Source organism: Mastacembelus armatus, chromosome 15 (genome assembly GCF_900324485.2).
Source record: "Mastacembelus armatus chromosome 15, fMasArm1.2, whole genome shotgun sequence".
NCBI classification, from domain to species: Eukaryota; Metazoa; Chordata; class Actinopteri; order Synbranchiformes; family Mastacembelidae; genus Mastacembelus; species Mastacembelus armatus.
The window spans coordinates 3,072,689-3,216,867 of record NC_046647.1 but is presented as its reverse complement, the minus strand read 5'-3'; the positions used below and the strand labels follow the sequence as shown (position 1 = coordinate 3,216,867).

The following is a 144,179-nucleotide window of genomic DNA, read 5'->3' as shown; positions in this document are numbered from 1 at the left end:
TATGACCTGTTCAATGCCGACCTGAATGATTACAGCCATATCATGGCTGTCATGTTCTCTGTGCCCTATGATCGAAACCTCTACTCCAACTGGTTTGCCGTGGGGATCTTTGACAGAGGAAACAATTGTGACTACAATCTTTATGATGTTATGTATAATGGAAGTGAAATCAATTTTGCAAGGGCAAAGGCTAATGGCTCCTGCATTTCGTATCAGGGTGATTATGTTATTGTCAGTGCCTCCATGTCAGATTCAGGTGAATCAGTGTTGAAGGTGGATATTAATGATGTGTATTAAATCCATGGAGAAGTAGTATCCTACCCTTGTACGTAAGCCATAAGAAATCACAGTGATTTTAATTATGTATTTTCAATATTTCCATTGGCATGAAGCAAAATATGATACATTTGGTGACTTGCTGATGTCAGGGCCAATCAGTTTACTTAAAATATGAGTGCATTTGATTGTACACTAAATACTGATTATCTTGAGGGCTATTTTAACAGTGCTGATGCAAATTAAATTTAAGACTTGTCACAAAATATACCCTTGTTATTTATATCTGTGAATGATTCTGACATTATCTAGGTTTCTCATTTTCAGGAGTGCCTGTGTCTCCTCCATATCCCTGACACCAATTTCCTTAACACATTCACCCAGTATTTTGTATCCAGTATTGTTTTATTTACGTCATTATACAGGTTACAGCACATACACTCATCTACAAAAGACCTGCATTAAAATTAATAACACTGTTTAGTTTCAGTGCTGTATTAATATTAACCCTTGTGCACTGTTCGAAAACACTACCCTTTTGTTATGTTCGGGATGAAAACATCCACTAAAATTAACGGACACTATAATATGCTGATATAGTTCATATAAATCTCCATATGAAAGCCAGAAACTCAGCTTTCTATGCACAGGGCTGTGTAAAGGGTTAATGGGGCTATTTGGTTGTCAACAGTAAAAATCACGAATTTTACCTTTTCCCAACAGGGGAAACCACCAACCATCAAGAATGCATGATTATATAGTGTCATGGCTGTGCAGTCAAAAAATGTCATTATAATGGCAGTCAATGGGGCAAAAACATTCACAAATAATAAATTAGAAAAAATTTAAATCTGATGCTGCATAAAAACTAATAATGCATCAAAATCAGTGTTGTTACTAATCTTTGACATATCCAAGACTGTGATAAAAGGTAAAAAAATATCCAGTCCACAATCACTTTTTATATTGAAAATAAGTCATTTTGCGTGTTTTTTTCCCCCAAATCCCAGACATCACTTATGAAATTGGCATTTAGTTAAAGTTAAAAGTTAAAAAAGTTAGAGTTAAAATCCTGGAATTTTTTTTTAACATTTAGTAGTTTTGATCAGAACTGAAGTTGATTAACAGAACAAAAGGGTAGTGAATTTGCTCACAGTGTATTACTGACCTACGGAAAACTTCAAAATCTTATTTCCAAAATTTATGTCAAAAATCATTCCATTTGCTGAAATACAGCAAAGGTTATGGCCAAATTAAGAGCGAACAATGACCCTTGATGGATGGAACATCCCGAACAGTACATGAGGGTTAATATTATTGTTAATCTGGTCCTAGGTGTTTAATCCTGGCAGTGAAGTTCCTTTTAGATTCAAAGCTGTAAATGCCCAAACTGGGATATGAAGAAGTTTCACATACTGAACTTAAGCCTTTGTCATTAAACAAACAATTTGTATAATGTAATTTTGCCACACAATAGTCATATTGTTAAAGTAGATCCTTCTGCAGACAGTAGGGCACTACTGCCACCCATCAATAGATGTACCCCACCACACGGGGAACACACTAAGCTACCATAACAATGCAAATAAAAATGATTGTTAAATGCATAACACACAGAACATGATGACTTGTTTTAATGTGAAACAATTCATAATAAATAACTATACTTAATGAGCATATTGTTTTGTATTTGCATTGTTAAAAGTTCAAGATTTTAAAATATTCTTTACAAGACTTTTACTCACCAAAGATTAGAGCCAGACCATGAGACGTTCCCACAGCAATTACACCTGACACTGTCTGAACACACACGCACGTACACGCACATACACGCACACACATACATGCACGCACACACGCACACACGCACACACAGAGCTTAGAACCGATTAGAGAAAGAGAGGTTAAAACATGGACTAAACACAAGAAAACAATATAAAACCTCTAATCTGAATCAGCACTCGCATAATCACAAAACAAGTGCATACATAGTCATCCATTAACAGGTACAGTCATTTGACAGCATAGGTGAATGAACTAATACTCACTATAGCAGTTGGCAGTCCAGCATCCACTTTGTCCTGAATAAAAGATACAGTTCTTTTAATATGCTTGAATACAACTTGAAATGCATTAGCCTACTGGAACAAATGTAGTATTTAGAAGTGAGTACTGAAGCACAAACTTCTTTAGCAGGTCATTCAAAAACAGAAGAAAAAGCAGTTTTAGCAACAGAAGCCATAAGAAAGAAGAGAGAAGAAGAAATAGAATAGGAACACAAAATTATTACATGCTCAGTATCCTCCCAAACAGAGAAAGGACCCTCTTATCTGACAGCAGGCAGAAGTACAATATAAATAACCTAATGGCATGGTGAGGCCTATGTCGTTCCCAACAGTGAAGTAAAATTTAGATGTGTATGAGAAGGACAGATAGTAGAGGGCAGAATATTGTTTGCATAGGTTAGGGTCAAAATTACTTTATGGATGGGTGTGTGTAAGAGACCCTGTTGATGAAATGCCAATCATTTTAACGTGGTACTGTCTTGACAAGAAACGTCAAATACAAACATGAATTAACCGACTGGCTATAATTTCTAGTAAGCTAAATTAAAACACATCCTAACATCCCTCACAAGAATGAGGGCTGCCACCTTCAATAAAAAGAAAGGTATAACCCCACTCCTAATTTCAACCTAATAATTGTGTCGTAACAACAAATGGCAGAGAAAAATTAACACATCATTTATATAATTTTGTTATGCCATAGTCTATTTGTAATTTACACAATTTAGTGATTCCTTATTCTCCATCGTGCCACAGATACAATGGAAAAGTGGTCTCAAAATAGCCATATAACTGAGCAGACATGGCAAAAGTACTCACATTCTATACTTGAGTAGAAGTACAGATACTTGTGTGAAAAATAGACTGATAAATGTAGAAGTACTGACTCAACTCCTTTACTCAAAAGTAAGAAAGTACAGGGTCTGAAATGTACTTAAGTAAAAAGAAAAAAAGTTTTTTTTACCATCCGTGATACACAATACATCTTTTGATAACGCCACAAAACTAAAACAGGTTCAACACAAAAACCTTCTTCTTCTTTTATTAACAACCTGAACAGTGTTGGTACAAGGAACAAAACACAACGCATTCACCATGAATCATTCTTGAAGCCGACAACATCGAACAGTTATTTAAAATACGCCCATGGATGGGAAATGTCTTGCTTTTTCAAATCTGCTACATCGTCGTCATTAGACTCTGCAATACTCCCTGGATCCCTTTCTTCCTCTATGTCGCACTGCAAGTTTTCTCTCCTAACCTGTACACTCACTCGATTTCCCTCTCTAGTTAGTTACATCTATTACGTCATGTTGTCATCCGCGGAGGTTGAAAAGGTAACAAGCCTGTTTCGATAATATAAGGAGTAAAAAGTACAGATATGTGTGTATAAATGTACGGAGTAAAAGTAAAAATTCATCAGAAAAATAAATATTCAAGTAAAGTACAGATATCTGAAAAATTTACTTAAGTACAGTAACAAAGTATTTGTACTTTGTTACTTCCCACCTCTGTAACTGAGTGAACACACTAAATATAAAAAAATAAATAAATCAAGAAAGCTGTACAGTAGTTACTGCTGTTCAGTTTGTTTTGTATTAAATTGTATTTTTGTTTTTGATTTACCCCTCTATGTTTAATTATTCAGGTAGAGAGTATGATACCAGATTTACACTGGACTAAAGTAGAAAATATAGCACAAGACATTTTCTTTTATTCTTTCATTCATAAAATCTTCTAGGTCTGAGCAAATTACAAACTTTGTGTGCTTCATTTAGCATATAAGGATATTTGTTATAACACTGACAAACTCAGATCAGTTTCTAAATCTTGAATTATGTTTCCAATGGACTCACTAGGAGCTGTGGTCCTAAATCATCTGTTGTCTGCTCAGTTGCTGCTGCTAGAGACACTGAACTATTTAAGCATATGGATTTTTCTGATTTCATCTTCTTTTTGTTTTAGCCACACCTCTTACATACAAGTGTGGCAACAGTTTACTGCTGCTGTCTCTGGTGTTTAGTGCTGATAAATATACAAACACACAAATGGTGCTTTTTTTTTTTTTTACTAAGAAAAATCAAATATGGTATGAATATTCTCTCATTTCATCCATTTTAGAAGATGACAGACACACAGCATGCTGTATGTCCAGCATGTAGAATCTTGTGTGAGTCTCACGTTTGCAGCTATATCAGGCATGTGGCACTGGAAACACTTCCTTTAGAAAGAGCACATAAAGAAGGAATACCTGGGACAAGGCAACTATGGCCTAAAACTTCAACAGACGTATTACTTGATGTATTTATTTTGGTGGTATTTATGGAATACTGCAATCAGAATCAGAGATAATGTAACAGCTGCATTATTGCTTAAAACCTGGTTAGTGTTTTTTAACAAAGACAACTGATCAGGAATCAATAAGGGAATAGACAAAGAATTAAACCGATAAGAAGAGTCAATTATTATTGGCATAAGTAAAATTTCAATTCCCATCCTTTATTAGGGAAGGTGATGTCATGACCAGTTTAGACTTTTGGACTTTTACATTATTGTGTTGGTTCACTTCATGGTTTCCCTGGTGTTTTTCTACGGCTTCATTTAGGAAAGGAAAGGAAAAAGGAAAGGAAAGTGACCTATATGGCCAAGTATGGTGACCCATACTCGGAATTTGTCCTCTGCATTTAACCCCATTCCAAAGTGCACACACACAGCAGTGAACACACACACACACACACACACACACACACACACACACACACACACACAGCGTGAACACACACCCAGAGCAGTGGGCAGCCAGCACTGCAGCGCCCGAGGAGCAGTGGGGGGTCCGGTGCCTTGCTCAAGGGGCTCACCTAAGTCATGGTATTGGTATATGGAGACTCCCTTATTATAAGACAAGCTTTTCTCAACGACCAACTGCCAGCCCTGGCCTCCGCCCACGGATCAGGGCACATCCTCGGAAGAGCCTACTCCAAGGACAGCATGGGCCAAACCCTGGGATGTGACATCCAGTTTGTAGAACCTTGCAAAAGTAAGAGGTGATGACCAACTAGCAGCGGCACTAATGTCCTGAATGGACACCCCTCTGAACAAGGCCCAAGAGGTTGCCAAGCCCCTAGTGGAGTGAGCCCGCAGTGCCAAGGGGGCCTGGAGGCCTACACTGTTGTAAGCCAGTGAAATAGCTTCCACAATCCACTCCATGGAAAGCCTCTGTTTAGAGACAGGTTTTCCCCTGTGGGGTTTTGCCCAGGAGACGAACTTGTTTTCTCCAAATATGTATGTAGTGCAAGAACAGGACATAGCTTATGTAGATGCTCCTGTTCTGGGGAAGTGTGTGGTGGAGGCTGGAAAGCCTCAACATCCATCTTAGAGTAAGACCGAAGCACCTTAGGAAGAAAGACTGGACTGGGCCTAAGAGTCATCCGAAAGTTGCCTGGAATGAACCACATGCAAGGAGGGTGCACAGACAAAGCATAAAATGGCACACTAATGGATGTCGGCCCACCATCTTGTCATCAAAACCAATATGGCAGGCAGAAATAGCAGCCAAATATACTTTTATAGTAGAAAAGGTTCTCTCTTTGTCAATAAGGTCTTGTAGAAAGGACAAAATAACCTTAACGGAGCAGTGGAAAAGAACAGCGTTGTTCTTCGCACACCACTCCTCAAACACCTTCCACTTGCAGTCCAAGAGAGACCTAGTGGATGACGCTCTGGCACTCTGAATAGTATGAATCACGCTCTGCATGAGGCCAACAGATGTTAAACTTAACCATTCAGGGGCCAGGCTTCCAGATCAGTATCAATGAAAGGAATTTAATGACAGGCCCAGCAAAACCACTCTCTGTCTGGGTGTCAACACACTCTTTTCCCTGTTCACAATGAAACCCAGTTTGGCCAAGTGTTCCAGGACAATGGTCATGTGGACACTGGCCTGCTGTTCTGAGTGTCCCAGCAGTAGCCAATAGTCCTTGGAAAGTGAATCTTGAATACTTCCTGTGAGAAGGATATGTGGGAATATGAAAAAATATGCATTCTTCAGGTCTATGGATGTGAACCAATTGCCTGGGTGCACCAAGCGTATCAGTGCCGAGTGTGTGACCATGGTGTGTGAGTGTGTGAAATTTGTATCTCCTTAGATGCAAATTCAGCGCTTGTAAGTCTAATATGGGGCGAATGCCGTGACCCCACTTTTTCAGGAACAAAAAGTACCTTGAATAGAAACCTTTCTGTGTTTGAGTGGTGATATCTGTATAGCCTTTTGTCCAGCAAAGAGGATATTTCCTCCTATAGGATCCGGGCTGATTCTCCCTGCACTCAGGAAGAAATCAAGTCATTGTGTCTGGGGGGCACTGTGGTAAATTGAAGTCTGTAGCCTTTGGCTTCTGTCCTCAAAAGCCAGTCTGAACTTGTGCAATTTCTCCAACTCTCAAACTCTTGCACACAGTGGAGAGTGGAGTACTGTTCACATTTGTAGATCTTCGGTCACTCTCAGAGATTTTCCAAAATGAGTATGGTAGAAGAAGCAGCAGTCTGGGGACTCTAGGGTTATTTTTGGATGCAGAAAGGTAGGTTATTAGGTAGCCTAGGAGCCACCTGAGCAAAAACCTGCCAAGGAGCCGGTTTTCTGTGAGAGGCAAAGCTGCAGGGCCTTGTACTTATTCTTCTTGGCTTTGCACTTTTTCTGCATCAAAGCAAGAGCGGAGCCAAAAATTTGCTCTGGAACGACCTGAATATCCAAAATGTCTTCCCTTCCTTTGTCGAAAAGACTGGCTAAGTTTAACCACCTCACCCTCTCCTGTAGCACAAGCATAGCCATGGACGGTGCAGTGCTAAACACATAGGCATATGTCTGTGACCATGATTATGTCATCCAATACAGCGGTGTGGGGCACATTGGCTATATCCTCAAAGAGCTCCACTTGGTGCACAGTCAACATCAGGCTGACATTCAGAACTCACATCAACAAGGCTACCGCCTTGTAGGCACTCTCAGTCAAGGTGAACTGAAAATGGTCGGCCTTAAACAGGAGATTGATTGGTGATGAAGCAGCCGATAATTTCAGATGAAGATGGGCTGCAACCACAGGCTCCATTGGAGGCAAGCTGCCTATCGCGAGCCTATCCATATTATTAAAACCCAAGGATGATGTGCACTGAATGGGGGTCTTGTTGAAATATGGATTTTCCTTCCAGGAGACTGGAACTTCACCCAACAGTTCCGGGAAGACTGTGAGAAGCTGTCTTGCAGTCAGCTGTTTGGCGTAATTTCTTCTCTTCATAGCGTGAAGGCGGAGCTTCGGCTGTAATGGCTGGCCATGGGATATTCAGCCTCCCCACTGCACGTTTGCACGTCATAAAGGTCTGCACTCAGGGGAAGCTTTGCAGGCTCTCCCTCACATGAGGAGCTAGTTGGCTAGGCAGAGGGTTCAAATGAGGAGGTGTCCTCATCTTCCTCGTCTGACACCAGGAATTCCTTACCAACGAAATCGTCCTCTACATAATCCAATATGAGAGGTTTATTGGTCAGTGGGTTTAATAAGTCAGGAGCTGAGCCCCACTGCTGGCCCACCAGCTCAGAGTTGTCCTCAACAGCCACTGAAAGCTGGGGTGCCACTGTAGCCTCGGTAAGGACGGGGTCCATCTCCAAGAGACTGATGTGGTGGGTCAGTCTACGACGGAGACTCTTTGCTGTGAAATGGGCGCAGTGGACACATGAACTGGGGTTATCTATCGTAGTGCGGGCATGTTCCAGCCCAAAACACAACGAGCAGACAGAACTGCCATTTCTTCGGTTTTCCAGTTTGTTGTGTCATTTGCTTGCCATAGTCATCACTGGTGGATATAGTACATTAATTCTCTAAGGAATCTGTTGGACTCTGCTTCCCAGCCTAAACTATTGTTTTGTTTATCAGTTAGTGCCTGTGTTTATGTCTGCTCTCTGTCTGCCTTGTGTTGTCCTTCATGTGCTGTAGTGCTTGTTGTGCCCATCTGCACTACCCTCTGGAAAGAAAATGCCCCTTGTTTTACCATCTGGAGCTCTCTTGTTCAATCTGCATTTGGGTACACACCGGAATGCTAGATGCTAGAGTGACAGGTAAACAGGCATTTAGTTATGATGTTAAGGTGAGAGTAAGGGGCTTAGGAATGCATTAAGTGAATGTCAGCACTCTCAAACATAGCTGTACAAATGTGAAGTGTGTTTGTGTTAGCCTTACGACAGCGGAGACTATCTGTGCAGAGATGCCCTTCAGCAGGCTGTGTCGAAGAATAGACCCATGAACTGTCTTCAGATCAACTGTCCTCTTCTTTCTTCGCATGTACATGTATACAGACACAAATGTAGACAAGTAAATATACACAGAAATTATAGGCATACAAAGAAAAAAATGTTCAATTTATCACCTTGCCTATTTAAAGATACTGATGGATCATAATCTTAAAATATGCTGATTGCTTCTGATGTTTAGCAGGTGCTAATATCTTTGCAATTGTTTCAAGATATGGCTGATTTTCGCTAATGCTTGTGTTTCTTTGTTTGCTGCAGCACATCTGTAGCCTCTGACTTGCAGTTCAGTTGACTTCTAAACTACCTGCTCTACAGTGGGTACGGAAAGTATTCAGACCCCTTTAAATTTTTCACTCTTTGTGTCATTGCAGCCATTTGCCAAAATCAAAAAAGTTCATTTTATTTCTCATTAATGCACACTCAGCACCCCATCTTGACAGAAAAAAACAGAAATGTAGAAATTTTTGCAAATTTATTAGAAAAGAAAAACTGAAATATTACATGGTCATAAGTATTCAGACCCTTTGCAGTCATATTTAACTCACATGCTGTCCATTTCTTCTGATCCTCCTTGAGATGGTTCTGCTCCTTCATTGGAGTCCAGCTGTGTTTAATTAAACTGATTGGACTTGATTAGGAAAGGCACACACCTGTCTATATAAGACCTTACAGCTCACAGTGCATGTCAGAGCAAATGAGAATCATGAGGTCGAAGAAACCGCCCAAGGAGCTCAGAGACAGAATTGTGGCAAGGCACAGATCTGGCCAAGGTTACAAAAGAATTTCTGCAGCACTCAAGGTTCCAAAGAGCACAGTGGCCTCCATAATCCTCAAATGGAAAAAGTTTGGGATGACCAGAACTCTTCCTAGACCTGGCCGTCCAGCCAAACTGAGCAATTGTGGGAGAAGAGCCTTGGTGAGAGAGGTAAAGAAGAACCCAAAGATCACTGTGGCTGAGCTCCAGAGATGCAGTAGGGAGATGGGAGAAAGTTCCACAAAGTCAACTATCACTGCAGCCCTCCACCAGTCGGGGCTTTATGGCAGAGTGGCCCGACAGAAGCCTCTCCTCAGTGCAAGACACATGAAAGCCCACATAGAGTTTGCCAAAAAACACATGAAGGACTCTGAGACTATGAGAAATAAGATTCTCTGGTCTGATGAGACCAAGATTGAACTTTTTGGCGTTAATTGTAAGCGGTATGTTTGGAGAAAACCAGGCACTGCTCATCCCCTGTCCAATACAATCCCTACAGTGAAACATGGTGGTGGGAGCATCATGTTGTGGGGGTGTTTTTCAGCTGCAGGGACAGGACGACTGGTTGCAATTGAAGGAAAGATGAATGCGGCCAAGTACAGAGATATTCTGGAAGAAAACCTCTTCCAGAGTGCTCAGGACCTCAGACTGGGCCAAAGGTTCACCTTTCAACAGGACAATGAACCTAAGCACACAGCTAAAATAACAAAGGAGTGGCTTCGGAACAACTCTGTGACCGTTCTTGACTGGCCCAGCCAGAGCCCTGACCTAAACCCAATTGAGCACCTCTGGAGAGACCTGAAAATGGCTGTCCACCAACGTTCACCATCCAACCTGACAGAACTGGAGAGGATCTGCAAGGAAGAATGGCAGAGGATCCCCAAATCCAGGTGTGAAAAACTTGTTGCATCATTCCCAAGAAGACTCATGGCTGTACTAGCTCAAAAGGGTGCTTCTACTCAATACTGAGCACAGGGTCTGAATACTTATGACCATGAGATATTTCATTTTTTCTTTTTTAATAAATTTGCAAAAATTTCTACATTAGTGTTTTTTTCTGTCAAGATGGGGTGCTGAGTGTACATTAATGAGAAATAAAATGAACTTTTTTGATTTTGGCAAATGGCTGCAATGACACAAAGAGTGAAAAATTTAAAGGGGTCTGAATACTTTCCGTACCCACTGTATGTATGTGACCAGCATTGTTTTTCAAGCAGTGTCACAGACTGGCCCAGAGTGAACCTTTGTTCCCACGAATAATAAAAATAATAATAATAAAATATTGAAATGTAAATGCAATGTTTTATTAATAATTATCATTTATTTATAGTTTTTAAAGTTAAAATATATGACCATTAGTATGTTGTAAACTTAGTTTTCAATGTCTATGCAACATTTTAAAATTGTGCAGTTATTTGATTATAAATGTTATTACAAACCATCTGTTCTGTAATTGAACCATCTGTTCTGTAATTGATCACAAAAATGCCCAGTTTTGAATGTAATCTACAGCTACTAAGGAGAAATAAAGACTGGAATAACAAGACCAAGACTTAGCAGCATGTGTTTTGGCCCAATTCTTTCAAGCAATACCACAAGCGACGAAGAGTTTACTTTCTCCTCAGATGATGAATGGTTGCATTTTGAACAGTGACTGGACTCAGCGGAGGATATAATTGCTGATGAGTAATTCCCTCTCAGCTACATTCCTGACTGAAAGACTCATTATGCGGGTCTTTGTCTCATTCACAATGAGTGAACAAGATTATTTTCACATCAACTGAAGCAAAAACTCTAGGCTATAAGATCCAGTTCTCAAAAACTTGTGAACCAATGTTCTGCATGTGTTTTATGGCCTTTCAGTGACTTAAGTTTTTTGTTTTTCACTAATCATGCATAAATGCTGTTTCCTCAAAAACACAATCATGTATAAAACATGCTACTCACATATTAATGTAGCCCAGATTGTGCTGATTACAGTGTTATCAGACTTTAGCCATTAATATGTTTAAAAGCAAATGAAAAAAGCACAAATGTCAGGGCATGTCAAAACTTGTCCATGGCCCCAAGACACCCTCAGACCCCAGATCAGACACCCACATCTGTAACTACGTGTAATATACAGTAAATAAACTTAGATTTAAATATTTTACTAGATTTTAGATGTAGCTAGAATATAATTACAAATTTTCACTGAATTTTCCAACTTTGTGATTGATCAATAATAAGAATAATATTCTTTATCAAACCCATCTGGACACCCTGGTTGATTTTACAGAGGAACAGAAACTGACACACTACTTGAAATAGTTGGTTAGGAAAATGTAGTCTACAGTGTCAAAAGCTCCTTCAAAAGCACCTGTCCCATCTGACAAGTACAAGGAGTGTGTATTTCTATGAATGCATGGAAAATTATCTCAATCTCATGGTTGATATGACATATTGAGGACATTTTTGTCAGTCTTTGCTACTTCAAATAGGGTGGAGGGTAGAATTAAGTTTAAGCCACGGTTAGGTTAAGGCTTGAGTTAGCCATTACTATTATAAGACCAGTTTGTGTGTATGTGTTTGTTCGTGCCGTCTGAGGTGTGCTGGGTCTCCACTGTCAGAGCTGGCCAGAGAGGATGTATCACAGGAATGAGCATCCATGCTGTCTGCGTTTAGAACGCAAGTGTCTTCCAGGACAAATGGTTCCTCCTCATCTTCGAGCTGCAGACACACAAGGAAAGAAACACCTTAATTACAAGAAGAATTAAAAGAGAATAAACAAACAAACTGGTTTTGAACTCATATGGGGATGGCTTGATGTGGGAGGATCTGGAATAAACTGTGGTGATACTCACATGTCACTTGAAGTGAATATTTTCCATCTTTTTTTTTTTTTAAACAATGGTGGAAAATTTTAAAGCCCAGCTGGCATTTTGACAAGTAAGAACATTGAGTGTGATATAACATAGTTTGAAGTAATTCCTTGCCCCTGTGTGTGCTTCCAGGGGTTGTGTAGTCATGTCAGGAACTTACTTCTGTCACAGTGCAGGTTGTGACCTGTCTATACTGATGCTCTTTGGCAAGTCTGCCCACTAAAATCACTTCAATATATTCAGAAATATTATGTGGAATGGAAATTTGTACATATTTATAGTAAATATAAATGAAATAAATCACTATGTAGTATAGATACTTCATTTGATAATTATTTAGGCAGCTCAAGAACCTAATATAAAAAGATTTATTGTTATAACATACTTAAAGTAAAACAACTATGGCGGCATGCATTGACGCAGTAGCTTCTACAGCGCCAGCTAACTGCAAAATGATGTGTTAAAACTTGTCATGGAGACTAGTCGCAACTGTAGTTCAGTCAGTATCTCTCATAATTACAACCATGAAACCCTAATGACCCTGGGGTCAAAGAACAACTTCAAAATATAGCCGTGAGCGGCAATGATGGGCCCGAGCACCTCTGGTGCCGCACGACCTGACATGTCGTTGTTTCTTCTTTTTCCCACCCTTTCTAAAGAAAATAAGAACAATCCCAGGTTTCTTTTCAGCACTGTAGCCAGGCTGACAAAAAGTCACAGCTCCGTTGAGCCCAGTGTTCCCTTAGCTCTCAGCAGTGATGAATTTATGAGTTTCTTTACAAATAAAATCACAACTATTAGAGATAAAATTCAGCAGATGCTTCCTATACCTGCAATAAATGAATCTTTTACTACAGTAGCTCTTGAATCATCTGTAGGACCTCAGTTATGTTTAGACTGCTTCTCTCCTATAGGTCTCTCTGAATTTACATCAGTAGTTGCTTCATCGAAATCATCAACGTGTCTCTTAGACCCCATCCCGACTAGACTGCTTAAAGACACCCTGCCATTAATGAACTCATCTTTATTGGACTTGGTAAATTTATCTCTAGTATCAGGCTACGTACCACAGGCCTTTAAGACTGCAGTAATCAAACCTTTACTCAAAAAGCCTAGTCTTGATCCAGGAGTCTTGGCTAATTATAGACCAATATCCAACCTGCCATTTATTTCTAAAATCCTAGAAAAAGCTGTTGCTAAGCAGCTATCAGACCACTTACACAGGAATGAACTATTTGAAGATTTCAATCAGGATTTAGAGCACATCATAGTACAGAAACAGCACTGTTGAAAGTTACCAACGATCTTCTCTTAGCCTCAGATAATAGACTTGTTTCGATACTTGTCCTCCTAGACCTTAGTGCAGCATTCGACACCATTGACCACAACATCTTATTACAGAGACTGGAGCATGTGATTGGTATCAGAGGAACAGCGTTAAAATGGTTCCAATCCTATTTATCGGACAGATTCCAGTTTGTTCATGTCCATGATGAGCCTTCCACACGAACAAAAGTTAGTTATGGAGTTCCACAAGGTTCTGTGCTAGGACCGATTCTGTTCACCCTGTACATGCTTCCTTTAGGATATATCATTAGGAAGCACTCTATTAATTACCACTGCTATGCGGATGACACTCAGTTATATCTATCTATTAAACCTGTTAACACAAACCAGTTAACCAGACTTCAAGCCTGTCTAACTGACATAAAGGCCTGGATGACCAGTAACTTTTTACTTTTAAACTCGGAGAAAACAGAAGTCATTATATTTGGGCCTAAAAATCTCAGAAATAACTTTTCTAAAATTATAGCTACTCTAGATGGCATAGCCCTGGCCTCCAGCACTACTGTAAAAAACCTTGGAGTTATTTTTGACCAGGACATGTCCTTTAACTCACACATAAAACAAATTTCTAGAACTGCATTCTTTCACCTGCGCAACATTTCCAAAATTAGGAACATCCTGTCTCAAAATGATGCAGAAAAACTAGTCCATGCATTTGTTTCCTCAAGGCTAGATTACTGTAACTCGTTACTATCTGGATGTCCCAATATCTCCATAAAAAGCCTCCAATTAATACAGAATGCCGCAGCCAGAGTCCTGACAGGAACTAGCAAGAGAGATCATATTTCTCCTATATTGGCTTCTCTTCATTGGCTCCCTGTAAAATATAGAATAGAATTTAAAATCTTCTTCTCACATACAAATCCCTTCATAATCAAGCTCCTTCATACCTTAAAGACCTCATAGTACCATATTATCCCAATAGACCACTTCGCTCTCAGAGTGCAGGCCTACTTGTGGTTCCCAGAGTTCTCAAAAGCAGAATGGGAGGCAGAGCCTTTAGCTATCAAGCTCCTCTCCTGTGGAACCAGCTCTCAGACTGGGTTCAGGAGGCAGACACTCTCTGTACTTTTAAGGCTAGACTTAAAACCTTCCTCTTTGACAAAGCATATAGTTAGGGCTGGCTTCAGGCAACCCTGAACCATCCCTTAGTTATGCTGCTATAGGCCTAGACTGCCCGAGGACCATCGGTGCACTGAGCTCCCCTACCCTAACCCCCCCCCCCTTCTCTCCCACCTCATGTATATTCCACCATTGAATGTTACTAACTTGTGCTCTCTCTCTCCCCTAGTTTGTGCTCTCTCCCTCTCTCTCTCTTTCTCTCTGTACCTTCTGCAGGTGTCCCTGGTCCTGGAGCTGTTTATCGCTGATGTGCAGTTACTGGCCCCACCAACTTACAGTGTCTATTTGTTGTTTATTGTTGCTGTTCTTTTCTCTCTGCTCTATCCACTCACCCCAACCGGTCGAGGCAGATGGCCGCCCAAACTGAGCCCGGTTCTGCTGGAGGTTTTTTTTCTTCCGTTAAAGGGAGTTTTTTCCTCTCCACTGTCGCCAAGTGCTTGCTCATGAGGGAATTGTTGGGTTTTTAGTTTTAGTTTTTGTAAAGTGCCTTGAGATGATTTGTATTGTGATTTGGCGCTATACAAATAAAATTGAATTGAATTGAATTGAATTCTCTGTCTCACCCATTTTTTTGTCAATTTTCTCAGTCATCTGCATCTCTCCCTTTCATATAAATCATATAAAATATTGCATTGTAAATGGCCAAAGAAAGAGTTGTAGTTCATAGAGGAGTTAACTACAGCAAACAATATGGGAGATATGAAATATAATGTTGCATAAGCAATGGTAGTGTGTTAAATAGCAGTCCCTTGACATGAATTTAAAGTCACTGCAGTGCACATTCCTGGAGTTATTGAATATTTTCCACTGTGGTATTGCCATTTATTCATGGTCCAAAAGCGCTTACCTCAGCGCTGGCAGGTTATTAAGAGCCATGTTTTGTGTAGCGCCTGATATATTACTGATTTTGGTTGTAGAAATGTGGTTGTAGTACGTTGTCTGTGTGAGGTGAATCATGTTACAGTGGTTTTTGTGTTTTAATATTGTCTTTTAAAGCTTGATTGAAGCTGGAAGTTCGAATCTGTGAATATTGGGCTACCTTTACCAAGCTCATCTGTATCCCTCCCTTTCTCTAGCTGAGTCATCTGTATCTCTCCCTTTATTGTCATCTGTCTGCACCGTAGAGTCACAATGTTTAACTCGCATCCTTAAAGAAACAATAGAGCTTTGCACCTCTGGTGCTCAGGCCCTACATAATAATAATAATAATAATAATAATGAAAATCTTTAAAGAAACAATAAGGCTTTGCACCTCCAGTGCTCGGGCCCTAAATAACAAGTTCATTAGAGCGATACTACATGGCCTAGAAATACTACGCAGACAAAAGACCAACACGGCATCTCATGATTCAGCCTTTACAGAGGCACCAAAAGAGGTCAAGAGGAACCGGAAGTCAGGCAACCAAGCTGCTGTCAGTTGGAGGCTAAAAGCTAACCCTAGCTGACCGGCCCTCCCATCAATACTATTGGTTAATGTGCACTCTCTGGATAATAAAATGGACGACCCTCCACTCCAACTGACCACCCAGGCTGAAACAAAGAGCTACTATGTATTTATCTTCACAGAAACATGGATGCAGATCAATGTGCCCGACACAGGTACACCTACAGGGGCTAACATCGCACCGTGCAGACAGGAAGACTGAGAGTTCTGTAAAAAGACTCAGTTGCAGACTCTGTGTTTACATAAGCAATGACTGGTACACCAATACCACAGATGTCGTTACCCACTACTGACCTCAGCTGGTGAAATGCTGGCCACATTATCTACCACGGGAATTCACTGTTATTATAGTAGTAGCAATGTACATTTCTCCCAGTGCAAATACTAGTGCTAATGCTAACAAAGTGCTGAGAGAGTTCCATGATACCCTCAGTGAGCAACAAATGGCCCACCCGGATGCCTCTTTTGTTGCTATGGATTTCAACCACTTAAACTCTAAACTGTTGCACCAAAGTTTGATCAGCAGATCAACTTTGCCACAAGAGGAGACAACATACTGGACTAATTCTACACAAACATCCGGGATTCACACAAAGCCATCCCTTGGCCCCACCTAAGACAATCAGACTACCTCTGTGTGCTGCTCCTTCTAGCATAGAGGCCACTGATGAAGCGCTCCAGGCCAGTATGAAGGATCATCAGAGTCTGGCCGGAAGGAGCCACTTCACCCCTATAGGACTGTTTTGCGTGCACAGACTGGAATATGTTCAGGGAAGCTTCCACCTATGACGGGCACATTTGTCTGGAAGAATACACTGACATTGAGGATGTCACTGCTGAAAAAAAAAAAAAAAAAAACATACTGTGGATTACTGGTGAGCTCCATGCCCTGCTCAGACAAAGGGATGCTGCCTTCAAGTTGGGAAAAGAGGGGCCTCTCAGGTCAACAACGGGTCAGCTTTCCAAAGCCGTCAAGAAAGCAAAACACCAGCATGCACAGAAAATTAACAATCACTCCTGTGATACTAAGGATCCCAGAAGCATGCGGTGGGCATTCAGGCCCTAATTGACTACAAGATCACATCATATGCCAACAACAGTGACACATCCTGGTGCAGAAGATGTCAACGGTGAGGTGTCTCAATGATTACAATGAAATGCTTTCAGCGTCTGGTCAAGAGACACATTCACTCCATTCTGCCCACTTCACTGGACCCACTGTAATTTGCATACAGTTCCAACTGCTCCTTTGACAACGCTATCTCTTACACCCTGCACTCTGTTATCTCACATCTAGACACAAAGGGCACAAATATTTGAACTGAATTTAAAATCCTTCTCCTCACATACAAAGCCATTTATGATTAAGCTCCTTCATATCTAATATCATATTTCAAAAACCTCATAGTACCATATCATTCCAATAGAGCACTTCGGTCTGAGACTTCTACTTATGGTACCCAGAGTTTCTCAAAGTAGAATGGGAGGTAGAGCCTTTAGCTATCAAGATCCTCTCCTGTGGAACCAGCTTTTGGTCTGAGTTCAGGAGGCAGACACACTGTACTTTTAAGGCTACACTTAAAACCATCCTTTTTGACAAAGTGTATAGTTAAGGCTGGTTCAGGTGATATACCACCATTGAATGTTACTAACTTTGTGCTCTCTCCCTCTCTCTCTCTCTCTCTCTGTACCTTCTGCAGGTGTCCCTGGTCCTGGAGCTGCATATCGCTGATGTGCAGTTACTGGCCCCACCAACCTGCAGTGTCTATTTGTTGTTTATTGTTGCTGTTATTTTCTCTCTCCTCTGTCCACTCACCCCAACCGGTCGAGGCAGATAGCCGCCCAAACTGAGCCTGATTCTGCTGGAGGTTTCTTCTGTTAGAGGGAGTTTTCCTCATAAGAGATTTGTTGGGTTTCTGTTTTTGTTTTTTTTTTGGAAAGTGCCTTAAGATGATTATATTGTGATTTGGCACTATATAAATAAAACTGAATATGTCAGAATGGTGTTTGTTGACTTCAGCTCAGCATTCAATACAATCATCCCCCAGCATTGCTGAGGAACCTCTGTCTTCTGGGCCCCAACAATCCACTCTGCAATTGGATCCTAGACTTCCTGACTGAGAGACCACATTCAGTGCCCATCAGCAGCAGAACATCAGGCACCATCACAGTGAGCACAGGTAACCCCCCAAAGGCTGTGTGCTCAGCCCACTGCTGTTCATGTTGCTCACCCACGACAGCACTGCAAAATCGGTATCCAACCTGGGATACTGAACGCTGTGCTTTTGTTAAATAAAGAAAGAAGACAGTGTGCGCTCTCTGTCTTCTCTCTCCAGACACGTAAATAAAACAACCAGAATCTCAGTGAATACTTGCCTCATAAAAACAAGAAATATATGGCTAGAAAGCTTTGAAATTTCTTCTTTTAAACGAAACAATTGAAGTCGAAAACAAATAATCACTTTTTATTTAATTAGGAGAAGTACATTTTTTCCTGTCTCACCTCATTGCAGCTAATTTGATCTGAGTGCACTGTTCATATGGAAATAATCTGAGGTGAGCCAGGTAATTATGTGCACGCCCCCGAGAAATGACATAAAACGTCAAACTTCATCACAGAATTTCCTCACTTTTTCTGCACATTTGGATGATGGCACATTACGCAGGTGAAGAAGCGCTTCTTATATTCCACACAGAGACAAATAGTTTAGTTTGCCCTCAGAGTAAAAACACGACTCAAATGACGAACGTTTGGCTCTGCATTGTATTGTATTGTGCTGCACTAATCCCCTTCTCAGCCACATTAACTGAAAGGCTAATTATGCGGTTCTTTGTCTGGTCATTGAGTGCTTCTTTTGTCTTCTTAGGTAAATCACATGACTATTCATGGTCAGACACACCTTCCTGCATATGCTCTTTCTAAACAAAAATGGTCTTAGAAAATTTAAATCAGTGTTTTGTTTTCTGTGAATGAGTGAACAAGATGACTTTTACATCATTTTTAAGCAAACATTACAACATCCAGTTCTCAAAAGTCTTGTGAACCAATGTTCTGTATGTGTTTTATGGCCTTATTTCAGTGACTTAAAAATTGTAGTTTTTCACAAACTATGCATAAACACTGTTTTCTCAAAAACACAATCATGTATGAACATACTGCTCACATATTATTGTAGCCCAGTTTGTGATTACAGTGTTTCAGACTTTAGCCATTAATATGTTTAAAAGCAACTGAAAAAAGCACATATGTCAGGGCATGTCAAAACTTGTCCAGGACCCCAAAACATGCTCAAACCCCAAAGGGTTAATGCGGGCAAATGGACTTCTCTCTTAGAACTTTCTCCTCCTGGCTGAAGTTTTTTCAGTACCCCTAGGTCTGCTGGCTGGGGTGGGGGTCTTGCAGTTATTTTTAAGGACAGGTTTAAGTTCAGACGTTTACCTTCTAAATCCTATACTACTTTTGAATCTCAGCTAATTGTGCTAATTGTAATTCTTTTAAATCTGTGTTATGTGTTTTAATTTACAGACCCCCAAAATTTAATGGAGATTTTGGGGGTCTGTAAATTAAAACACATAACAAACTTTAATGTTTAAATTAATTTAATTTAATTTTAAATTTTTTAACTTTAACAAACAAAATTTAATTTAATGTAATTTAATTAAATTTTTAATTTTTTAACTTAAACAAACTTTAATGGGGATTTTAATGCAGCCACAGGGGGACACAATCCATTGTTTTCATGTTCCGGTCCCAAGTCCGGGTAAATGCAGAGGGTTGTGTCAGGAAGGGCATCCGATGTAAAATTTCACCCAAATCAAACATGCAAATCACAAATACGACTTCCATACCAGATTGGTCGCGGCCCGGGTTAACAACAACCGCCACTGGTGCTGTTGACCTACAGGGTGCCAGTGGAAATTGGACTAATGTTGGTCGAAGAAGGAGAGAAGGAAGGCATGTTCATAGGCAAAGAGAGGAGAGGAAGGGCAGGAGTGCAGGAACTTTGAATGTAGGCACTTTGTCAGGGAAAACTAGAGAGTTGGCTGATATGATGGAGAGAAGAAAGGTGGCTATCTTGTGTGTTCAGGAGACCAGTTGGAAAGGCTAGCAAGGCCTATAGATTAGGAGCAGGGTTTAAGCTGTTTTATCATGGTGTGGATGGAAAGAGGAATGGAATAGGAGTTATCCTGGAGGATGATTTTGCTAAGAATGTTCTGGAGATGAAGAGAGAGAGGAGAAGAGAGGGTGATGAGTCTGAAGCTGGAAGTTGAAGATGTGATGTTGAATGTTGTCAGTGGTTATGCCCCACAGGTAGGATGTGAGTTAGAAGAGAAGGACAAATTCTGGAGGAAGATGGATGAGGTGGATTCAGGGTGTCCCAAGTGGTGAGAGAGTGGTGATTGGGGCAGACTTCAACGGACATGTTGGTGAGGGAAACAGAGGTGATGAGGAAGTGATGGGTAAGTTTGGTATGCAGGACAGGAATGCAGAAGGACAGATGGTGGTAGACTTCGCAAAAAGGATGGAAATGGCTGTAGTGAACACATTTTTCCAGAAAAGGGAGGCGCATTGGGTGATATATAAGAGTGGAGGCAGGAGCACACAAGTTGATTACATTTTGTCCAGATGTTACAACCTGAAAGAGATCAGTGACTGCAAAATAGTGGCTGGGGAGAGTGTAGCCAGACAGCATAGGATGGAGGTGTGTAGGATGACTCTGGTGGTGAGGAAGATGAAGAGGACAAAGGCAGAGTAGAGGACCAGGTGGTGGAAGTTGAAAAAGGAAGAGTGTTGTGTGGTTTTCAGGGAGGAGCTGAAACAGGCTCTTGGAGGTCAGGAGGTTCTTCCAGATGAATGGACAGCTACAGCTAAAGTGATCAGGGAGACAGGTAGGTGTGTCATCTGGAAAGAGGAAAGCAGATAAGTAGACTTGGTGGTGGAATGAGGACGTTCAGGAGTGTGTTAGGGAAAAGGTTAGCTAAGAAGAAGTGGGATACTAAGAGGACAGAAGAGAACAGACAGGAGTACAGGGAGATGCAGCTCAAAGTGAAGGTAGAGGTGGCAAAGGGCATACGAGGGTTTGTATGATAGGTTGGACTAAGGAGGGAGAGTTGGATTTGTACAGGTTGGTGAGACAGCGAGACAGAGATGGGAAGGATATGCAGCAGGTTAGGGTGATTAAGGACAGGGATGGAAATGTTTTGACAAGTGCCACAAGTGTGATGGAAAGATGGAAGGAATACTTTGAAGAGTTGATGATGAGGAAAATGTTCGAGAGCACAGAGTAGAAGAGGTGACTGTTGTGGAGCAGGAAGATCAGTAAGGATGAAGTGAGGAAGGCATTGAAGAGGATGAAGAGTGGAAAGGCAGTTGGTCCTGATGACATACCTGTGGAGGTATGGAAGTGTTTAGGAGAGGGGGCAGCAGAGTTTTTGACTGGGCTATTTAACAAGATCTTGGAGAGTGAGAGGATGCCTGAGGAATGGAGGAGAAGTGTACTGGTGCCCATTTTTAAGAACATGGGACACGTGCAGAGTTGTGGAAAGTACAGAGGAATAAAGCTGATGAGTCACACAATGAAGTTATGGGAAAGAGTAATGGAGGCCACGCTGAGGTCAGAAGTGAGCATTTGGGAGCAGAAGTATGGTTTCATGCCAAGAAAGAGAACCACAGATGCAATATTTGCTTTGAGAATGCTGATGGAGAAGTACAGAGAAGGCCAGAAGGAGCTGCATTGTCTCTTTGTAGATTTGGAAAAAGCGTATGACAGTGCCGAGAAAGGAGCTGTGGATTTGTATGAGGAAGCCTGGAGTGGCAGAGAAGTATGTTCGAATGGTGCAGGACATGTATGACAGTGGTGAGGCATGCTGTACAGGTGACAGAGGAGTTCAAGGTGGAGGTGGGACTGCACCAGGCAGGATTTTAGGTACCTAGGGTCAACCGTCCAGAGCAATGGAGAGTGTGAGAAAGAAGTGGGAAAGAGACATGTGCAAGCAGGTTGGAACGGGTGGAGGAAAGTGTCAGGTGTGATGTGTGACAAAAGAGTGTCAGCAACAATGAAAGGAAAGGTGGACAAGACAGTGGTGAGACCAGCAATGTTGTATGGTTTAGAGACTGAGAAAAAGACAGGAGGCAGAGCTGGAGGTAGCGGAGCTGAAGATGTTGCGATTCTCTCTGGGAGTGACGAGGATGGATAGGATCAGGAATGAGTACATCAGAGGGACAGCTCATGTTAGATGTTTTGGAGGAAAAGCCAGGGAAGCCAGATTGAGATGGTTTGGACATGTTCAGAGGAGGGACAGTGAATACATTGGTAAAAGGATGCTGAGGTTAGAGCTGCCAGGAAGGAGGCCTAGAGGAAGACCAAAGAGGAGGTTCTTGGATGTAGTGAAGGATGACATGAGAATAGTTGGTGTGGGTGTGAAGGATACAGAGGATAGGGTTAAATGGAGGCAGATGATTCGCTGTGGCAACCCCTGAAGGGAGCAGTCGAAAGGAAAAGCAGAAACTTTAATGGGGATTTTATAAAGGAGTTTTCAGAATTTTTATCTGCAATTGTCCCATCTTTTGATAACATACATGCATACATGCATGTTGCCCTTCAAAACCTCTGGTTAAAGAATTTTTTCTATTTATTAGAGTCATTTGACCTTTTACAATGCGTCTCTGGTCCAACTCATGAGTGTGGCCATATGCTTGACCTTGTATTATCTTTGGGGTTCTTTGTTGATGCTGTGAAGACTACTGATACGGTTTTTTCTGATCATAAGACTGTTCTTTTTAACTCCTATTTTTCATGTGGTGCTCTGAGTAACAATGTTTCTGTTGCACAGCTAGTAGATTTTCAGCGTTTTTTGAGATCTCTCCCTCAATTGCATTGTTTGAATAAACACAGGATAAAACACAGATGACTTTGTTTGGTAACAAGTGGAGTGTAGAAAATGTTTATTACTGCCTGGAGTTTTTTCCTGGAAAAAAAAACCCAGAAATCTTGGTGTCATTTTTGATTCTGAGCTTAAATTTGATCGGCAAATCAATGTTGTTAAGAATAGTTTTTTCCATCTTAGATGTATAACTAAATTGACGTCCATCTTCTCTTTTGGAGATATGGAGAAGGTTGTTCATGCCTTTGTGTCATCCCATTTGGATTATTGTAATGTATTGTATCTGGGTATGAGTCAAGCCTCTCTCTCTCTCATTTGCAGCTTGTTCAGAATTTCAGCTGCCAGAATTTAATCGGGCACTAAGAAGAGAGAGCATATTACTCCAGTGTTAATGAAACTGCATTGGTTACCCATACGATAGAGAATTCATTACGAAGTGCTACTGTACGTTTATGAGGCTCTGCACGGTCTTACACCAGAGTATGTTGCTGATTTAATCAGTCCCTGTAAGTCTAGTAGACCTCTGCGCTCAAATGATCAGCTGCTCCTTATGGTTCCACGTTCCCGTTTAAAATGTAAAGGTGATCGGGCATTCTCTGTTGCAGCTCCTAGGCTCTGGAATGACCTTCCGCTGTATGTAAAATCCTCTTCGACATTGGGTGCATTCCAGTGTGTGCTTAGAACTTATTTGTTTTCTTTAGCACTGCATAATGCTTTGGAAGTGGTGTATGTCTCATGTTTGTATTGATTTTTATGCTTTTGTTTTGTCGTGTTTTATTTTATTTTATCTTTTATCTTCTCTGTACAGCATTTTGGTTCCATTTATGGTGTTGAAAGTGCTTTATAAATAAAGTTGAGTTGAGTTGAGAGTCAGTTGTACCAAGTTTCCAATTTCTGACAACCTCACCTGGACTACCAACACCACCATTGTGAAGAAGACCCAACAACATCTTCACTTCCTGGAGAGGCTGAAGAGAGCCAGCCTCCCACCACCCATAATTACCACCTTCTACAAAGGAACAGTGGAGAGCATCCTGGCCAGCTGCTTCACTCTGTGGTTCAGAAACTGCAAAACCTTAGACTGCAAGACCCTACAGGGCATAGTGACAACAGCTGAGAGGATCATAGGGATCTCCCTCCTCTCTATCCAGGACAGCTTCCAGACATGCTTTGTACGCAGAGCCTCTGCCATCTTGAAGGATGATTCTCACCTCTTCTACCATTAGGCAGGAGGTTCCGAAGCATCAGGACCTGTACTACAAGCTTCTTCCCCCAAGCTGTCAGAGCCCTGAACACCCTGGTGCCACCGATCACCTTGCTCCCACCTGCTTGACATTAATTCTCTGGGGTCGACGAACGCGCCGGTGCATTTTTTGGCATGTTCTCCTGATAATGCCAAAAAGAACTAAATTACTCTGTCAGTTTTGATTGTACAGATAAGAGCAATATATAATTAGAATCTGTAAAGGGTCTAATTTTATTTGTGTACATTCATAATAAAAACAAAACGCTGTGCTTTTGTAAAATAAAGAAAGCAGACAGGGTGCACTCTCTGTCACCTCTCTTCATAGACATGTAAATAAAACAACCTGAATCTCTGAATACTTGCCCCAAAAACATGAGAAATATATGTATAGAAAGCTTGCAATGTCTTCTTTTAAATGAAACAATTCAAGTCAAAAACAATCTTTTTATGTAATCCATATGAAAGTAAGGAGTGGTACGGTTTCACCTCATTATAGGTAATGTGATGCCACCTCGCACTGAGCGCACAGTTCATATGGAAATAATTTGAGGTGAGGCAGCTAATTACGTACACACCCCGGAGAAATGGCATAAAACGTCAAGCTTCATCATAGAATTTACTCACTATTTCTGTGCATTCTGATGATGGCACACTATGCGGGTGAAGAAGCATTTTGGATGGTTCTGGACAGCAACAAAGTTTTAACTTTATCCTCAGTGGAAGAAAAGCGACTCATGAACGTTGCATCTGCAATGCATGTTTTATGGTCTTATTTCAGTGAGTAAAAAATTGTAGTTTTTCACTAGCCATGCATAAACACTTTTCTCTCAAAAACACAATCATGTATAAACATGCTGCTCACATATTAATGTAGCCCAGATTGTGCTGATTACAGTGTTATCAGACTTTAGCCATTAATATGTTTAAAAGCAACTGAAAAAAAAAGCACAAATTTCAGGACATGTCAAAACTTGTCCAGGGCCCCAAAACACCCTTAGATCCCAGAGGGTTAACACACACCCACACTCAGCCACTTTCATTGTGCACAAAAAAATTACATTAGACATATAGCATATTTATATTCAGGAACTTTAAACTGACTGTTATAGATATCCATTCAATTCTGTTAAAACATTTGCATATTGGACATTGTACAATCAATCAATACTACTAACGAGTAGAGAAAATAACTGGTCAGAAAAACAAGAATTATTGTATTATGGTTATATGCTTCCACCAACTAGTCCAGTTATGCTCTTTGCATGTCAGTCTCTACAACACCACTGACTATGAGACCCCTAAATTTGAAGAAATTTTCTGAAGGCATTTCTGACATGGATGATAGTGAGGTCAAAGTAATATTGACCAAAGTCTAACTAGTTCATTCAGTCCAAATAAACACTTGAGGCATATTTAAAGAAAGTGTTCCTGAGAATGCAAGGACCATGAGGTTACAGTAACGCCAACCCTTAACCACCAAAACCAAATTATTTCACCTTTGACATAACACATTCACAAGGACTGGATATTATCAAGGTCAGTGACCTTGACCTATGGCCACTGACCATCATTCTAATCAGTTCATCATCACAAGTGGACAATTGTGCCAAATTTAAAGAATGAATTACATATGGATAACAAGCGTCATACATGGCGTAATAGTTTAATTTGTTCTCAAACATATACACCAAATAAAATACAATAAAACAATACAATAAAATGTGAATTGTAAATGTAAAGTTCCAGTGCAGCTTCCACAATATCAGTTGAAATGGTGCTGTATAAAAACAATAGAAAACACTGCAATCCAATACAGAAATAGAATAAATAGAATAAAAGTTCCACTTACAGTGCAGATTTAACTTAATTGTAAGTCCTACTGACAACAAACACATTTTGCTTCAACATACAGTGAAAAGGTGAAATTGTTTACTAATGCTCTCTGTGATATTTCAGTTTTTCTTTTTTAATAAATTTGCAAAAACTTCTACATTTCTGTTTTTTTTTTTGTCAAGATGGGGTGCTGAGTGTACATTAATGAGAAATAAAATGAACTTTTTTGATTTTGGCAAATGGCTGCAATGACACAAAGAGTGAAAAATTTAAAGGGGTCTGAATACTTTCCGTACCCACTGTACATGGACAGCAATAATCCGACTATTGACCTTATTCCAAGACAATATTCCGAGTAAGATGTTTACATGAGTTGATTTTAGAATATTCCTTTCATGTCCCTTCTTTACATAGAGCATAGACCGATTAATGACACATCTGTTGGTCTACGTTATGCCGTGCGACTTTCTTCCCTCTATAATTTCACGTTGACAATGGCTGTCATTATACAGTTCGTTATGGTACCATATACAGTTCTGGGCATTTCATTTTTGATTTTACAAAGGCTGCAAGTGCAGTTAGGCTTATTTACTTGTCAGCTCTTCATTAGGCAGGACAGAAAAGCTGACAAGCACATGAAACTTTGTTTCTATTTCACCATAGCCTGTAATCTTTCCTGCAGGGATGCAATAGCAAAATACACCACCACACTGAAAAAGGAAATCTTCATTTTCTCATATGAGAACTGTCTGTCTTTTCATAGCCTCGTCTGCTTAAGAATAGCTTCAACATTCAGGCAATGCATTCAGGAGGTTAACTGCAACATCCATCTGCATTGTTCTGATAATTTGCTGCCATGCTGAATTTTGGTTAGGGTGTCACACCACACCACAGTACAAATAGATCCAAATTCTTAGTGCCTCAATTTTTATAGCTGGATTTACAGCTTTATCCCATCTATTCATCCATTTTCTGCCACTTATCCAGGGCTGGGTCACGTGGACAGTAGCCTATGCAACACCGAGGTGTTCCCAGGCCAGCCGAGAAACATAGTCCCTCAGGCCTCTTCCTGAGTCTAGGGCATACCCGGAACACCTCCCCAGGGAGGCGCCCAGGAGGCATCTGGAATAGATGCCCAAGCCACCTCAGCTGGTTCATCTCAATGTGGAGGAGCAGTGTGCTCCTCAGCCTATCTCTAAAGAAGCGCCCGGCCACTCAGCGAAGGAAGCTGCTTTCTGTCATGACCCAAAGCTCATGACCATGGGTGAGAATAAGAACGTAAGGTGCTGGTAAATCGAGAACTTCCCCTTTGGCTCAGCTACTTCTTCACCAAAACAGACCGGTACATCGACCGCATTGCTGCAGCCGATGCACCGACTGTCACCGTCTGCCAATCTCAAGTTCCATCCTTCCCTCACTCATGAACAAGATCCCATGACACTTAAACTCCTCCACTTGTGGCAGGATCTCTCCCCTTACACCCAGTTGCAAACCACCCCAGTACACGCTGAAGGTCCTGCCTCGATGGAGCAAACAGGACATCATCATCTGCAAAAAGAGGAGATGGATTCCCTCCAGCCCCTGACTGCACTTAGAAATTCTGTCCATAATTTTGTCCATAAAAATAATGAACAGAACACAGCCCTGCCACAGTCCAACTTGCATTGGCGACAGGTCTGACTTACTGCTGGAAATGCGAACCAAACTCCTGCTCCAGTTGTAAATAGGCCAGATAGCCCTTAGCAAAGGGCCCCATACTCCCGGAGGACCTCCCACAGGATGTCATGAGGGACACAGTCAAATGCCTTCTCCAAGTCCACAAAGCACATGTGAACTGGTTGGGCAAACTCCCATGAACCCTCGAGCACCCTGAAGAGGATATAGAGCTGGTCCAGCATTCCACGACCAGGACGAATGCTATTTTTATGGACAGAATTTCTAGGCGCAGCTGGTGGCCGGAGGGGTCCAGTTCGGGGACCACAGGATTTCATCTCTGCTCTCTGCAGATGATGATGTCCTGCTGGCTCTATCGAGCCAGGACCTTCAGCATGCACTGGAGTAGTTTGCAACCAAACATGAAGTGGCCAGGATGAGAATCAGCACATCCATCAGTCCGAGGCTATGGTTTCCAACCGGAAAAAGGTGGCTTGCCATCTCCCGTTCAGGTGAGAGATCCTGCCCCAGGTGGAGGAGTTTAAGTATCTCAGGGTCTTGTTCACAAATGAGGGAAGGACGGAACGTGAGACTGACAGACGGATCGGTGCATCGGCAGCAGCAATGTGGTGAAAAAGGAGCTGAGCTAAAAGGTGAAGCTCTCGATTTACTGGTCAATCTACGTTCCTACTCTCACCTATGGTCATGAGCTTTGGGTCATGACCGAAAGGACAAGGTCTCGGATACAAGCGGCTGACATGAGCTTCCTTTGCAGGGTGGCTGGCCACTGAGTTCGGTCACCCGGACTAGAGCAGCTGCTCCTCCACATCAAGAGGAGCCAGCTGAGGTGGCTCGGGCATCTGTTACGGATGCCTCCTGGGCGCCTCCCTGGGGAGGTGTTCCGAGCATGTCCCACCAGGAGGAAGCCCCGGGGAAGACCCAGGACACACTGGAGGGACTATGTTTCTCGGCTGGCCTGGGAATGATGCTTCGGTGTCCTGCCAGAAGAGCTGGAGGAAGTGTCCAGGGAAAAGGAAGTCTGGGCATCCCAGCTTAGGCTGCTGCCCCCGTGACCCAGCCTCCGGATAAGTGGAAGAAGATGGATGGATGGATCTATGTATTTGGGGATGACATGGATTAATCTAAAGAGAAGTGAGGGCTATAAAATGCTGAGAGTCATGTTGGTGGCTTGCAAAAAAGTACCAGGAGATGGCAAAGCAGACGACTGCCTATAGTTGAGAAGTGAGTTGAAGCTATGCTGAGTATCGGCAACATGGAGAAATTGACATTCTCACTCAGGTTGGAATTGGACAGATCCCGTGGAAAGGATAGGTAAAATATATAAGGCAACTGAAACCTTACTTTGTCTGAGATGCTTGTAACCTAGGCCAGTGATTTAACCCTCTGGGATTGACGCACGCGTCAGCGCGTTTTGACGCATCTTTTCCTGATAAGGCCGAAACAAACTTAAATTACTCCGTCAATTCTGATCGTACAGATAAAAGAAATAGATCATTCAAATCTGTAAAGGGTCTAGTTTTAGTGGTATACCATCATAATAACAACAAAACGTTGTGCATTTTTTAAATAAAGAAAGCCGGCAGGGTGCGCTCTCAGCCTTTTCTGTTTTCTTTCTGTTTGGATGATGGCACGTCACGGACGTGAAGAAGCGCTTCTTGTATTCCACACAGAGACAAATAATTTAGCTTGTCCTCAGAGTAAAAACACTGATTTTAACTCAAATGAGGATCGTTTGGCTCCTCATTGTTTTGTATTGTGCTGCACTAATCCCATCCCATCTACATTGACTGAAAGGCTCATTATACGCGTCTTTGTCTGGTCGTTCAGTGCGTCTTTTGGGTTCTCAGGTAAATCACATGACTACTCATCCTCAGACACACCCTCTTGCATATGGTCTTTCTGGACAAAAAGTGTCTTAGAAAATTTAAATCAGTTTACTGTGAATGTGTGAACAAGATAACATCCACAAGACTGTGAAGTAAACACTTTAGCCTACAACAGGCAGGTCTCCAAAGTCTTGTGAACCAATGTTCTGTTTGTGTTTTATGGTCTTATTTCAGTGAGTAAAAAATAAACACTTTTTTCTCAAAAACACAATCATGTATAAACTTGCTGCTCACATATTATTGTAGCCAATTTTGTGCTGATTACAGTGTTATCAGACTTTAGACATTAATATGTTTAAAAGACACTGAAAAAAGCACAAATGTCAGGACATGTCAAAATTTGTCCAGGCCCCCAAAACCCCCTCAGACCCCAGAGGGTTAACAATGGAGCCACGGCCCTGGTTTGGGCCATGAGCCCAAGCCAAATTTTTGCGCAAATACAATCTGACTTCATTAAGTACGGCTTTGTGAATGAAGGTAGTGTGGCAGAGCTGAGAGCCCAGTGTGTCGAGTGTGGGCTAACCCTAAGGCTTCAAAACTAAAGAGGTATCTGGTTCTGCCAGGCTGCTGAAGCCATTGTCAAACTATTTTGCAGATTGTAAGGCTATATTTTCATATGCACTTTATTTCCATTTTATTTACAGTTTATTTATTTAATTTGACAATTTTATTATTTTGAATGTATTTATTTCTTCAGCACATTATTTTATTTATCAAATTTTCTTTTTCTTCCCTCCTTTTTTCTGTAGTAAAATCTAATTAGTTATTTTTGTGTTAATAAGCCTGACAGGAGCCGTTAAATGTGATCTTATAGCAGTTTGTTTTGTCCTATGAATTGTTAGCTTGCTCAGCATCTTGTTGTATGTGCAGGTTTACATACACATGATAAATACACGTCTTTGTGATGATCACATTGTATTATGTAATTGATTTGAAAAGGTTTTAGCTTGTGAAACTGCAAGTGGATTTGGTGACTAGGCCCCAGATAAAGTGGAAGAAAATGCATGGATGGATGGATGGATTTGGTTTAGTTATTGAATACAAATCAAACCAAGAGTGAAATCAATTAAAACAATACAATGTTAATATTTGAATGGGCCACTTTGTACTGGAAAAGTTGGGCCCTAAGTTCAAAAAGATTTAGAACCCCTGATCCAGGCTGTATGGACAACCACGGATAGGAAAATTTTGTATCAAGGCACCAGTTATAATTTATTCTAATTCCATTCAATATCATAATGGATTGTACTTTTATTTTTGAAACCGTAAAGAAAAGACTAAAGTGTTCTGAAGTCTGAGTCTTTCAGATTTTGTCATGACTTCTTCCACAGTTCACATTAACTGGTATTTTAATTTTGGACAGTGGCGAGCTGGAAGTACATATTTTTATAGACTTCTTTGTTTTGCAGGCATTGATTAGCATCATATTCAGATGCTCAGTTAGTTTTCATAGAATCCCAGGGTTGCTGAGTGCTACCACAATTCTTAAATATATTTTATCATTAGCCAACAATTCCTAATAAATAATCAATGAATGAGGTGCTGAGGGTTTTATAACTAAAAGCAGTACAATTAAAAAATAGCAATTTTTAAAATTTTAAACTGCGGGAATCGTATTGTCTTTGTTTTATTTAAAAGGAATCAACAAATATGGAATTTGCAAAGTGCGCATACCTCTGTATGTGCAGTATGAAATTCGTATGGTTAAGAGAAGCAGCTTCTTAAAGCAAATTAAAATTACTTTCAAAAACCTGCCATGATTCCGTATAATAAAACAATCTGTGAAATTTAAAAAGTAACATGTACTTGACCTCACTGAGGATGCTCTCCAATGTGGGAGGCGTGTCCACTTGGGGAATGTCAAACTCCTTATCATCGATCTGAGAACAGAACAAACACAGAGTGAGAAGGTAGATGCTTCCATTGTTCATATAGGAATTGACAGAGTAGCCCCTGAGGTCATGCAACTCATATCTGGGAACCATAGTCTCACCCCATTGGCTCACATGCCTGGGATCTGCAGACAAGGTCTGGAGTTGGATCCTTCTCAAAATCACTCATCTGCCCTATATAAGTACCGTTTAAATTCAAGATGGCACCATGGATGGCTGCCTCAGTTGTGTGCTCTCTGGTGCTGTGTTGGTTTTTCCCTTTTTAGCTTTCTGCAACCCATCTCGGGTGACAATTTACTACAGAAGAGCTCTTAAACATCAGGCAACTTGTCTCTAAACATTCTTTCTCCCATCATCACTGACACACAAGATTGGAGATCTTAATTGGAGGTGCAGTGACTCTTTATGCCAGCTGGAGAAGACAATGCTGATGTCATGGAAAACATTATGACAGTGAGGGAACCGAACACCGCTTCCATCTATCCACTTATCAAATCTCTGCTCACTTGCCAACATAGTGGGGAACTCCTCATTAACCGGACTGATTTCTCATGTTCTGCTGCTCTACAACCAGCAGCTGCATGCTCTGGGTCTGGGGCAGGATGTGTTAATGACATTGCAGTGTTCCACAGCCTCTTCCACCAGACTGCAGTGTGTCAGGAAGTGAAAGTCATATTTCCAAAATTTTGCCATTCTGTCAACATCTGCTCACGTTCATAGTTCAGTCCACAATATGGGTTTATTTGACAGGAATGTCAGTTACCTGTGGTAAATGTGAGGGGTTCTCCCCAGGGACATTAAACTAACAGGGAAAGTTAATCTAAATGAAATTGACATCAGCGCAGCCATGACTTGACTACTTAGATGTTTGTCCAGCCAATTAGCCAAGGTTTGATTTGACCCGTCAGATCCTGTGTGGTGGTCATAAGAGTTCCATGGATCCCTTCTGGCTTCAGGTGAAAGGTTCCTCGTTCATCGCCATAAACAGCTCACTTTGTCCTCCTCTCTAAACCAAGCAGATGGGCTGGTTGAGCTGATCTCCTGTGGCTATTGTCACAGTTTAGACTTTCACCTTTAGACTAAAATAGTTAACTACGAATAGGGATGGGTGAATGGGGGGTCTCCCTGCTCTTGTAAAGATGAAAGAAAGGCAAGAGCAAAATAATTTGAGTCTTTCAAGTGAACTGATTGTAGAAATAGTTTCTATGTATAAAGAAAAAGGATAATATATTCCTCCTTTCATCTGTGCAAATTTCAAGACACATAATTAGAATGTAAGGCATTACTGCTTGTAACACATAAGGCACAAATATAGAACATTAAACATTTCAACATGTAATTGGATTAATCTGGATCGATTAAGTAGCAGTAATAACACATACTAAGTGCTAGACAATAAAAAAAAAAAAAAACATCCTTGGTAACACGTTACACCCATTCTTTAGAGTTGTTTTCTGACCAATAAATATCCTCAGTCGTTTTGAAAATGTGTTTTATCCAGCACAGACCTCAGACAATTAAACATTTAGACATTAAGAATTAAATTGTTCCAGGCATAAGCGGTAACTTGCAGGCAGCTTACTGCAACAACTTGCACACTTTGCTTAATAGATGTGGGCATTGATGCAACAGAATACCCTAGCTCCTAAGACATTAGTGTTGAAGGAATTAGTTGTTAGTCTTAAACTCTGCAGGAAGCCTGTTTCGATGCCTGGTCGGACAAATCTCATCTAGATAGTTTACTGATCAGCTTTTGACTGTAAAAATATTTTATTAAATTGGTAATTTAATAATAATAATCCTGCTTTATTTTACAGTATGCAACTTGGCAGTCACTGAACAACCACTAAACTAACTACTCTTCGATTTAACAGTTAATATTATAAGCCAATTACTCACCTCTTAACCTGCTCCCATAATGGAAAACTTAAGACTTTCATTCATGGACCAATATTACATGCACTGCAGAATGAATTCAAACAACTAAGACCACATTTCAGTAAGATACTCCCAAGCCAAACAAGAGAAAATTAACATTATCCACCAACAAGTAATATACAGATGACAGGTAAGTGTACTTGCATCTATCAATAAAAAACTTGATTTACAGGTTACACTCCTTAATGAAATATAAGAATTCCGTTCAAGCCTTGAATTCTCTCACGACTACATTGAAAATTTGAACAGTCAACTCTTTCCAAACATCCATCAAAACCCTGAGTGAACAAAGGGACTCCATCATAAAAGAAAACAAAATAATGAAAGAAACCATATTTGGACATTCAAACTGCAGGCTTTTCTGGCATCCCAGAACAACAATCTGACAGGCCCCTGGCACTGATTAAACACTTTATGATAAACCAACCCAAAGCCCCACTAGACACTGTCAACAAGATGTTGACACAGTCTGTCCACTGTGTTCACCATATTGGATCTTGTTCAAACAAGACATCCCAACCCACAGCAGCCAAACTGCCAACCCAACTTATCAAAAGCATAGGAAAAGAACTGAAGGGAAGAACTTATAGGCACAACAACCAATTCCTTCATGAAATAGCGCAAAATCTTCCTCCTCTGCTTCCTGTTGGTCATCCTGCGCTGCATGTTGTTCCTGGGGCTCCCTGGCCAGTGCTGTCAGGGTGGGTGCCAGCCGCCCATTGGGGTGTGGGACCTGGTGGTGGGACGCAGGTCTCCCTGGCGTGTGTTGGCCTGACTCCCATCCATTACTCTCTCCCATTAAACAACCCCTAACACTCACAGATTGCAACTCCCACCCCTTGTTTTTATGTTGTTCAAGTTATCTGGTATATGTTTTTCATAGTTTTTATATACAGTGGGTACGGAAAGTATTCAGACCCCTTTAAATTTTTCACTCTTTGTGTCATTGCAGCCATTTGCCAAAATCAAAAAAGTTCATTTTATTTCTCATTAATGTACACTCAGCACCCCATCTTGACAGAAAAAAACAGAAATGTAGACATTTTTGCAAATTTATTAAAAAAGAAAAACTGAAATATCACATGGTCATAAGTATTCAGACCCTTTGCAGTGACACTCTTATTTAACTCGCATGCTGTCCATTTCTTCTGATCCTCCTTGAGATGGTTCTGCTCCTTCATTGGAGTCCAGCTGTGTTTAATTAAACTGATTGGACTTGATTAGGAAAGGCACACACCTGTCTATATAAGACCTTACAGCTCACAGTGCATGTCAGAGCAAATGAGAATCATGAGGTCGAAGGAAAACTGTCCAAGGAGCTCAGAGACAGAATTGTGGCAAGGCACAGATCTGGCCAAGGTTACAAAAGAATTTCTGCAGCACTCAAGGTTCCTAAGAGCATAGTGGCCTCCATAATCCTCAAATGGACAAAGTTTGGGACGACCAGAACTCTTCCTAGACCTGGCCGTCCAGCCAAACTGAGCAATTGTGGGAGAAGAGCCTTGGTGAGAGAGGTAAAGAAGAACCCAAAGATCACTGTGGCTGAGCTCCAGAGATGCAGTAGGGAGATGGGAGAAAGTTCCACAAAATCAACTATCACTGCAGCCCTCCACCAGTCGGGGCTTTATGGCAGAGTGACCCTGAGCCTCTCCTCAGTGCAAGACACATGAAAGCCCGCATAGAGTTTGCCAAAAAACACATGAAGGACTCCCAGACCATGAGAAATAAGATTCTCTGGTCTGATGAGACCAAGATTGAACTTTTTGGCATTAATTGTAAGCGGTATGTGTGGAGAAAACCAGGCACTGCTCATCACCTGCCCAATACAATCCCTACAGTGAAACATGGTGGTGGGAGCATCATGTTGTGGGGGTGTTTTTCAGCTGCAGGGACAGGACGACTGGTCGCAATTGAAGGAAATGTGAATGTGGCCAAGTACAGAGATATCCTGGAAGAAAACCTCTTCCAGAGTGCTCAGGACCTCAGACTGGGCCGAAGGTTCACCTTTCAACAGGACAATGACCCTAAGCACACAGCTAAAATAACAAAGGAGTGGCTTCGGAACAACTCTGTGACCGTTCTTGACTGGCCCAGCCAGAGCCCTGACCTAAACCCAATTGAGCATCTCTGGAGAGACCTGAAAATGGCTGTCCACCAACGTTCACCATCCAACCTGACAGAACTGGAGAGGATCTGCAAGGAAGAATGGCAGAGGATCCCCAAATCCAGGTGTGAAAAACTTGTTGCATCATTCCCAAGAAGACTCATGGCTGTACTAGCTCAAAAGGGTGCTTCTACTCAATACTGAGCACAGGGTCTGAATACTTATGACCATGTGATATTTCAGTTTTTCTTTTTGAATAAATTTGCAAAAATTTCTACATTTCTGTTTTTTTCTGTCAAGATGGGGTGCTGAGTGTACATTAATGAGAAATAAAATGAACTTTTTTGATTTTGGCAAATGGCTGCAATGACACAAAGAGTGAAAAATTTAAAGGGGTCTGAATACTTTCCATACCCACTGTACAATATTTGTGTATGTTCATGTGTCTTTTTTTGTCCTATCATTAAGTATTTCGTCATCTGATGTTTCCCATTTGACATCAGCTTCTATTTTTTGTTACATTCAAGTTCACAAGTACTGACACATGCGCACACACACACCTTCACTATAATTTTTTCTGTCCTTCCTCTTTTGTTATCCTTCACCCTATAGTACATATATTAAACTCACCTCACATTTTAAAGATACACTTTCAGTATCTAAAATAAAACAAACCTAATAAATCAGTCACTTAAACTGGTATCATTGAATCCAGTCCAAAAAAAGATACATTTTCCGTTTATTTCTTTTTAAACATGTGGCCGTCATCTTTTACATTATAAAATTACAGTATTATAAAAGATGACGGCCACGTGTTTAAAAAGAAATAAATGGAAAACGTACCTTCAGCTATCCCACCCAGCAAAAACAACCCCCAACCCCCCATGTCTCCCAACATTGTATGACACTTTTGATCAAGTAAACAAATGTAATAGAACATTTTTAGCACGTTACTGCACATGAGAACAATCATCAGAGGATGTTCATTCTGTTGCAATTCAAAAACTATAAGCTGCATCTAATTGCGCAGCCTCTGATATGAGACGCGGATTATATCACTACATGTGTCTCTCTCGCCTCTCTAAAAGTTAGCCACAACTTCTGTTGCAGCGTTTATCTTTTGCATGTATTTTGGCTGCTGCGGGGCATTTGCCCTTGTCGGCGACCGTACACCCTGGACACGTCACCAGTCCATCACAGGGCCACACAGAGAAACAACCACGCACACTCACGCCTATGGACAATTTTTTCAACCTAACATACAGGGGTTGGACAATGTACTGAAACATTGGCCAATTTAGTGTTGGAGGTTTCATGGCTAAATTTGACCAGCCTGGTGATCAATCTTCATTGATTGCACATTCCACCAGTGAGAGCAGAGTGTGATGATTTAATTAGCAGAGTAATAGCACAGTTTTGCTTAAAATATTGCAATGCACACAACATTATGGGTGACATATCAGAGTTCAAAAGAGGACAAATTGTTGGTGCACGTCTCGCTGGTACATCTGTAACCAAGACAGCAAGTCTCTGTGATGTATCAAGAGCCACGGTATCCAGGGTAATGTCAGCATACCACCAAGAAGGACGAACCAGATCCAACAGGAGTAACTGTGGACGCAAGAGGAAGCTGTCTGAAAGGGGTGCTAACCCAGATTGTATCCAAAAAACATAAAACTACCCAGTGCCCAACTCACTGCAGAATTAAATATGCACCTCAACTCTCCTGTTTCCACCAAAACTGTTCGTCGGGAGCTCCACAGGGTCAATATCCATGGCCATAGTAATGAATTACTGTGGTCTAAAACCAGGCGTTTCAGTTTCATTGTCCAACCCCTGTACATGTTTTTGGACTGTAGGAGGAAACCGGAGTCCTGCCTTGCACTGCTTAAATATTGCACTAATCTAAACACACCACATAACATACACACTTGCTCACATTTACGGCGCATATATTGATGACCCATCTTTTTTCATATTTTTTTCTCATTATTACATGACTCCTGAAAAATTATTATTGCTGGTCATTTCGATACTGTCGTCCATCCAAAAAATGCTCAAACTCCTTACAGTGTTTTTCCCTACATCAGTCCTTTTCCCATATTTGACAATATCAAATTCCAATCCCTGAGGGCCACTGTCCACTTGTTTTCAAATAAATAATATCTGCCCTTGCAGCTTCTTATTAGCTATTCAAAAGTGGGTATGACAGGGATAGTTGTAAACACTCAGGAACTCAAACTCAAAAACTGGAGTCTGACAACTCTGTTTTAGAAGATAGCACTTCAACACTTCCAAGACTGTAACTTTTGACAGCTTTATTAAAAAAGAGTGGGTCCTTACATGTTTCAGGCATGTCTGACCATTTCATCAGCCTGGATGTGAGGAGATGCTGGAATTGTCTTTGTTACCTCCAACACTGAGGCTTCAAACTCGATAGGTTATTTATTGTGAAGAAGTGAGTCAGAGCTTGCTTCAGTTGATCTTTCTTAAATTATTTCATAGATGGAATTACTCATTACTCATTTTTAATATGGGGTATAAACAGCAAAGACATTTAAAATGAGGTTAGAATGCCAGGTCGTTTCAGTAATTGTCACAACATGAGTTAAGAAATCTTATAATACACATGAAAGGTGCATTATATTTGCAAGGCTTCATTTGGATGTGCAACAGCCACCGTTGCCAGTAGATGTCCCCCATGAGTATATTGAGTAAAGCTTCGAGTAGTGAACCAATGTTTTGACATTTTGCCATCACTGAGTAACAACTCATTACAAACTGACTCCTTGAGGCTTAGATGGTGCCCTCATGTTCAAAAACATTTTGAAAACCCCACTAAATACCTAATCACGTGATATTGTTTAGCCTGTAGGACAGAGAAATGGAAATGGATCGGTAGTTACACAACTTCAAAATCCAAGCATGACGTTAAACAGTCGTTTCAACTGAAACCAGTGGATATAACGTGTTTGGCGCCTTATCATTAAGCAATATGACCGCACAGAAATGACACATTAGAATTGTTTTTATAAAGGTCTAACAAGAGCTTAGAAAGTTAAACCTGTCATGAGCTAACGTTTCAATCTTTTCTAAACGTGCCCGGCCTTCAGCTTAGAGCCTAGTATCGTGTACATTCAGAGCTGTATTGGCGCTGCTGCAAAGAATATCTCATGGCGTAATGTTAACGTTATCAGAACTGGGAAACAAAATATTACTGCAGTACACAAAGACCTCAATCGCCATGACATTAGAATAAGTACAGTCTCTCACCGCGTCCACCTCCATCAGGTTGAGCTGGGAAGAAGCAGAAATTAGGCTACGGGCGTCTGGAGAGTCCGACATCTCTGGATTTACATGAACTAAAAACACGTCTGTATCACTCTGCTATTCCATCTATTCCTATTCCTATTCCTTTTTTATATATTTCCTCTTCCTCCCCCTGTGTCTTCTTCGTCGTCTTTTTCTTCTTCTTCTGCCTCTTAATTGGTTTAATGTCGAGCTACACAGGAACTTTAAAGTGCATGTCGCCAACTACTGTACCGGAGTGTGTAACAACATGATAGGGTTCTTGTAGAAATTAGACCTGTTTCCTTTATTCCATTATTTGTTTTATAGTTTTCTTACATTTACCAGTATTGCATTTGTTTGATCTTGCCTTTTTGTGTACTACTCCTAAATTGTTACACATTACATTCCTGCACTAGTCAGTCAATCATTGTTGCTTTAAATACGTACAGAAAGGCCTTCAAATTTAAAAGCACATGCACAATCCTTTTCTCACTACAAAAATACACACACCATTAAATCCCTTATTGGTATTATACCACAAGTTTCAATATCCTTTCTTTCAAAGGGATGGGGTGAGCATGCATCATACAAGCACATAATAGAGAACTGTGGACTTCTTTTCAAATTGTTGAAATTGGATGTAGTTTTATCTGACAGAGGCTTTCATATATCAAAGACTGTGGGAATGATGTATGCTAAGGTTAAAATTCCTTCATTCACTAAAGGTAGATGTCAACTTGATGCTAAGGATGTCGAAGACACACAAGCTATATCACACCTTAGAATCCATGTAGAAAGATTGGTAGGATGCACTACAAGAACAAAATGTTACATAAGACAATACCAATTAGGTTGTTGCTTCCATGTGAAGGTGAAGAGATGACACTTCTTGACAAGATTGTGAATGTGTGCTGCATTTTAGTGAATATGTGTCCCAGTGTGGTTGTAAAAAAGAAAATGAAACATGCACATGTTAAATACAAAATGGTGCTTACTTGCTTATTTAAAATGATTATAAACTGGGTTCTATTTGTTTGTACACATTTGTTTTTGTGAATTGTTAAGTGAAATGGCTGACAATAAGATTTTGTAAAAAGTCTCATTTAATTAAACCCATGGTAAAGTACAATGTGTAATATAGTGCTTACTGATTGTAGTTCATTGAATTTTTCAAGTATGAGAACATTTAAGAAAACTGTACAAAAGTGTACAGTAATTTCCAAGTACAACATTTCAAGGAACAAGAACACATTTGAGAGAAACATTTATTTTAGTGCAACAATGCCTCAGTGCATGCTTTTAAAAATCAATAACTCATTGTCAAAATAGGTGCCAACATTTATGCCTCTCTTATAGCTAGATTAACAGTGCGCTCTGAGTAATATTTGCCTACAAGCTCTGGAAGGAAAACATGTTTAACCCTCTGGGGTCTAAAGGGTGTTTTGGGGCCCTGGACAGGTTTTGACATGCCCTGACATTTGTGCTTTTTTCAGTTGCTTTTAAACATATTAATGTCTAAAGTCTAATAACACTCTAATCAGCACAAACTGGGCTACAATAATATGTGAGCAGCAAGTTCATACATGATTGTGTTTTTGAGAAAACAGTGTTTATGCATGGTTAGTGAAAAACAACCATTTTTAAGTCACTGAAATAAGACCATAAAACACAAACAGAACATTGGTTCACAGGACTTTCAAGATATGCATCTTGTAGTGTAAAGTGTTTGCTTCACAATGATATAAAAGTCATCTTGTTCACTCATTCGCAGAAAACAATACACTGATTTACATTTTCTAAGACACTTTTTGTTTAGAAAAGACATATGCAGGAAGGTGATTTGATAACTGATCACCAAATTGACTTACTCTGTCTTACTGAAACCTGGCTAAAGCAGGATGAATATGTCAGTCTGAATGAATCAACCCCCCTCAGTCATAAAAATTATCATGTTCCTTGAAGCACAGGTCGAGGTGGAGGAGTAGCTGCAATCTTCCACTCAAACTTATTATTAAACTTTCATCCTCAGAACAGTTATAACTCATTTGAGAGCCTCACTCTTAGTCTCTCACATCCAAACTGGAAAACACAAAAACCAGTTCTACTTGTCATTGTGTACCGTCCACCTGTCCCTTACTCAGAGTTTTTAACTGAATTTCCAGACTTCCTGGATGATTTAGTGCTTAGTTCAGATAAAGTCATTATAGTGGAATATTTTAACATTCATGTAGATGTTGAAAATAACAGCCTCAGCATTGCATTTAATTCTATATTAGATTCAATTGGTTTCACTCAAAATGTTAATAAACCCACCCACTGTTTCAATCACACCCTTGATCTTGTTCTGACCTATGGCATCGAAATTGAACATTTAATATTTTTTCCCCAAAATCCTATTTTGTCAGATCATTTTTTAATAACTTTTGAATTTAAAATGATGGATCATGCAGCATTTGGAAGAAAATTCCACTACAGCAGATGTTTATCCGACAACGTTGTTAATAAATTTAAGAAAATGATTCCATCTTTATTTACATCTATACCATGTGCCAAACACAGTGGAGGGCAGCTGCCTCAATCCCACTCCCTACCAAATTGATATTGATCATATTGTTGACAGTGCTGTAGCCTCACTGCATAAAACTCTTGATACTGTGGCCCCTCTGAAAAAGAAGTTAGTGAATCAGAGGAGATTATCTCCATGGTACAGTTCACATATTCGTAGCTTAAAGCAGGCATCACGAAGGCTGGAAAGGAAGTGGTGTTTAGTTCAATTTAGAGGAATTTTTTCTAGCCTGGAAAAACAGTCTATTAACATATAAAAAAGCTCTTCGTAAAGCCAGAACTGCATACTATTCATCACTAATAGAGGAAAATTGTCAGGGTCTGGTCATGCCATGATTAAAGCCTTGTCTGTCTGTTATCAGGAAATAGCCTACCTTTCTTGTGTTTAGTTTAGTTTAGTCCTGCCTTCACAATCGCTTTGTACATTGCTCCTGATCCAGTATTAAACACGTTCCTGACTCTGCTTCTCATCTCCGTCTGGTTCCATACTGCACTTGGGTCCGACACTTGGCAAAACGTAACAAAAATAAGAACAATCCCAGGTTTCTTTTGAGCACTGTAACCAGGCTGACAAAAAATCACAGCTCTGTTGAGCCCAGTGTTCCCTTAGCTGTTTCTTTACAAATAAAATCATAACTATTAGAGATAAAATTCATCAGATGCTTCCTATACCTGCAATAAATGAATCTTCTACTACAGTAGCTCTTGAATCATCTGTAAGATCTCAGTTATGTTTAGACTGTTTCTCTCCCATAGATCTCTCTGAATTCACATCAGCAGTTGCTTCATCTACAGTATCTCACAGAAGTGAGAGTACACTTCTACACAAGTGTACACAAGCTGTACACTCACTACTTTACATTGTAGCAAAGTATCATTTCTTCAGTGTTGTCACATGAAAAGATATAATAAATTATTTACAAAGATGTGAGGGGTGTACTCACTTCAATTCAATTCAATTCAATTCAATTTTATTTGTATAGCGCCAAATCACAATACAAATCATCTCAAGGCACTTTACAAAAACTAAAACTAAAAACCCAACAATTCCCTTATGAGCAAGCACTTGGCGACAGTGGAGAGGAAAAAACTCCCTTTAACGGAAGAAAAAAAACCTCCAGCAGAACCGGGCTCAGTTTGGGCGGCCATCTGCCTCGACCGGTTGGGGTGAGTGGATAGAGCAGAGAGAAAAGAACAGCAACAATAAACAACAAATAGACACTGCAAGTTGGTGGGGCCAGTAACTGCACATCAGCGATAAACAGCTCCAGGACCAGGGACACCTGCAGAAGGTACAGAGAGAGAGAGAGAGGGAGGGAGAGAGCACAAACTAGGGGAGAGAGAGAGCACAAAGTTAATAACATTCAATGGTGGAATATACATGAGGTGGGAGAGAAGGGTGGGGGGGTTAGAGTAGGGGAGCTCAGTGCACCGATGGTCCTCGGGCAGTCTAGGCCTATAGCAGCATAACTAACTAAGGGATGGTTCAGGGTTGCCTGAAGCCAGCCCTAACTATATGCTTTGTCAAAGAGGAAGGTTTTAAGTCTAGCCTTAAAAGTACAGAGAGTGTCTGCCTCCTGAACCCAGTCTGAGAGCTGGTTCCACAGGAGAGGAGCTTGATAGCTAAAGGCTCTGCCTCCCATTCTGCTTTTGAGAACTCTGGGAACCACAAGTAGGCCTGCACTCTGAGAGCGAAGTGGTCTACTGGGATAATATGGTACTATGAGGTCTTTAAGGTATGAAGGAGCTTGATTATGAAGGGATTTGTATGTGAGAAGAAGGATTTTAAATTCTATTCTATATTTTACAGGGAGCCAATGAAGAGAAGCCAATATAGGAGAAATATGATCTCTCTTGCTAGTTCCTGTCAGGACTCTGGCTGCGGCATTCTGGATTAATTGGAGGCTTTTTATTAAGATATTAGGACATCCAGATAGTAATGAGTTACAGTAATCTAGCCTTGAGGAAACAAATGCATGGACTAGTTTTACTGCATCATTTTGAGACAGGATGTTCCTAATTTTGGAAATGTTGCGCAGGTGAAAGAATGCAGTTCTAGAAATTTGTTTTATGTGTGAGTTAAAGGACATGTCCTGGTCAAAAATAACTCCAAGGTTTTTTACAGTAGTGCTGGAGGCCAGGGCTATGCCATTAGAGTAGCTATAATTTTAGAAAAATTATTTCTGAGATTTTTAGGCCCAAATATAATGACTTCTGTTTTCTCCGAGTTTAAAAGTAAAAAGTTACTGGTCATCCAGGCCTTTATGTCAGTTAGACAGGCTTGAAGTCTGGTTAACTGGTTTGTGTTAACAGGTTTAATAGATAGATATAACTGAGTGTCATCCAGTGGTAATTAATAGAGTGCTTCCTAATGATATATCCTAAAGGAAGCATGTACAGGGTGAACAGAATCGGTCCTAGCACAGAACCTTGTGGAACTCCATAACTAACTTTTGTTCGTGTGGAAGGTTCATCATGGACATGAACAAACTGGAATCTGTCCGATAAATAGGATTGGAACCACTTTAACGCTGTTCCTCTGATACCAATCACATGCTCCAGTCTCTGTAATAAGATGTTGTGGTCAATGGTGTCGAATGCTGCACTAAGGTCTAGGAGGACAAGTATCGAAACAAGTCCATTATCTGAGGCTAAGAGAAGATCGTTGGTAACTTTCAACAGTGCTGTTTCTGTACTATGATGTGCTCTAAATCCTGATTGGAAATCTTCAAATAGTTCATTCCTGTGTAAGTGGTCTGATAGCTGCTTAGCAACAGCTTTTTCTAGGATTTTAGAAATAAATGGCAGGTTGGATATTGGTCTATAATTAGCCAAGACTCCTGGATCAAGACTAGGCTTTTTGAGTAAAGGTTTGATTACTGCAGTCTTAAAGGCCTGTGGTACGTAGCCTGATACTAGAGATAAATTTACCAAGTCCAATAAAGATGAGTTCATTAATGGCAGGGTGTCTTTAAGCAGTCTAGTCGGGATGGGGTCTAAGAGACACGTTGATGATTTCGATGAAGCAACTACTGATGTAAATTCAGAGAGATCTATAGGAGAGAAGCAGTCTAAACATAACTGAGGTCCTACAGATGATTCAAGAGCTACTGTAGTAAAAGATTCATTTATTGCAGGTATAGGAAGCATCTGCTGAATTTTATCTCTAATAGTTGTGATTTTATTTGTAAAGAAACTCATAAATTCATCACTGCTGAGAGCTAAGGGAACACTGGGCTCAACGGAGCTGTGACTTTTTGTCAGCCTGGCTACAGTGCTGAAAAGAAACCTGGGATTGTTCTTATTTTCCTCTATTAGTGATGAATAGTATGCAGTTCTGGCTTTACGGAGAGCTTTTTTATATGTTAGTAGACTGTTTTTCCAGGCTAGAAAAATTTCCTCTAAGGTTACAGCGCTGTCAACAACATGATCAATTTGTTAGGGAGTAGGATTAAGGCAGCTGCCCTCCACTATGTTTATACTTGGCATAGATGCAAATAAAGATGGAATCATTTTCTTAAATTTATTAACAGCGTTGTCGGATAAACATCTGCTGTAGTGGAATTTTCTTCCAGACGCTGCATGATCCATCATTTTAAATTCGAAAGTTATTAAAGAATGATCTGACAAAACAGGATTTTGGGGAAAAATTATTAGATGTTCAATTTCGATGCCATAGGTCAGAACAAGATCAAGGGTGTGATTAAAACAGTGGGTGGATTTATTAACGTTTTGAATGAAACCAATTGAATCTAATATAGAATTAAATGCAATGCTGAGGTTGTTATTTTCAACATCTACATGAATGTTAAAATCTCCCACTATAATGACTTTATCTGATCTAAGCACTAAATCAGACAGGAAGTCAGGGAATTCAGTTAAAAACTCTGAGTAAGGAACAGGTGGACGGTACAAAATGACAAGTAGAACTGGTTTTTGTGTTTTCCAGTTTGTATGTGAGAGACTAAGAGTGAGGCTCTCAAATGAGTTATAACTGTTCTGAGGATGAAAGTTTAATAATAAGTTTGACTGGAAGATTGCAGCTACTCCTCCACCTCGACCTGTGCTTCAAGGAACATGATAATTTTTATGACTGAGGGGGGTTGATTCATTCAGACTGACATATTCATCCTGCTGTAACCAGGTTTCAGTAAGATAAAGTAGGTCAATTTGGTGATCAGTTATCAAATCATTTACTAACAGAGATTTAGAAGAAAGGGACCTAATATTTAATAATCCACATTTGACAGTTCTGTTTTTCTGTTCAATAAGAGTGGTCTTAATTTTTATTAAGTTTTTATGAATAACTCCTCTTCTGTTAACTTCTGATTTATTTGATTTATATGTTCGAGGGGCAGACACAGTCTCTATGTGGTTTGAAGGGGGCGGCGGCTCTAAGGAAACTGCAGAGAAGCGTTTTAGACTGAGTCTCTGCATCCCGGTCCCCACCCTGGATTGTCAGGCTTTAGGTCGGCTAAGAAACTCGGCCAAATTCCTAGAGATGAGAGCTGCACCATTCAAAGTGGGATGGATGCCATCTCTCGCTATCAGACCAGGTTTTCCCCAGAAAGTGGCCCAATTGTCTATGAAGCCCACATCATTTGCTGGACACCACCTAGACAGCCAGCGACGGAACGATGACATGCGGCTAAACATGTCATCGCTGGTCAGATTGGGGAGGGGTCCAGAGAAAACTACTTCTGTGAGATATTGTAAATCATAAACATCTCTCTGAGACCCCACCCTGACTAGACTGCTTAAAGACACCCTGCCATTAATTAACTAATCTTTATTAGACTTAGTAAATTTATCTCTAGTGTTGCTGTTCTTTTCTCTCTCCTCTAACCACTCACCCCAACTGGTCGAGGCAGATGGCCACCCAAAGTGAGCCCGATTCTGCTGAAGGTTTTTTCTTCCATTAAAGGGAGTTTTTCCTCTCCACTGTCACCAAGTGGTTGCTCATAAGGGATTTGTCAGGTTTTTTGTTTTTGTAAAGTGCATTGAGATGATTTAACTGTCATTTGGTGCTAAATGCTGGAGTGACTGTCAGCCTGTGGCACTCACATCTATTGTTATGAAGTGCTTTGAGAGACTTGTCCTATCCCATATCAGAAATGTCATCCCCCTCGACCTTGACAACCACCAATTTCCCTACCAGGCTAACCGTTCTATGAAAGATGCCATCTCCACAGCGCTATACACTGCACTCACCCACTTGGAGGAGCCAAACAGCTTGTGAGTATGCTTTTTGTAAACTTCAGTTCTGCATTTAATAGAGTCCTTCTTCACAAGCTGGTCAGCAAACTAAACACTCTGGGCCTTGGTTCCTCCCTGTGTTCATGGATCATGGACTTCCTGACAGACAGACCACAGCACGTAAGAGTAGGCAAACACACCTCCTCCACTCTCATTCTGAACACAGGAATAGCACAGGGCTGTGTGCTGGGCCCCATGCTGTTCAGTCTGTTCACAACTGCACACTCATCTGCACTCAAACTCTATAATCAAATTCGCAGATGACACCTGAGTCATTGGCCTGATCTCCAATGGAAACAAAACTGCCTACAGGCTGGTAGTGGACTATCTGATTGAGTGGCGTAAAGACAGTGACCTGATCATTAACATCTCTAAAACCAACGAGATGGTCATAGACTTGAGGAGATCTAAGGTCCTCAGGAAAGACCATCTCCTGCTCCACATAAATGGAGATCCAGTGGGGATGGTAGAGAACCTCAGGGTCCCTGGAGTCGCCATCTCTGACTGGCTGACGTGGTCCACTAACACACACCAGCTGGTTACAAAAGCTTGACAGCGGCTGTTCTTCCACAGGAGACTAAAACAGGCCAAATGTCCTGCCAGCCTCCTGCTGAAACTCTACCAGAGCACAGTAGAGTCCATTCTGACAAACTGCGCAACAGTGTGACATGCCAGCTGCAGTGCCGCTGAAAGACAGGATCTTCATAGAGTAGTGAAGGCAGCTCAGCGCATTGTTGGGACGGAGCTCCCACAACTGGACTCCATTTATGCCACCAGACTGAAGAAGAAGGCAGGGAGGATAAGCACAGAGCAATAAAGACAAGGACTAACTGACTCAGAAACAGGTTCTTTCCCAGAGCTGTGATCTCCACCACACCATTCCCCAGCATGTCCCATACTAAACTGTGATCGCAACACTCATATTTGCACACCAGCAAAATTGAAAAATGCTGCTTAATTTATTTAATCATTAATTATTGATACTTCTTTAAGCTGTTTTTAAGTATGAATGAGCTGTTTTAAGCTGTTTTTCCTCTATGCAGATTTCTCCTTTTATCCTCGTGTTCTGGAGTTTTTATTTATTTATTATTTTTCAGAGAAGCAACACAGAATTTCATTGTACCCTGTGTATAATGACAATAAAGATTCATTTATTCAGACGTTTTAAAATATACAGTGGTATGATGTCTAGCTTTTGAGGATCTTTTGGTCTACTTCACTTTGTCAGGCAGGTCCTATTTAAGTCATTTCTTGATTGCGAACAGGTGTGGCAGTAATCAGGCCTGGGTGTGGCTATGTTTTAACAGGGGGGGCAAACACTTTTTCAACACTGTAGTTTTGGATTTTGTTTTCCCTTAATACTAAAAACCTTCATTTAAAAATTGCATGATGTGTTTACTTGTGTTATCGTTGACTAATATTTAAATTTGTTTGAGTGTGACAAACATGCAAAAAAATAAGAAATCAGGAAGGGGGCCAACACTTTTTCACACCACTACATATAAATATATTGAAAGCCACCTTTTTCCGGTTGAGTACCATGGCCTCGGACTTGTGCTGGTGCTGATTCTCATCCCAGCCACTTCAAACTCGGTTGCAAACCTCCCCAACGCACGCTGCAGATCCTGGCTCGATGGAGCCAACAGGACTACATCATCTGCAAAAAGCAGAGATGAATTCCTGTGGTCCCCTAACTGGACTCCCTCCAGCCCCTGGCTGCGCCTAGAAATTCTGTCTATAAAAATAATGAACAGAACCGGTGACAAAGGGCAGCCCTGCCGGAGTCCAATGTGCACTGGGAACAGGTCTGACTTACTGCTGGCAATACAAACCAAGCTCCTGCACTGTTTGTACAGAGACCGGATAGCCCTCAGCAAAGGGCCCCGGACCCCATACTCCTGGAGCACCTCCCACAGGATGTTGCGAGGGATGCGACATGACAGTCCAACAACATCCAGAGACTTGAGGTGCTCGAGGCGGATCTCATCCACCCTCGGTGCTTTGCCACCGAGGAGTGATCGCTTCGGGGCCGACTGGTAGTCCTTCTCGATGGCCTCACCGAACTCCTCCCATACCCGAGTTTTTACCCGAGTACCGCCTGGGCTGCAGCACACTTGGCTCGGCGGTACCCGTCAGCTTCTTTGGGAGTTCCACAAGCCAACCAAGCTCGGTAGGACTCCTTCTTCAGCTTGACGGCATTCCTTACCTGTCCACCACCGGGTTCGGGGATTGCCACCACGACAGGCACCCGAGACCTTATGGCCACAGCTCCTAGACAATGGAGGTGGAAAACATGGACCATTCGGACTCAGTGTTGGTCCATTTGGACTCAATGTCCCCAGCCTCCCCCGGGATATAGTTGAAGCGCTCTCGGAGGTGGGAGTTAAAGACCTCTCTGACAGAGGGTTAGGCCAAACATTCCCAACAGACCCTCACAGTACTTTTGGGCCTGCCAAGTCTGTCCCGCTTCCTCCTCCACCAGCAGATCCAACTCACCACCAGGTGCTGATCAGTTGACAGCTCTGCCCCTCTCTTCACCCGAGTGTCCAAGACATACAGGTCAGATGACACAACTACAAAGTCGATCATCGACCTCCGGCCTAGAGTGTCTTGGTGCCATGTGCACTGATGGACACCCTTATGCTTGAACATGGTGTTCGTTATGGACAAACTGTGACTAGCACAGATGTCCAGCAACAGAACACCACTCAGGTTCATATCGGGGAGGCCATTCCTCCCAGTCATGCCCCTCGAGGTTTCACTGTCACTGCCCATGTAAACACTGAAGTCCCCCAACAGAATTATGGAGTCCCCAGTCTCTTGGGGGGTGCTAAAAGGTGCTCCTTTTCAGCACCCCCCCCAAGAGACTCCAAAAAGGAGCCCATAGGCCAAAACAACAGTGAGAGACCTGTCCCAGACCCGAAGGCACAGGGAAACAACCCTTTCATTCAGGGGGGGAAACTCCACACGTGGTGGCTGAGCTGGGGAGCTATGAGCAAGCCCACACCAGCTCGCTGCCTCTCACCGCGAGCATCTCCAGAGTAGAAGAGAGTCCAGCCCCTCTCAAGGAGCTGGGTTCCAGAGTCCAGGCTGTGTGTGGAGGCGAGCCCGACTATCTCTAGTTGGTACTGCTCGACCTCCCGCACAAGCTCAGGCTCCTTCCCCCCCAGTGAGGTGACATTCCATGTCCCTACAGCCAGTTTCAGCATGTAGGGATTGGGTCGCTGAGGTCCTTGCCCTTGACCACTGTCCGATCCACAGTGCACCGGCCCCTTATGGATCCTCCTGCGGGTGGTGGGTCCACAGCAGGGCGGCCCCACGTCGTTCTTTCGGGCTTTGCCCGGCTGGGCCCCATGGGGGAGACCCAGCCACCAGGTGCTCGCCAACGGGCCCCGACCCCAGGCCTGGCTAAAGGGTGGAGCACCGGCTTCGCCGTGCCAGGTGACCTTGTTGTTTGCTTCATAAGGGGTCAATGAACCGCTCTTAGTCTGGTCCGTCACCTAGCACCTGTTTGCCTTGGGAGATCCTGCCAGGGGCATATAGCCCCGGACAACATACTGTAGCTCCTAGGATCATTCAGGCACTCAAACCACGAAACCTCCACCACGATAAGGTGGTGGTTCAAGGCGGTTCAACTCCTCAGGTGGAGGAGTTTAATTATCTTGGGGTCTTGTTCACGAGTGAGGGAAGGACGTGAGATTGACAGACGGATTTGGGCATTGGCAGCAGTAATGCGGTTGGTGTACTGGTCCGTTGTGGTGAAGAAGGAGCTGAGCCGAATTCCGAAAGAATCTACATTCCTACTCTCACCTACATTCCTACTCTCCTTTCGGTCATGACCCAAAGCTCATGACCGAAAGGACAAGATCTCGGATACAAGCGGCTGAAATGAGCTTTCTCCGCAGGGTGGCCGGGCACTCCCTTAGAGATAGGGTGAGGAGCTCGGTCACCCAGGAGGAGCTCGGAGTAGAGTCGCTGCTCCTCCACATCGAGAGTCAGCTGAGGTGGCTCGAGCATCTGTTCCAGATGCCTCCTGGGCGCCTCCCTGGTGAGGTGTTCCGGGCATGTCCTACCGGGAGGACGCCCCAGGGAAGACCTAGGACAAGCTGGAGGGACTATGTCTCCCGGCTGGCCTGGGAACGCCTCTGTGTCCCCCCCGGAAGAGCTGGAGGAAGTGTCCAGGGAAAAGGAAGTCTGGGTAGCCCTGCTTAGGCTACTGCCCCCGCGACCCGGCCCCAGATATAGAAGGCCCTGCAATGGTCTTATGTCCTAGGGGACATAACACATGGCTAACCAGTAAGGGGTTAAAGTAAAAGAAAACAAAGACACAGTGAGGTTGCTATTAACAGAAAGTTTACTCAGAAACAATAATAATGGCGAACTAACGACGGACTACGCAAAAGTGACAGCTGAGGACCAACCATTCAGGGTAAAATCGCGGGGTAAGAATAACACACACGGAAATCCGCTTCGACACCGGGAGCACTCTCCTCAACCGGTGGACCACACTGCAAACAGAAACCTGAGGACACAAAGCAAAGATAAATGCCACACACAGGCATAAGAACAAAGATCACGTCGTTACCACACTGGGTAGGCGACAGGAGACACGCACGCTCTGAGAGACACCAACCATACACCACCGATCACCGACCACCCCCTGAGACTCCCTTCTGCAGGTATTTATACTCTCATTCTGATTGTAGATGGGTGACAGGTGCTCACGTAGACGTCAGCGGCAACGAGGGGGCGGTACCTGAAACACAAACAGAACCTGGCAACACACCAACTTCTCTACAGCCGTAACAGATGGACTGGTGATCTGTCTGGGTGTACGCCTGCCTTTCATCGAGAGAGAGCTGGGATAGGCTTAAGCAGGAATAAGCAGGTATAGATAATGAAGGGGTGGATGTTTATAGAAAATGTACTTTATTACAAACATTTTGAGGTACATATAAAGTGGAATTTTAAAAATAAACAAAAGTAAACTGTTATACTTTTTTATATTTATTAGTATATTTGCAATGTACTTTTGAATATTTGAATACATTTGAAATAGAAAGTATTTTTTTCCACTAGGGTTCACCAGAGGAAATGTGAGGAAGGCATAGCTTGGTCTTAACAGTATGATGGGAAGAGCTCAGAAGGTAAATTCTTTTAACAAATAGACTCAGAGGACGAACTTCGGTAAGATTATATAGAAGTTTTACTTGCAAGGAGTAACAGTCACACACCACCTTAGTGCAGCATGAGGGTCACTGGCTGCTTGCAGCCCAACACATCAGTTTTCATGGTAACACAAAAAAGAGGTAATTTCCCACAGAAAGACATCTCGGCCCTTATCAAATAGTCAAGGCTAGAGCAAACTGTGCTCATTGAGAGCAACAATTATATTTCCACACGACACAGTAGGCCCTCTTCAGAATTGTTTCAGTTATACTAAAGTAAGGTGGATTAGGTCATTTGAGGGTAAACATGTTTAATTTCTCTAACATTAGGACAGTGGAACTAACCTCCATCCTTTGCAAATGAATGCAGACGGTGGTTGTTGGCAAGCTTACAAACATGGTGGGTGAGAGGCTGGACCCACTTTGGTTTGCCTTTGCAGTTGGCAAAATGGGCGGATGAGTATGCCAGCCTAACACTTAAGGATACAGTGGCTAGGCACCTCAACTCTTCAAACTCATATGTCAGAATTTTATTCATGGACTTTTCATCTGCTTCTAACACAGTAAACACAAGTACTACAATTTAATACATTACCTATTTCATAGATTAAGGAATTTTCAAGAACAGATGTTAGAATGTATAGTATTAAATTTAGAAAAATTGTGTTAACTACTGGGGTCCCCTATCCTGTTTTCCATATACACTAATGAAATGACCTGTAAGAGTAATGGATTGTCACTTTTTAAATATGTTGATTATATGTTCTAGGCGGCCCGTCTCACCAATGCATGTTCCCTGGCCATATTCTATACAGTAAACAATATATAGACACAACTTTTAAGTATCTGGGCACTGAGATCAACCATTACTTGTCCGTCATGCAACATGTGGAATTGGTCTAAAAATGACAGCACATGTTTGAAGAGGCTGAACATTTTTAATTTCATTCACATTTTAACAGTGGTATACCAATCTCATTTAGTTCTCACTTCCAACATTGTATGCTGGTACAATCTCCTCACAGACAAAAAGAAGAAAAAACTCAGAAATTCAATTCAATTTATTTGTATTGCACCAAATCACAATATAATCATCTCAAGTCACTATACAAAAAACCAACAAATCAGTTATGAACAAGCAATTGGCAACAGTGGAAAGGAAAAACATAACGGAAAAAAACTTGTTATTATTAGGTTTTTATGAGTAACTCCTCTTGTGTTGACTTATGATTTATATACTTTTAGGTGGCCGAGGAGCAGACCCAGTTTGTATGTGGTTTTCTGCTCAGTGGGTCCATACCTGCTAATGGGGTTAGGCTACCTGGGTTTTGTTCAAAGGTGCAGACCTGCGCATCCAATTCAGTGATCCTCATCGCCAAAGCTACCAAAACACTTATTACAAGTATAATTATCACTAAAGGAGAAATAACTAAACATGTGGCACACTAAGCAGGACAGGAAGAAGCAGAGCAAGAGCCATGCTAGCAGCTATCAGAACTGGTAGTGTATTGACTACACTCTCATACAAGATGCCATTTCAGTCCACCATCTTTATTTTTTTACACCCAATTCAAACACAAACATAAAATTGGGCCAACAGCACCACCTTTTGGTTGGAAGCATTTGCATACTATCAGTACATCTCCCTTTGTTTTCAAGCAATAGTTTCAAGTAATGATTGTCCTGAACAGACATTGTCCCTTCAGTGGCTTCAGAGCAACAATTTAACATGTAATTAAGCTACATTAGACAATAAAAAACATATAATTGGCACAATTATAACAAATTTTAGGGCAACATTTACCATTCATGGTCAAATATTAAGTTCCAAGTATTTCTCATATATCTTATATCCTTAACTGGAACAAATACATAAATGTACCACTTATAACAGTTTATCAACTTGCTAATACTCTTGGTATAATATAACAACTCAATCAACATTCCTCAATAAGTCTCTTAGGTTTCATAAAGTTCCTGCATGGTCTTTCTTGTACTATTTCTGTGGGTGTCACATTGTTAGTGTCACTTTAGAGTATGCAGCTATAGAACTGGGCAGACAAACCTTTGAACTCTTGTGTTTTCCTAGTCTATCATTACTGCTGCTATGAAGACACCTCAGGGTCAACACCCAAAGATCTCTCTCTCACACACACACAGACTATAATATGCTGATATACTCCATATAAAACTCCATGTAAAAGCCAGAAACTAAGCTTTCTATGCACAGGGCTGTGTAAAGGGTTAATGGGGCCACTTGGTTGTCAACAGTAAAAATCACATATTTTATAATGGCAGTCTATGGGGCAAAAACATCCACAAACAGTAAATTAGTCAGAAAAAAATTTAATTTCATGCTGTGCAAAAACTAACAATGCATCAAAATCAGTGTTGTTACTAATCTTTGACATATCCAAGACTGTGATAAAAGGTAAAAAAATATCCAGTCCACAATCACTTTTTATATTGAAATAAGTCATTTTGTGTGTTTTTTTCCGTAAATCTGTGACATCACTTATGAAATTGGCATTTTTTTAAATCCTGGATTTTTTAAAAAAATATTTAGTAGTTTTGATCAGAACCAAAGTTGATTTAACAGATTTATGCAAAAAGGTTGAAAAAATATTTATCTGATATATTTTTACAGCAGTTTATTTTAGCAGATGCTTTCATCCTGAACATAATGAAGGGTAGTGTTTTTGAACAGTGCACAAGGGTTAAGGGCTATCATGTTCTACTTTTCCTCATAGAGTCATGTTGAGTTAATCTTCAGGGGTCGACAAACACGCCGGCACGTTTTGTGGTATCTTCTCCTGATAACGCCGAAACGAACTTAAATTGCTCTGTCAGGTTTGATCGTACAGATAAGAGCAATACAATATTCAAATCTGTAAAGGGTCTAGTTTTATTTGTATACACTCATAATACACATACATAAAACACTGTGGTTTTGTAAAATAAAGAAAGCATACAGGGTGTGCTCTCTGTCTTCTTTGTCTCTGTCACCTCTCTTCACAGAGCCAGGTAATTACATGCCCCTGAGAAATGGCATAAAACGTCAAGCTTCATCTTAGAATATACTTACTTTTTCTGTGTGCTTGGATGATGGCATGCTAAGCGAGTGAAGAAGCATTTCGGATGGATCTGGACAGCGACAAAGAGTTTGCTTTCTCATCAGAGGAAAAACGTGACTCAGATGACGAACCTTTGTATTTTGAAAAGCGACTGGACACAGCGAAGGATATAATTCCTGATGAGTAATTCCCTCTCAGCCACATTCCTGACTGAAAGTCAGTTATGTGGGTCTTTGTCTTCTCAGGTGAATCACATGATTATTCATGATCATGCACGCCTTCTTGCATAGGCCTTTTCTACAAAAAAAGGAAAGGAAACAAATCAGTGTATTGAGTGAACAAGATGATTTTCACTTCATTTTGAAGCAAAAACTCTAGGCTCAAGATCCAGTTCTCGAAAGTCTTGTGAACCAACATTCTGTATGTTTTATGGCCTTATTTCAGTGATTTAAAAATTTTTGTTTTTCACTAACCATGCATAAATGCTGTTTTCTCAAAAACACAATCATGTATAAACATGACAGCCATAGCTGAAGGGGGCAGCTTTTCTACCATCACTCAGCAGAGGAATACACTGGGTCAGCTGATCAGCCCACCATGGCAGATGCAATAACTAGTATCAAGCTTTATAAACACTGACTGAGGAAGGAGATAGTGCTGGAATGTTCTAAACCTCTGTTACCTGTAGAGAGATTATTGTGTATTGGACTACTTCAGATTTGTGGATTGTGTTTTCTTGGTTTTTCCTTTGGTGTAATTGGATCATATATGTACAGTACTTTTGTTGGATGATGTTGGGAAAATATTAATTAGCAGTTACATCCTATTTAGCTTGTTAAATATTGTTTATTCACGCATTGTTGCAAAGAGTTGTGCAGACCTGACACGCTAAAGAAAGAAGGTTAAAAGCACTGTCTCCACGGTGTGAAGAGACACACAAGGTATTGAAAAGAGCGTAGGTTTCTGCAGAAGGAACACACCGCTTACACTCACACTAATATTGCATACTGATATACCTATGTAGATATAGATATGAATAGCAGGTTAAGAATGTGTTGTGACTCAGGATAATTAGACACTGAAAGCTGGAGGCAGAGAAGAGACTGTACCTCGACACTGCTGAGTGATGAACAACTCCAAATAAAGGAGGGACAAATAAGACTATAGGAATGACAGATAAGACTGAAGCTTCTAACTTCCTAGTTCTCACAACAGAGTGCTGGCCACCAGGGATTGGAGGAGACAAGTGCCAAGGGGCCGGGACCGGGACTGGCCCGTGCACCAACAAAGGGCAAGTCAAGTCTAAACCGTGACTTCCCCACCTGTAGTTAACCAATAAGATGTGATTTTTGGCTAACATATAATGTCCTGTTTTCTTTTGTTTTGTATCTCTTTCTTGCAAGGTTGGCTGCAGCTAACTGCTTGCAGACTGTGATTTTCTGACCAAGAAAGGGTCCTTGTACAAGCATTTGGAATTTCAATTAATACTCGTGTGTGAATCAAAAGAACTTCTCCTCTGCTAATTTCCAATAAACGAACACGCTTACAATGAATAGAATACAATTAAATCAGCCTGTGGTCGATTCTTCTCCTGCATCTATAGCCAAAATCAATAATTCACCTACACCTGACATTACATTCCAGACAGTTATGGATCCAGCAGGAGCCAATGACCTAATGGAATTCAGTTTAATTCAGTTCAATTCAATTTATTTGTATAACGCCTAATCACAATACATTCATCTCAAGGCAATGTTGCCCAATTATCTATGAACCCCCCCTTTTTTTGCAGAACGACAACATGCGGCTAAACCTGTTGTCTCTGGTCAGATTGGAGAGGGGTCCAGACAAAACAATAGAGTCCGACATTGTTTTGGCAAAATTACACACCTACTCTACTTTAATTTTACTGACGACTAATTTGGGCACTTGGATATCATAGCTGCTGACATGAATAACAATCTTACCTTATTTACATTTATTGTTAGCCAGCAGCTTCATATAGGATTTATGTAGCCCACAATTCTGACTAAGAAGCTCCCAATTACCAGAATCAATTCCTCAGCAGGTGAGTGGGCAAAATTGATTGGAAACATGAACTGGCTTTTTATGAACCATGAGCTTCTGTTTAGCAGTATGTCTCCATCGGACTGTCATCCAGGACTGGTCTCCTGGCTGCTGGACAATGGCTAAAAAGACCGGGTGTGGCTCCACACTCGCCAAGAGTCTCACCTCAGTCGTGGTATTGAAGGTGGAGAGAGCACTGGGGTAGAGTGAATAGCCAGCGCTCTCTCCACCTTCAATACCACGACTGAGGTGAGACCCTTGAGCAAGGCACAGAACCCCCAACTGCTCCCCAGGCGCCGCAGCAATGGCTGCCCACTGCTCCGGGCGTGTGTTCACTGCTGTGTGTGTGCACTTTGGGTGGTTAATGCAATTTCCCCATTGTGGGACTAATAAGGGTAAAGAACTTAACTTAATGGAGCTAGGCTAGTTGGCTTTTGTTTGGAAGTGCAGATCCACACTTTCAATTCAGTGATCCTTGCCTCCAATGCTACCAAACCTTTAAACATATTATATATACCATCATCACTAAAGGAGGCAGAGGAATAACTAAACAGAGAAGCTACACTAGCAGCTAGATGAGCTGACTGGTAGGCTGAACTGGTAGCCATTGTCATGATCTATGTTCTGGCTTCCAGTTTTGGACTTTTCTTTTGTGTCTATTTCCTGTGTCCCCTGTAGTTAGTTCTCAGTAACTTTATGTTTCATTACTCTTACTGGTTTCACCTGGGTCTGTTCTGCTCCCTGGTTTTCTCTGCCCCTTATCTCTCTCCCTGTGTGTGTGTGTGTGTGCGTGTGTATGTGTGTGTGTGTTATGACCCTAGGGGTCATTATGTGTGTGGTTGGTGTGTTGTTGGCTCTCCCCTCCCCATTTCGTGTGTGTGTATGTGTGTGTGTGTGTGTGTGTGTGTGTCGGATGCTGGAGTGGGCATGGACTCGAAGCCCTGGATTGGACTTCCGGGATTCGCTCAACACTTCCCGGAAGAACGATAAGAAGGGATTTCGATTGCGTAAATTAGTTAGTTAGAGATTAGGTTTTTGTTTCGATTAGAGGATTTAGTATTGATAGGATTTTCGTTATTTAGATTAGAAATATTTAGACACTTAGGTTACGTTTGTGTTTTGTTTTCTCCTGTTTGTTTTAGGAGTTTCCAGGCTAGCGACCTGTGATTTTGTGTTATTTCTTTTGATTAGCTATTATAGGGCTGTTTGGCGTTTTTGTTATTTGATCTTTTGTTTGTTTGAGATCGTAGGGCTATATTTAGCGTTTGTGTTTGTTTTCCATTATTTGTATAGTATCGTAGGGCTCACGGAGCGTTTTTGTTTGAGTAGGGCTAAATTAGCGTTTTGTTTGTTTTGAACATTCTGTATTGTATTCTGTGTTTAAACAGAATAAATATTCTTGTTAATTGTAGTTCGTCTAGTTCGTGTTTGTTGAGAGTGGAAGAGGTTTGGAGGAAAACTCCACAATCGTGTTACGCTCCGGCAATCCCTAGGCTGGGGCGTAACAGTGTGACCTAGGCAATGAGGTAATGAGTCGCACCTGTGTTTCCATTTGCCCTCATAAAGGGCAAATGGAAACACTATTCCTTACTGTGTTCTGCTTCACTCTCCTAAATCGCCTTTGTTGTCATCCTGGTTCCTGAGTTTGATATCTCCTGATCCTGTTTCCTTGCTCCAGTTTCCCCATGCGTGCATACACTCTCTTGAATATTCTAGGGCTGAGGTCCGGCTTCAGGCTGGTCCCCGAGTCCAGTGTTTCCCGGTACAGTTCCTGAGTGGGAGAATATTCTCTTCTGGGTCTCTCCCTGTGCCTGTGTTCAGTGTCACCGGACTCCAGCCTCTGTCATACTCTCCCAATTCTTCTGGGTCTCACCTTGTACCTGTGTTCTGCATCACGGACTTCAGCTTCCCTGGTCCCTTGTCCAGTTCTCCGGTTCATGTTTTTCCCCAGTCCCAGACTTCCCAGTTCCTGTGTCTCCTAGCTTAGCCCCTGCATTCTTCTGAGTTTACCGTATGTGTTAATAAATTCTTTGATGTCTTCCAGGGAGAACAAACTATTGGTGAAACTGAGGTGTCACATGAGTATACCATTAGATCCTAACGACCCTCACTTGAGCTCACCTCTATTGTTTATCTAACAAGCCCATTCAGGCCATGTGTGAAGTGAAACCGACTCTCACCTGATTTACACAGCTCACCTAATGAGCCTATGGGACTAATGGTGGAGTGAAACCAACCTGAAGGATAAACTGAAGATTCCATACCAGCTTTCTCTTAGACTGATGAAGCTACTCGGATGAGTGGTGAAACGTTTTGACCTAAAAACTAGAAGTCCAGTTGCCAAAACTCAACCTCTAGATAACTTGACCTGGACTGAGAATCTCCATAGACATATTTCAGCACATTTTGGGAGAAAAGCCCTGAAGTTGGTGCGAAAATACGAAAAGACAGCCAGGAAAGTGGCAGATTACAGAAATCACTTACGTTTCAACCTCAGATGCAAACAACAGAGCATCATCCTATGCCTGCGGTCCACAGTCAAGAGTCACAGAGCCAACAAGATCCTTCAGAAGGCACAAGAACAGCTTCTAAATGAAAGGATTCAGCAGGTCCACTTTACAATTGTCAACTTAAAACAAATCACATCCTTTGATGTTACATCCCTCCTCACCAGCATCACCCACCACCGATGCTTTAACATCTTTTAGGAGAAGACTAAAAGAGGACAGCACCCTGTTTACCAGGAGCAGCCTCAACCCAAACCAAATCTGCCTGCTATTGGACCTGTGTCTGAACACCACATACTTCTCATACAGAGGTGAATTTTAAAGACAGAAACATGGATGTGCCATGGGCTCCCCTGTGTCACCCATCATTGCCAACCTGTATATGGAAGAAGTGGAAAAGAAAGCTCTTAGTTCCTTCACAGGGATGGCACCAACCCATTGGTTCAGATATGTGGATGACATCTGGGTGAAAATCAAGACTCAGGAAGTTCAAGCCTTCACAGATGACATCAATGCAGTAGAAGCAAACATCAAATTCACCAGAGAGGACACCAAAGAGAACAGGCTAGTTGGCCTTTTTGGACTGTGAGATTTCAGGTCTGATGGTAACCTAGAGATAGAAGTCCACAAAAAACCCACACACAGACCTGTTATTCTGCTATTTGACTCCCATCACCCACTGCAACACAAATTAGGAGTCATCAGGACTTTATGCCACAGAGCAAACAACATCCCTACCTACATGGAGGCCAAGAGAAGGGATGTCACACACGTGAAGACAAGCCTCAAAACCTGTGGCTACCCTAAGTTGACTTTCAACAAAGCAACATCTACATCAGGCAGAAAAACAAGAGACACGGCTGAGCCTCAAGCTCCACAGTGGAAAAACCTGGTCATTCCCTTTGTATCAGGTGTTTTAGAGAGGCTTAAATGGATTTTTGGGAAACATCAGATACCAGTTCACTTCAATTCAAACCCACCAACACACTGAGACAGAGACTGGTTCACCCTAAAGTGTGGTGTGTGTGGTTGTTCATCTCTATGTGGCCCTGCGATGGACTGGTGACCTGTCCAGGGTGTACCCCTGCCTTTCACCCAAAGAGAGCTGGGATAGGCTCCAGCAGATCCCTGTGACCCTAATTAGGAATAAGTGGCTATAGATAATGAATGGATGGATGATTAGTAGGATAAATTCTACACAACGGTTTAAAAGAGACATCTTTTTATTTCCTTTGTTTGTGTCTCATTTTGTTATTTATCAAGTTTCTGTCCAAATTATTTTCCACAATGTACTGACAAAATCTTTCCAATAAAACACAGCAGAAGGCATGGAATTGACATCTTGCTGAAACAGTGAAAAGATGATTTTGTTATTCTTACAAGTTGTAGAGAAATATGTTTTACCAGAAGTGGCACATTTAATAAGGATGTTTCTTCATCAGTGACAGTGCTTTTAAACAGTTCACAGATTTCCTCAATAACAGCATCAAAACAAATAGCATGCTCAAAAGGAAAGCAATATTTAAGGTTAAACTCATTATATCTCAGTAAGCAACCTTTTCTGTCTTAAGAAAACCTTTTCTGTCTTAAAGAGCTGACCCACCAGTAGGGTTTGATTGTTGAATCAGGAAAAAATAAGATTTTATTTTTATAAAGTATGTATTTGTTATTTGAAATTTTAAAAAATTGTGAGGGGAAAAATGTGGTTTATATATTAATCCCCATGCGGGAAGTGCCTGTTTGTGTTTTACTGGGATTTTATCAACACTGTAATTGTAAAGAATAAAAAAATTGAGGCCATCTAAGCTTGAAAAGATGTAATGAGGGAAAATATTCCAAATGGAGGAAGGATGATTTTATCAAATTTATTTTAATTATTTAAGGTTGTAACCCATTCTCATAGGAGAATATGTGAGTATGTGGGTTTTACAGAGAAAATTGAATAAAATTTGATCAGTAAATGGTCTTATACTTGTATAGTGCTTATAGTGTACTCATAGCGCTTTTACACTATTTGTCCATTCACCCACTTGCTCACACATTCTAGATGCATGCTAGAGTTCAATTTCCCCTGGCTAGCTCTGCAGGGTCCCTGGCTAGCTCTGCAGTCCTGCAGCCTCAGGGACGGCCACTGCCCAAAGTCCCAGTCTCCAGCGCTCCCACCAGCTCCTCCCCAACAGGACGAGCCTCAGTGCGCCAACAACAGCTCCCCCGCTGAGATTCCTCCCCAGCTGCATGGACTTCAGTGCGCCAAAGACAGCGTCTCTGCTGAGGCCCCAGACCTGCTTCCAGAACCTCAGTGCACTGTTCCTGCTGAGGCTCTGCTCCAGCTGCATGGACCTCAGTGTGCCAACACTGTCCCTGCTGACGCTCCTCCCATGGTTCCTGTCCCTCTGCATTCCAACAAGGTCGTCCATGCCTAGGTCTCATTCCTGGTTCCTGTCCCTTGGGGTCCAGGCGAGGTCGCCCATGCTGAGGCCTGTCTCCTGTCTGCAGCTCCTCGACATCAGGGCGATGGTGCCCACGCCGAGGTCCATTTCCTGGTTCCAGTCCCTTGGTGTCGGGGTGATGGCACAATCTTTGATGGGAAGAAGTTCACATTTTTTAATATTGAGGTGATGTCCTGAAACAAAAGAGAAAGACTGAATTAGGTTTAGAGCACAGGAAACTTGACTGTTGCCTCTTAGGAAATAGGAAATTCAATTTGTTTTTAGTAATATATTCAGCAAGGATCTGAGTAGCTAATGGGAAAAGATATGGGCAAACTGGGCACCCCTGCCCCTGACCCTCTATCAAGACTGAATGCAGGAGAGGTGCCGCTTCTCAGTTTGACAGAGCATTTTATAGAAGAAAAAGCCGAAGCTAAATGTTTTGATTAATGGAACTGAAAACTGTCAAAGAGCCCAGAAAAACAGACGTCAATGGTAAAATTGAATACAGGGAAAAACTAGACTAGAGTTTGCCTAACCAGTTTACATGTGTTTTGTGGACTTGGAGAAGGCATTCGACCGCATCCCTCGCAACATTCCGTGGGAGGTGCTCTGGGAGTATGGGGTCTGGGGCTCTTGGTTAAGGGTTTTCCAGTCTCTGTACAACTAGAGCAAGAGCTTGGTTCACATTGCTGGCAGTAAGTCAGACCTGTTCCCAGTGCATGTCGGACTCTGGCAGGGCTTCCCTTTGTCACTGGTTCTGTTCACTGTTTTTATGGATAAAATTTCTGGGTGCAGCCAGGGGCTGGAGAGAGTCCAGTTAGGGGGCCTGCTTTTTGCAGATGATGTTGTCCTGTTGGCTCCATCAAGCCAGGACCTTCAGTGTGCACAGGGGTGGGAAGTGGCTGGGATGAGAACCAGCACCTCCAAGTCCGAGGCCATGGTTCTCAACAGGAAAAAGGTGGCTTGCCATATCCAGGTCAGGGGAGAGACCCTGCCTAAGGTGGAGAAGTTTCAGTATCTGCAATGAGGTTGATGTAATGGTCTGTTGTGGTGAAGAAAGAGCTGAGCTGCTCCTCCACATTGAGAGGAGCCAGCTGAGGTGGCTCGGGCATCTGTACCAGATGCTTCCTGGGTGTTCCGGGCATGTCCCACCGGGAGGAGGCCCCGGGGAAGACCCAGGAGACGCTGGAGGGACTATGTCTCCCGGCTGGCCTTGGAACGCCTCAGTGTCCCCCCGGATGAGCTGGAGGAAGTGTCCAAGGAAAAGGAAGTCTGAGCATGTTTGGCATGATGCTTTTCTAATTGGGGAAAAAATAAATAAAAGGAATTACTTTCACCCTCTTCCAACCATTTTAATCTCAATCTTACCCGGGCTCATTTTGCCCTATTTTTAATAAATTTTATTCAGTTTGTTTTGTAAAGCAGCCAAGTTGATTTTATCATCAGTTCATAAGTATGCAGGATTTCTTTTTGATATTATTTTTGACTTTTTAACTATATTTTCTCTTGCAATTTCAAATTTGAAATTGTTTCAATTTTTTGCTTTGTTTTTTTAAAAAAAAAATAGACTGGGAAATCTTTTGTTGTACTGTATATAATATTAAAGAAATTAATTATTTAGGATCCAGTAGGCTTTCCTATGTGGAGACTTGTTTTCAGATAACTTTATAGAAATATAGACTGATTTATGATCTGTGAGCAGAGTAGGAACCATAGCAACAACAATATCATCTGCATTTAGGCAAACAGACACTAACCAGTAATCAATATAAGGCTGTTTAGATCCATCATCATTGCTCCAAGTGAAAACAGAGTCAAGTGGGAATTTTTCTCTACAAACAACTGTCAAGTTGTCTCTCCTCATGAATAATTTTAAGTGACTATTAGAAGCAAGAGCATGGGCATTTGTTGAACTAATTATCTAATACCATGATAAAATCCACTCCAATTATAATTGCCTTAGGAAATTTATTTAGACCATCATTTATATCTTTTTCTAAAAAAAGAGAAGTTCTAGCCATAGATATTAATGGTAATAAAAGCCTTAGAGCAATAGGAATAGGCTCCAGCAGATCCCTGTGACCCTAAATAGGAATAAGCGGGTATACATAATGGATGAATAAATGAATGAATGAATTTTACAACTCATAAGGATGTTTAATTTGTTGAAAATACACTCAATTGCACATTACCCTTGATGCAAACAGAAATTTTCAAATGTGAATAGTTTTTTAGTGTAGAAAATGTTCAGATACAAGTATTTTGTGTTCACTACAAAAAATACTTGCCAAGAGATTTTAGCTTTTTTAAGTCAGTCATCCAGAGTGTTTTTTTGTATTGTAGCACTATGAGGCTTAATAGTTTGTCTGTAAAACTGAAAGCCAAATTATATAATCAATTCTACATTTATTCAAAGATAATAGGCCAACCTTAGGAAGGCATTTTTCAAGCATCAAACTAAAGCAGACTTAGATTATAAAGCGCCATTTCTTCAGACCCTTTTCACATGCTAAAAGGAGAATATCAACTTTTGCCCTCTAATAGGCATTATAGTGCCTAATACAGAGGCCTGTTCTTCCTCAGTTTAGGAAGAACAGGCTGAAAAACTCCTATGTAAATCAGTCCATACAGTTCCTCATTCAACATCAGGTTGGGGCTTTATGAAATCTAAATCCAGAGAATGTGTTCTCACATAGTGTGTATTTGTAAATGTAAATTAAATGTAATGTTTTTCTTTTTGATAGTGTTCAATGTGTTACATGTATTTTTGCCCATAAAATATTTAAGTATAAACAGCCAATAAAGACAGAATATAATCCTAGAGGGAGAATTTGTTTACTCTTGTGAGTTTTTCCATACTTTGTAACTTGGTTAGTTGAAATATAAGAGGTGAAGGGGAAAAGATTTAAGAAGGAAAGGAGTCAAGGACGACGCAAAACAGTGTTGGATCGCGCCCGGCTGTATTTCTCGACTCCGTTCAACCTCCGCTCACACAGTAAATAAAAGCATGGAGGCTCTGATTCTCGGGATCTAGCATCGAGCAGCAGGGGGTAAAGACATTGCCACATGCACTCCTCCTATTACCAGAAGACGCAAGAAGGAAGCAAGATAGCGGCGAACGCTTTGCCAATTGAATTTAACTAATTTAAGGTGGAAGTGGGGATTGAAGTTGGCGACAGGAGCGGCGCGCCCGCCGTGCTGAGCATGAAGCGGATGGCTGTAGTGGCCAGGCACAATGGCCTCGTCTCTCCGCTGGGGAACAACAACTCCGGTGCTTCAAGCATCGTCTCACCGCCCCAGCCGAGAGCCCCTAGCATCTCCGTTTCTGCCGACAGCGGTGCTGGCAGTGGGATGGAGGGCCTGCTAGATTTCTCCAAAGGCCCCACTGTCAAAACCGAGCTAGTCTGTAAATGGATTGATCGAACTTCTTCGAGACAGAGGCTTGGGCGGACGGCGACATCCGTCTGCGACCAAACTTTCAGCTCTATGCATGAGCTGGTTGACCACGTCACCACCGAGCATGTAGCAGCGGGGCTCGAGACTTTCAGTCATGTCTGCATGTGGGATGAGTGTATGCGCGGAGGAAAGGCGTTCAAAGCCAAATACAAACTCATCAACCACATTCGTGTTCACACAGGGGAAAAGCCATTTTCATGCGCATTTCCCAACTGCGGCAAGATGTTCGCACGCTCCGAGAACCTCAAGATTCACACGCGCACGCACACTGGTAGGGTTTCATGATTTTACCATTAGACTGTTCGTTATCATACAGTTATTATAGTCTCATAAGTCGTGTTGTCCATCAAGACACCAGCCTCCTGGCAGAAACGGATAATAAAGAGGTTGAAAGAGATTGTTCACAGTCTGCTAGGAATCCCCTCCATGTTTACGTAGGCTGGGTTCAATACCAGTCCACAGCCGTCCTTCATTGTTCCCTTCTTTCCTAAAGGAGTCGTGGCTTTAAATTGAAGCTCAGGAGCAATTCAAGGTGACAGGAAGCTGCAGGAAGAAGCTGGATTATGAGAGAGGGAATAGTATGAGTTGGGGGTTTGGGTTTATAAATTGTAACAGATTGCTTTAATAAGGGTTAACAAACAATTTACTAAGGGTTTATGTGTCATCAGTAAGTCATCATAGGTCATCAATAAGAAGAAGAGAATACCCAATTACTAATTGCAACATGACTTTCTCACTTGGCCACTGATTTAGAAAGTGAAAAACATAATGACTAAAAAGAGTTCTTAAAATAATAGGAGACAATAAAGAGCCATGGGGATTTCTCATAAAAAAACAAAGAGGTTGTTAATAGCTTAAAACCAGTCCATACATGATTTCTTAGCTTTAATACAGTTATTAGTCACAGCAAACAAGTCGTTTATAAAGGTAGTTCTAATAACACTTCACTGACAGAGTTGGAACCAAAACGGTAGAACTTGCTGCAGGGCATTTAAATTAGATTGCACTTATGCTTAGTTAGTCGGACCTAATAAACTACTAGTGGAATGTGTTTAAAGATAAGGATATCTATGAGATCCTGAAATGGTGCAGTTCAAAAGTTAATTTAACTATGTATTAATTATTATTATTTTATTTATTAAAGTAATAATTTTGCTAATACTCTTGTCAAACACAAAGCAACCGCTGCATTTAATATATCACACAGTGACCACAATATGGTATGGCCTGGTACACTTAGTACATGACATAGCCTATATACAGTAGATATATTGCACAAGTACATAAATAAACCCAAATTTATATGATGTGAAAAAATAACTGAAGCGGTGTAATATACTGAACTTAATACAGATGTTTCTATTACTTATAGATATACATTTTACTAATTAACATATTTCAGTGTCACCTTATAACTGATATTCTGAAAGAAATCTTTTTAAATCAGTTTTGAAACCCTATTTTTATAGCTTGGCTTGTCTGCAGTGCAGTGCCTCTGCTTGCTGCTTTTAGTATTTTTATTTTTTGTATATATTTATATCTTCTTTAGTGTTCATTTTCAGAAGTACCATATTTGGACAGTAAGGCAGTGTCCAGAACGTTCCCATGGCGACCACTGGGCAAATCAGCAGCGAGCTTGTTGTATGTGCAAGCCCTCTGGAGACAAAAGCTCTGACCACAATCTGATATGGCCTTGGCCATAAGGCTTAGCCTAAGGCTAAATAATATGTGCAATTAATTCTACTCATAAAATGGCGTGTCAGTGATTTTTCTAAACTGTTCTTAAACGTCCAAGCAGCGGCAAATCCATTCCTGAGTTGTGGGTAGCCTAAAGCCATAATGTGTACGAGTAAGGCTACCTGTCAATCAAACCTGTCAATCTAGGCAACATGGATTAATGGAGACACCTGATTGGTCATTTATTTACCTTAATATCTTGTGTTACGGAGCAAATATCGACATAAAAAAATTAGGAATATTAAGAGTGTGTTCAAACAAAGACAACAACGCTATAATGATTACTGTGGCAACAGTAATGACTTAGTAATTAGTGCTGAACATAAGCATTTGTACTTTTTCAGCTCTACAGTATTATCTTCAGTTGTGCCAAGAGTGCCATCTCACACTAATGACTATTTGACAGAATGGCAGTAATTAACACATATAAGTTGCTTCGTTATATAAGTCACGGGACAAGCCAGAAAACTAATAAAAGCGAGACTAACAGTCTGGAAAATATGGTAGCCGTACACACTTATAATAAATTATACTTATAATAAATAAGAGTATTAATAATATTTTCTAAAAATGGGTGAGTGGTAGAGAACATTAGTACAGTTTCAACTGTACCAATACTTAGCTTTCCCATTTTAGACATTAGTAATGGTGATGTTTGTGTTGCAGGTGAGAAGCCATTCCAGTGTGAGTTTTGCGAGCGGCGCTTTGCCAACAGTAGTGACCGGAAGAAGCATTCACAGGTCCATACGGCCTCAAAGCCCTATGACTGCAAGGCCCTAGGCTGCACCAAGTCTTACACCCACCCCAGCTCCCTGCGCAAACACATGAAGGTTCACATCAAGTCGTCACCTACCTCTGAACCCCAGGACCTGTACAACTCTATTTCTCATCAACTCCATCAACCTCATCAGGCTCTCCTGGAGCCCCTTGACCTTAAAATGAACCAACACTCTCCATCACTGGCCAACAAAAATACAGATTTTCCTCTTGTGTCCAGTCATGAGTTGGACATCAACTCAGCTAGTGAAGTGGACCTACTGTTGCGGAGTTCATCTCCAGCAGCAGTGCCTTTGGATCTGTCTTTGCCAGGCCTAAAGAGTCAGCTGGCCCATAAACAGCAGAGTGGTAGGACACCACGCAGACAACGCTCAGTCAACCCAGCTTTACCTCAGTTGTCTAATATTAAAGAATGGTATGTCTGTACCAGGACTACAGCACCACACTTTACTCTACTTCACCCAGATCACATCAAATCAGAACCTAGTGATGATGAGGAGTACATCACGTAGGATGGAAAAGACTGGTGCTACTGAGTGTGAAGAACAGACCAATGTCAGGCCGGAGGATACTCTGTGGAATCATAATTGCTGTGATTTTCCAGAACCAGCACTTGCATGGTTCAAAATCAGTGGCTATTCTAAGATGAAGAAGATGATGAATCCCCATTTGTGGACCAAAACAATGGCTTAAATGATGCCAGAAGGGACAGGATAAAATCCATCACTATGTTGATCACACAACATATTTGATTTAAGAGTGCAAAGTAAATAATTAATGTTAGCTAGCTAACCTGAACTAACAAAAAGGGATAACTTTGTACAAATAATCCAGAGAATATTGCCTACTACCCTGCTTTGTGTTAAAGAATATGAAGAGGGTATGTGTACATGATTACTTATCCAGAGAGACAGATAATTGACCAGGTCCACCTAGACATAATTTCAAGGGCTAAACTGGCACTGATGGGAAATGGTTAATTTTAACCCCAGCTCATGGTAGCACTGTACACATGGTTAAAGAACAGGTGAGTGTGTGCCTGTAAGGCCTCAGGAGGCTTTAAGCAAAGTAGTTTTTACAGTGTCACAAAGAATGTTTTAAGCAGCCGACTGTGCTGTCAGAAAGGTGGGTTAAGTTGCCGTATGGTGATCCAACATTGTTTGAGGCAAATTGAGTTCTTTACTAACAAACCCTTGGTAGTAAATTGTTCAGAAGTGTTTTATGTGATCACAGTATAATCTAACACAATAGCCAGCAGTAAAGCTGCACTTTGAAGACAGTTGAATTGATCCTTCTTTGTACTTATTATGAAGTGTCACCTTAACCTCTTCAACTTAATGGACCTTTCACTGGGTTAATCACCTGCATTTTTTACACTTATTTACAGTTTAGTCAAGACCCCGACATTTTCAAATTGACCACATATGTTATACACATATTCCTTCAACATGTGTATTAAATGATGCATAAAATATCTAGCGTTTTCCCTTTGATCAAATGGTACAGCCACCAAAAGTGGCATTTTGGATTTAAATGTTGAATCAATGTAAGCATCGATAAGTGCAATGTATTGTGTAAGTTGTTGGTACAGCTTGGAAAAGTGTTTAATTTATGTTGGAAAAGAACACTTGAAATGGTTAAGTGATGTGTACATTTTCCATTTAGTAGTAAGTGATTTCAAGCAGGATTTAAACCTGGGATTTGAGGAAACCTAATGGAAAGAAAAATTTAAAAGAGACTTAACATGTAGTACAACCCAGGCCTTAATAACCTTGGTAAAACTGAAAATGAACCCACCTGAAATGTCTCTTAATAATCCCTCTTTGCAAGGAAAACTAGGTACACAACTACAACAAGTACAGTAGGTCAAAGATGACAGTGTAAAGGAACCAGGTCTGTAAAATCATCTTGCGTACTGAGGGTGCTTATATAACCTATTTGGTCAGCATGTTCTCTTGGTAAGTATATTACAGTTAGGAATGAGAGGAATGAGGACAAAACTGCCATGCCCATGTTAAATGAAATTTAATTTCTAAGCGGTTTATAAATTGCGAGTCTGTGAGTTTTATACAAATTTAGCAATGACAGAGCAATTGAGGAAGTTATCAGTGTCTAAGAGAAGTTCAGTATAGAACACGTTTTGGGAGCAAGGACAGAATTGATTCACTGAAGGTTTGATTCTCATGCGCAATAATCCCCACATATGAGCAAACAACTGCTTATACCAGGTTTATGAAGTTATTATTAATATAGTGTGGAAAGTTGAACAGTGGTTAGCACTGGCATATACAGAGGGTCCTGGGTTTGAGTCCTCCAGCTTGGGCTTTCTCTGTGGAGTTTACATGTTTTCTTTGTGGGTTTTCTCCCACAGTCCAAACATAAAGCCCTGGTTATTTCATACCTTGGATTGCCTATAGGGGTGAAAAGTATTGTTTATGGCTATTTGTCAATACATTAACCATACACTTCACCCACTGTGAGTTGGAATAGCTGAATGTGACCCTGCACACAATAGGCAGGAGCAGATATGGTATACATCAGGGCTCTGGTCCTTAAGGGCCACCACCCTGTTTGTTTTCCAACTTTCCTTACCCTTTCAGCTTCTGATTGACTGAACACATCTGATCCAGGTAATCAGCAGTGGGTAGTGGTGCTCAAGGAACATTCGTTGGTGAGCCCTGGTATAGATAATGGATGGATGTCCTACACTTGCAACACATACTGAGACCCAAATTAAATCTCTGGAAATTAAGTGTAATCCTGCTAATAGCTTCTAAATAAATAAAATATTACACATGAACTGTTAAAAGTATGGGTCTGTATGGAATGAGATTTGAGAGAAAAAAGAAATGAACAGAAATGAGGACACAACGTAAATAACGATTTCTTTCTGCTGTAGCCTGTTTTACTTTCTGATTTGTCGTATGTATGTATATATACATCATATTTGTTACACTTGATTACAATGATTCAGATCATTCAACTATTTTAATGTTAGACAAAGATAACCAAAGTAAATACAACATTTTTAAATTATTAAGGGAAAACTGTCCAAACCTGCTGGCCACAACTAATTTCAATACCAACATATTAGCTGTAATTGCTTTTTGCCAAGGAGCATTACTGTATTTTACTGATTATACTGGGTGTTTACAGGTACTTAAAGGATAGTCTCCAGCAAGAAAATTCAAAAGTCAGTAGAATGATTTCAAAATCTTTCTTTTTTTATTTATTTCATATCTAATAGCTCACATCATTATTGTTATATTGCAGTGTCCTAATATAAAAGGCCATGAACACAACAGATAAACTATGGAGAACTTTTATATGAATAACGCTGTTAAATGTTTGGCTTGTGTAATTGACTGTAACCAGTAAAACAGGCTACAGCAGAACGAAATCGACAACATATGTCAACATATGTGACAGACAAATGTTGCAGATAATCATAGACTGTCACCTCCATCCACGAGCTGCTACTGAAGAATGCACACCTACCTACTACTTCCTTTGGCCACTATTATGATTATTCAGTTACCATTTTCTCAAAAATGCATATGCATGCAAAAGACATACCTTCATACTGCGCAAGCACGCAGTGTCTATTTTCTAACTTTATTATGGAAAACCAGGCCAACATCACATTTTACAGGCTGAGTGCTCCTGCTGGCCGGAATCATTCTCCAGGCAGACACACCCTTTAGCACAGCACCCCTGGCAACAGTAGCTGGCCAGTAAGAACAAAATACAATAACAGTCACTCAAAAGTAGCTAGCCAATGAGAACAGTCCTGTAACACCCGCCGCCACAAGACTTGCGCCAGAACTGAAACTGAAAAATGGGAAATTGCAACTGAAAAAATTAGACTTGAAACTGAAAAAACACTTATTTGTCCTCATTTCTCTTCAGTTCTTTTTGTCTCAAATCTCAGTCCATAGGTCTAAACAGTTATGAATGGGAAATTGAATAATGTTAGGGTCCTGTTGTGATATCAAAGGCTCATAATCTTTGAACCATAAAGTCAGGTTCTTACTTGCAAATACAATTTCTGTACCTGACTTATCTTACATCGTGACCTACAGACTGATCATAGCTTAAATTTATTTCAATTAATAACCTTCTGTACCATTTAACTTCATGAAAGGGCACACGTATCAGAGTTGATGACCAGTGAATCATACATTTTTGTCATCCCTTTGTGGACTGTTTCATAGAGAACTGTATTCCACCAGATTTAAAGTTGAGAAAGGCTTACAGTTCAGTCACCCATACTGTGCATTCATAACTCTTCATTGTGTTCATAAAATGTTTATGGATTCAAGGCAGTAGATGTAATGCAAATATATCAAATCTAACATGAAATACTGGAAAGTGATGATCACCTTCTCTATCCTGGCCCTCTGATTAAGCAACACTAAATGAAAATGATTTTGTTATTATCATTACTGAAGCTTCATGTCTCTTGATAATGACAGGTGAAAAACAGGTAAAGAGACAGCACATACCCTTATATTGTGACAAATAGCATTGCTTAACAGGTGAACAAAACTTATCTCAGTGCCCACTTACTAGTCTTTCATGGAGCTTTCAGTCATATTGATGCTGACTCAGACCATAACATTTTACAGAATATGATAATAAATAATACGATTTTGAATGTACCACTAGCTCATTTGTTCAGGTGATGATAGTTTGGCTCCCTTGACAAATGCTTGGCACTAGGTAAATAATTCAAGACAACTAAATTAAAGAACATGATGTTTACTTTCTGCTCAGGCTACTTCCCAATAAGGGACTTGTGAAGTTAATTCATATTGAGACCCGTTTTTTCATTAAGGGCCTATCTTTAATCGGCATTTCTCAAGCCAGGAACTACCGATTTGAGGCTGTTTTACACCAAACCATGTCTTTCTACTTAAACAAGAAAAATGGCATGTCACTTTTTTAGTGTTGTTTAATGAATTTGAATGTCAGACTTACTGTGTAAAGGAGTCAATTGTGGTCCTTCAATTAAAAGATGGAACCACACAAATGAAACACCATAACAGGAATGTTTTTTTCTTTCTTTTTGTTTTTTTTAAAATAAGGCTTTTGTAGCCCACATTACCTGTTGGAGGCACAGCTAGCAACCAGTGCAGTTGTCAAAGAGCAATACAAGAAATGTATTGAAATGTAATGAATTTTGAAATTGTTTTTCATTCAAAAGACCATGTAGTTTGTTAAATAAATCATGTAAATCTCAATAATTTTTTATTAGTCATTTGTTTAGCAAACATTAATATTTACCAAGCAACATTGGCACATGGGGGCCATGTGCACTTCTGAGTCACGTTACATCTGTGTTCCAGTTCAGTGGCCACATCCTTCGAAGGGTTCGAAATGCACACAAACATATGTGTGTATATAATTTTATTTATCAATTTTATTTGTATAGCGCCAAATCACAATACAATCATGAGGAGGGAGGAGAGGAGGAGGAGGATAGGGGAAGGGAAGGGAGGGGAGGGTTAGGGTAGGGGAGCTCAGTGCACCGATGGTCCTCGGGCAGTCTAGGCCTATAGCAGCATAACTAAGGGATGGTTCAGGGTTGCCTAAAGCCAGCCCTAACTATATGCTTTGTCAAAGAGGAAGGTTTTAAGTCTAGCCTTAAAAGTACAGAGAGTGTCTGCCTCCTGAACCCAGGCTGGGGGTTCCACAGGTGAGGAGCTTGATAACTAAAGGCTCTGCCTCCCAGTCTGCTTTTGGAAACTCTGGGAACCACAAGTAGACCTGCACTCTGAGAGCGAAGTGGTCTATTGGGATAATATGGTACTATGAGGTCTTTAAGGTATGAAGGAGCTTGATTATGAAAGGATTTGTATGTGAGAAGAAGGATTTTAAATTCTATTCTGGATTTTACAGGGAGCCAATGAAGAGACACTAATATAGGAGAAATATGATCTCTCTTGCTAGTGCCTGCCAGGACTCTGGCTGCAGCATTCTGGATTAACTGTCCCACGATTTCCTTTTTATGGAAATAGTGGGACATCCTGGTAGTAATGAGTTGCAGTCATCTAGCCTTGAGGTAACAAATGCATGGACTAGTTTTTCTGCATCATTTTGAGTCAGGATGTTCCTAATTTTGGCAATGTTGCACAGGTAGAAGAAGGCAGTTCTAGAAATTTGTTTTATGTGACATGTTAAAGGATATGTCCTGGTCAAAAATAACTCCAAGGTTTTTCACAGTAGTGCTGGAGGCAGGGCTATGCCATCTAAAGTAGCTATCATTTTAGAAAAGCTATTTCTGAGGTTTTTAGGCCCAAATACAATAATTTCTGTTTTCTCTAAATTTAAAAGTAGAAAGTTACTGGTCATCCAGGCCTTTATGTCAGTTAGACACACTTGAAGTGTGGTTAACTGGTTTGTGTTATCAGGTTTCATAGATAGATATAGCTGAGTGTCACCGGCATAGCAGAGGTAATTAATAGAGTGCTTCCTAATAACATTGCCTAAAGGAAGCATGTACAAGGTGAACAAAATTGGTCCTAGCACAGAACCTTGTGGAACTCTAAACTAGCTTTTGTGCGTGTGGAAGTTTCATCGTGGACATGAACAAACTGGAATCTGTCTGATAAATAGGATTGGAACCATTTGAATGCTGTTCCTCTGATAGCAATCACATGCTCCAGGCTCTGTAATAAGATGCTGTGGTCAATAGTGTCAAATGCAGCACTAAGGTCTAGGAGGACAAGTATAGAAACAAGTCCATTATCTGAGAATAAGAGAAGATCGTTGGTGACTTTCAACAGTGCTGTTTCTGTACGACGATGTGCTCTAAATCCTGATTGAAAATCTTCAAATAGTTCATTCCTGTGTAAGTGGTCTGATAGCTGCTTAGCAAAAGCTTTTTCAAGGATTTTAGAAATAAATGGTAGGTTGGAGATTGGTGTATAATTAGCCAAGACTCCTGGATCAAGAGTAGGGTTTTTGAGTAAGGGTTTGATTACTGCAGTCTTAAAGGCCTGTGGTACGTAGTCTGGTTCAATTAAGTTCAATTAAATTTTATTTGCATAGCGCCAAATCACAATACAAATCATTTCAAGGCACTTTACAAAAACTAAAAAACCAACAAATCCCTTATGAGAAAGCACATGGTGACAGTGGAGAGGAAAAACTCCCTTTAATGGAAGAAAAAACCTCCAGCAGAATCGGGCTCAGTTTGGGTGGCCATCTGCCTCGACCGGTTGGGGTGAGTGGATAGAGGAGAGAGAAAAGTACAGCAACAATAAACAGTAAATAGACACTGCAGGTTGAAGTAACTGCACATCAGCGATATACAGCTCCAGGACTGGGGACATCTGCAGAAGGTACAGAGAGACAGAGAACAGAGAGAGAGGGAGAGAGCACAAACTAGGGGAGAGAGAGAGCACAACGTTAGTGACATTCAATGGTGGAATATACATGTGAAAAGGGAGGAGAGGAAGAGAGGGGAAGGAAAGGGAGGGGAGGGGTAAGGGATACTAGAGATAAATTTACCAAGTCTAATAAATATGAGTTAATTAATGGTAGTGTGTCTTGGAGCAGTCTCTAAGTGACACGGTCATGATTTAGATGAAACAACTACTGATGTGAATTCAGTGAGATCTATAGGAGCGAAGCAGTCTAAACATAACTGAGTTCTCACAGATGATTCAAGAGCTACTGTAGTAGAAGATTAATTTATGGCAGCTACAGGAAGCATCTTATGAATTTTATCTCTAATAGTTGTGATTTTATTTGTAAAGAAACTCATAAAGTCATCACTGCTGAGAGCTAAGGGAACACTGGGCTCAACAGAGCTGTGACTTTTTGTCAGCCTGGCTGCAGTGCTGAAAAGAAACCTGGGATTGTTCTTATTTTCCTCTATTAATGATGAATAGTATGCAGTTCTGGCTTTATGGAGAGCTTTTTTATATGTTAATAGACTGTTTTTCCTCTAAATTTGTGGAACGTCACTTCCTTTCAAGCCATATATATGAGAGTAGACAACTGTTGGATGAACTATTCAATGAAGAGGATGTGGTACCTATGGAAACTTCAAAACCCACCATCTAGACCAGCACTGAAACAACTAGTAGCTCAGAGATCCAACATCCACAAATCAAATGGCAACTAGAGATTGAAGAGATACAACACAAACACAGCAAGGGCGAGCCAGGAGATTGGGTACCAAGCCCCAATTACAAGCTCCCACATGCTCAACACAACAGCAGCTGACCTGAGATTGCAGCTGGTTACCAAGAATAAGTGAAGTACCCTCTGAAAGTCTACTAGATAGTTCTTCTAAGGGCAGTATGGAGAGAAGTTAGCCAAATATCAGAACTGCAGAGGGGTGGGATGAAGAAAGAATTGGATAAGTAGTATGTGACCCACACAGAGTTTGTTTATGAACATTATTCTAATGTGAAATCCACACATCCTTGGGGATTAGTGTAATTGTGGACTGTTTGGTGTTGGACGCTGGCTAAGCCACTGGGGGGCTGTAGAGGAGCACTTGTGGCCCAGTGAGCGCTGTCACACAGAACACCGATTGGTTTCATGCTTAGCTCCAATAAATGTCATGGAGACCAATTGTAATGATGTTTAGAGTGTTTTGAGAGCTGGACACATTTTAAATGTTCTTATAAAGTCAGTATTTTTGAGTAAAGCAAACTTTGCAATGTAGCTCACAGTGCGAGCAGTAGCCTAGCATGCTAATAGCTAATAACTATGTAGCAGTATGATTGGATTTACAGAGGAAAGCTCCCATTAAATGATGTTTTTATTGTCATGTTCATTTTATGTTAACTTGGGTTTCTCAGTAGAACGTTTGTTAAGAAACTGGTTAACTGGTAACAAGTGTTTATATGCATAAAAAGGCAATTACAATAAAACCAATGCATTAAGGGCTAATACTTCACAGAAAAGGACGATGTTAAGTTTGAAGTCATGTTTTACCAGTTTTAGGGTGTACATGTAGACACGTGTGGAGTTAAAATGCTGTTAACATTTATTTTATAGGTTGACTGTCATTCATAGTAGAGAGTCTAAACCAGTTGTGGTAGTGGTAACAGGCATTGAAGTGACTGAGACATTTTTATGTAAATAAATTCTGCTGAGAGCGACTTGTTTGACGACAGCAAATGCTTCTCTCTCATCATTTCTCCTGTTAAACAGAACATTTATGTCTTGCTGCTGGTCCTGCCACTTGGGACCTGCAACAAGTACAACAAGCTGTCCATAGTGGAGGCCCTGAGAACTGCCAAGCAACGACTCACAGCCCTGGCCACACGCCAAGAGGTACACGAGAGAAAGAGAAGCAAGGGCAGAGTGTTCTGCACCGAACCATCCAAAGTGTACTCTCAGTGGTAAGATAGTAACATGAGAGCAGACGCACCAAGGCTGGAGACTGAACATTACTGGAAAAACATGGGCGAAGGAGGCATCACATAACACCGATGCCCAGTGGCTGGTGGACCTGACAGCAGACCACAGAAACCTCCTGAACAGGACCCAGTAACCATCACAATGACAATATCCAAGAAAGGGTCTGAAGCATGAAAAACTGGACAGCACCGGGACTGGACATGATCCACACCTACTGGGTAAAGAAGCTAACTGCACTCCATGAGCGCCTGGCAGCTCAATTGAACCAGCTGCTAATGGATGGGACTCACCCGGAATGGCTAACTGAAGGCTGGACAGACCAGGACTGTCCCCCAAAAGGGAGCAGCAACCTGCCGATAACCTGCCTCTGCACAACATGGAAGCTCCTGTCAGACATCATAAGATGAGTAAGCATATGGGACAATGCATGTCAGGGCCCAGAAAGGAATGGTTAAAAACACCAGAGCAGCAAAACATCAACTACTGGTAGATAAAGCAGTCACTCAAGACTACGAACCATCAGTCACCTCCTGTACATGGTTGACATCAAGCTGTATACCAGGAGTGAGTGAGACATCGAGTCACTGATTCACACCACCAGGATCTACAGTAATGACATTGGAATGTCATTCGGATTGGATAAGTGTGGTCTGATAACAGAGAGGGAAGGTTGTCAGGACTGAAGGAATTGAACTTCCAGAAAGCAGCATAGCTGATGTTGAGGACAGCTACAAGTACCTTGGAATCCCACAGGCAAATGGGAACCAAAAAGCTGCAAGGAAAGCAGCCACAGCCAGATACCTAGAGTTAGGCAAGTCCTAAGAAGCCAGCTAAATGGGAAGAACAAGGTCCAAGCTATCAACACCTACGCCCTGTTGGTTATCAGATATCCTACTAGCATAATAAGCTGACCGAAAAAGGAGATAGAGGTCACTGATGTGAAAGCAAGGAAGCCCCTCACAATGCGTGGAGGGTTTCACCCCAAATCCAGCATCTTGAGACTGTACACTAAGAGGAAGGAAGGAGGACAAGGATTGGTGAGTGTCAGAGCCACTATATGAGATGAAACCGCAAAAATTACATCAGGAAAATGGCCCCCGAGTGATGGAGTAGTTAGTGAATATCTCAGGCAGCGATGGGGAGGAGCAAGAACTATCACGGCAGGACAAACCCCTGCATGTTATGTACCACCGACAAATAGAGGAAGTGGCTGATATCAAAAAGCCCTACCAGTAGCTGGAAAAGGAAAGGCTGGACTGAAAGATAACACAGATGCACTAATCATAGCAGCACAGGAACAGGCCCCGAGCACAAGATCAATAGAGGCTAGGGTCTACTACACCAGGCAGGACCCCACCCCAGGTGAAGACTATGCCCCTGAGACAAACCAGCACATAACAGTGGGTTGAAAGATGCTAACAGGCAGGGCATACATGGAATGCTATAACCAAGTGGCTGGCATAGTGTACAGAAACATCTGTGCCTAGTAAGGGCTGGAGGTCCCAAGGTCAAAATGGGATACACCTCCACAGGTGGTGGTGAATGAACAAGCAAAGTTCCTGTTGGACTTCCAGCTACAGACAAACTGGTGATGGACATTGTCATGATTCCCCTTTGAGACTTCCTGCCAGGGACCTTTACATTGAAAAGACTTCCGTTTTCCCCTGCACTGGTACCCGGCAGCTTCAATTCAATTCAATTCAATTTTATTTCTATAGCGCCAAATCACAATACAAATCATCTCAAGGCACTTTACAAAAACTAAAACTAAAAACCCAACAACAAACTAGGGGAGAGAGAGAGCACAAGGTTAGTAACATTCAATGGTGGAATATACATGAGGTGGGAGAGAAGGGGGGGGGGTAGGGTAGGGGAGCTCAGTGCACCGATGGTCCTCGGGCAGTCTAGGCCTATAGCAGCATAACTAACTAAGGGATGGTTCAGGGTTGCCTGAAGCCAGCCCTAACTATATGCTTTGTCAAAGAGGAAGGTTTTAAGTCTAGCCTTAAAAGTACAGAGAGTGTCTGCCTCCTGAACCCAGGCTGAGAGCTGGTTCCACAGGAGAGGAGCTTGATAGCTAAAGGCTCTGCCTCCCATTCTGCTTTTGAGAACTCTGGGAACCACAAGTAGGCCTGCACTCTGAGAGCGAAGTGGTCTATTGGGATAATATGGTACTATGAGGTCTTTAAGGTATGAAGGAGCTTGATTATGAAGGGATTTGTATGTGAGAAGAAGGATTTTAAATTCTATTCTATATTTTACAGGGAGCCAATGAAGAGAAGCCAATATAGGAGAAATATGATCTCTCTTGCTAGTTCCTGTCAGGACTCTGGCTGCGGCATTCTGGATTAATTGGAGGCTTTTTATTAAGATATTAGGACATCCAGATAGTAATGAGTTACAGTAATCTAGCCTTGAGGAAACAAACGCATGGACTAGTTTTTCTGCATCATTTTGAGACAGGATGTTCCTAATTTTGGAAATGTTGCGCAGGTGAAAGAATGCAGTTCTAGAAATTTGTTTTATGTGTGAGTTAAAGGACATGTCCTGGTCAAAAATAACTCCAAGGTTTTTTACAGTAGTGCTGGAGGCCAGGGCTATGCCATCTAGAGTAGCTATAATTTTAGAAAAGTTATTTCTGAGATTTTTAGGCCCAAATATAATGACTTCTGTTTTCTCCGAGTTTAAAAGTAAAAAGTTACTGGTCATCCAAGCCTTTATGTCAGTTAGACAGGCTTGAAGTCTGGTTAACTGGTTTGTGTTAACAGGTTTAATAGATAGATATAACTGAGTGTCATCCGCATAGCAGTGGTAATTAATAGAGTGCTTCCTAATGATATATCCTAAAGGAAGCATGTACAGGGTGAACAGAATCGGTCCTAGCACAGAACCTTGTGGAACTCCATAACTAACTTTTGTTCGTGTGGAAGGTTCATCATGGACATGAACAAACTGGAATCTGTCCGATAAATAGGATTGGAACCACTTTAACGCTGTTCCTCTGATACCAATCACATGCTCCAGTCTCTGTAATAAGATGTTGTGGTCAATGGTGTCGAATGCTGCACTAAGGTCTAGGAGGACAAGTATAGAAACAAGTCCATTATCTGAGAATAAGAGAAGATCGTTGGTAACTTTCAACAGTGCTGTTTCTGTACGACGATGTGCTCTAAATCCTGATTGAAAATCTTCAAATAGTTCATTCCTGTGTAAGTGGTCTGATAGCTGCTTAGCAAAAGCTTTTTCAAGGATTTTAGAAATAAATGGTAGGTTGGAGATTGGTGTATAATTAGCCAAGACTCCTGGATCAAGAGTAGGGTTTTTGAGTAAGGGTTTGATTACTGCAGTCTTAAAGGCCTGTGGTACGTAGTCTGGTTCAATTAAGTTCAATTAAATTTTATTTGCATAGCGCCAAATCACAATACAAATCATTTCAAGGCACTTTACAAAAACTAAAAAACCAACAAATCCCTTATGAGAAAGCACATGGTGACAGTGGAGAGGAAAAACTCCCTTTAATGGAAGAAAAAACCTCCAGCAGAATCGGGCTCAGTTTGGGTGGCCATCTGCCTCGACCGGTTGGGGTGAGTGGATAGAGGAGAGAGAAAAGTACAGCAACAATAAACAGTAAATAGACACTGCAGGTTGAAGTAACTGCACATCAGCGATATACAGCTCCAGGACCGGGGACATCTGCAGAAGGTACAGAGAGACAGAGAACAGAGAGAGAGGGAGAGAGCACAAACTAGGGGAGAGAGAGAGCACAACGTTAGTGACATTCAATGGTGGAATATACATGTGAAAAGGGAGGAGAGGAAGAGAGGGGAAGGAAACGGAGGGGAGGGGTAAGGGATACTAGAGATAAATTTACCAAGTCTAATAAATATGAGTTAATTAATGGTAGTGTGTCTTGGAGCAGTCTCTAAGTGACACGGTCATGATTTAGATGAAACAACTACTGATGTGAATTCAGTGAGATCTATAGGAGCGAAGCAGTCTAAACATAACTGAGTTCTCACAGATGATTCAAGAGCTACTGTAGTAGAAGATTAATTTATGGCAGCTACAGGAAGCATCTTATGAATTTTATCTCTAATAGTTGTGATTTTATTTGTAAAGAAACTCATAAGAGGAGTGGTCTTAATTTTTATTAAGTTTTTATGAATAACTCCTCTTCTGTTAACTTCTGATTTGTTTGATTTATATGTTCGAGGGGCAGACACAGTCTCTATGTGGTTTGAAGGGGGTGGCGGCTCTAAGGAAACTGCAGAGAAGCGTTTTAGACTGAGTCTCTGCATCCCGGTCACACACAGTTAATTAATTTCACCTGTGGTCAATTACCTTTTGTTTCTCCCTACTATATAGGGGCCCTGCTTCCCTTTGTTTTTGTGGAAGCATTACCTAGGTTGTGTGTATTCTTAGTGTTGTGCCACCGTTTCATTCGGATATTCTTTGGTACCGTTTCACTCGGTTATTCTTGCTGCCCAGCGGTCAGAACCTCAGTGCGCCGACGACAGAATCCGTGCTGAGGCCCCACTCTAGTGACCCGAACCTCAGTGCACCGACGAGGCCGTCCCCGCTGAGGTACCACACCAACGTCCTGAACTTCAATGCGCCGATGAGACTGTCCCCGCTGAGGTCCCACCCTAGCATCCAGAATCCCTGCTGAGGGCCCACCCTAGCATCCAGAACCTCAGTGGGCCGACGTTGTGGTGAAGGCGCCCACACCGAGGTCCAGCCTGTTTCAGTTCCTCAGCGTTGCGTCGAAGGTCCCCACGCCAAGGTCCAGCCTCCAGTTCCTGCCCCTCGGACGTGGAGCGAGATCTTCCGCTCCAATGTCCAGCCAGTTCCGGTCCCTCAGAGTTGTGGCAAAGGCGCCCACGCCGAGCTCCCGCCTGTTCCAGTCCCTTGGTTTGGGTGTGGAGGATACAGAGGATGGGGTTAAATGGAGGCGAATGATTAACTGTGGTGACCCCTGAAGGGAGCAGCCGAAAGGAAAAGAAGAAGATCAGGAGGCACAGATTTAAGCAAGCAGCCACAGATTGGACAGCAAGCAGACACAAATTTGAGTGAGCAGAGTCACATAGGAGTGCAAGGGACATAATTGTGGGTGTAACAGGTGACCTGAGTGAGTAGCACACTCGCAAAATTCAAAGCTGCTCGTGGTTACTTTTGTCTATCTGACGTCTGAGACCATAAAGTCAAATTGAGAGCACAATGTCATGTGTTTGATTTGACCTGGAAATTAAGGGTTAAAACTCCTCTTACTTTCAATTTAAAAGCTGAAACAGTGGTGTTTTTCAAAAAAGCTACCAGATCGAGATAAAGATCACCATCATTTCTATGTATTATCCTAAAAACTGAAATATCTTGACACTAAATTACTATGTTGGTATGATACTCATGGTCACTACTTAGTAGCGTAATGCTGCCTTCAGACATCTAATGAGCCTGATATGGATGGTTGGATTTACTACAATATGATCTTACTGCATGTTGATACAAATGATAATTAAATTCATATTGATACATGATGACTTGTTATAAAATGATCTTCAGGATGTGGGTGTGTCTTGTTGCTATTTTTTTGGTTAAAATGTGTGTTTCTGAGCTCTTGCTCTTGCCTTCTTATGTGCTCAGAAGCTGCCAAAACACATTGAGAAAGCGATTTGGTTTCGAATTACGTCCATATAAGCTGAGTAGCTCCTAAAATTGGATTTGTGCGCGCTCAAAACTTTTGGCTTTGATATACTTTCATACAGTCCGGCCTCCTAAGACGTCATCGTGACGCAGTGGTTGACCCTTGCAGATCGGCAACATGGCGGCGTACAGTGTCTCTCCGTCACTGAAAAGACTGTTGTTTGCTGGAAAGGTGAGCTTAACAAATTGACTTTATAATGCGAACTCTGTCAGCCAGCTGACGTGCGTGTTCACAAGCGATAACTGCAAATGACAGGACAATAGGTGGTAACGTTTTATCTGCTGATGACGAGTACAACAGTACTAAAGTTAAGCTCCTTGACAGAACACATAAACACAGTGTCCTTAAACGCGATGATAAAAGATAGTACCGTTGTTAAAAATGTTATTGGCAGAAGTTTAACAAGGAAGTAATGGTCAATACCGTTTATGTAAATCATGTGAAACTTTGACGCCATTTCAGACATACCGGTTGTCCTTCAAACACAGGGGGGTTGTTACAACTCTCCTTTAATATTGGCCTAACATTACTGTTTGTTTTACTGTCTAAAAGGTCAGTACAAGCAATGCGTCAGTAATTTCATAAATCAACATCTAACTTATTTAACAACAGGAATAGTTGTTTCAGGAGGAGCCGTGGTTCACAATGCATGGAGGGTGGACAGTTATACATTTTCAGCATAAGCCTACTACTTGGCTGTAGCTGTATTTTTTTTCAGCTTTTATTGTTGAAACAGGGCGTAAGACACATTTTGACATGTACACCAACCAATTCACAGCAAAACAGGATCAATGTTAGTACTAAAAATCATAGACATTTATCTGCAAAGCAGAAAGTGAGAAACTGGTTTAAAACTGCCAAGACTTTTACTTCTCTGGCTTGTCCTGACTTGTTTTTTTCTGTTCAAAAAGGCTGTTTTTGCTAAAAGCACTTTATACTCTGGTGTGACTTTTAGCCCAGAAAATATGGTACATATGCATATGTATTTTTTTTCTCTCTCTGTTCTTCCTCTCTCTGTATCTCTGTTTTTGTCATTCTTGCCCTAGGGCTTTCTATGGTTATGTAGTTATGATCAGTGAATTGTGGAGATGATATATACAATGGAAAATCATAACAATCTCTTCAAGTTTAATAAAAAACAAAAAAGCATGGACAGTCTCTCAAGTTACAAGTCCATCTACAGAGATCTTCATGTTTTTGTGTCTACTGTAAGCAAAATTGTCAAGAAGTTAACAGCCCATCATGGCACTCTTGCTAGTCTTTCAGGATGCTGGTGAAAGAGAAAAACTTAAACATTACACAGGATTTTTCAAATGATGGACAAAGAATCTATATCTATGTATAGACATATACAGTGGGTACGGAAAGTATACACTCAGCACCCCATCTTGACAGAAAAAACCAGAAATGTAGAAATTTTTGCAAATTTATTAAAAAAGAAAAACTGAAATATCACATGGTCATAAGTATTCAGACCCTGTGCTCAGTATTGAGTAGAAGCACCCTTTTGAGCTAGTACAGCCATGAGTCTTCTTGGGAATCATGCAACAAGTGTTTCACACCTGGATTTGGGGATCCTCTGCCATTCTTCCTTGCAGATCCTCTCCAGTTCTGTCAGGTTGGATGGTGAATGTTGGTGGACAGCCATTTTCAGGTCTCTCCAGAGATGCTCAATTGGGTTTAGGTCAGGGCTCTGGCTGGGCCAGTCAAGAACGGTCACAGAGTTGTTCCGAAGCCACTCCTTTGTTATTTTAGCTGTGTGCTTAGGGTCATTGTCCTGTTGAAAGGTGAACCTTCGGCCCAGTCTGAGGTCCTGAGCACTCTGGAAGACGTTTTCTTCCAGGATATCTCTGTACTTGGCCGCATTCATCGTTCCTTCAATTGCAACCAATCGTCTGTCCCTGCAGCTGAAAAACACCCCCACAACATGATGCTCCCACCACCATGTTTCACTGTAGGGATTGTATTGGGCAGGTGATGAGCAGTGCCTGGTTTTCTCCACACACACCGCTTAGAATTAACGCCAAAAAGTTCAATCTTGGTCTCATCAGACCAGAGAATCTTATTTCTCATAGTCTGGGAGTCCTTCATGTGTTTTTTGGCTAACTCTATGCGGGCTTTCATGTGTCTTGCACTGAGGAGAGACTTCCGTCGGGCCACTCTGCCATAAAGCCCCGACTGGTGGAGGGCTGCAGTGATAGTTGACTTCGTGGAACTTTCTCCCATCTCCCTACTGCATCTCTGGAGCTCAGCCACAGTGATCTTTGGGTTCTTCTTTACCTCTCTCACCAAGGCTCTTCTCCCACGATTGCTCAGTTTGGCTGGACGGCCAGGTCTAGGAAGAGTTCTGGTCGTCCCAAACTTTTTCCATTTGAGGATTATGGAGGCCACTGTGCTCTTAGGAACCTTGAGTGCTGCAGAAATTCTTTTGTAACCTTGGCCAGATCTGTGCCTTGCCACAATTCTGTCTCTGAGCTCCTTGGGCAGTTCCTTCGACCTCATGATTCTCATTTGCTCTGACATGCACTGTGAGCTGTAAGGTCTTATATAGACAGGTGTGTGCCTTTCCTAATCCAGTCCAATCAGTTTAATTAAACACAGCTGGACTCCAATGAAGGAGCAGAACCATGTCAAGGAGGATCAGAAGAAATGGGCAGCATGTGAGTTAAATATGAGTGTCACTGCAAAGGGTCTGAATACTTATGACCATGTGATATTTCAGTTTTTCTTTTTTAATAAATTTCTGTTTTTTTCTCTCAAGATGGGGTGCTGAGTGTACATTAATGAGAAATAAAATGAACTTTTTTGATTTTGGCAAATGGCTGCAATGACACAAAGAGTGAAAAATTTAAAGGGGTCTGAATACTTTCTGTACCCACTGTATATCTATGCCTGCTTATTCCTAATTAGGGTCAGTGGGATCTGCTGGAGCCTATCCCAGCTGTCTTTGGGTGAACGTCAGGGGTACATCCTGGACAGGTCACCAGTCCATCACAGAATTGTATCATTATTTTCTAATTTATTTTACATTAAACCAATAAAAATATGCATATAACTTGTCATTTATGACTATTTATGGCAGACGGAAACTTCTCAGAAAAAATTTTAATTATTTTATTTATTCCTACTTACACACACCTCTCACACTCAGAACTCTAATTAGGTAAAATAATTGATAATATTATACAGTAGCCTAATGTAGGTTTTCTGTGTTTGTTTTGCAGTATGCATCACCCCAGTCCAGATGTTTTGCAGTGCACAGCAAGACTCCGTATTCCACCGTTTATAGTGAAAAGGTAATGCATAGAATTGCTTCAAAGATTCTATTCTGATGCCCATGATTTTTCATATTGTGTTGTAGATTTCATTGTAAATGGATAAAATTCATCTCAAGGATATTTACGTAAACAGGATGGACCTGACCTCGGATTGCAGTGCCAATTAAAAAAAGAAAACATGTTTTCATTTTGGGTAATTCAATGTATCTCGATCAAAACTGCAATTTTATACATTTGAAATTAAATTTGTAACAAAAAAAAGTGTGAAAAAGTTGAAGGGTTTTGAATACTTACTGGCTCTGCTATGACAGATCTACACCCCTGAAAAAATGTCTAGATGTAATAATTGTGGGGAAGATGTGATGAAACACTGATAAGGAATGTGAGTTCTGCAACAGTATGCCTTTCATAGGAGTTAGTGTTTGTCTTGCTAGTGTGTTCTTTGACAATTATGCTCTTATTGTCACTGATACACAGTGGTAACCTGTCTACTGTTTCCTCCCACAGACCTTTGATAAGATCCTGATTGCCAACAGAGGAGAGATTGCTTGCAGGGTAAGACTGGCTGATACACAGAAAATACATCCTGAAAAATGTGATCATTGGTTACTCAAAAGCCAGGCTGAAATTAGTTGAGATTTACTAAGAATTTGTTGCCACACTTTTATACAATTTTAGGTTACTATAGAAAGAATACTAGCTAACAGTCAAAATACATTTATATTAAACAACTGAGATATTGTGTTACCAAATGCCAAAACACAGATAGGCTTCAAACCACACAGCAATATAAACATATCTTTGTAATTGTTTTTCATAAAGGTCAAGGTTTAAAAAGTATCAACATGCAACAATTTAAATTTTGCATAAAGATAAAAGAAAACAATAATAATTAAAAAAAACTTAAAAGACCTGCATACTAAGTGTACATAAAGTAATTACAAATTACACTGTGTACATGCCTAAAAAACACGGCCACCTGAATGTAAAATATCTGAGCAGGTCAATGAGTGAGTTCAACTTAAGTATTTCACAAAAAAATATGGCTGTGACTCTCTTGACTTCCAGTCCCTTGACTTGACCGTCAGGGTTTCGGCGAACGCGCTGGCGCGTTTTGTGGCATCTTTTCCTGATAATGCTGAAACAAACTTAAATTACTCCGTCAGCTTTGATCGTACAGATAAGTTTAAATCTGTGAAGGGTCTAGTTCTATTTGTATACACTCATAATAACAACAAAACGCTGTGCTTTTGTAAAATAAAGAAAGCAGACAGGGTGTGCTCTCTGTCTTCTCTCTCTGTCACCGGTTTTCACAGACGTGTAAACAAAATAACCTGAATCTCAGCGAATACTTACATCAAAGACATGAGAAATATATACGTAGAAAGCTTGAAATGTCTTCTTTTAAATGAAACAATTAAATTCAAAAACAAATAATTTTAATAATTTAATTCTCTTTTTTATGTAATCCATATGAAGGTAAGGAGCAGTACAGTTTCTCCTGTCTCACCTCATCATAGCTAATGTGATCCCGCCTCGCACTGAGCGCATTGTTCATATGGAAATAATCTGAGGTGAGCCAGGTAATTATATGCATGCCCCTGAGAAATGGCATGAAATGTGAAACTTCATCATAGAACTTACTATTTCTGCGTGTTCGGATGATGGCACGCTACGCGGGTGAAGAAGTATTTTGAATGGTTCTGGACAGCAACGAAGAGTTTACTTTCTCATCAGAGGAAAAACGTAACTCAGTTAACGAACAATTGCATCTGTATTGCATTGCATTGAAGTAATTCCTCTCATCCACATTCCTGACTGAAAGGTTCATTATGCAGCTCAATATGTGAGTCTTTGTCTTCTCAGGTGAATCACATGATTATTCATGATCAGGCACGCTTTCTTGCAAATGCCCTTTCTACTAAAAAAGTGTATTAGAATATTTAAATCAATATATTGTTTTCTGTGAATGAGTAAATAAGATGATTTTCACATTATTTTGAAGCAAACACTCAAGATGCATTTCTTAAAAGTCTTGTATGTATGTTCTGTATGTGTTTTATGGTCTTATCTCAGTGACTTAAAAATTGTAGTTTTCACTAACCATGCATAAACGCTGTTTTCTCAAAAACACAATCATATATGAACTTGCTGCTCTCATATTATTGTAGCTCAGTTTGTGCTGGGTGTTATCAGACTTTAGCCATTAATACGTTTAAAAGCAACTGAAAAGCACAAATGTCAGGACATGTCAAAGCTTGTACAGGGCCCCAAAACACCCTTGGACCCCAGAGGGTTAAGCAAGAAGCTTATTTTTGAAGCTCAGAACTTTCTGAGACATCCTCCCACAGTCCAGCTTCAAGAGCAGTTTCTGAAATACCTCAAATGTGAATTTAAGCTCTTTTAAGTGGACAAGAATAAATATAATAAAAAAATGGAATAGAATAAAAATATGCAAGATTCAGTGTGTACATGAGATGAAGCAGCATGCAGCAGGCCCTTGGAACGTTACCAAGGCCACTCAGAGCTTTGCACCATTAATTACAATGCCAATGTCCTTTGGGTCCTCTGACACGATGTCTTTGTTCATAAAGATTGTGTTGCAAGGTTCAGCAACACACGGTCTCTATCAGCATTCTGGAAAAAGAAACAAACAAAAACATCTCTTCAAGATTGCATACCCGTCTCTAAATAGCTGTTAATTGAATCTATTAAAATATAACCATGATTCATATTAAGTATGCATCTCTTTAAATAAATGTGCAGATCTGAATGACAGCAAGTCCGAGTAGCTCTGTGTTTTTTTTTTCTTTTTTCTTTTTTGTAGTTTTTTAGAATGTTTTGTCTTACAATGTGCACTGGCTAAAGCAGAGTATTGTACACTAGGGAGGAACTGTTGGCCCTGTCAAAGATTGGACATGGGGAAAAACACCCAATTCTGGCTATGCTGAGGAGACTGTTGGTGGAGTTACAAGCTTTTTCTGCCCTCTGTGCTCATGGGGAATGTTAACTCGCTGCATAACAAGTATGATGAGCTGGAGGCGCTTGTGAGTAACCAACAACTGTACAGGAATTGCAGTTTGATATGTCTTTCTGAGTCCTGGTTGAACAACAACATACTGGACTCGTGTGGATATACCTGGCTTCACAGCTGCAGAAGTGGACAGAAACCCAAGGACAAGCGGGAGGACAAAAGGTGGGGGGAGTTATCCTATTTTTTTTTTTTTTTTTTTTTAAGCAGAATTTGGTTAACCCCCGAAATGTGACTGTGAAAGAGAGGGACTGCTGTTTGGACATTGAATTGGTCTCAGTTGGTTTCTGCCCAAACAATGCGCCAAGGAAGATTCCATACATAGTCGCCATTGTTGTTTACATTCCACTGAAGGAGGAGCCTTCAACGGCGTGTGACGTCATCCATGATGCCATTGCTGGGATACAGACCCAGCACCCTGATTAATTCATTGCAATCACAGGGGATTTCAGTCATATCTCTCTGTCCTCCAACTTGACTCACTTTGTACAGTATGCGGACTATCCAACACCTGGAGAAAGGACTTTAGATCTGTTCTATGCTAACGTCAAAGAAGCCTCTTCCACCACTGGGTAGATCTGATTACAGCATGGTCTATCTTCAGCCCACATATAAACCCTGTGTGCAGAAGCTTCCTCAGGAAATGGTCAGTAGATTGCACAAACTGGGATGTACTACTGGAGGATCAGGAAATTGACACTGACTTGGACAGGAGAGTCAACATCATCACCACTGACTACATAAATTTCTGTAGAGACACAGTACTCCCAGTTAGGACAGTATGGTGCTTTCTTAACAATAAAGATCACCAGTGACATTAAAGACCTCCTGAACCAGAAGAAGAGGGCTTTCCAGGACAGGTATAAGGAGAAGCTGAGGAGTATACAACGGGAGCTCAAAAAGACACTGAGGCGAGTACAAGAAAAAGTTGGAAGAACAGCTGGAGAACAATAATTCCAGGGAGGTGTTGAGAAGGGTAAGGACCCTCGCTGGCTACAAACTGAACTCTGTCTTTGTGTATGTGGATAGAGCCAATACCTTCAACCAGTATTATATCAGTGTGGCTACTTCCACCTATATCTCTGCAGCTACTTCCTCCACCACCACCCCAGTGGTTGCTCCCTCCACCTCTTTAGTGCCTCAATACACCTCATTCTCTGACTGCTCTCTCCACCTCCACCTCTCCTGCTGCCTCCCATGCTGAGAGACAGGCTTCTAGGCATGGGGGTGGTCCCCCTCTCTGACGTCATGGATTATGGACTATTTGATACCTAGACTGCAGTATGTCAGCCTGGAGAGATGCGTTTCTAGGACACTGGAATGCAACACTGGGGCTCCACAGGGGACAGTTTTTGCTCCTTTTCTGTTCACGGTCTACACATCAGACTTTAGGTACAACTCAGAGTCCTGCCACATACAGAAGCAATATGATACAGTTGTTGTGGCATGTGGACAGGAGGGGGAGTACAGGGACCTAGTGGAGGCCTTCACTGACTGGAGCAAAAAAAAACAAAAACTATCTTCTCCCGAACACCACCAAGACTAAGGGACTGGTAATTGATTTTAGGAGATCAAAAGCACCATGCCAGTCAGTCTGCATTGATGGAGAGGAGATAGAGACTGTGCAGACCTTCGAGTATGTGGGGGTGGTACTGGATGAATAACTTGGGTGGTCTGCCAGTGTGGATGCAGTGTACCGGTAAGGAGCTCTTCTTCTTGAGATGGCTTGGTTCCTACAATGTCTGCAGTGACATGATGTGTATGTTGTACCACACTATCATGGCAAGAACACTGTTCTGTGCTGTTTTCTGTTGGGGGAGTGACATTCCGAACAGGAACACTAAGTGACTGGACAAACAGGTGAAAAAGGCCAGTTCTGTGCTAGGCAGTGGGCTGGACCCTCTAAGAACTGTAGTGGAGCAGCAGATGTGGAGGAAGCTCCTTGCTATGTTGGACAATGACATCCTGACTAAATAGAGTAACAGCTGCAGTGAAGGACTCATCTCACTGCTCTGCAGAACTGAGAGGTTGAGGAGATCCTTTGTCTCCACGGCCAGTAGACTTTTTAACATTATATTATATTCTTTCTTTTTTATTTTCTTTAATGTCTGTAAAAACTTGTTTAAAGTCATTATTTAGTACATATATAGTACATTATACATATAAATAACTATATATACACACATGGACAAAATTGCTGGTACCCTTCCACTAAAGAAAGAAAAACCCACGGTGATGGTAATTACTTGAAACTGACAAAAGTAATAATAAATAAAAATTTACTGATAATTAACTAATGAAAATCAGACATTGCTTTTTAAAGGTAGGAGGGTACTTGGTGTGTCATCTGGAAAGAGGAAAGCAGATAAGGAGACTTGGTGGTGGAATGAGGAATTTCAGGAGTGTGTTAAGAGGAAAACGTTAGCTAAGAAGAAATGGGACACTGAGAGGACATAAGAGAACAGACAGGAGTACAGGGAGATGCAGCATAAGGTGAAGGTAGAGGTGGCAAAGGCCAAAGAAAAGGAATGTGAGGATTTGTATGATACGTTGGACACTAAGGAGGGACAGGTGGATTTGTACAGGTTGGCGAGGCAGAGAGACAGAGATGGGAATGATGTGCAGCAGGTTAGGGTGATTAAGGACAGGGATGGAAATGTGTTGACAGGTGCCACAAGTGTGATGGAAAGATGGAAGGAATACTTTGAAAAGTTGATGAATGAGGAAAATGTTCGAGAGCACAGAGGTGACTGTTGTGGAGCAGGAAGTAGCAAAGATCAGTAAGGATGAAGTGAGGAAGGCGTTGAAGAGGATGAAGAGCGGAAAGGCAGTTGGTCCTGATGACATACCTGTGGAGGTATGGAAGTGTTTAGGAGAGGTGGCAGTAGAGTTTTTGACTGGGCTACTTAACAAGATCTTGGAGAGTGAGAGGATGCCTGAGGAATGGAGGAGAAGTGTACTGGTGCCCATCTTTAAGAACAAGGGGGGCGTGCAGAGTTGTGGAAACTACAGAGGAATAAAGCTGATGAGTCACACAATGAAGTTATGGGAAAGAGCAGTGGAGGCTAGGCTGAGGTCAGAAGTGAGCATTTGTGGCTTCATGCCAAGAAAGAGAACCACAGATGCAATATTTGCTTTGAGAATGGTGATGAGAAGTACAGAGAAGGCCAGAAGGAGCTGCATTGTGTCTTTGTAGATTTGGAAAAGTGTATGACAGGGTGCCGAGAGAAGAGCTGTGGTTTGCATGAGTCTGGAGTGGCGAGAAGTATGTTCGAGTGGTGCAGGACATGGATGAGAGCTGTAAGACAGTGGTGAGGTGTGCTGTAGGGGAGACAGAGGAGTTCAAGGTGGAGGTGGGACTGCACCAAGGATTGGCTTTGAGCCCCTTCTTGTTTGCTGTGGTGATGGACAGGCTGACAGATGAGGTTAGACAGGAATCTCTGTAGACCATAATGTTTGCAGATGACATTGTCATCTGTAGTGAGAGCAGGGAGCAGGTGGAGGAATGATGCTTAGCGGCAGTAAAACGTATGTAAATGAGAGGGACTCTCTAGTTGGACGGATAGGATCAGGAATGAGTACATCAGAGGGACAGCTCATGTTAGATGTTTTGGAGAAAAAGCCAGGGAAGCCAGATTGAGATGGTTTGGACATGTTCCGAGGAGGGACAGTGACTACATTGGTAAAAGGATGCTGAGGCTAGAGCTGCCAGGAAGGAGGCCTAGAGGAAGACCAAAGAGGAGGTTCTTGGATGTAGTGAAGGAGGACATGAGGATAGTTGGTGTGGGTGAGGATACAGAGGATAGGGTTGAATGGAGGCAGATGATTCGCTGTGGCGACCCCTGAAGGGAGCAGCCCGAAAGGAAAAGAAGAAGAATTTCAACAGAAGAATTAAAAAAACAAACTAATGAAACTGGCCTGGATAAAAATGATGGTACCCCTAGAAAAGATTGAAACTTGACCATAGAGACATGTTAAACTGTAATTAGCATCACAGGTGTCTTCAAACTTATAATCAGTCAGTCTGCCTATTTAAAGGATGGAAAGTAGTCACTGTGCTGTTTGGTATGGACATGGCATGGACATCTGGAAGATGACTGAGGGCTCCACTTGTTGAAAGAGAAATCATAAAAAAGCAAGACTGGAATTTGCCAAAATGCATATTGACAAGCCACAAAACTTCTGGGAGAATGTCCTTTAGACAGACAAAATAAGGCCATAAAACATATACAGAACATTGGTTCATAACACTTTGAGAACTGTATCTTGTAGCCTAGAGTTTTTTGCTTCAAAATGATGTGAAATTCATCTTATTCACTCCTTCACAAAAAACAATATACTGATTAAATTTTCTAAGACACTTTTTGTTTAGAAAGGGCATATGCAAGAAGGCGTGCCTGATCATGAATAATCATATGATTTGCCTGAGAAGACAAAGACCCACATAATGAGCTGCATAATGAGCCTTTCAGTCAGGAACGTGGCTGAGAGGGATTACTTGTCAGAAATTATATCCTCTGCTGGGACTCAAATGTAAACGTTTGTCATCGCTTTTTTCCTCTGACGAGAAAGTAAACTCTTCGTTGCTGTCCAGAACCATCCAAAGTGCTTCTCTTCTGTAGCGTGCTATCATCTGAACGCACAGAAAAAGTGAGTAAATTCTATGATGAAGTTTGATGTTTATGCCATTTCTTGGGGGCGTGGACATAATTACCTGGCTCACCTCAGATTATTTCTATATGAACAGTGCACTCAGTGCGAGGCGGGATCACATTAGCTGTAATGAGGTGAGACAGGAGAAACTGTACCGCTCCTTACCTTCATACGGCGTTGTTTTCGACTTGAATTGTTTACTTTAAAAGAAGTCATTTCAGGAGTGTGTTAAGAGGAAAAGGTTAGCTAAGAAGAAGTGGGACACTGCATATGCATCTATGCATATATTTTTCATGTCTTTGAGGCAAGAATTCGCTGAGATTCAGGTTGTTTTATTTGCGTGTCTGAAGAGAGGTGACAGAGACAAAGAAGACAGAGATCGCACCCTGTCTGCTTTCTTTATTTTACAAAAGCACAGTGTTTTGTTATTTTGATTGTATACAAATAAAACTAGACCCTTTACAGATTCGAATGATATATTGTTCTTATCTGTACGATCAAAAGTGACAAAGTAATAAGTTCTTTTCCGCGTTATCAGGAGAAGATGCCACAAAATGCACCAGCTTGAGAGTTAAGTGAAATCAATATTTTTATTTTTTGTGATATTTTCCTTTCTTAAATTCTACCCAGTAAAGTTCCGCAAATGTTTTTTAACAAAAAATGAGTAAAATGCACTACACATTTATTCAAATTTGCTGAATTAAGCTTACGTTCATTTCAAACTGGCCGCACTCTTTTTGATTGTGTAAAGCTTGACGCCACACCACTTCAGATGGAGGATGCTTGTATAGAAAACCTTGTAATGCCTATAAAATTTTTTGGTTCTTTTTTCCTGATACATGGTCACCAATACCTTTTTAAGAGAATTAATATTGATTGTACAGTAAAGCATTAGTGTTTATGCTGTGTGTTTTTTCCATCAGGTGATTAAAACGTGTAAGAAGATGGGCATCCAGACTGTAGCTGTTCACAGTGATGTAGACGCCAATGCTGTGAGTCACCATCTGTTCTACGAGTGTTGAAAATTAGGATTGAATATAGGTCATAGAGGTTCATGAATTCCCCAAGAAATTCTTGCTAATTTTTCTAATTGCTAATTTTTAACAGAAGAAATCCAGTTTTAGCATAGATGTATTCTGAAAACTATTGCACGTCTTAAAACATACCTCACTCAACGTGTCTTATCCCAGTCCAACTTTTAATTACTGATATCAATATCAGTAATATTGTTACATTAACCTTTAGGCTACACCTGGTTCTTTTTTGTTAAATGTGAATAAACTGGAGTACAAAGTCTGTTTCAGACATGCAAGCCTCCATCCCAAATCAGAGAGCAGAGCAATAGTGAAAATCAAACAGAAGTTCTCCAAACCACTGAAACAACATGCCAAACATGTTTTTACATGCAGTAGTAACCTTGGTCAGGATTGCACAAATGAAATTTCTGTTTTGTGTTAACCCATTAGCCCATTTTCTTCATTTTAATGTCCTGTCAAATGTATCTTTATAATGCATATCCCAGAGTTTCTGGAATGTGTAGCACGCCTCTGGCTGTACTAGGAATTTATTACGATTATTATTATTATTATTATTATCATTAGTGATAGTAGTAGTAGTAGCAGCAGTATTATAATTTATAATATTGTTTTGATGTTTTGGCACACAGGACAGGTGGTATTAGTGTTCTATGTGTATCTTCAAGCAGTTTGGGCCAAGTCTGTATCTCACTTTCGACTGCTGATGTGAAAAACTAAATTTAATTTCTGTGTATGGGTGTATCTAGGTTCATGTAAAGATGGCCGACGAGGCAGTGTGTGTAGGTCCTGCACCCACCAGTAAGAGTTACCTGAACATGGATGCCATCATGAATGCCATCAGGGTGACTGGAGCAGAGGCTGTAAGCATTTTTGAATACTGCTCTTACTAGATTATGAGACTGTGGTAGCATGCATAACTTACTGTACACTGCAGTTGATACTAGGGTTGGGGTGAGGCGTCGATGTAATGTATTATGTATGTACGTCGATTTTTGTAAAAGAACTTTCACATTTTATTCTGCTTTATTTTATTCTGATCAATATTTGATAGCATTTTTGCTGTTCCCAATCCAGAATGACCTCTTTCAAGAGACTGTTTGCAAGGGGTGCTAACAGCTCTGTCTCACACACACACACACACACACACACACTGCACACCTTCCATCAAACTCAAACTGTGTAAAGATGTAGTGATAGTTTGGCACAGGTGGCGAAATGCATAGTTTTATCTGCCAAGCTCATAGTTGCATCAGAAACTTTACCAAAGCATTAAATGGCATGATACACTTTACATCTCTGATCTTTTAACCATTTACCAAACTCAACTTAGATCATCCGACAATGATTTATTGGTAATTCCAAAAATAAATAAATCCTTTTTTTCTTTAAAGGTTCATCCGGGGTATGGATTTCTCTCTGAAAACAAAGAGTTTGCAAAGCGACTGGTGAGTAATTCACACAATCTGGTACACACATATTTTCTCTCACCATTCATACTTTCTACTTTCCAACATATTAACCTATATTTTACACATATAGTAGGGAACCATCCATGTCATTTTTAGTTAATTATATGGATGAAAACCAAAGTTAACACATATTAACTTTTGAAAATGGTCAAATTGACCTGAAGACAACAGGAGGGTTAATCTGTCATAAGATATCTCATCTTCATTCAAGCCACAAGTATGGAGGGTTTTATTAATAACATTGAAAGAATATTAATTATTCATGTCTGTATTGAGCATGATCATTAAACATTTAGTGCTACTGGAAAACTGACCAGTTGAACTTACTTTGGCAGCAGTAACCTCAAACACATGCTTCCTGTAGCTGTGGATCAGACCTACACACTGTTAACAAAGAACTGTGGACCATCCTTCTGCACTCATTCCACAGCATCGGTCTTGGTTGAGGTCTCGGCTCTGACTGGCCCACTACAGCAAGTGGATTTTCTTTGTTTAAAGTCATTCTTAATTCTTAAATTAAATTAAAGTAAATTAAAGTCGATTCACTTTTATTGATATAGTGCCAAATCACAATAAAACCATCTTAACCCTCATGTACTGTTCGGGATGTTTTCATCCACCGAAGGTCATTTTTCACTCTCAATTTGGCCATAACTTTCACTGTATTTCAGCAAATGGAATGATTTTTGGTGACAAACCTTAATTTGACATAAAGTTTGGAAACACGATTTAGAAATTTTCCATAGGTCAATAATACACTGTGGGCAAATTCAGTTTATTTTAGTGGATGTTTTTATCCTGAACATAATGAAAGGGGATTGTTTTCGAACAGTGCATAAGGGTTAAGACACTTTACATAGAAACCCAACAAATTCCTTATGAGCAAGCACTCGGCAACAGTGGAGAGGAAAAACTCTTGTTAATGGAAGAAACCTCCAGCAGAATCGGGCTCAGTTGGGGTGAGTGGATAGAGCAGAGAGAACAGAACACCAACAATAAACAACAAATAGACACTGCTGGTTGGTGGGGCCAGTAGCTGCAATATGCATCAGCAATATACTCCTCCAGGACCAGGGATACCTGCAGAAGGTACAGAGAGAGAGAGGACCGAGAGAGAGAGCACAAACTACGGGAGAGAGAAGGTATAAAGCATAAAGGATAGATCAGTGGCTCCTGAGCCAGCCCTTATTATAGAAAAGTAAGTTTTAAATCTAACCTTAAATGTAGAGAGGGCCTCCTGCCTCCTGAACCCAGATTTGGAGCTGGTTCCACAGGAGAGGAGCTTGATAGTAAAAGAACATTCTTCCCATTCTACTTTTGAGAGTGAAGTGTTCTATTGGGATAATACGGTGCTATGAGGACTTTAAGGTGTGTAGGCACTTCATTATGAAAGGTTTGGTATACCGAGTTCTGCCTTTTGCCTTGAGCTGCATGCACTACGTGGGAGCACGCACGTCTAAAGCGAAAACCCCCAAACTAATGATTAAGGCTGTTTTCTAAGAACTGTTTAAAAGCAATTCAGCATAATAAGCCTGGGTTTTCAACAACACTATAAGGGCCCAGACATTGGGAGATAAAAAAAAAAAAAAAAAAAAAATGCACCACCGAATCTGTTATCTTTGTGCATGAGCTGACACTTAAGGCACTTTTTTCATGTTCATAGTGAATATAACCTGTACATGTACTTTATTATTATGTTATTCAGCGTTTAACATACTGGGAAATTTTGTTTTAGGTATTGCAATATATGGCATTTTTATTTGTATTATATCGACTCAAATAGCACCACACCGTGCCACATTGTATCAACATATATATTGTATCATTGCCCATGTATGTATCGTGTTGTGACATCCTTAACGATACCCAGTCCTACTCTGGCTGCGGCGTTCTGGATGAGGTAGAGAGGTTTTATGGAGTTTTTGGAGCATCCTGATAATGAGTTACAGTAATCTAGCCGTGAAGTAACAAGTACATGGATTAGTTTTTCTGCATTTTGAGACAGGATGTTCCTTATTTGACAATATTGCACAGGTGAAAGAAGGCAGTTTTACAAATTTGTTTTATGTGTGAGTTAAAGGACACATTCTGGTCAAAAGTAACTTCAAGGTTTTTCACAGTAGTGCTGGAGGCCAAAGCTATACCATCTAAAGTAGCTTTCTAAGGTTTTTAGGCCTGAAATACAATAACTTCTGTTTTCTCTGAATTTAGAAGTAGACATTTACTGGTCATCCGGGTGCTTATGCCTTTAGACATGCTTGAAGTCTGGCTAACTGGTTTGTTTCATCAGGTTTCATAGATACAGTATCATCTGCCTAACAATGGTAATTAATGCAGTATTTCCAAATACCATTGCATAAGGGAACCACTACACTACGTGCAGCCCCCAACAATTGTTGTTGACTTTTAATAGTGCTTTTTCTGTACTATGATCTGCTCTAAATCCTGGTTGAAAATCTTCATAGTAGTAGTTTATTCCTGTGTAAGTGGTCTGATAGCTGCTTAACAGATTTTTCAAGGATTTTAGAAAAAGGATTGGTTGGATAATGGTCTACAATTAGCCAAAACACCTTCATCAAGACTAGGCTGTTACTAGAGTTAAATTAATCTAATAAAGATGAATTGATTAATGGCAGGATGTCTTTGAGCAGTCTAGTCAGAATGGGGTCTAAGGGTGTATTCACACCTGCTTTGTTTGGTCCGGTAAAAGTGAACCCAAGTTCCTTTCCCCCCTTGGTCTGGATCTTTTGTGTAGGTGTGAAAACAAACGTGAACTCTGGTCCGGACCAAACAAGTGAACCAAGACCAATTTGAAGAGGTGGTCTTGGACCGTTTCGAAACGGACTCTGGTTTGGTTCATTTATGGTGTGAATATGGCGTGGTTTTGTTTATAATAACGTATGGTTCGCTTGCAAAAAGTGCAATCTGAAAATGAACCGAACCAAACCAAAAAAATAAAGTCTCTGTTTGGTCCGGACCAAAGCACATGAACCAAAAGACTTTTCTGGTTTGAATACACCCTAAGAGAAATGTTGATAGTTTAAATGAAACAACTGTAGATGTTAGTTTAGAGAGATCTATGGGAAAGAAGCAGTCTAAATACAACTCAGGTCCTACAGATGATTTAAGAGCTACTGTAATAGAAACTGTACAGAACTGCACAGTACAACATGTTAGCAACCGGAAGTGAATTTGCGTACCCAGGAAACAGCTTACTGCTCCAACAGTGCCTGCTGAACTTCAGGTGGTGGAAAACAACCAAATATTATTCCTCACATCAGTCACAAATAAATTGGGTGATTAATATGGTGATACTGGTTGCCATATTAGTAGATGCTTCTTGTGACAAGCAAACTCAAAATGTTTGAATGTTTTTGAATTAAGGAGCTTTCTGGGAACACCTTTGAAAGGAATAGTTGGGTTAATGAAACTTTATTACTATTATTTATCATTATTATTACAAACACCTTAGGTGTTGCCATGGATTCACCTGACCTTTTTTGCTATTGTTTTCCATAGGCAGCAGAAGGAGTGACATTCATTGGCCCAGACACTCATGCTATACAGGCAATGGGAGATAAAATCGAGAGCAAGTTAATTGCTAAGGCTGCTAAGGTTAATGTTATCCCTGGATTCGATGGAGTCGTCAAGGTATGGGTACACCTACACAGTGTAACAGCACATGCACCAAAAGGAAGTTGCCTATAAATATCCTATAAACATTATTGCATTGCATTTAAGTGGCTTAATGAACCAGTTACATTTTCAGTTAAACAAGGTCACAAGGGGTAAAATTGAACCAAAAAGAAGCTTGGACAAGGGGTAGATCTATGCTTTGTTTGAAGTTTTTAAGTTGATCTTTGGTTTTACTGGTGGGAAAAAATATAAGATGAGGATCAACTAGTTGCTGTGGCAATAAAATAAAGAATTACACAAAACTTCATAATTGAAGCTACCAAGATAAATGTGTGTCATAGCATGGAAGAGACTGTAACTGCACAGTTATCAATAAAGAATTTGCAATGGTTTATCATCAATAACCAAAACTACTCTCTGTGTCAGACTGCTGAGGAAGCTGTGAAGATTGCACAGGACACTGGTATGTCATCATTGGTATTTTTTCTCTCCATGTTTCTTCCAGATTAGGTGTTCAGTTATTAATATTTATGTATTACATAACTAAACTTGCAGTCAAAAAATTGCACATACTTCAAAGGGGTATTAAGGTTAATGATTTCTACAACTGTTCCTTTTCTGAAGGTAGGTACGTAGAAGTATTGTAGGTAAAACCTTACAAAAAATCAGTAGCTAATCTAATCTGAAGAGGTAGTGTTAGACTGTCTGGGAGCCGCCACTCCAAAAGCTTGGTCTCCCCATCTTGATCGTTCTAGGCAGTGCTAAAATCTGTTATAGAGAAGTGGTGGAAATTTCTACTCCACAAGAAAGTTCAGGTATATAACAGGGTGCGATAAGTCCTGTTGCCGAGCAGCGGATACTTTTTGAATTAAGTAGGTCCGCCCTGTTTTGGGCACCAGTATTAGACAAGAAGTCTTCCACAGCACCGGGACTTTTTCCAGCCGAAGACTCATATTAAAGAGCCTCTGAAGAGGAACAGCTAGTTCTCCTGCACAGTCCTTCAGAAGCCTTGGACATCATCCATCTGGTCTAGCTGCCTTCCCTGGCCGAAGTCTCCTGAGCTCTGCTCCAACCTCTTCCAACAGGAAGAGCTGTTCAAATTGTAACAGAGGGATGGTTGAGGTAGAGGGAGCAGCCATACAGGTGGAGATGGTGGTAGCAGTCATATAGGATGAGGTATAGTAAGGAGCTACAGAAATGGGGGTGGAGGGAGCAGCCGCAGAGTTGGAGAAGACAGCTGAATATGTGGACAGGGCCGCCTCAGAGGTAATGATGGAGCTGTGGAGGTACTGGTGGTGTGGAGCAGCCTTAAACATGGAGGTACAGGAAGTAGCAGCAGAGGTGAAGGTGGAGGTGGAGGGAGCAGTCATAGAGAATGAGGTGTAGTGAGGAGATTCAGAGGTGGAGGGAGCAACCGCTGGGGTGGTGCTGTAGGGAGTAGCTGTAGAGATGTAGGTGGAAGTAGCGACATTGTCAAACCTGATGTAATACTGGTTGAAGGTATTGGCTCTATCCACATCACCATCCAAAGACAAGATGTTCAGTTTGGTATTATTGTTCTCCGGCTGTTATTCCAACTTTTTCTTGTACTCCACCATAGCTTGCCTCAGTGTCTTTTTGAGGTCCAATTGTATACGATAATTGTGTGTGTGTGTGTGTGTATGTGTGTATATATATATATATATATATATATATATATATATATATATATATACAGTGGGTACGGAAAGTATTCAGACCCCTTTAAATTTTTCACTCTTTGTGTCATTGCAGCCATTTGCCAAAATCAAAAAAGTTCATTTTATTTCTCATTAATGTACACTCAGCACCCCATCTTGACAGAAAAAAACAAAAATGTAGAAATTTTTGCAAATTTATTAAAAAAGAAAAACTGAAATATCACATGGTCATAAGTATTCAGACCCTTTGCAGTGACACTCATATTTAGCTCACATGCTGTCCATTTCTTCTGATCCTCCTTGAGATGGTTCTGCTCCTTCATTGGAGTCCAGCTGTGTTTAATTAAACTGATTGCACTTGATTAGGAAAGGCACACGCCTGTCTATATAAGACCTTACAGCTCACAGTGCATGTCAGAGCAAATGAGAGTCATGAGGTCGAAGGAACTGCCCAAGGAGCTCAGAGACAGAATTGTGGCAAGGCACAGATCTGGCCAAGGTTACAAAAGAATTTCTGCAGCACTCAAGGTTCCTAAGAGCCCAGTGGCCTCCATAATCCTCAAATGGAAAAAGTTTGGGACGACCAGAACTCTTCCTAGACCTGGCCGTCCAGCCAAACTGAGCAAACGTGGGAGAAGAGCCTTGGTGAGAGAGGTAAAGAAGAACCCAAAGTTCACTGTGGCTGAGCTCCAGAGATGCAGTAGGGAGATGGGAGAAAGTTCCACGAAGTCAACTATCACTGCAGCCCTCCACCAGTCGGGGCTTTATGGCAGAGTGGCCCGACTCATTCATTCATTCCCAAGAAGACTCATGGCTGTTTCTTTTTTAATAAATTTGCAAAAATTTCTACATTTCTGTTTTTTTCTGTCAAGATGGGGTGCTGAGTGTACATTAATGAGAAATAAAATGAACTTTTTTGATTTTGGCAAATGGCTGCAATGACACAAAGAGTGAAAAATTTAAAGGGGTCTGAATACTTTCCATACCCACTGTATATATATTGGAAGAACAAGGTCCAAGCCATCAACACCTACGCCCTGCCGGTCATCAGATACCCCGCTGGCATAATAAGCTGGCCAAAAGAGGACAGAAGCCACTGATGTCAAGACAAGGAAGCTCCTCACAATGCATGGAGGACTTCACCCCAAATCCAGCATCCTGAGACTGTACGCTAAGAGGAAGGAAGGAGGCCGGGGACTGGTGAGCGTCAGAGCCACCATCCATGATGAAACGGCCAAGATCCATGAGTACATCAGGAAGATGGCCCCAAGCGATGGAATACTTAGCGAATATCTCAGGCAACAGAAGCCCGATGCAGAGGACGAAGAGCGAGAACCATCATGGCAGGACAAACCCCTGCACGGCATGTACCACCGACAGATACAAGAAGTGGCTGATATCGAAAAGTCCTACCGGTGGCTGGAAAAAGCTGGACTGAAAGACAACACAGAGGCACTGATCGTAGCGGCACAAGAGCAGGCCCTGAGCACAAGATCGATAGAGGCCGGGATCTACCACACCAGGCAGGACCCCAGGTGCAGGCTGTGCAAAGATGCCCCTGAGACAATCCAGCACATAACAGCAGGTTGTAAGATGCTAGCAGGCAGAGCGTACATGGAACGCCATAACCAAGTGGCCGGCATAGTGTACAGGAACATCTGTGCCGAGTATGGGCTGGAGGTCCCAAGGTCAAAATGGGACACGCCTCCAAAGGTGAGGGAGAATGACCGAGCTAAGATCCTGTGGGACTTCCAGATACAGACCGACAAACAGGTGATGGCTAACCAACCGGACATAGTAGTGGTGGACAAACAACAGAAGAAAGTCGTAGTGGTAGATGTAGCGATCCCAAGTGACAGCAACATCAGAAAGAAGGAACATGAGAAGCTGGAGAAATACCAAGGGCTTAAAGAAGAGCTAGAAAAGATGTGGAAGGTGAAGGCAACAGTGGTCCCCGTGGTAATCGGCACCCTCGGGGCTGTGACCCCCAAACTGGGAGAGTGGCTCCAACAGATCCCAGGAACAACATCAGAGATCTCAGTCCAGAAGAGCGCAGTGCTAGGAACAGCTAAGATACTGTGAAGAACCCTCAAACTCCCAGGCCTCTGGTAGAGGACCCGAGATTGAGGAAGACACACCACCCATAGGGGTGTGACGGGAATTTTTTTTATATATATATATATATATATATATATATATATGTGTATATAGATCTTTTTCCAAGATGGCGCCGCGGACGGCTGCCTCGGTCTGGAGCTCTCCAGTTGTTTTGTTATTTTTGTTAGTTTGTCCTGCACTTTGTTTCTGTGACTTATTAAGTTTCACTCGGGCTGAACCGCTAAGCATTCGGCAGCACTCCCAGGATATTTTTCCTCCAATTTTTGCACACTCGGACATTTTGTGGAGCGTTTTCGCTGGCGGAGCGGCTGCGCTTCTCAGAAAGCACAAACGCGGGAAGCGCGCTGGTGCGCTGGTGAAACTTCGTCAGCGCGGCCTCAGGACAGCGCTGCCCAGCATACATCTGGCGAATCTCCGCTTGCTACCCAACAAGATGGACGAAATACACCTTCTTATCCGGAAAAACAAGGACTTTTCGAACTCTGCTGCTCTGTGTTTCACGGAGACCTGGCTTAATGGAGCCATACCGGACAGCGCGCTCCATCTGCCCGGATTCCAGCTGATCAGAGCGGACCACAACTCGGACGCAACGGGGAAATCGCGCGATGGTGGGACATGCTTTTACATCAATGAGAGGTGGTGTACAGATGTAACAGTGTTGAAGAAGATCTGCTGTCCTGACCTGGAAGCGCTTTTTATTAACTGTTAACCCTTCTACTCGCCGCGGGGGTTTTCCTCGTGCGTTCTGGTCAGTGTTTACATTCACCCGCAAGCGCGCGTGTGCGACGCACTGCATCAGCTGGCTGAGGAGATCGCAAACATGGAGCAGCAACACCCGGACTCTGTTTTATCATCCTCGGAGACTTTAATAAAGCATACTTGAGCCACGAACTGCCCAAATTCAAGCAGCACATCAAGTGCCCCACCAGAGAGGGCAATATTCTGGATCACTGGTACACCACAATAAAGGATGCATATCACGCCGTCCCCAGAGCAGCTTTAGGACTCTCTGACCTCTGTCTGGTCCACCTCATACCAACATACAGGCAAAAGCTCAAATCTGCTAAGCCTGTAGTGAGAACTGTCAAGAGATGGACCAGGGAAACAGAGCAGGAGCTACAGGCCTGCTTTGAATGCACTGACTGGAGTGTTTTTGAAGCTGCTGCCACAAACCTGGACGAACTCACGGACTCTGTTACATCTTACATCAGTTTCTGTGAGGACATGTGCATTCCCACCCGGACCTTCTTATCATACAACAACGACAAACCGTGGTTCTCTGGAAAACTCAGACAGCTTCGTCAAGCCAAAGGAGATGCCTATAGAAGTGGTGATCGTGTCTTGTATAATCAGGCCAGGAACACACTGAACAAGGAGATCAGAGCAGCTAAGAGGAGCTACTCCAAAAAGCTGGAAAACCAGTTTACAGCTAATGACTCTGCTTCAGTGTGGAGAGGCCTGAGGACAATAACCAACTATAGGACTCCATCCCCCTCCTCAATAGGCAATCAAACCCTGGTGAACGATCTGAATGAGTTCTATTGCAGAATTGAATCACCTCCCACCTGCTCTGATTGTCCTCCAGAGCAACCATTAACACCTCCAACCATCAACCCCCTCTCCCCCTCTCCGATACTTCAGACCAGTGTGGATGATGTGTGTCGGCTCTTCAGGAAGCAGAAGAGAAGGAAAGCACCAGGACTAGATGGGGTTTCACCAACATGCCTCAGAACCTGTGCTGACCAGCTGGCTCCCATCTTCTCTCTGATCTTCAACAGATCACTGGAGCTGTGTGAAGTCCCTGCATGCTTCAAACGCTCCACCATCATTCCCATCCCCAAGAAGCCAAAAATCACGGGACTCAATGACTACAGACCAGTGGCTCTGACATCTGTGGTCATGAAGTCCTTTGAAAGACTGGTGTTGGCCCACCTGAAGAACGTCACTGGACCCTTCCTGGACCCCCTGCAGTTTGAGTACCGATCCAATCGGTCCGTGGATGATGCAGTCAATATGGGGCTGCACTACATCCTGCAACATCTGGACAAACCAGGGACTTATGTGAGGATTCTGTTTGTGGACTTCAGATCGGCATTCAACACCATCATCCCATCACTCCTCCAGAATAAACTCTCCCAGCTCTCCGTTCCTGACTCTACCTGTCAGTGGATTACAAGCTTCCTGACAGATACGCAACAGCTAGTGAGGATGGGGAAATTTACTTCTGGCTCCCGCATCACCAGCACCGGCGCCCCCCAGGTGTGTGTTCTCTCCCCACTGCTCTTCTCCCTCTACACAAACGACTGCACCTCCTGTGACTCCTTTGTGAAACTCCTGAAGTGTGCAGATGACACCACTGTCATTGGTCTCATCCAGGACGGTGAAGAGTCTGCATACAGACAGGAGGTGGAGCAGCTGGCTTGCTGGTGCAGTCACAATAAATTGGAGCTAAACACGCTCAAAACAGTGGAGATGGTTGTGGACTTCAGGAGAAATGCTCCCACCCACCCCCCTCTCACCATCATGAAAAGCACTGTGGCACCAGTGGAGTCATTCAGGTTCCTGGGCACCACCATCTCTCAGGACCTGAAGTGGAACTTCCACATGAACTCCATCACGAAGAAGGCCCAGCAGAGGTTGTACTTCCTGCGCCAGCTGAAGAAGTTCAACCTTCCACAGATGCTGCTGACCCAGTTCTACTCAGCGGTCATCGAGTCTGTCCTGGGCTCCTCCATCACTGTCTGGTTTAGTTCCGCCTCTAAATCAGACATCTGAAGACTTCAGAGGACAGTTCGGACTGCTGAGAAGATCATCGGTGTTACCCTACCCACCCTCCAAGTCCTGTTCACCTCCAGAGTGAGAAAAAGAGCTCAGAAAATCACTCTGGACGCCACCCACCCGAGCCACCACCTCTTCCAGCTCTTACCCTCTGGCCGGCGCTTCAGAGCTCCAAACATCAAGACAGCCCGGCACAAAGGAAACTTCTTCCCTCAGGCCATCCAACTCTTAAAATCGTAGCTCTCCACCATTCCCTTCCACCACCTGCACTATGACACTGGCACCTTTGCTCTTTGCACACCAATTAGTTCCCCCTTCCATCCTGTTTTTCAGGTTATCTGTGCATTTTTCTTTTAGTTTTTTGTAGCATTTCTGTAGCATTTATGTTTACTGTTTGACCCTTTGTAGCATTTGTATTTATGTCTGTTTGCACTGGAGTACCCCCCCGTACCTAAACAAATTCCTTGTGTGTGTGTGTGCACACTCACTTGGCAATAAAGCTCATTCTGATTCTGATATATATACACACAGTGGGTACGGAAAGTATTCAGACCCCTTTTAAATTTTTCACTCTTTGTGTCATTGCAGCCATTTGCCAAAATCAAAAAAGTTCATTTTATTTCTCATTAATGTACACTCAGCACCCCATCTTGACAGAAAAAAACAGAAATGTAGAAATTTTTGCAAATTTATTAAAAAAGTAAAACTGAAATATCACATAAGTATTCAGACCCTTTGCAGTGACACTCATATTTAACTCACATGCTGTCCATTTCTTCTGATCCTCCTTGAGATGGTTCTGCTCCTTCATTGGAGTCCAGCTGTGTTTAATTAAACTGATTGGACTTGATTAGGAAAGGCACACACCTGTCTATATAAGACCTTACAGCTCACAGTGCATGTCAGAGCAAATGAGAATCATGAGGTCGAAGGAACTGCCCAAGGAGCTCAGAGACAGAATTGTGGCAAGGCACAGATCTGGCCAAGGTTACAAAAGAATTTCTGCAGCACTCAAGGTTCCTAAGAGCACAGTGGCCTCCATAATCCTCAAATGGAAAAAGTTTGGGACGACCAGTACTCTTCCTAGACCTGGCCAATCGTGGGAGAAGAGCCTTGGTGAGAGAGGTAAAGAAGAACCCAAAGATCACTGTGGCTGAGCTCCAGAGATGCAGTAGGGAGATGGGAGAAAGTTCCACAAAGTCAACTATCACTGCAGCCCTCCACCAGTCGGGGTTTTATGGCAGAGTGGCCCGACGGAAGCCTCTCCTCAGTGCAAGACACATGAAAGCCCGCATAGAGTTTGCCAAAAAACACATGAAGGACTCCCAGACTATGAGAAATAAGATTCTCTGGTCTGATGAGACCAAGATTGAACTTTTTGGCGTTAATTCTAAGCGGTATGTGTGGAGAAAACCAGGCACTGCTCATCACCTGCCCAATACAATCCCTACAGTGAAACATGGTGGTGGGAGAATCATGTTGTGGGGGTGTTTTTCAGCTGCAGGGACAGGACGACTGGTTGTAATTGAAGGAAAGATGAATGCGGCCAAGTACAGAGATATCCTGGAAGAAAACCTCTTCCAGAGTGCTGAGGACCTCAGACTGGGCCGAAGGTTCACCTTTCAACAGGACAATGACCCTAAGCACACAGCTAAAATAACAAAGGAGTGGCTTCGGAACAACTCTGTGACCGTTCTTGACTGGCCCAGCCAGAGCCCTGACGCAATTGAGCATCTCTGGAGAGACCTGAAAATGGCTGTCCACCAACGTTCACCATCCAACCTGACAGAACTGGAGAGGATCTGCAAGGAAGAATGGCAGAGGATCCCCAAATCCAGTTGTGAAAAACTTGTTGCATCATTCCCAAGAAGACTCATGGCTGTTTCTTTTTTAATAAATTTGCAAAAATTTCTACATTTCTGTTTTTTTCTGTCAAGATGGGGTGCTGAGTGTACATTAATGAGAAATAAAATGAACTTTTTTGATTTTGGCAAATGGCTGCAATGACACAAAGAGTGAAAAAGTTAAAGGGGTCTGAATACTTTCCGTACCCACTGTATATATGTATATATATATATATATATATATATATTTTTTTTTAATTATGTAGATTTTCTGGTACTCTGATATTCACGTTTCACCTGATTATTGGAGGTACTTGTCAGATTTGTGTGATATTAAGCTAAACTGAAAATTAACTTTTACAAACGCCTCGTTAAAATTTGTAGGCTACCCAGTGATGATCAAAGCTTCTGCAGGAGGAGGAGGGAAAGGAATGAGGATTGCTTGGAATGATGAGGAGACTAGGTATTGTATTTTTGTTTTCTGCTGATATATATGTTTCTGTGTATTTGTACCACATGTGCTTAGGGACATAAATCTGTTTACACTTTCATGTTGTGTAACAGTGCATTGACATGACATGTGCTTTGTTAAGTAGATATATTACATACTGTGCTCTGAGTGTTTCCACACAATATTCTCCTTTTTTAATATCCATGTATCCCATTATAGACATATAGAGAACAGAGAGACTGAAATGATTCTTCCTTGGGGAAGAATCCGAGGAGACTCTTTTTACAATGATAGAGCTCTAAAGTAATTTAGGTCATGGTACCATTTGTAGTGGTAGTTTTATTTTGAGAAGCGAGAAAGGAACCACTGTAATCCAATTGTCCTTTTAAAGGTTTATTCAGCTAAATACAGTTGCAGAGTACACTGCTCGTTGGGTCCTCTGGTCTACCTGCTCTTAGCAGAAGCAAACAGAAAGAATGACCACAAATATATAAGAAGGTTTGGAGTGAATCTCCATACCCCAAGTGGAAACACTGGAATACAAAAATACAGTGCATACAGTTTTTAAAAGATGTTTTCATTTATTAAGGGAAAAAAGCTGCTCAAATCTACCTAGTCCTATATAAAAAAATAATTGCTCCTTCTTGCTTGATCATGAATGATTAAACACATTTTTTGAAAAGCTCAGTTGAAGTTCACTTGTCACACATTGTCCTGATTAATACCAGCCTGTTGAATCAAGAACTAGAATCTGTCTGACAAAGTGATGCACACAAAAGAACCCAGAATAACGTATAAAGAACTACAGGCCTCACTTACCTCAGTTAAGGGCAGTGTTCATGATTCAACAATAAGAAGGAAACTGGGCTAAATTGGTTAATAACAGCTTTATTAATTCAGAGACAAAAGCCATTGCTGACCAAAAAGAACACAAAAGCTTGTTTCACATTTGCCAGACATCTTGATTATCTCCAAGACTTTTGAGATGCTGTGGCATGACCTTAAACATACCTGAAAACCCTCCAATGTGGCTGAATTAAAACAATTCTTCAAAGAAGAGGGAAATTTCCTCCACATTGATATAGATAGATAGATACTTTATTCATCCCCCATGGGGGAAATTCAGATTGTCCAGCAGCTCTTATATTCACAGAAATTTCACTATATACAATATAGCCGCTTACCTACCACAGAACTGGCCTTTTTCAACAGTTTGTCCAGTTGCTTACACTTCCTGTCTGTAATGCTACTCCCTCAACAGACAACAGCATAGAACAGTGTACTTGCCATGACGGTTTGGTAGGACATGCACAGCATGTCACTGCAGACAAGCCGTATCAAGATGAGGTGGCTCTGCCCTTTTCTGTACACTGCATCCACATTGGCAGACCACTCCAGTTTTTTGTTCAGTACCACCCCCAGGTACTTGAAAGTCTGCACAGTGTCTATCTCCTGTCCATCAATGCAGACTGACTGGCATGGTGCTTTTGATCGCCTAAAATCAACCACCAGCTTCTTAGTCTTGGCGGTGTTCAGGAGAAGAGAGTTCTTTTTGCTCCAGTCAGTGAAGGCCTCCACTAGGTCCCTGTACTCCCCCTCCTGTCCACTGCACACACATGCCACAACAGCCGTATTATCAGAATACATCTGAATGTGGCAGGACTCCTGAGTTATACCTAAAGACTAATGTGTAGACTGTGAACAAAAAAAGGTGAAAGAACAGTCCCCTGTGGAGCCCCAGTCTCCCTGAGTCCATAATCCATGATGTCAGGATACATTGAAGCTTGTCTCTCAGTATGGGAAGCCGTATAGTATTGAAACCACTGGAGAAGTCAACGAACATAATCCTCACATACGAACTAGGCACATCCAGATGCCATATGCCCGGTGCAGCATGTACAGCACCGCATCTTCCACTCCCATGTGTTTCTCATTGGCAAACTGAAGGGTATCAAGATCCTCCTCAACCTACAGCCTCATGTGACGGACAATGAGCCGCTCCAAGGTCTTTCAGCTCCTCTGGCTGTCCTGTTTTGCGCTGGGACTTTTTCCAACCAAAGACTCATATTAAATAGCGTCTGAAGAGGGACAGCTAGTTTTCCTGCTCAGTCCTTCAGAAACCTTGGACATACTCCATCTGGTCCTGCTGCCTTCCCTGGCTGAAGTCTCCTGAGCTCTGCTCCAACCTCTTCCAACAGGAAGAGCTGTTCAGATTGTAACGGAGAGATGGTTGAGGTAGAGGGAGCAGCTGCAGAGGGGGAGATGGAGGTAGCAGTCATAGAGGATGAGGAGTAGTAAGGAGTGGCAGAGGTGGAGATTGAGGGAGCAGCCTCAAAGGGGGAGGGAGTACTGGCAGAGGTGGAGGTAGAGGGTGCATCTGCAATGGTGGTGATGGAGGGAGCAGCCCCAGGGGTAGAGGAGGCAGCTGAATACAGTGGGTACGGAAAGTATTCAGACCCCTTTAAATTTTTTCACTCTTTGTGTCATTGCAGCCATTTGCCAAAATCAAAAAAGTTCATTTTATTTCTCATTAATGTACACTCAGCACCCCATCTTGACAGAAAAAAACAGAAATGTAGAAATTTTTGCTAATTTATTAAAAAAGAAAAACTGAAATATCACATGGTCATAAGTATTCAGACCCTGTGCTCAGTATTGAGTAGAAGCACCCTTTTGAGCTAGTACAGCCATGAGTCTTCTTGGGAATGATGCAACAAGTTTTTCACACCTGGATTTGGGGATCCTCTGCCATTCTTCCTGGGGATCCTCTCCAGTTCTGTTGGATGGTGAACGTTGGTGGACAGCCATTTTCAGGTCTCTCCAGAGATGCTCAATTGGGTTTAGGTCAGGGCTCTGGCTGGGCCAGTCAAGAACGGTCACAGAGTTGTTCCGAAGCCACTCCTTTGTTATTTTAGCTGTGTGCTTAGGGTCATTGTCCTGTTGAAAGGTGAACCTTCGGCCCAGTCTGAGGTCCTGAGCACCCTGGAAGAGGTTTTCTTCCAGGATATCTCTGTACTTGGTCGCATTCATCTTTCCTTCAATTGCAACCAGTCGTCCTGTCCCTGCAGCTGAAAAACACCCCCACAACATGATGCTCCCACCACCATGTTTCACTGTAGGGATTGTATTGGGCAGGTGACGAGCAGTGCCTGGTTTTCTCCACACATACCGCTTAGAATTAACGCCAAAAAGTTCAATCTTGGTCTCATCAGACCAGAGAATCTTATTTCTCATAGTCTGGGAGTCCTTCATGTGTTTTTTGGCAAACTCTATGCGGGCTTTCATGTGTCTTGCACTAAGGAGAGGCTTCCGTCAGGCCACTCTGCCATAAAGCCCCGACTGGTTTAGGGCTGCAGTGATAGTTGACTTTGTGGAACTTTCTCCCATCTCCCTACTGCATCTCTGGAGCTCAGCCACAGTGATCTTTGGGTTCTTCTTTACCTCTCTCACCAAGGCTCTTCTCCCACGATTGCTCAGTTTGGCTGGACGGCCAGGTCTAGGAAGAGTTCTGGTCGTCCCAAACTTTTTCCATTTGAGGATTATGGAGGCCACTGTGCTCTTAGGAACCTTGAGTGCTGCAGAAATTCTTTTGTAACCTTGGCCAGATCTGTGCCTTGCCACAATTCTGTCTCTGAGCTCCTTGGGCAGTTCCTTCGACCTCATGATTCTCATTTGCTCTGACATGCACTGTGAGCTGTAAGGTCTTATATAGACAGGTGTGTGCCTTTCCTAATCAAGTCCAATGAGTTTAATTAAACACAGCTGGACTCCAATGAAGGAGCAGAACCATCTCAAGGAGGATCAGAAGAAATGGACAGCATGTGAGTTAAATATGAGTGTCACTGCAAAGGGTCTGAATACTTATGACCATGTGATATTTCAGTTTTTCTTTTTTAATAAATTAGCAAAAATTTCTACATTTCTGTTTTTTTCTGTCAAGATGGGGTGCTGAGTGTACATTAATGAGAAATAAAATGAACTTTTTTGATTTTGGCAAATGGCTGCAATGACACAAAGAGTGAAAAATTTAAAGGGGTCTGAATACTTTCCGTACCCACTGTATGTGGAGGGGCAGCCATAGAGGTGGAAGTATGGGGAGCAGTAGCATAGATAGAGGTGGAGGGAGCAGTCATAGAGAATAAGGTGTAGTGAGGAGCTGCAGAGGTGGAGGGAGAAACCGCTGGAGTGGTGGTGTAGGGAGTAGTGGCAGAAATATAGGTGGAAGTAGCCATATTGTCAAACCTGACATAATACTGGTTGAAGGTATTGGCTCTATCCACACCATCCAAAGACTCAGAGTTGTTCAGTTTGTAGCCAGTGATGGTCCTTACCCCTCTCCACACCTCCCTGGTATTATTGTTCTCCAGCTGTTTTTCTAATTTTTTCTTGTACTCCACCTTAGCTTTCCTCAGTGTCTTTTTGAGCTCCAATTGTATACTCCTCAGCGTCTCCTTATCCCTGTCCTGGAAAGCCATCTTATTCTGGTTCAGGAGGTCTTTAATGTCACTGCTGATCCATGGTTTATTGTTAGGATAGCACCTTATTGTCCTAACTGGGAGTACAGTGTCTCCAGAAATGAATCTAGTCAGTAATGATGTTGACTCTCCTGACCATGTCAGTGTCCAGTGTCCTACTAAAATAGGACAGGGCCAACAGTTCTTTCCTGGTGTACACTAGTCTGCTTGAGCCAGTGCAGTGCACATTTGTAAGACAAAACATATGAAAAAACTAAAAAAAAAAATCTACTTGGACTTGCTGCCATTCAGATTGGCACATCTTTTGAAAAACTAAAAAAAGTTATTAAAATGTGATGTGAACTGCACTGTCAGTTATCGCAAACATTTGATTGCAGTTGTTGTAACAACCGGTTAGGTTTAGGGGGCAATCACTTTTTCACATAGGGCCAGGCAAATTTGGACAGCTTTTTTCCCCCCTCAATAAATGAAATCATTAAAACTGCATTTTGTGTTTACTTGGGGTGTCTTGGTATAATAATAAAATTTGTTTGATCTGAAAATTTAAGTGTGACAGTGTTTGTCTGCCTAGCTAGCTGTATAGATTAACTGTGCTTTCTAATCAGCTGATATGATTTACAGGGAAGGCAACATTCTCAGAGGAAAGGTAGAGAACACACTCTCAGTAGGAAAGTTTGAAATGTGGAATAGAAGAAAAAAGAAATAAGGAGCACTTATATTTGAAAATGTAAAAGACAGAGTAATACCACAAAAAGTGGTTTATAAAGTGTGTGTGTGTGTGTGTGTGTGTGTGTGTGCGCGCACGTGCGTGCGCGCGTGTGTGCGTGTGTGTGTGTGCATGCATGTATGTACGCTGTTACAGGGAAGGATTCCGGTTCTCATCTCAGGAGGCAGCATCCAGCTTTGGAGATGACAGGCTGCTCATTGAGAAGTACATAGACAACCCCAGGCACATAGAAATACAGGTAGAAGATGTTCACACATTTATGTTTCAGTTTTGCAAATATTCAGTTGTTCCACTATTTTTTTAACTTTAAATCTACTATGTCTTCCAGCAGCTGAATAATTAGTAAAATAATTTATTTTTGTGTTGTCACTTGCTTGATCACTGAACATAATTGTCACAATACCAGTGTAAAGGTTTATTTGTTCAGATAAAAACTTCAGATGAAAAGCTATATAAATGAACAGAAAACCATTTATATGGGACCACAAAAATGCTGTTAAAGCAGGGGGGAGAAAGCAGGCTCTGAACAAAGGACCCCACAGTCCAACCAGTAGCTTTTCACTTGCCAATTGGCAAATTCAGATGTATTTCTATAGCGCCAAATTACAATGCAATCATCCCCAAGGCACTTTACAAAAAAAAAAAAAAAACAGCAAATGTGCAGAGGAAAAATTTCCTTTAATGGAAGAAACCTCCAGCAGAACCAGGCTCAGTTTGGGCAGCCATCTGCCATGACTGGCTGGGGTAAATGGATAGAAGAGAGAGAAAAAAGAACAACAATAATAAACATCAAATAGGCACTGCATCAATATACATCTCCAGGATGAGGGATACCTGCAGAAGGTACAGAGAGAGAGAGAGAGCACAAAGTTAGTGACATTCAGTCGTGCCATATACATGTGAAGGGGGAGGAGAAGAGAGGGAAGGAAATGAAAGGGGATGGGAGCTCAGTGCACTGATGGAGAGTCCTCAGGTAGTCTAGGCCTATAGCAGCATAACTAAGGGATGGTACAGGGTCACCTGAGCCAACCCTAACTATAAGCTTTGTCAAAAAGGAAGGTTTTAAGTCTAGCCTTAAAAGTATAGAGGTTGTCTGCCTCGTGACCCCAGACTGGGAGCTGGTTCCACAGGAGAGGAGCTTGATAGCTAAGGCTCTGCCTCCTATTCTACTTTTGGAAACTCTTGTAACCATAAGTAAACCTGCACTCTGAGAGCGAAGTGCTCTATTGGGATAATATGGTACTATGAGGTCTTTGAGGTATGAAGAAGCTTGATCATGAAATGATTTGTATGTGTAGAGAATGTAGCAAATATGAATATATACATGTATTGAACATGAAGGTTTATTATGTCGGGTTTATGAATTATGAATATCATGAACATCTTCATAATTTGAGGCACCAGATCCTTGATTGCGGATCAACCAGTCAATTAATAAGTAATACAGGATAACACAGTCTACAATCTGAGCAACCCGGCCTTTCTGTGTGGAGTTTGCATGTTCTCCTCGTGCTTGCGTGGGTTTACTCTGGGTAGTCCGGTTTCCTCCCACAGTCCAAAAACATGCATGTTAGGTTGACTGGTCACTCTAAATTGCCCATAGGAGTGAGTGTGGTTGTTTGTCTTTGTGTGTCTGTATGTGGCCCTGTGATGGACTGGTGACCTGTCCAGGGTGTACCCTTGCCTTCCGCCCAAAAGAGAGGTGGGATAGGCTCCAGCGGATCCCAGTGACCCTGTTTAACCCTCTGGGGTCGACGCACGCGCCGGCGCGTTTTGATGCATCTTTTCCTGATAAGGCCAAAAAAAACTTAAATTACTCCGTCAATTCTGATCGTACAGATAAAAGAAATATATCATTCAAATCTGTAAAGGGTCTACTTTTAGTGGTATACCATCATAATAAAAACAAAATGTTGTGCTTTTTTTAAATAAAGAAAGCCGACAGGGTGCGCTCTCGGCCTTTTCTGTCTCTGCCATTTCTCTTCACAGATGCGTAAATAAAACAACCAGAATCTCAGCGAATACTTGCCTCATAAAAATAAGAATTATATGGCTAGAAACCTCGAAATGTTTTCTTTTAAATGAAACAATTCAAGTCGAAAACAAATCATCACTTTTTATTTAATCCGTATGAACGTAAGGAGAAGTCCGTTTTTTCCTGTCTCACCTCATTACAGGTAATGCGACCCCGCCTTGTACTCTGTTCACTGTTCACATGTAAATAATCTCAGGTGAACCAGGTAAATAAGTGTACACCCCCGAGAAATGACACAAAATATCAAACTTCATCAGAATTTACTCACTTTTTCTGCGTGTTGGATGATGGCGCGTCACGGACGTGAAGAAGTGCTTCTTGTATTCCACACAGAGACAAATAGTTTAGCTTGTCCTCAGAGTAAAAACACTGATTTTAACTCAAATAAGGATCGTTTGGCTCCTCATTGTTTTGTATTGTGCTGCACTAATCCGTCCCATCTACATTGACTGAAAGGCTCATTATGCGCATCTTTGTCTGGTCGTTCAGTGCGTCTTTTGTGTTCTCAGGTAAATCATATGACTATTCATCCTCAGAGACACCCTCTTGCATATGGCTTTTCTGGACAAAAAGTGTCTTAGAAAATTTAAATCAGTGTATTGTTTACTGTGAATGTGTGAACAAGATGACTTTCACAACACTGTGAAGTAAACACTTTAGCCTACAACATGCAGGTCTCCATAGTCTTGTGAACCAATGTTCTGTTTGTGTTTTATGTTCTTATTTCAGTGAGTAAAAAATTGTAGTTTTGCACTAACCATGCATAAACACTTTTCCCTCAAAAACACAATCATGTATAAACTTGCTGCTCACATGTTATTGTAGCCAATTTTGTGCTGATTACAGTGTTATCAGACTTTAGACATTAATATGTTTAAAAGACACTGAAAAAAGCACAAATGTCAGGACATGTCAAAATTTGTCCAGGCCCCCAAAACCCCCTCAGACCCCAGAGGGTTAAGGAATAAGCGGGTATAGAAAATGGATGGATGGATGGACATTATAACGGTCTTAACAGTAGGTTGTTTGCGGTGGTGGAAAAGAAATTTTGAAATTAATGTTTGAGTCTGAGGTCTACACACAGTTTTGTGTTTTGGAAGCTCTAAGTAGTCAACTATGGAGACCAACTGATATTAGTGTGAGACAACCAGCACAGCCACAGGTTACTTGCTTGACCTTGGGTTTATTGAGGCTTGGTACTTTCTGTCCTGGGCTGGTCCGACTGCAGTCTGTCGGTGGGTTTCCAGGAGAGACGTAGGCATTCCCCTGAGTCGTCAGCTGCAGGCTTGGAGTCCGTTCGTCACCTTTCCTCACTCTCTGTCTGGCCATTGCAGGGTTGTACCACGGAGTTTGGTTGATGTGAGATGGTCAGCTGGAGGTGAGCTGTTTGCTGCAGGACAGTCACACACAGGGAGGATGTCTTTGGGTGTCTCCTCCGTGTGAGCAGTAAAAGAAGTCTCTACTTCTTTGTTCTTCTGCCGGTACTCTCTTCTCTGACAGTCTTTCTCCTCAGAGAGAGAAGGTCTCGAGGAGTTTGCAAATCTCTGGAAATCTGTAAAATTCTCCATGAATCCGTCTGGAACACCGTCCAGCACTCTGTTCAGTATTCTGCTCAGGGTGTTCTCTTCAAGGTGTGTCTGTGTACTTTTGTGTGTTGCCGCACTGGGCGGGGAATCCATCTGATCAGTCCAGGTGCTTGACACAATGTGATTGGTTAACAGAATCAACTAATCTTTGTGAATCAAGATTAACCTTTTCTCTAAGTGTTTTAAGTATTAAGAACGTTTTCTAAAATGGGAACAATAATTTATTTTTCCGCCCGGCAAAGTTCAAACACGACAAACTAACCAGAGTCAATAGTTCAACAACATAAATGAAAATCAATAAAACTACACATAGTTCTATGGATTAATCACAAGCATGAATAACAGATAAAGAATAGCACAGCTTCTACATCACACCACAGTCTGACAGCGATGCTCTGTATAAGTCTGGACACATGTTACATATTTAGCAATTAAAGCAGAAATATTACAAGAACAGTTCATAAGTCACTGCAGGGGTTTCAGGTCTTGCCTGAAAGGGAGTAGTTTCAAAGGATTTGTGGTCTGGTGTAAGGAGGGGAATTTCTTTGTCAAGAGAGTTCTCTCAGTAAGAGCCAGTGGTCTGCTCTTTATCAAATGGAGTCTTGACTGTGCAGTATTTGGTGGAGAGGGCTTGTACCACCCTGTTGTGTACCTTAGTAGGTCACTACAAGTTTTAGAGCAATAAATTGTCTAAAGGATATAACTCCTGCCTCAGTTAGGAATGTGAACACATTCCGCTGCTTTAGGTCTGCTACAAGAAGGATTTTAAATTCTAAGAGTGGAGTTTTTCAGCCTGCATAAAGTGCTTCCTAATAACATTGTCGAAAGGAAGCATTTATAAGGTGAAGAGAATCGGTCATAGCAGAGAATCGGTCATAGCAGAGAATCTTGCGGAAGTCCATAGCTATATTTTGTGTGTGTGGAAGGTTCGCCATGAACATAAAGAAATTTGAATCTGTCTGATAAATGAGTTGGAAACCACTTTAGCACTGTTCCTTTAATCTCAATCATATGTTCCAGTCTCAGTAAGAAGATGATGTGCTTGATAGCGTCAGTTGCAGCACTAACATCTGGCAGGACAAGTACAGAAATTAGTCCATTATCTGAGGTTGAGAAGATCATTGGTGACTATTAACAGTGCTGTTTCTGTACTATGATGTGCTCTAAATCCTGATTGAAAATTTTCTAGTTCATTCCTGTGTAAGTGGACACAAAGCTGCTTGGCAACAGCTTTTTCGAGGATTTTAGACATGAAAAGTAAGTTGGATTGTGTGGAAAAGGCCATTCGCTCATGAGAGAGAGACTGTGCTCAACGAGCTCATTAGTCGCCTAGCGACTAATTGGGGCAAGTCTGGACAGAATTCTGTGGCATGCAGAGGGTGTTTCACTGCATGCAGTAAGAGAGCAGGATAGTTTCCCAAGTTAACCACAAACCTTTCCTGCGTGTGAGTAGGTGACTAAAAGTAAGTGAATTGTTAACTTGTTAAGACTTCAAGTTATCTTTGCTAGATTAATAAGTAATGCCTGTTTAGTGTGTTAATTGGTAATTAGAATGTTCTAAGTTAATTTTAGGCTGAGAGATTTAGTCTATCAGTCTACTGCTAACAGAGTTATGGGCTTTATTTGGTGTATTTTGATTGTTAGCATCTTCATTTATTCCTAATGTACCGTGTACTTAGCTATACTATTTACTTTTCTGTTTTAGACCACACACCCACACACACACATACAAGCTGTATGTAAACCACTTTGTCTGTGTACCCTGAAACCTGCAGTAAAGTTCGGTGCTACCAATACCAGTCTCCGTGTCCTAATCCGACACTCCATAGTGGTGAAAATTCCCTGATCATCACAATCCTTCACTACAGATTGTACTGGTCTATAATCCTGGATCAAGACTGGGCCTGAGTAAGGGTTTAATTACTGCAGTCTTTAAAGCCTGAGGTACGTGGCCTGATACTTATCAATTTATCAAGTGTAGTAGAGATGAGTCAACTAATGGCAGGGTGCTTTTAGCAGTCTAGTCAGAATGTCTAAGAGACATGTTGGTGATTTCGATGAAGCAACTACTGGTGTAAATTCAGAGAGATCTATGGGAGAGAAGCAGTCTAAACATAACTGAGGTTTTACAGGTGATTCAAGAGCTACTATAGTAGAAGGTATATCTGTGGCAGCTACAGGAAGCATCTGATGAATTTTATTTCTAACAGATTTTATTTGTGAAGAAACTCATAAAGTCATCACTGATGAGAGCTAAGGGAACACTGGGCTCAATAGAGCTCTGACTTTTTTATATCAATATCAAGTGTTTCACTCAGTGAGGCTACAGCACTATAACAAGATAATCAACTTGGTAGGGAGTAGGATTGAGGCAGCTGCCTTCCACTGTGTTGGCACATGGCATAGAAGTAGATAATCCAAAAGGAGCTTTAAACAGGAAACACCAAAATAAAACAGGATATAACAACTCCCCATGATGATACCTAAAGGACGATATGGTTTGTAAACCTGCAACATTTTTCTGACATTTTTTTTAGCAAATGTCCATATTGTAGTTGTTAAACAAAATGGCCATCCTGGAATACACTGATCACCCACTTCACCACATCCTGATGGACCACAGAAGCGGCTAAAGTGGATGACTCACCTCACTGTTCTGCAGGATGGAATTATACATGAGATTCTTCATCGTCACTGCCAGCAGGCTGTGCAACATCCTAGCCAATGGCAGATGACTAACATGAAGCGGACTTTTGCTGACTACTTTTACTTTTTATTACTTACTATATTCCTTGCAAGACTACTTGAATTTCCCTTTGGGAATTAATAAAGTTTGTTTTATCTTAACCACAAAGCTCCTTGTCCTGGAGCTCACTGATGCCCTGATACAGGGAGATTCCCCAGGACATCATCCTCCCAATTCAACAGACATCAAACATTGTTGGACGTGCATTCAGGCACAAGCAGGCCATACACACTACCACGTCACATTATGAGTTGCTATTGCAACTTGGATGTGCCTGTAATATAAATTTCTCACTGATTGTCAGTGTAATTTTGAATACAGTCCTTTATTTTGTAATGAGTTGATGATTTCCATTAATTCTGTTGTTTTATTCTCAGCATTACCTTCCACTGTTAAGCAGACGATTCCCACATTTATGTCCCAATTAAAAAGAAAGATGGTTTCTCCATTAGCTCACTACTCAAGTGCTTGAATGATATTAAAGCCTGGATGGCCTTGAATTTTTTACATTTTAATGATTCAAAGCCTGAGGTGTTCGTACTTGGCCCCATTTCTACAAGTGGGGTCACCCTGGTAGACCTGGGACCTTTGGCAGAATAAGTCAAACCAGAAGTTTAAAATCTAGGGTTCAAAATGGACTCCTCTTATTTCTCGACTGCAGCATGTACAAAACGCTGCCGCGCGTCTTTTAACTGGCACACTCAAATATGAACATATCTCCCCGGTTTTATACTCACTTCACTGGCTGCCTGTGCACTTTAGGGTCCATTTTAAACTCCTTTTATTTGTTTTAAAATGTTTAAATGGTGCTGCCCAGCTGTACCTCTCTGAGCTTCTGCATGCTTACCTTCCTACTCAGCTGCTCAGGTCGGCTGACCAGCTGTTACTGAGGGTAGGCTACTGAAAACTAAGCGTAAGCTCAGAGGGATCAGAGCTTTTCTTCTTCATCTTCAATTTCTTCAATTTATTTGTATAGCACCAAATCACAATACAGATCATCTCAAGGCACTTTACAAGAACTAAAAACCCAACAAATCCCTTATGAGCAAGCACTTGGCAACAGTGGAGAGGAAAAACTCCATTTAACAAAACCTTTTGCGGTGGCAGCACCAAAATTGTGGAATGAATTGCCTTTCCGCATTAGACAGGCGTCCTCATTATTGACTTTTAAATCGCTTCTTAAAACTCACTTGTTTTCAGTGGTGTTTGACACAGTCTGAGCTGTTGGCATTATTTGTCATTTATTTTCTTATTTATTTTGATTAATGTGTTTTTGTGATTTTGGTGCTTGGTGTTTACTCCTGCTTTTGTTTTGTAAAGCACTTTGGTCAACTTTAGTTGTTTTTAAAGTGCTATGTAAATAAAGTTATAGTCACAGTATTCTGAACACATTATAAAATGCACATTGTTTTAACTAGTGCCAATTATTGACATGAATATAAAATCTAAAATGTAAAAAAAGATAAAAATCGCAAAATAAAGAATTAGGGCTCACTCTATGTTTCTCATAGGTGCTGGCTGACCAACATGGTAATGCTCTGTGGCTGAATGAGAGGGAATGCTCGGTCCAGAGGAGGAACCAAAAGGTAGTGGAAGAGGCTCCCAGGTTAGTGAGAAGTTGTTTGCTCAGTCAGTGCTTTCATTCATTGTACTTTGACATAGTATATGTTCACTCAGATTCATTTAAAAAAATGTGTTGCTTTAGTTGAGCTGTTTTTGTTTCCCAGCCCCTTGTAGTAGTGTAGTCTCAAGGCAAATTGGTCCTAGGGGAGAGACCACACAGAATAATTTGAACAATCCCCAATGAAGTGTACATTTTTTAATTTCACCTCTCCTGAATAGAAGGAATAGAAATTGCATTTGTAGCACGTGAGGTTGGTGATCTTCGTATGCCAATCTGCTGCTATAGGCCTAGACTGCCTGAGGACTCTATTGGTGCACTGAGCTCCACTACCCTACCCTAACCTAACGTTTTTTTCGTTCTCCTCTATCCACTCACCCCAACCGGTTGAGGCAGTGGCTGCCCAAACAGCCTGATTCTGCTGAGGTTTTTTTTCGTTAGAGTTTTTCCTCTCCACTGTCACCAAGTGTTTGTTCATAAGGGATTTGTTGGGTTTTTTTGTTTTTTGTAAAGTGCTTTGAGATGACTGAATTGTGATTTGGCGCTATACTAATAAAACTGAATTGCATTGAATTGAATTACAAAAAGGGTCGCGGGTGCAGTAGCCTAAGCAGGCATGCCCAGATTTCCTTTTCCCAAGACACTTCTGGGGGGACACCAAGGTGTTCCTAGGCCAGCTGAGAGACATAGTCCCTTCAGCATATCCTGGGTCTTAGCCAGGGCGTTCTACTGGTGGGACATGACCAGAACACCTTTACAGGGAGGCTTCCACCCTATCACCCTATCTCTAAGGGAGCGCCTGGACACCCTGCGAAGGAAGCACATTTCAGCCACTTGTATCTGAGATCTTGTCCTTTCAATCATGACCCAAAGCTCATGACTATAGGTCCAGCCGGGCAAAGCCCAAAATGGCCCTTCTCTGGGCCTACCACCCGCAGAAGAATCCATTAATGCATTGTGGTTTGGGCAGTAGTCGAAGGCAGGGGCCTCGAAGGCAGGGGCCTCGACGACCCGATCCCTGGACGCTGAAACACTGGACCAGCTCTATACCCATCTCAGGGTGCTCGAGAGTTCGTGGGAGTTTGCCCAACCAGTTCACATCTGCATTGTGGACTTGGACAAAGCATTGAACTGCGTCCCTTGTGTCATCCTGGAGGTGCTCCAGGAGTATGGAGTCCAGGGTCATTTGTTAAGGGCTATCCGGTTAAGGCCTTGGTTCTCAACCAGGAAAAGGTGGCTTCCAGGTCATGGAAGAGATACTGCCTCAGTTGGAGAAGTTTAAGTATTAAAAGAGATAAAATATCTTTTTGTTTTTTCATGCTAAAGCACGGCTGAGATACTTTTGTGTGTTTCATGTCCTCTCCAGTACTTTTCTGGACCCAGTGACACGTCAGGCTATGGGTGAGCAGGCAGTGCAGCTAGCCAAGGCTGTAAAGTACTCCTCTGCTGGCACTGTGGAGTTCCTGGTGGATTCTAAGAAGAACTTCTACTTCCTGGAGATGAATACACGATTACAGGTCAGTGAGTGTTGGGCAAATTACTTAGATACATAGATAGATAGCTGGATAGATAGATGCAGTATTTTATTAATCCAAGGAGAAATTTTAATGTTGCAGTAGCAGAATACAAAGGTGCCTATTACTCATATATACAATATAGATGTTAAGTAAATACATAGTGTTAGTTCTACCCTGTGCATTAATTGAATTCAGTTGTTTTATTTGTATAGCGCCAAATCATGACACAGTCATCTCAAGGCACTTTACAAAAAAGAAAAACCCAACAAATCCCTTATGAGCAAGCACTTGGCGACAGTAGAGAGAAAAAAACTTGGAAGAAACCTCCAGCAGAACCAGGCTCAGTTTGAGCAGCCATCTGCCTCGACTGGTTGGGGTGAGTGGATAGAGGAGAGAGAAAAGAACAGCAACAATAAACAACAAATAGACACTGCAGGTTGGTGGGGCCAGTAACTGCACATCAGCGATATACAGCTCCAGAACCAGGGACACCTGCAGAAGGTACAGAGAGAGAGAACAGAGAGAGAGGGAGAGAGCAAAAACTAGGAGAGAACACATTAAACAATAAATCACAATAAATCATAGCAACTGTACAACAAGTCTGTCAGAGGAGGATGTCCCTCTCTCGACTCAAGAGCCATAGAGTGATTGTAAAGTGATTGCTGTTGGCAGAAAAAAACTTCGTATAGTCTTTTTATCACAGCAGAAGTCAGGTCATGTAGGGGATATGAAGGGGTCTCTTTTGGCTTCGTTCTGTTTGTGCATCCTCCTTCTCTCCACAACCAGTTCCAGGGCTGGAAGTCTCCATCACAAACCAAGCTTTCCTGATCAGTTTTTTCCGTTTCTTGGTATTAATGATACTGCTACCCCAGCAGATATGAGCAAAAAAAAGTTGCACTCACCATAACAGACTGATAAAAGTTCTGCAACATTTTACTGCACACATTAGCTTCTTCAGGAAGTGGAGTCTGTTCTTCTTCTTGTAGACAGCCTCTGTGTTGCATCTCCACTCCAGCCTGTTGTCAAGGTGAACTCCTGTGTACCTGTAGCTCTTCGCCTTCTCCCCCAGAGTAGAAATGGTCTTCGGGCTGGTTATGGTCCTCCTGAAGTCCATAAACATCATCTTGTCTTGGTCACATTCTGTAGTAGATTCCCATGTTCCCATATCACTCCATAAAGAGTCCACCTCTGTACTCCATCTCCACTTCACTGATGACACATCCCACAACTGCAGAATTGTCTGAGAATGTATCAGTGTTACTAGAATTAGTAGTTACTGAATTTTAAATTCATTAACTGTTTCAAATTGTAATCCCTTTGTGATGACACCAAAGCGGATAAAATCATCCAGACTACCATCAAGAATTCATTGTTTAACTAAAAGACTGCGTGATCTTAAGCAGATGGCCGAGCAGTCCTTGTAGTCCTTGTTGTTTTGGATCAACAGGCAGAGTTTGTCTATTTTGTTCTTTATAGATCTCACGTTAGTCAGGAGCAGAGCTGGTAGCGGTGGTCGATGTGGGCATTTCCTGAATGGAGAGTACACCGGAACGGCGTTGTTTCTTAGCCGACTTATTCATTCAGGAAGGCTGATCCGCTGGCTTGTTTGTAGCTAGTATCTCCAGAGGAAAGTTGAGATCAAGGCTTGATCAAATGTGGCAACCATTCATCATCTGTCTGCCATTTCTATTAAAAGATTAACAGCAGGAGTTATTACGCAGATGATTTATTATTATATTTACAGGACTCCTACATTTCACTACAAACAACTTTCACCATCATCTTCATTCTTCAAGATTCAGAACTGTACAATAAACTTGGAACAAACCCTTTTTAATATATGTATGTAAATATAGGCAAATATATAATTTCTTACTGCTGTTTATTTGTAAATTGTATTCTTAAAGCTGACTTATCCAATATGATCAAATCTTTGTACCGTATGAGTTTCATCATTTTGTCACATTTGTTTGTATGTTTATATTCTCTCTTCTCCCTGCCACTTCCTTTCTAACCTCACACACGCAGTTCATATCATACCAACCACTGTACTCTGTGCAGTCTTCTGTACCCATCTTTTTTTTTTTGTAGTATGTCCAGTATTGTGTCGTCATCTTTGTCCTGTCTTGATACAGTTCTAGAGTACTGAAAGAGGTAGTAATGTGTATACAGAAAGAGATAGTAGTGGGGAGACAAATAATTGGTATTGTCATTTTGTGCAATTTATTGTAGACAGTAGAGGAATGACAAAAAATAACATGGGAGAGAAATGCTAATGCAACAAAGGTTTCCAGATTGGATTGGCAGACTTACACCAGGGCTGTTATGGTTTATAGTTGGTGTTTTGAACCCTTAGGCTAACAATGTGCCCCATGAATTCAAGGTCTACATACAATACAAGCTTTTTCTGGCACTTTCCACCATGTGTCATACTCATTTCAGTCCATGCGGTTTGGCTAAGCCCTTTTAACCATCTTCATGATAGCTAATAGAGATCTTCAGAGGCAGATGAAATATCTGGAAGGAGCATACAGAAAAGAGAATATAAGGTTAGACAAAAGTGAAGCCAGCTTGACGCTTGCACACCCTTTTACCATATCCACATCTCAAATAATAAAGTTGAACAAAGTCCACAGGACGATCCAGTGCAATTCAAAAACACTTTACTAGTATCGGTGGCATATTTACAAACATATATAAAGTACAAATCAAAAGGAAAAGGGGTGACATCAGGGTAAAAAAAATAACTGTGTGACTCCACTCCACAGTTCTGCACTCCCATGGTGCATGTGTACAGACTCCCTTTTAAAGCATTTGCCCCAGATGAAATAATAATTACTGATTAACTAAAGGCAACAGAGTTATAAATTTATCACCTAAATAAGCACAAATAATTGGCTTCTTCATAAACACAACTGCAAACCACAAGTAAAAATATACCAATTAAAAAATATTATGGAATCAAACTGATTATATTATATTTAATAGCAAAACTTTTTTTTTAGGTTTAATGCTCAACAAGTGTAATGGAGTTAGTGATTTCTCTTGCCATAATTCCTTAGTGTTATTGTTCTGTCCTGTGGAACCGGGTTTTGGCATGATGATGGGCCGTCACTGGGCGTCTGGTGTGTGTATGTAAGTTTTGGTGAGTGCAGCCCCAGGCCCAGAGAGAGAAGTAAATGGGCTGTGCATTGTTACCACAAAGTTATTGGGGACACATTCTCACACAACACAGAAGACAGCCTGCTGCTGGATGAAGGTGTAATTACTGTATATTGGCTACACAAGCATACTTATAGTTTGCTTACGGAAACCTGTATCTTCTCTGTTTTAACATTTGACCCCAGGTGGAACACCCAATTACAGAGTGTATCACTGGCCTGGACCTGGTCGAACAGATGATCAGGGTTGCAAATGGTTACCAGCTACAGCATAAACAAGAAGATATCCCAATAAACGGCTGGGCTATTGAGACTCGTGTCTATGCTGAGGTTTGTCTGTGTGTGTGAGATGCTCATTGTGGTACTATGTTTGTGTGTATTCATAAGAAAAATCTTAGCATGGGTATATTTGATAATAACTTTATGAACATTTATCAAGCAGTTAAATCTAGCTAAAAGGACTGGGCATAAAATAATAATAATATGACAACAGATAAGACAAACATCCCTCCAAACAACATGGTTAAATGTTCTATTCGTAAACTACTTGCTGTGAGGCAACAATGTTGGCCACTGCTCACTAGTGGCCAACATTATTGGTAAAATAAGGAAACTATGTTGATTTTCCTCACACATACTCTGCTTAAAAAATAATTTTTTTTAGGAAAGTGAAATGAACATAGAGTGATGTTGATCATTCATTGTCACACACAGGACAGGGCAAGAAAATAAAATACATGTGTACTTTCATATGACCATTAGCTCAAACAAAATTACATTGTTTTAACATTGTCATCTAAAACTTTTTAAGCTTTCCATTAGTCCATCTGTTTTTCCCTGCTGTTCTGCTAGGATCCTTACAAGTCTTTCGGTCTTCCCTCTGTTGGATGGCTGTCCCAATACCAAGAACCACTTAACCTTGCTTATGTAAGTTTGTGTGTGTGTGTGGCATTTGTTTACATAACAAATTAGAGCTGCAACTGAGAAGATCATTCAGTCCTCTTTGAGATACTGTTGTACTTTTCATATTATATTCTCGTAACACACAATCTGCTAAGTTTTCCTGAGTAAAGTTACTGCAAAATGTTCTGCCAATTTGAACATTTTCTTGTCCGTTCTTACTGTTAGGTCCGGGTGGACAGTGGCATCCAGGAGGGCAGTGACATCAGCATTTACTATGATCCCATGATCTCAAAGGTCACTAATAATACATTTAAAATAGTTTTTTAAATGGTGTGTTTTAGATTTTTAGGAACAGATTTTTGTAACAGTAAACTATATTACAAAATACTGCCATTCCACAATTGTTTGTTCTTCTGCATTAATCTCCTGTGATATCTATTGTAGTTGATTACCTATGGAGCTACGCGAGCTGAAGCCCTTGCCAGGATGGAGGATGCTCTCGATAACTATGTTGTCAGAGGTACATCAGCAGATTTTCCCAGTTAAACATACAGTCACTTTTTAAATAGACTTTAGCTTTTTTAAACATTTTGTCAAGTTTGGTTATCTTTTCTGTAGGTGTGACCCACAACATTTCCCTCCTGCGAGAAATCATCACCCACCCTCGCTTCATCTCTGGTGACATCAGTACCAACTTCCTGCCAGACATATACCCTAATGGCTTCAAAGGCCATGAGCTGGAGGTGGACGAACGCAGAGAGCTGTTGGCTTCGGCAGCAGCGCTCTACATCACCACTCAGCTCCGTTCCCAAAGGGTCCTGGGCAACCTGAGGTGAGACTATCAGCAAGGTTGATGACTACAGGGGTTGAGTATTGAGTATGCTACACACTGTCCCTACTGTTATTTAACCATTGTCTGAAAAATGGTGTGCATTCACTGACTTTTACCATAGCAAGAAATACTTTTTACAATTGACTTTTTGAAAAAAAAAAAAAAAAAAAAAGCAGACTGTTATTGTTGTGTGCACAAGACGCATAAGCAAGGTATTTTAAATTAAGAGATAACAAATATCAAACAAATTTCAAAATATAGGATGTAGTTGGACCTAACAGTGGACAGGGTGCTACAATAATTTACCCCTTTTCATATAGCTTAGAGGCTGTGATTATTGTGAGACATTGTAAAGAGTTGAGCTTTGACAGCATTTTTTCATGTAAGCCTTACAATTTGTGTCTGCAACTTTTTAAATGAGATTGGATCAAATAAATTCTCTTCAAAGACGCTTGGTATCCATAGTAAATGTGATTTGAGATGATTGTATTGTGATTTGGCATTACAGTAACTTCCATCAGTAAATTGAATTGAATTCAAACATATTAAACATTTTTTAAATATGTATCTAACAAATTAAATTAACAGCAGACAAAATATTGGGACAAGTTCAGATTTTTATACTTAATGGAACATGTCCTTGTCAATGTGATTAAATACACCTGCTACAGGAATCTGTATGAACTTAAGGGTAATTCAGTTTATCCATCAACTATAATTGCTTAGTTAAAAACACCTGTAGAAATGAAAAGGTAAATGAAGTTAGCTCAGAAAAAAGGTAAAACATTGTTTGTTGCAAAGAAGGCTTGTCACATCAACAAAAATTTCCATATACAATAATTTCCCCCTTTCCCCCTCATGTACTGTATGTGTGTAAGACAAAACCAACCAATGGTTGGCTTCTGCAGTGATGGGTTTAAAGACCAAACAGAGACAAAGAAAAGCCTGCAGGGGAAAGTTTGTGTTTAAAACTCAGTTTCCTCATTGTCGATTTTTCTGTTATTGCATGTCACTCATCCACTGGTATGTCAATACGGAACAATTTGTATAGAGTGTTAGTTGACGAAGAGAGGCAAAATCTAGCTGATTAGAGAGTAGGTGAGTGTATGTAAAGCCTAGCTTTACATTGAACAGAGACTGTGGGTCATAAATCAGGCTAAACCAGGCTGTATCCAACATGAAGATGTTCAGCATCAAAATAACACACAGATAAACTAATTTCAAACCCAAATGTCAGTCTTAGGCAAGGCAAGTTTATTTATATAGCACAATTCATACACAGAGTGCAAAGTGCTTTACAGAAATAAAAGACAATTTAATAATACATAAGCAAGAATCAAAAATAGTGAAATTAATATTAAAGAAAACTGAGTGCAGATAAATCACTTTGGATAAAACACTGTCAGTTGTCATATGTTATATGCCACACTAAAAAGAAAGGTTTTTAGCTTGGACTTAAACATTGCCAGAGACGAGGCTTGTTTAACATCATCAGGAAGACTCTTCCAGGTTTTAGCTGCATAGAACTGAAACGCTGCTTCTCCCTGTTTAGTCCTGACTCTGGACACGAGAGCAGAAGGCCTGTCCCTGATGTTCTCAGAGTTTGAGATGGTTCATATGGCATCAACATGTCAGAGATGTAATGTGGTGCTGAGCCATGAAGAGACTTATACACAAGCAGGGCTGTTTTAAAGTCTATTCTCTGAGGGACAGGAAGCCAGTGCAGAGATCTAAGAACAGGAGTAATGTGGTTGTATTTTCTGGTTTTAGTCAGGACCCGAGCAGCAGCGTTCTGAATTTAGTGTAGCTGCCTTGCAGCTCGTTTTGAGAGCCCTGTGAACAGGCCGTTACAGTAATCTAACCTGCTAGAAGTGATTTGGAAATCCCATTGGTGAAGCCGGGGATGGGATGGTCAATGATGAGTCTGCAGAGGATGTGGATGCAGCTGGGGGGGCTCAGGGCAGTGGAGGGGGCACCATTGAAGGTTCTGTTGAGGGGGGATCCTTGGCTGATGAGGGGTCCATTGCTGGTGAGATGTGAGTGTTTACTTCACTCCTCTCTTCTCTCAGGGGAGCCTTTGGCTGTTCACACGACCGTCCAGACCCAGTCTGGTGCCTCAGAGAGTGGAGGAGGTTATCCGTTAGCTGTCTCACTCCACTCCTGCTCAGATATGGGCCCTTCCCCTTGAACAGGTTGTCGCGTTGCCAAAACAGGTTGAAGTTATCAATGAAGTGCACTCCTCTTATCTCACAGGCCTTGGACAGCCATGTGTTCAATGCAAGCAGCCGACTGAATTTATTAATCCTCCTGTCAATGTTTGGGAGAGGTCCACTGACAAATGACTGGATTTTCAGTTTGTCAAGTTCCTCTAATAATTTAGAGAAGTCCTGTTTTAAAACCTCTCATTCTCCCTTTCTGGTGTCCACTCCACCTACATGCAGGATCAGCTGTTTGACTCCATGGTGTTTTGAGATGACCTGGGGGAGGAGAGCTGCTATATCGGTGACCATGGCACTTGGGTAGCTGCATGTAATAATTCTGCTGTTGTTTATGTCACTGATAGCACTGTCTCCAAGCAGAAGGATATCTCTGTCCTTCACATTTGTCACAGATTCTTTGTATCTGTTTCTCTGACTGGCTCCATGGCTCCTGTTTTTAAAGTTATTGCTTTTTTGGTTTTCAGTCACAGCAGACATTTCTTGTTCAATAAGATTTAGTTCAGACAGTGGTTGAAACCTGTTACTGAGCAGTATATTTGTTGATGCTACATGTGGTCCTGGGGTGCCACCATTCTTCTTTCTAATTCTGTGACGCTTTGGCTTGGCACCAAGTTTATGCCAGGTGGCTTCATTTTGATCAATTCCCACTCTTGAAAGTTTTGGGAAAGACACTGTATCGTCCAGGTTCAGAGTAGCATTTTGGTCAACATAGCACTTATTATTGATAGTTGCTGGCTTCTTCTGTTTTGGCTTCTTACCACTGGGTCTGAACAGAAGCGTGTTGTAAAGTCCTTTTTCAGATTCCAGAGCAAGAATCTTCATTTGTAACACATTGATTTCTTCAATTGATTCGGCAGTTTTGGCACAATTTGTTTTCTTTTCCAGACGTGTTGAAATATAAACAATCCATGGCTGTAATCCGTCAATAGGTCAGATTAGTTGTTAAAAAGAAAAGTAAAATCCTGACTAAAATTTCAAGTGTAGTTAAAAAAAAAGGGGTGAAAAAGTGTATCATAAAATCATTGGGTAAAAATAAATGAAATAAAAAGGAATAAAAGCAAAGTAAAGCTGGCAAAAGCAGGAGCACGCAGAAAAGCGTCTGCACTCTTCAGAAGCAGGAAGTGAGAAAGGCAAATGTAGTCTTACTATGACTACATTTGCAGAAAGTTCATATATGATCATCACCTCATGCTGGTTTTATGGACAAATGGGAAACTGGTCTAGTGTTTAAGACATGTCAACACTTCATTCACTGTTTTTTCTGGAAGCATTATATCTTTTCAGTTCCAAAGTCACCACACAGAGAGTTGTATTTCTTAGAAACTGTGGATAGGCAGCAAAGGTTTGACAGACTTTCTGTCTATATGCTGCTTTTTTTGAGCAAGGTTACATCATATCCAGTGTTTTCTGTCTGTGTATTTAATGGGAGGCTGCAATATGAATCTGTGGTTATATCCCAATTCAGGAGTCGCATGCTTCAAAGGCCAAATGCTAATTAGCAACAATTGAAAACATTCTGCCTGCCAGCAAAAGCAAAGGTCGGAAAAAAGTTGCTACTTTTTTGTTCAGTCTTTGTTAATATGATAGGGGGAAAAAAAAAGATTCCAATTTGTTAGTACAAGAGCTTACCATCTGTATAGCTTGCCAGTCCAGATGACAGAATCTGATATGAGCATAAAGCGACACAGTAGAGCTGCCCATGTTGATCCTTATTAGGTGTTGGCCAGCCATTTGAGCAAGTTGAATCAGCAGCACATGGTGTTAAAAAAACTGAGGTGTCTGCCGAATAATTCATCCTGACAAATCACAAATTTGTAGACTTTCACCTTATTTTACTATTTTCTTTTGTATCTTATGAGGTTACATTTGAAAAGGTAACATTTCATCTTCAGTTCTGAAAGATGATGAGGTAAGGATTTTGTTTACAAGCAAATTATGTTATTTCTTTAAAACTAGACGTGTGTGTTGCAGAGCGTCAACTACCCCTATGGAATGTAGACACTGGGAGCTGTGTTTGGAGCTGGGGGAAGAATGCCATGCTGTGGAGGTTACCAAATCAGGGAATGTTTGTACTGTGAGTATTTAATGTGCAACCATGTGCATCAACAAATCAAAAAAAAAACTTCATATATGTAGGAGGCAATGACCCTGAAGCACAAGGCTTTGCTTTACTGGAAAGATGAAAGATGCATTGAATAAATTTGTGATCTGTGCTAAAATTTGATGTTCATTTAAATCATAAGCATAGAGACAACTAACTCATAACACAGCTATAAAATTTTCTATTAAATACATCCAGATACATTCACCTAGAAATATGTACATGTGAATCAACCTTCTATTTGCCCTACACATGCTCATTTTTAACCATAGTCAATGCAAAGCTTCTCATGAATGCTAATTCGCATGCCATATTAATGACCCTGGCATGTTCTTTTGTTACTGTGTATCAATTCAATTCAATTCAATTCAATTTTATTTGTATAGCGCCAAATCACAATACAAATCATTTCAAGGCACTTTACAAAAACTAAAACTAAAAACCCAACAATTCCCTTATGAGCAAGCACTTGGCGACAGTGGAGAGGAAAAAACTCCATCAATCAATGTAACTTCTCAAGACGAAAGTGTTCCATTCCATTTGGGGTTGGCACAGTGGGTCAATCTGACCACATGAGTGATCGATTTATGCCGGACGCCCTTCCTGACGCAACCTCAGTGGCTAGCAGCCCCTGGTCTTCCAAGTTGATCCCCCATCTAAGTACTAAGCAGGCACAGCCCTGCTTAGCTTCCAAGATTGAATACTATCAGGCATTTGCACCTAGGTGTGGCCGCTACCATATTTTAAGAAATACTTCTGCATAAATGGATATAATTCCAAAGGGTTCACTTTTTATTTTTTTGCCACTGTAGTTGACCATCATAAGATAACATCCGTGAGCAGGAAAAAATGAAAATGTGAAGCTCCAGTGTAGACTTACTCCTTGTCTCCCTTGTCATAGATCTGAGTCATTGCAGCCATTAGGACAGTTAACAGAAGACTGTCTATCTCTGTAGGTGGAGATAGATGGAGTAAGACTGGAAGTCAAAGGACAGTGGAACCTGGCCTCCCCACTGCTGCCACTCACCATCAATGGCACAAACAGGATGCTACAGGTAACACACACATATATTCACATTCAGGTTGTTAAATTCTGTTTTTACCTCATTAAAAAAAATTAAAATGACCAGTCTTTGTGAAGAGATTGTAGATCTTGTGCAGATATTTTGTCTTTTGTTTTAGTGTCTGTCCAGAGATGCTTCAGGCAGGATTGTTTTGCAGTACCTGGGAACATTGGTAAGATTTTATATATTTACGTACAAAATTATAATATTATCATCAATCATCAACAATTTGACCTAGGCTAAAGGTATCAAAGAGGTCCTAAGAACCTAAGAAATTACACAGGGTTCAACAAAAATAAAGTGTGTAGGGAAGTTTTGTATACATTAACAAATACTATCATGACTGTGCTTGTTTAGTTTTTTAGCAGTTTTAGAATATACTAAAATAATCTGACAAGTGACTTTAAAATAATAGTAGTAGTGTACTAATCCTTGAAACTGTCCAGGGATTTAATTTTCTATAACTGATTTCAAAAGTGTATTTTAAAAACATTTCTTTCCATATTCAGAATTCTCAAAGTTGATTAATAGTTTAATGTATATACAGTATGCATCTAATCACCGTCCATTAATCCACAATAGGATGGTTTCCTGTTAATGAACAATTTTAAAATGGGAATTAATCAGCGGTTAATGCAACCTTGAACTCCAGCCACTGCTGTCTCTTGTAGTAAGCAGTTTGCTTTGTGAATCATAAACATTTTTTTATTAACTTGTGGCACTACACCGATTTTGGGCCATCACCATAAAGCAAAGGAGAAGTTCTTAAAGGGGAGTTCTGAAATCAGGGACAGTCCCTAGTGGTATGTGTATCTTCCTCAATCTCGGGTCCTGGGAGTTTGAGGGTTCTTCGCAGTATGTTAGCTCTTCCTAGGAGCCACTCTCCCAGTTTGGGGGTCACAGCCCCAAGGGTGCTGATTACCATGGGCCCCACTGTTGCCTTCACCTTCCACAACCTTTCTATTCCTTCTTTCAGCCCTTGGTATTTCTCAAGCTTCTCATGTTCCTTCTTTCTGATGTTGCTATCACATGGGATTGCTACATCTATCACTACGGCTTTCTTCTGCTGTTTGTCCACCACTACTATGTCTGGTTGGTTAGCCATCACCTGTTTGTCCGTCTGTAACTGGGAGTCCCACAGGATCTTAGCTCAGTCATTCTCCACCACCTGTGGAGGTGTATCCCATTTGTGTACAGAAACATCTGTGCCAGCCCATGCTTGGCACATACTGTATAAAATTAGTGCCCCTTTGTGTAGTAACTATGATCTTTATTTTATCAGAAACAATTTCCCCTTGATCATGATGCAGTACAAGACACCTCATTTGTGACTTTCTGACCATGTATTTTTATGCAGTTTAAGGTTCGTGTTCTGTCCAAATTGGCTGCAAAGTTGAACTCCTACATGCCAGAGAAGGTTCCAGAAGACACCAGCAGCATCCTGCGTTCACCAATGCCAGGCACAGTTGTGGCTGTGTCTGTCAAGCCTGGAGATACGGTAATACCAATATGTTTACAGTGTGCATAGAGATAGGACCAAAAGCAATTCTTTACTTCACTGCCTGGTATAATTAAGTAAGAAGTGAATAACATAATTATCAGAAGCCAGTAAATATTTCTTACACATTATCCATTGCATTTAACTCTTGGTAAAATATAGTGACATTTTATAAAAGGAGTATATTATTATAGGAGTCTGTAGAGTGCAGAACAATATAGGCTCGTTCTATTTCTACCTTAAACTGATATGCGTAGTTGCAGACTGCTTAACTGATGGGTCTGGGATTGCTTTAAGCTGGTTTTAAAACAATGTTGACATGCCCATATGTAAAATATGAATAGTTCTTAGTTTCCTGTTGCAGGAGTGTTCCTATGGACGTTTCCAATGTAGATTGTCCTGTCATGTGGATCCAGAAAGGGGGTTATCAGGCCATGCTGTCATAAATCTTCAGGACCTCACAACAAGACCACTCTCAACCCCTTACCTGGACACGTTTGTGCTTTCTGGCTTCTCCTTTATGTCCTACCAAATATATCAACCTAAGGAGGTTAATACATACCCTAGTCCCTTAGGCTCATTAGGTGAGCTATGTAAATCAGGTGAGAGTCATTAGACCCACATTCCTGAGTTGGTTTCACTTCACACCTGGCCTAATTAGGTGGCTGACTCATGTGACCCCTCTGATTCACCAAGAGTGTGTCCTCCCTGGCAGACATTTGATTTGTTCCTTAATTTCCTGGGAATAGATGAACGGGCAGCCTGGTAGATTGAAGACGGATTATGTCTGAGCCCTCCACCCCTGTTAAGGGAGGGTTTTTCCACTTGAACATATGTAGCTTCTCTGACTCCTCTATCAAACCACCTATCTTCTCTGTCCAAAATATGTACATCACTGTCTTCAAGTGAGTGTCCTGTTTCCTTTAAATGGAGGTGCACAGCTGACTGTAGTCCTGAGGAGCTGCTCCTCTTGTGCTGGGCCATCCACCTGTTAAGTGGTTGTTTGGTTTCTCCAATGTAGAGCTCTGAGTATTCTTCCTTACACAGGACAGCATATACAACATTGCTCCTCTTTTGTTTTGGTGTCCGGTCTTTAGGGTGAACCAGTCTCTGTCTTAGTGTGTTGGTGGATTTGAAGTGAACTGGTATCTGTTTCCCAAAAATCCATTTAAGTCCCTCTGAAACACCTGATACATAGGGAATGACCAGGTTTTTCCTCTGTGGATCTCGAGGCAGTCTCTTGTTTTTCTGCCTGATGTGGATGTTGCCTTGTTGAAAGCCCATCTGGGGTAGCCACAAGTTTTGAGGGCTGTCTTCAAATGTGTGTCCTCCTTTCTCTTGACCTCCATGGAGGTAGTGATGTTGTTTTCTCTGTGGCATCCTTCTCCTCACATACAAATCCCTTCATGATCAAGCTCCTTCATACCTTAAAGACCTCATGGTACCATATCATCCCAATAGAGCACTTCGCTCTCAGAGTGCAGGTCTACTTGTGGTTCCCAGAGTTTCCAATCATGGCTCCACAGGAAAGGAGCTATCAAGCTCCTTTCCTGTGGAACCCAGTCTGGGTTCAGGAGGCCGACACGCTCTGTACCTTTAAGGTTAGACGTAAAACCTTCCTTTTTGACAAAGCTTATAGTTAGAGATGGTTCAGGTAACCCTGAACCTTAGTTATGCTGCTATAGGGCTAGACTGCCTGAGGACTCTCTGTCGGTGCACTGAGCCACAAGAGGACACCAAAGAGAACAGGCTAGCCTTTTTGGACTGTGAGGTCGTCATCAGGTCTGATGGTAACCAAGAGATAGAAGTCTACAGGAAACCCACACACACAGACCAATACCTTCTTTTTGACTCCCATCACCCACTGCAACACAAACTTTGGAATTGAAAGAGGATAAAATTTTTTGAAAGGTATAGGGTTAAGTCATCATCAAAGAGGGTGAGAGCAAGAATACAAAGATAAGATAAGATAATACTTTATTGATCCAACAGTGGGGAAATTCAATTGTTACCACAGTGAAAGGACAACAGTAAGGTGCAAATTATGAAAAATATAAAGTGTGCAAAATGTGTGCAGAGATTAAACATTTTACAAATTTACAAATATTTACAAATAAGAATGCTATACATAATATGTCTAAAATAAAAACTACACAAGATAAGTTAACATGAAAACCTCTATGTGCATAGTTGAGCTTGTTAGGTTGATTGGTTGTACAATCTAACAGCGGTGGGAATAAAAGACCTGCGGTACCGCTCCTTCCTACACGGAGGGTGTAACAGTCTTCCACTGAAGGAGCTGCTCAGCGTCTCCACTGTCTGATGCAGTGGATGAGAGGTATTGTCCATGATGGATGTCAGGTTGGCCAACATCCTCCTCTCACCCGCCTCCTCCACAGAGTCCAGTGGACAGCCAAGGACAGAACCGGCCCTCCTGACCAGTTTATTAAGTCGTCGTTAGTCGTTTCTGTCCCGGTCTGTGCTGCCTGCTCCCCAGCAGACCACGGCGTAGTGGTTAGCAGAGGCTACCACAGAGTCATAAAATGTCCTTAAGAGACTGCCTGCACACTCCAAAGGACCTCAGTTTCCTCATAAGGTTGAGGCGACTTTGGCCCTGGTAGTCAGTTGTCCATGCAACCAGTCGTCCGTCCACTCCTGCCCCTTCCAGCTTCTCTCTCAGAAGTGCCAGCCGAATGATGTTGAAGGCGCTGGAGAAGTAAAAAACCTGACCCTCACAGCGGTTCTGGTGACCTCCAGGTGAGTCAGCGCCCGGTGCAGCAGGTAGATGACGGCGTCATCCACCCCGATGTTCGGCCTGTAGGCAAACTGCAGCGGGTCCATCGGAGTGCTGACAACAGAGTGAAGGTGGCTGAGGATGAGCCTCTTCATGGTCTTCATGAGGTGGGAGGTCAAGGTTACTGGTCTATAGTGGTTTGGCTCCTTAGCATGCATAGTCTTAGGAAACAGAACCACACCGGAGGTCTTCCACAGGACAGGGACCATCTCCAGACTCAGGCTCAGGTTGAAGATGTAAGTGACCACCTCACAGAGCTAGTCAGCACAGTTCCTGAGCAGTCCAGGGCTGATGCTGTCTGGACATGCGGCTTTCCTGGTCTTTAGCCGCCTGAGTTCCCTCTTCACCTGATCAGAAGTTAAGGAGAGGGGGGCAGAGATGGGCTGGTTATGGAGGGTGGAGTGGTGTGAGTGGTGTATCCGCTGGACTGTGGGTGTGTGAAATGGGGGGAGGAGGGCTGGAATCAAACCTGTTGAAGAACAGGTTTAACTCGTTGGCCAATCCCTGGTCTTCATCAGCTGTCCCTGTGCCTCTCTGTCCATGGCCAGAGATGGTCTTCAGGCCTCTCCACACGTCTCAAACGTTGTTCTGCTCCAACCGCTCCTCCAGCTTCTTCCAGTACCGTGTTCTCCACACAGAAGTTGATGTAGTCTGTGATGCAGTGGGTCAGGCTGTTGATGTCTTCTCCATGAGAGCTGCAGAGTGTCTCCCAGTCTGTGGTCTGGAAACAGTCTCTCAGTCTCTCACTGGCCTCATCAGTCCACACTTTCACAGAGTCGTATGCATCCTTAACGTTTGCATACAGCAGATCCAGCGTCTTGTTCTCCCTGGTGTGGCACTCAACATACTGGGTAAAAGTGGGGAGAATGGAGGAGAGTGAGGCGTGATTGAAGTACCCGCTGATGAGAAGGAGCGCCTGTGGGTGCCATGTCTGCATGTGCGTCACCGCTCCGTGCAGTCACTCACATGCCGCCGCGCATCGGCCGATGGAAGGATGTACACATTAAACAAGATGTGTGAAAACTCCCTCGGGATGTAATACAGCCGAATGCCGACAGTGAGAAACTCAACGTCCCGGGTGCAAAGCTGTTGCCAGGTTGCACCATCTCTCGTTAATAAACACCGTCCTTTCCACTTACCACTCTCTCCCAAAACGAACCTTGGGTCTTTCCATGTAGATGGGTGCGGGGCCGAGGAGAGCTAACAGCTGGTCTCTGGTGTAAAAAATGGAGCCATGTGTGGAGCTGAGGGGATCCGCCGACGCACTCCCAAAAATGTTAAAAAACAAATAAAAAATGAACAGAAAAGTAATAAAAGTGGCCTCCCTGTGTGTAGACTTGCAACAGGAAATGACCATGTTAAAGAAAACTGTAAGACAGGCCAACAAACAATAGAAAAAAATAGAAAAGGGAAAAGAGAGGGGAGAGCTGCCGTAACTTGCTGCTGCTCTTGCAGCGCCATCTTGTATGTAAAAAAAAAAAAAAAATCAAAATCAAATAAATTAAAAGTATAGGTTGAATATACACACAGACAGGAATTAATGATGAAAACTCATCCGGACAATAAAGGTTTACAGCTAATGAAGAGAGCTTTTGAGTCTGTGCTACAGTCTTTTTCACACTGTACCGTCTTGACACAAGCCTTCCTCTTTCCATCTCCTCTCATTTTCTGAGATACAGTGTATTCAAAAAGTATTCCTCCTTCACTTTTTTGAATTTATTTAAAAAAACTGAATATCACATTTACATAAGTATTTACATAAGCTCTGGCAGGACCACTCTAGGACATTCACAGACTTGTCCCTAAGCCACCCTTGTGTTGTCTTGGCTGTGCTTGGGGTCATTGTGGTATTGGAAGGTGAACCTTCAGCCCAGTCTGAGGTCCTGAGTGCTGGGGAACAGGTTTTCATTGAGGATATCTTTGTACTCTGCTCAGATCAGCTTTTCCCCAACACTGGCCAGTCTCCCAGTCTCTGCTGCTGAAAAACACTCCACAGCTTGATGCTGCCGCCACCATGCTTCACTGTTGGGATGGTATTGGGCAGTTGATGAGAGGTGCCTTGTTTCCTAAAGATATAATGTTTAGAATCATGGCCAAACAGTTCAAACGTGGTTTCATCAGACCAGAGGATCTTGTTCCTTATAGTCTGAGAGTCCTTCAGGTGCTTCATGGTAAACTCCAAGCTGGCTATCATGTGTTTTACACTGAGAGGCCTCCATCTAGCCACTCTGCCATAAAGCCCAGATTGGTGGAGGGTGGCAGTGATGCTGGTCCTTCTGGAACATTGTCCTATCGCTACACAGGATCTCTGGAGCTCAGTCAGAGTGACCATTAATCAGATTCTTAGTCAAGCACATTTGCATTATTTCATAGCCTGTTCTTTTTTCTTTTTCTTTTTCTTTTTTTTTTTGCTTTCTCAGAACATTCTGGGTAAACATATATTATCAACCATATTTTACTGTACTGTCATATGATTGTTCAAGGTGCTGACAAGGCAGCGATAAACGAGAAAAAGCTTAAGCATCTCTATGATGTCACAAATATTAAAGTTACACTATATAAATTGCACTGTCTCATACACTAAAAATAGCTGTATTGGGTCTGTATCAAATCATGGACTGTATATCAAGGACATGGGTCACGTCAGAGGGAGGCATACACACCCATGACTGAAAACAAATGCAGTATTAACTGTAGTTCCTGGGACACTATGTTTATCAGCATCATCCTATACTGATATAAGAGGCTCTCCAATATTCTCCCATTGTTTTCAGTTGAGGGGAGACAAGCAGCAAGCGTATGGTGAATTCTGATGCTACTGAGCACACTAACACTAACACACTCTTGTTTTGTGTGTGTTGTAGGTTGCAGAGGGTCAGGAGATCTGTGTAATTGAAGCCATGAAGATGCAAAACAGTTTGACAGCTAGCAAGCAAGCAAAGGTAACATGAAACACTGGCTATGGAATTACTGTTAACTATTAACTAACAATTTCTTCATAGTTGTTAATTGATGCTGCTAATTACTAAAAAAAAATGTCAGATAATGGTTTCTACAGTTTTTGGGTATAAACATCATTTTTGATAAAGGCAGATTACAACATGACAAGTACAGTAACAGAGCATGTCATTTCATTTTGTGGTAACAGTGTAAACAGCTAGAGGTGCAAAAAAAAGTAATGGCACTGTAATTTCTTGGTTTTCTGCGTAAATTGGTCATGATCTTCACCAAAGTCACAAACATCAACAAACACAGTAGTTCTAGGCTGATAAAACATAAAGTCATGACAACCATACAATCTGATTTATGCAGAAAACCAGGAAATTCCAGTGTCATTACAGTACTTTTTCTTGCCACTGTACACTTCTTTAGACGTTTATCAAGTTCATGTTTGAATGCTTAACTCTGTGTGGGTGCATGTGTCCCCTCTTGACTTCCAGGTTAAGAATGTCCACTGTAAGCCAGGGGAGACTGTGGGAGAGGGAGACCTGCTCATAGAACTTGATTAAGACAACTTTTTGTATGTGTTATGAACAACAAGACGAGCCTTACTCCTTTGTGTCCACAAATGAAGATCCACATTACAAAAACTGGACTGGACAATAACAGATGCCTGACTAATATTTGTTTTATTGTTTTTTTTTTTTTTTTGGGTGTTTTTTGTTTTTGTTTTTATCTCCACCTTAGAACTCCAGTGGGAATTCAGGGAAGTTTACTGTCCTTGATGGTAACTCAGAAATGACAAGTGTCAGCGGCACTAACCTATCCTCTTCACACTTTTGACTTCTTCCAGTTTCTCCTTTTGTCAGTCTTTCCTTTCTGCTTCTATTTTGCATACTCTCTAGACCAGATTGTTAGTTTTTGTTAAAGGGTTAACAACATTGCAAAAAAAAAAAAAAAAAAAAAAAATCTCATTTTACCCCCATACTGTCTGGCCTCAACCTCAACACTATTACTTTGAGTTTTAAGATATCTCCATAGGACAGCCTGCCAGCACTATACAACAATGGAAGAAAGTATGTTTGATTTATAAGGTTGTTGTGAATTTTCAAATGTTATTTTTCAGGTATTTGACCCCTATATTGAAAATTCCATTCCAACTACAACACTATACAACCTCATTACAGAAAACCAAGACCATGTGGTACAATTCCAAATAAGAAGGAAAGCTGTAATTTGACAGTACAGGACACTCACCACAACTAATAAAGTCCTCCTCCTTTTCTACATTCAGTAACTAGACTGTTGTCAGAAGATAAAAGAAGAAAACTATCACTGAGAGTAGATGGTGCTGTAATGAAAGTTTTGAGCACCAATTCTCACTTGCAGATTTTTGACAAATTAAACAAGAAAACCTGAGTACATGAGTCAAGAAACTTAACAGTAAAAAGATCTTTTTTTGGTGGGGGGGTAATCCCACCCTGGTTTATATCCATCTTTGGGAAAGGGCCGTTGGAAATTAATCCAGTTAGGCAGCTTTGCTTGCTGTTGGTCAGCTCCTGATATTTTTGATTGCCACTATTTCTTTGGTTTTTGGACATCTTTACCTTTGCTGACTGTCCACCTGTTGCTGACTTTGTGGTTGCATTGTAACCTAGGTTCTTTGAGGGAAGAGAAAATCTTGTTACTGTACACATTTCATATGCATATGTAATGGTCCTCTTGTGGCCAATGTACATGGATACTTTTTGATGCACATAGGTTTGCCTAGCCATTCATTGTAGTTTACTTATAAAATACATGCTGGTGGAATTACTGGTAGTTTGATCAGAACAGTTGGTCTACAGGTGAAGAGATGTTCATTACACTCAAACAAACCCATCCTTACAAGAACCATATCTGTAGTAGCAACACCACCACTTAATATACAACACGTTACTCAGCGCCCTGAGCTGAGTGAGTGTTACAACCCAATATAGTCTAGGGGAAGTTTTGGGGAGTAACATACGTTTCCAGGCACGGGAATGTAATCAGGTATTTATTTACAGGGTACGAACCAGCGATTCTTACAGAAAAATACAAATAGGAAAATGGTGTGACACTGGAGTAAACACTATTTTAACAGCAATAAATAACAAAGAACCAAAGAAGAAAACAGAAACAACCCCAAACTCCAGGTCTAAACCAATACAGTCAACTTATAAAGTAACAAAGGGAGAGCTAGGAGGTTGACTAGACCAGCCTGCTATATAACATTAACAGCGCTAAGAAATATTGCCAAAACACAGATAACACAATCCCACAACAGGGGTAACAAACTAGAACCGCCACGCGGTGTACAAACCTATTTAATCTAGCACAGAAGTCTGAGAAAGAGTCACAACATCAAGGGTGAAACTGACCACGGACAAAGGCACAGTTTCACCCCGAGCTAGTGAACTCTCCGAGCTCTAAATGCGCGATGGGCTGAGGGGTGGATCGCTGATTGGTGGAAGGCTGAAGCGGTGGGCCAATCAGGCGAAGAGGCGCGATCCATGGTTGATCTTCTTGCAGCTGCTGTTTCGCAACCCCGTCGGCCAATGACAATCCCGAACAGCTGCACCTATCAGTCGGAGGTGTATTTCAGGAATCCCAATCATCCTCTTCGTGGCGCACTCAGACAGAGCACAAGAAAACAGTACGGGGGGGGGGCGAGAACCAAGAAGGCCTGGGGCCGTAACACCCCTCCCCTTAAAATTTTTGCACAATCCATATGCAACTCATGCACAAAAGTTTATCAACAAGAATAACATTATTTTGTCTATACCAAACAAAATTTTTGTTACTCACATCTAGATAAGGCATCCGCTAGTAAATTTTCGGAGCCCTTTTTATGGCGGATTTCTAGATGGTAGTCTTGGACTGTAAGAGCCCATCGCATTAGTCGCTGGTTGTGGTTGTACATTCGG

At 41.5% G+C, this 144,179-nt stretch overlaps 4 protein-coding genes across 8 annotated transcripts in view; 3 read left to right on the top strand and 1 right to left on the bottom strand.

Moving 5' to 3' along the window:
* LOC113131409 (DELTA-sagatoxin-Srs1a-like) overlaps positions 1 to 772 on the top strand; it is a 3,150-nt gene extending 2,378 nt beyond the window's left edge. For both annotated transcript variants that reach the window (XM_026308590.2, XM_026308589.2), the window contains exon 3: positions 1 to 772. This exon is cut by the window's left edge and continues 124 nt beyond it. In XM_026308590.2, the coding sequence (XP_026164375.1) occupies positions 1 to 297 (297 nt within the window). In that variant the 3' untranslated portion in view covers positions 298 to 772.
* Positions 1 to 39,073, bottom strand: part of vps8 (VPS8 subunit of CORVET complex) — a 111,836-nt gene extending 72,763 nt beyond the window's left edge. For 2 of the 3 annotated variants that reach the window (XR_003295802.1, XM_026308587.1), the window contains exons 1-6: positions 38,897 to 39,073; positions 31,501 to 31,569; positions 11,970 to 12,100; positions 8,567 to 8,660; positions 2,325 to 2,357; positions 2,022 to 2,076 (exon numbers count right to left, since the gene is read on the bottom strand). Coding sequence is in view for 2 of the 3 variants with exons in the window: in XM_026308587.1 (XP_026164372.1) it covers positions 2,022 to 2,076; positions 2,325 to 2,357; positions 8,567 to 8,660; positions 11,970 to 12,100; positions 31,501 to 31,569; positions 38,897 to 38,968 (454 nt within the window). In the remaining variant the exon portion in view is untranslated. The remainder of the gene's footprint in view (positions 1 to 2,021; positions 2,077 to 2,324; positions 2,358 to 8,566; positions 8,661 to 11,969; positions 12,101 to 31,500; positions 31,570 to 38,896) is intronic. The other variant, XM_026308588.1, reaches the window with a different exon arrangement.
* Positions 39,074 to 64,971: 25,898 nt separating this feature from the next.
* zic2b (zic family member 2 (odd-paired homolog, Drosophila) b) lies at positions 64,972 to 69,427 on the top strand. Its single transcript, XM_026310153.2, has 2 exons — positions 64,972 to 65,710; positions 67,843 to 69,427. The coding sequence occupies exons 1-2, from the start codon at positions 65,188 to 65,190 to the stop codon at positions 68,463 to 68,465; spliced, it is 1,146 nt and encodes a 381-aa protein (XP_026165938.1). The 5' UTR covers positions 64,972 to 65,187; the 3' UTR covers positions 68,466 to 69,427.
* Positions 69,428 to 83,108: 13,681 nt separating this feature from the next.
* pcca (propionyl-CoA carboxylase subunit alpha) lies at positions 83,109 to 143,043 on the top strand. Of its 2 annotated transcripts, XM_026309127.1 has the most exons (23): positions 83,109 to 83,209; positions 86,263 to 86,334; positions 86,824 to 86,871; positions 94,924 to 94,992; positions 95,784 to 95,897; positions 96,429 to 96,482; positions 100,026 to 100,157; positions 100,569 to 100,605; positions 108,946 to 109,024; positions 114,350 to 114,452; positions 122,093 to 122,187; positions 123,569 to 123,719; positions 127,067 to 127,210; positions 127,733 to 127,807; positions 128,009 to 128,077; positions 128,228 to 128,303; positions 128,402 to 128,615; positions 132,806 to 132,908; positions 133,892 to 133,990; positions 134,118 to 134,171; positions 135,357 to 135,497; positions 141,156 to 141,233; positions 141,732 to 143,043. In XM_026309127.1, the coding sequence occupies exons 1-23, from the start codon at positions 83,156 to 83,158 to the stop codon at positions 141,798 to 141,800; spliced, it is 2,130 nt and encodes a 709-aa protein (XP_026164912.1). In that variant the 5' UTR covers positions 83,109 to 83,155; the 3' UTR covers positions 141,801 to 143,043. The 2 variants fall into 2 exon arrangements, with proteins under 2 accessions (XP_026164912.1, XP_026164913.1); XM_026309128.1 differs by lacking the exons at positions 83,109 to 83,209; positions 86,263 to 86,334; positions 86,824 to 86,871; ... (5 more) ...; positions 108,946 to 109,024; positions 122,093 to 122,187 and having other exon boundaries at positions 114,344 to 114,452.
* The last annotated feature ends 1,136 nt before the right edge of the window (positions 143,044 to 144,179 follow it).

Excerpts from the sequence above, each read along its gene's own strand:
- zic2b (XM_026310153.2), top strand. The coding sequence starts at position 65,188 with ATGAAGCGGATGGCTGTAGTGGCCAGGCACAATGGCCTCGTCTCTCCG. Across the intron at positions 65,711-67,842 it reads TCACACGCGCACGCACACTG|GTGAGAAGCCATTCCAGTGT; the intron begins GTAGGGTTTCAT and ends TTTGTGTTGCAG.
- pcca (XM_026309127.1), top strand. The coding sequence starts at position 83,156 with ATGGCGGCGTACAGTGTCTCTCCGTCACTGAAAAGACTGTTGTTTGCT. Across the intron at positions 94,993-95,783 it reads GTGATGTAGACGCCAATGCT|GTTCATGTAAAGATGGCCGA; the intron begins GTGAGTCACCAT and ends GGGTGTATCTAG. Across the intron at positions 127,211-127,732 it reads AGACTCGTGTCTATGCTGAG|GATCCTTACAAGTCTTTCGG; the intron begins GTTTGTCTGTGT and ends CTGTTCTGCTAG.